General features: G+C 44.0%; 5 protein-coding genes and 1 long non-coding RNA gene across 13 annotated transcripts; 1 reads left to right on the top strand and 5 right to left on the bottom strand.

The window, feature by feature from the left end:
* Nucleotides 1-1937: 1937 nt before the first annotated feature.
* On the bottom strand, nt 1938-6172 carry TMEM265 (transmembrane protein 265). Its single transcript, XM_032237882.1, has 2 exons — nt 5943-6172; nt 1938-2292 (listed from the first exon to the last, which is right to left on the bottom strand). The coding sequence occupies exons 1-2, from the start codon at nt 6129-6131 to the stop codon at nt 2131-2133; spliced, it is 351 nt and encodes a 116-aa protein (XP_032093773.1). The 5' UTR covers nt 6132-6172; the 3' UTR covers nt 1938-2130.
* Nucleotides 6173-10305: 4133 nt separating this feature from the next.
* On the bottom strand, nt 10306-42300 carry SRCAP (Snf2 related CREBBP activator protein). 2 transcript variants are annotated; one of them, XM_032237503.1, is made up of 32 exons: nt 42153-42300; nt 41672-41914; nt 41001-41186; nt 40522-40662; nt 39567-39783; nt 39067-39356; nt 38478-38565; nt 38288-38377; nt 37777-37932; nt 31715-31971; nt 31457-31634; nt 29557-29693; nt 28926-29095; nt 28641-28833; nt 28378-28514; nt 27938-28124; nt 27587-27756; nt 26869-27215; nt 26040-26585; nt 25789-25956; nt 23473-23703; nt 22443-22769; nt 21299-21540; nt 20792-21171; nt 20181-20383; nt 19861-20030; nt 18121-18317; nt 16935-17049; nt 16566-16694; nt 16287-16469; nt 15683-15766; nt 10306-15278 (listed from the first exon to the last, which is right to left on the bottom strand). In XM_032237503.1, the coding sequence occupies exons 1-32, from the start codon at nt 42207-42209 to the stop codon at nt 11526-11528; spliced, it is 9972 nt and encodes a 3323-aa protein (XP_032093394.1). In that variant the 5' UTR covers nt 42210-42300; the 3' UTR covers nt 10306-11525. The 2 variants fall into 2 exon arrangements, with proteins under 2 accessions (XP_032093394.1, XP_032093395.1); XM_032237504.1 differs by lacking the exon at nt 23473-23703 and having other exon boundaries at nt 38478-38568.
* Nucleotides 42301-42372: 72 nt separating this feature from the next.
* LOC116522545 (titin homolog) lies at nt 42373-48007 on the bottom strand. The gene is made up of 2 exons (XM_032237505.1): nt 43985-48007; nt 42373-42397 (listed from the first exon to the last, which is right to left on the bottom strand). Exon 1 carries the CDS (start codon nt 47639-47641, stop codon nt 44639-44641), a length of 3003 nt encoding a protein of 1000 aa, XP_032093396.1. The 5' UTR covers nt 47642-48007; the 3' UTR covers nt 42373-42397; nt 43985-44638.
* A 934-nt stretch (nt 48008-48941) lies between these two features.
* LOC116522610 lies at nt 48942-52028 on the top strand. The gene is made up of 3 exons (XR_004256985.1): nt 48942-49121; nt 50377-50460; nt 51995-52028. It is a non-coding gene; the product is annotated as an uncharacterized LOC116522610 (long non-coding RNA).
* A 3348-nt stretch (nt 52029-55376) lies between these two features.
* On the bottom strand, nt 55377-80132 carry FBRS (fibrosin). 4 transcript variants are annotated; one of them, XM_032235083.1, is made up of 20 exons: nt 78938-80132; nt 78679-78829; nt 77613-78203; nt 75234-75419; nt 72247-72282; nt 71098-71127; nt 69117-69165; nt 67152-67557; nt 65967-66205; nt 63208-63407; nt 62710-62754; nt 62461-62556; nt 61769-61837; nt 61653-61682; nt 61389-61460; nt 60954-61086; nt 60488-60571; nt 60305-60388; nt 57859-58078; nt 55377-57327 (listed from the first exon to the last, which is right to left on the bottom strand). In XM_032235083.1, exons 3-20 carry the CDS (start codon nt 78003-78005, stop codon nt 56574-56576), a joined length of 3126 nt encoding a protein of 1041 aa, XP_032090974.1. In that variant the 5' UTR covers nt 78006-78203; nt 78679-78829; nt 78938-80132; the 3' UTR covers nt 55377-56573. The 4 variants fall into 4 exon arrangements, with proteins under 4 accessions (XP_032090974.1, XP_032090973.1, XP_032090975.1 ...); XM_032235082.1 differs by having other exon boundaries at nt 79664-80132; XM_032235084.1 differs by lacking the exon at nt 62461-62556 and having other exon boundaries at nt 79664-80132.
* Nucleotides 80133-84104: 3972 nt separating this feature from the next.
* On the bottom strand, nt 84105-101316 carry PRR14 (proline rich 14). 4 transcript variants are annotated; one of them, XM_032237186.1, is made up of 13 exons: nt 100842-101315; nt 96444-96608; nt 96067-96334; nt 94320-94450; nt 93983-94238; nt 93827-93879; nt 93378-93463; nt 89614-89966; nt 89249-89463; nt 87449-87548; nt 87193-87299; nt 86577-86648; nt 84105-84817 (listed from the first exon to the last, which is right to left on the bottom strand). In XM_032237186.1, the coding sequence occupies exons 2-13, from the start codon at nt 96521-96523 to the stop codon at nt 84568-84570; spliced, it is 1971 nt and encodes a 656-aa protein (XP_032093077.1). In that variant the 5' UTR covers nt 96524-96608; nt 100842-101315; the 3' UTR covers nt 84105-84567. The 4 variants fall into 4 exon arrangements, with proteins under 4 accessions (XP_032093077.1, XP_032093075.1, XP_032093076.1 ...); XM_032237184.1 differs by having other exon boundaries at nt 89249-89966; nt 100842-101314; XM_032237185.1 differs by having other exon boundaries at nt 89249-89966; nt 93827-93876; nt 100842-101314.
* Nucleotides 101317-102783: the final 1467 nt, after the last annotated feature.

Below are 102783 nucleotides of genomic sequence, written 5' to 3'. Positions count from 1 at the left end.
GTTACAACCCTCTTTCTGATCCTTCTTATTTTCTTCTTTATATTCCAAACTTAAGAAAGAAAAACCTTAAATGGAGCTCAAAAACAATCAAATCAATCAAATCAAGCATTATTTAAAAAGGGAGAATTTTAATCCATAGATATAAGCAAAAGTGAAAAAAGAAGAAGAAAGACTTAACCCATTCAATTTAATCCATTCAATTTAAAAAATAGGGAGCCCCTGCAAAAGTTCCATCCGTGAAAAAAAAAAAAGAAACTGGATAATACACTAAGTTCAATGCAGATCACTCTCGCTGCCTACAGTCTTTTGTCTTCAATCTTAATTTAATTCTTTTTCTTGGGTAGTCTCTTCCTGTAATAATAAAATTTCCTCACCAATTCAACATACTTTCTCTTTCCGCTTTCTTCCTGTTCCGGAGCTGTTCCAACTTCAGCAGCTTCATTAGCTGCGTTTCTGTCACTGGAAAAAAAGGCTATTCCTGGATCTTTCAGGGACTTTGCGGTGTCCCCGAGATCAGCAGGAGATGCCCTTCTCAATTACCATCTCTGTGGGATGGTTTAGGTCCAAATGGACTGTCCAGCGGCAAAAATCAACTGCGATCTCGGAGCAGCAAGATCACAGTGAACTTATCTCCTTCATCAAGAAAGCGGGAGGACACTCCTCAGAGGCGATGACATCACTTTGGTAGACTCAGTTCTATTGGTTACTGGCTGAGTTAACCCATGCATGACCGCTGTCTCCACCAACTTTGGAGAAAGTCCATACAGAGAGTGGTAAGGACAGCTGAGATCATCATAAGAAGCTCACTTCCTGGTATTCAGGATGCTGCTTATAAGCCCTATGTGCTTAGAGCTCAAAACATTGTTAGAGACCCCACACACCCACTTCACGGTCTGTTTCTGTTGTTCCACTCTGGAAGGAGGTTTTGAAGTATTTCTAACAGGAGTACCAGATTCTGTTACAGCTTTGTTCCCCTATGCCGTCTAGTAAACTCGCAAGATTCGATTTTTCTCACCATGTACATGTATACATCCAAACTAGACTGTGTTGTTCTGCTGTGTCATATAATACATGTGGGTATATGCATAATTTTGTACTTATTTATTTGTTTTGTCATGTTTATGTAGCGTATATTGGAGGTGGTGACCCTTTGAGAGCTGTATGCAACATTTCATTTCATGTATGCCGTGTACATTCAAAGTGACAATAAAGTCATTCTAAGCCTAAGTTATTTGTGCCACCCACAAGAGATAAAAAGATTACTGAAATAACCCCTCATTGGAGATATAGAGCTTTCTGTGCCCTCCATCAAAGGGAAACTACTTTTGGTAGAAAGGGGGAGGGATTCTTTGAGCCCAAATGAGATGGTTCGGCCTGAAGCACACAATAATTCAAATCATCTGTATGCCAAATAAATTTGATTTCCTTTTTTCCAAACTCACTCTTTCACTATCAGGGGTTTTCTACAGTAGGTGTATATCTTTCCACCAGGGAAGAACATTTCATGAAACAGAAATAGAAATATTTCAATCAAGTACAGATGCTTCTGAGAATTCCGCATCATGTGGCAATCCTGGCTAGGAATGATGCGAGGTGTAGTCCAACATGTAGAGTACATCAAATGGAGAAGTATGATAACAGATGGAATAAGCTAGGTGTCTTACGTCGAGCAGAATGAATCCTTCTACATTGTCTCAGGTGTGGGTTCCTGCCGGCATTACTACTGGTTCTGTGTGCATGCACATTTGCACGTAAAAAGGTCTGTGCATGTGCACAACATTAAAAAGGGGGGAATTACATTTTTTCGGTGAAGATTATTCTGCGCAAGTGTAGAACAGAGAATCAAGATGCCACCGCTGAGCATAAAACCTTCTTCACTGATTTGGCTCCATGGGCGGGGAAAATGGCGGACCTCATTTTTTTTCTCCTGCAGACAATGGAACCCACCTCTGCTTGACTGCAGGAGAAAAAAAAAGGGGTCCGCCATTTTTCCCGCCCATGGAGCCAAATCAATGAAAAAAGTGCCACCACAAGAAATACTTCAGTGCTTGCTTGGCTTAATCCAACCAAAGAAACCACAATAGTCAACATGGATTCTGGAAGCCCAAAATCACCAAATGATGTGGCTCATCATTCTGCTTTCGCTATGAGGTAAGACATGAGGACTAGTAACATGGGGGTCAGAATAAGAAGGGAAACCCAGACAATGATACTCAGGCAAGACATAAACTGAGATTTCCGAGCCCAGTGAAGCGCTGCATTCTGGCAATGGGTCTTTTGCTTCTCATTAGCCTATAAAGGAGCCAAAAAAATATAGCTTTATTATTCGCTCTGCATGTAGATTAAAGACACCGGAAATCATTCGTTTTAAGGGAAATAAATTTCAGCCCGACTTTTCATACATTGTATACATTACCTGCTGAAATGCTTGATGTAGATTTCAGAATTCTTGACTTCTCTTCCCTAGAGAATTGCCATACTTGTACAACACACTGAATCACAAATAACCCATTCACACATCAACTGACCATGTTGGGTCAGAGGCTATGCTTAGTTTAAGACTCACTGTATCATCCGAATCAAAACATTGGATTCAGTCAGGGAATTTTCACTCAATTAACCATAGGTAACATGTCATGCTAATGTCCTTGGCCTGTATTTCTGCATATTGATCCTAAATCCAGAGTCCAGATGGGCAGACAAACCTAGATAGGGCAAGAAAGGAACTGGGCCTCCTTTTTTTCTCAGGTAAGACACCGAAATATGTTCCTATCTTGTTAGTTGCTTGGAAATATTTACAACTCCAGCTCTAAAGATTTGCATTCTACCCACTCAGTATCTTTAAAGTCGATTTCTCAAACACTTTCCATCTGTTTCTACCTGGCAAAGAGGCTGATGGGGACATTCCTACCACCTGAGCTCAACCAGCACATTCCTTTCCTGCAGGAGTTGCAGAAGAGCAGTGTTGGTCTAGGTAGCACCTTCTTACACTCACAAAGTTATTAAAAGGCCTAAGTTTTTGCAAGCTGCTTAGATAAAACGTGCAGGTTATACACATTTTAAGTCGTTGAATTTTGATTGGGTAATGAGTTCCAATGAAAATTCAGATAATTCAGTTTTACCCAGTTTGGGGTAATTTATTCAGTTTGAGGCTAAACTATTGCAGCATTTCAACAGGGTTAGGCAAAAGGGGCGGGGTGAATAGGTTGGTTAGCCAGGTGCAAGTTAAATGTGAGACAGATTTCATGCAAACAATCCTCCCTTTTAAAGTTAAAATTATTTTTAAAGAAAATAACATTACAGGTCAAATGTAAACAGAGAAACAGAGAATCATAGAGTTGGAAGGGACTAGAGTCTTCTAGTACAATCCCCTGCCCAAAGTAGGGGGCCTTATACCAGTGACGGCTAACCTTTTCAGCACCGAGTGCGAAAACTGGAGCATGTGTGTGTATGCATGCATGTGCCAGAGCACCAGAACTGGAAGAGAATAGCTGGCTGGTGTGCATGCGTGTGGCAGCCAACTGCTCTTCCGGGTTCCACTGCATGCCCGTCTGCTGGACAGCTGGTCGGGCACAAATGCGCACTGGCTAGCTGCTCCGGAAGACCAGCTGGCTGGAGTGCATGTGCACACCAGAACCTGGAAGAGAGCAGCTGGGCAGTGTGCATGCACGCAACGGAACCCAGAAGAGCAGCTGGCAACAGTGTGAGTGTCCACTGAGGGCTCTGCACGCCACCTCTGGCAATTGTGCCATAGGTTCGCCATCACAGCCTTATACCATCTTGAATAAATGCATGCCCACTTTTTTCCACTGATTAATGGTTCTCATTGTCAGAAAAAAAATCTTACTTTTAGATTGGATCTGTCTTTGAAACACTGCCTTATAACTTCCCACATTGTGAACTAATAAATAAATCAACTTGACCATCCAACAAAACACAATTTTCTCTCTTATTATGGAGGAGCATAAAAATTAGCAAGCTTGGAACTCCAGAGAGGTGTTAACAGATTGAACAGCCACTGAATATTTGCAGAGATTGGGAGGATTGGGGGGGGGGGGGGAGACACACAATATTAAAAACAAAAATACTGAGAAAGAAGGGATGAGTCTACCTTGGCCTGACCAAATTCTGATTGAATGTTGAAGGACGTAATAGGAAACTGGGTGGAAAGAGAATTGCTTTGAAGGAGTTACCCAGAGTCACTTAGGCCAGATGGGTGGTATAGGAATTTAATAAATACTTAAATAAACTTCAAAAAAGAAACAGCCAGACTACCGATAAGTAACGTTTTGTCATGGGTTCCACCACAAGATTGATTTTTGCTTTTCTCCTGCCCTGAAGGAATATTTTGGCCATTGTCTTCCAGCCATAAAACACCCAAGCTGTTCAGTTCCATTTTCAATTCTTGTGAAACGACAATGTTATTGAATGTTCTCCCTTAAAAACATCCCTGAGGCTGTGCATTTTCAGGGCAGGATCAAATACTGTGGCCCAAATCTTTTGCTAGGATTATAAACTTCTCTCTAGTTTTATAGGAAATCTTGTCCCCTGCAATTGGTTTGGCTTGTCCATTGATTAATCCTGGATAAGCCTTTAAGTTATTTTAGGACAAAAACAAGAGTCTTAAAAATTCATTTGTTTCTTCTAGCATTAGCTTTTCACAGCCCGCTTCATGAGAGGCCTCAGGTACCTTCCTTAGAAAAATATGGATCCATGCTTTTTTAACCTTACAGCCCATGGAATGCAACAGCTTTCCTCAGTTCTGGAATTCGACACTTTTGCAAAATATTGTTCAGGCTTTGCCGCCTGAAGGGAATTTTAATGAACGCCAGCTCTGGGATAGTTATTTTCCACATCGGCTTGAGGAATATCTTCTCCCACCATTCAAACCCCACTCTATTATCCTCAGTTATCAAGAGTTTTATAAGCCATACTTGGTATCTTGTGAAAAATCTCGTTTTTCTCAGCTTGGAGAAATGGAACATAATTCACTCCTTTCTCCTTTGGATGTAATTAGGTCTACTAGATGATTAGCCATCAACTTTAGCAAGAAGTCCTTAAAACCAAAATACCCCTTCTCTCTATGTGTCACTAGAGACACATCATAGGTGGTTTCATGGTGTCTGGGTTTTTCTTCTCTCTGGTAATGATGGCAACCAGGGGCAAAAATAATGAGGATAAGAACATTTTATTGGCGTAGGTTCTAAACACTTCTTTTTTTTAGATCAGTACATATATTTGGGAAGGAAAGAGGATCATACTCTTAAATTAAATTATTAAATAAGAGAGGTATATAACATGTTTTCCCGAAAATAAGACAGGGTTTTATTTTCTTTTGACACCCACTCCCCCAAAATAAGCGCTTGCCCTTATTTTTGGGGAGGTCTTATTATTTTTGAGGTGCAGGAGGCCCCTTAATCTCAGTCTGCAGCCCATGGATCAGCTGATCCAGAGAGGGGCAGACATTCTCTATCTGTTTATGGCATACTCTTTTCAGCCCTAGCATTGCTGGGCCTATTCTTTTTGCAGCCACCACTAAGAGAAAGGTCGCAGTAGCTAGGGTTTGCGGGAGTGGCCTCCGCGAGGCCGTTCTGTGTGGATGGCAGGTGCATGTGGGGCACATGGGACATGTTCCCCCCTTTTATCCCCAGGAAATGGCGGGGACTGGCTGCACATGCATTTAAATATTTTAGGGGAGGGCTTATTTTCAGGAGAGGTCTTATTTTTAGAGCATGTGCTCAAAAGCCAGATAGGACTTATTATCCGGGGAGGTCTTATTTTCAGGGAAACAGAGTATTACTTTTCTTAATCTCCAGGAATTATTTTCCCAAAGAAAACTGGACTCAATGTTGTTCTCTTTCTCGTTTAGGGAACACAAAACAGAGACATTAATTTTATCGCCACCTTCCCAGCCAGACTCTTCCATATGGGAAATCACTCACCTTGACTGCATAGATCAGAGCCACGACCCCAATGCACGAACAGCCACAGATGATGCTAGCTATGGCCAGGCTGCGCAATCTGCGGACATTCAAAGCAGGGGACTTGCCAGGGTTGTCACTCTCCAAGGTGTCTGGTCTTGCCATCCCTCTGCTCTCCCCCTCATTGAGGACCCCCATTTCTTCATCCATGACTCAAGGACACAACACCAGGTTGCTGAAGAAAAAACAAAAAAAGGCTAAAGAGAAGTTCCCCGAAGATGGGCTCCAGCACGTGTCCGAAAACTCGGAAGAGTAAACCTCTGGTCCTGGTGACTGACCCAGATTGGATTCTGAAACATTATATTGGGACACGTATATTCGCCTCCATTCATAAAAAGTCAAAAAACTAGATTCTTTTGCTGCTTCAATGGTTCACATTAACTACCCAAAGCATCAGGATATTACGGTAATCCAAGGTTGTGAGTCTAATTACAGAGGCCGGAAGTATGAATGTCTTCAATTCATTTGGAAGAGCCGATTTCCAACTCTGTGTCTTGGTGTGGCATGGAGAACAACCACATCATCTTGACATCCATCTTTTTTGAGCCAAGCTCTTGTCTCTCGAGTTGAGCCTGGGCAAATTGTCACGAAACCAGACAAGGCAGAACACTGCCAGACAGCCAGATTTTTTCACAAACGGAATCTACGAGATCAAGATCAAGAAAGCTTTTTGACTGGGTCCTTCATTCCAGAGGAATGAAGAGAACAGAAGAAAACAAGAAATGACTCACATCCGGCAGGACTTGCACCTCTCAATGTTCTTCTGAACAACTTTTTCCTGGTTTTCTCTGACTGTTATGTACTCACACGCCCACCAGTTTCGCCTATCTTGGGTTGGGTTCCTGCTGAACATGAAGTCATATTTAAAACATTCAGGTTGCGTTTGTGACCTCTTTTTACTTTCCTTTTTCCAACCCGTCTTCTGGGTGCTGCCGTTTTGGAAATCTCTGCTTGGCTATGCAAAAAGCTGAGTGAGAAAGATTTCTCGGCTGCCTTTAACTGATGATTGATGAAGCCTGGCAGATAAGACAGGGAATATTCTGAGGAATACCTCCTAGGCAGGGTGGGACAATGAAGAGGAAATCAGGTGGCTTAAGGAACAACAACTGGCTTGTTTAGCCAAGCTAGCTTAGCAAGAGCAATAGGGCATATTATATACCGCTTCATAGTACTTTGCAGCCCTCTCTAAGCTGTTTACATAGTCAGCATATTGCCCTCCCACAATTTGGCTTCTCATTTTACCATCCTTGGAAGGATGGAAGACTTGAGCAGGTGAGGCTCAAACTCCTGGAAGTAAGCCGCATTAGCCTGCAATACTACATTGTAAGCACTGCACCACGGTGGTTAGAATGCAATATTGGAGGCTAACTGTGCCGCACAGCCTGGAGTTCAATCCTGAAGGGGCTAAAGATTGACTGAGCTTTCCATCGTTCCAAATGGGTAAAATGAGGAACCAGATTGGTGGGCAGGGGGCAATATTCCAGTACCAATATTGTAAACTGCCCTATGTAGGACAGTATATACAAAGTCAAAGTGCTATTAATGGATGTTTCCTTTATTATTTCTCATCTTTCAGTGTTTATCGATGGAGGGTTCAATTCGCTTCATAAAGTACTCACCCTACTGCAGATTTGCTCAAATTCAAGTTCAAGTTGAAGAACAGAGAAAACTGAGGCAGGATACTTTTCTTTCTGGCTCCTTCCTTCTTAGCCTGGGACTTCCTCCTCTTTGGACAGTGCCACGAACATATTAAATTCCGTTCAACAATCCTTTGATAGACCCTTCTTTTTAAGCAAGTAGCAAGGTCAATGAGATGAAAAGGGAAACTAAACTGCAGCTTAGAAAAAGCTCCATCAAGGACACTCAACTGCAACTCTGGAGAATCACATCAGCTTCTGTCAAGTAATCCCTGCAGACCGAGGAACAGGTTTGCCTACATTCCTAAGCTAGCAACTACAAATCTTACAACAAAGCTATGCGCCAAATAATTTGCTTCCTTTTAGAGCATATTAGAAGTTTGGTTTTATTTGTTCCTGGCAAACTTGGTTGCTAACATACACAAAGTCTCCCCCTCCCACATTCCTTCTAGTGTAGGCCAGCCTTTTCCAATGTGCTGCCCTCACGTGGGCTGGAACTACCACTCCCTACAATCACCGTTTTCTTGACCAATACCTAAATATTTCACGTTTTGGTTTATAGTAATGGGAACAGCGAACCTGCAGTGTTCAAATAATGGACCACAACTCCTATGATCACCACCTTGGTCTTGCTAGAATCACAGAATCACAAGGATGGAGGCAGGTCCTGCTCAGGATAAGACTCACCAGAGCATCTCTGAGAAACGACCATCCAGGCTGTTTGAAGATCTCAATAAAGAATTCACATTTCGTGGCAGCTTGTTCCAATGGGTGACAATTTGTGAGGTCGATCATGTAAGGACTTCACATGATTTTAATTCAACTGGGTTCTGATTCCAACTTGTGGGATAAGAGAGGAAATTTGTTCTTTCTCTTACATGCCAAACCTTTGGAGGTCAAGACTGCGATCATCTCCCCCCCATGGCTGTCTCTTCTGCAGGCGAGAGGTAGACTTCCTGCCCGACTTAACATTGATACCCTTTTTACCTAAAAGACGAATGTGCTCCATCTCAGTCATGCTTGCCAGCAGAGGGACATCAGCTATAGTGTAGGTGGGTAATCAGCTGAGTGTAGATGGACAGAATTTTCCTTCTCTGAACAGTTTCCTACCTCCTCACAAGAACTAATCCAGTGCAAGGAAGAATGTTTTACTCAAAAATAGTGTCTTCCTGAGAATCGTTCTAAATGAAATATGTGGACAAAGGATGTGAATGTACTGTGTTTTCCCCAAAATAAGACTGGGTCTTATATTAATTTTTGCTCCAAGATGCATTTGGGCTTATTTTCTGGTTAGGTCTTATTTTCAGGGAAATACAGTACTAAATGCATCCATGAGGCTGACAATCTTAACTGGCGCTTATTTTAGAGGGTAAGGCTTATATTAAGAGCATTCTGAAAAATCATGCTAGGACTTATTTTCCACATTTTCGGGAAAACGGTACAATTACAACAGGCAAATTAGTTGGTCTTGCGTCTGGCTCTTCTGTCTCCCAGTTGTTTATTTAGTACATTTATATACCATCATGATCTTTTATGTAACCTTGGTAGGATATAAAGGCACTAAATAAATCAGTTAGGTTACAATGAAAGTGCTGTCATACGAAATGTTGTATCTGAATATGACACATCATCCACATCTATTCCCAAATGATACTGGTAGTCCTCAAAAATTGAGCCCAAAATTTATGTTGCTATGTGAGAAATTTGTTAAGTGAGTTACCCCATTTTATGACTTTTTTGCCACGTTTGTGCAGTGAATCAGTGCAGTTCTTAACTTACTAACACAATTCTTAAGTGAATGTGGCTTCCCCGTTGACTCGTAAAACAGGAATCACACTGCAACTGTCATAAATATGAACCACCTGTCAAGCAGCTGAGTATAAATCACAGGGATGCTGCAACTTCATAAGTGTGAAAAATGGTCACAAGTCCTTTTTCAGTGCTGTTGTAACTTTGAATGGTCACTAAACAAACTGTTGTAAATCAAGGATTACCTATTTCCTAATAAGCTCTGATATAATTTGCTACCATTCTTAGCACAACCTTTACTTTTAAAATGCATGTATGCTAAAATAATAGGTTTGACCACCAAAGCAAAGTGCCTATTTTGCTTAATTTAGTTCAAAACATTCTTAAAGATCCATCTCATTCCTGGGCACCCTGTTTTTGAACTATTACCATCTGGCAGACGGTACAGGATAATAAAAACACAGACAAACAGGCTGAAAAACAGCTTCTATCCCAGGGAAGTAACTATATTGAATTCTACTGTATTGTGTAATACTAATGCAGTATCAGGGGTTTTCAATTCAATTGTATAGAATGTGAAGGATGTGTGTTTTTCTTTTATTTTTATAATTGTTTTTATGTATGATGTAAACTGAAGATAGCATTTAATTTCGTTGTACAAGGTACAATGACAATAAACTAAACCAGGTCTTTGGTTTGAAATGGACAAATGGGAACCAGGGCAAATAGAGATTCGAGTTTGTCTAACTGACTATGACAGCAAATGACACCTTATGCTACAGACCAAATAAATTTGCAGAATTTGAGCACGATGTGTGGAGAAACACGAATACCCAGCTGCCTTATACAATCCAACCCACTGTGCCTAAGCAACCTGCTTTCCAAAGAGATGGAGACACAGAAAGTAAAACAACCTTTAAAAAAAGATCCATGTGGCGTGTGTTTTTTCCCCTTTTAACACTTTATTCATAGCATTATTCTGAAGAAAGATTACATCGGTCTTCTGTACAAGTTCTGAACATGCTTCAGTAGGAAAGACAGCTCCATGGGAACACCTCCCCCTCCACCCCAACTGCAGCCCATTCCCAAATCCAGAGAACCGCTGCTGACCCCTAAAACCCACTGCAGTGAGGGAGGGGAGGGAAAATTGTGCTCCCCTATACAAAATAACCTTTGCATAGTTTATGTTCAAAAGAACCTATTTTACAATGAGAGCTGTACACAAGAGGAGTGGAAAGGGAGGGAAGGCGTTGACCCAACTCATGAACCCACAAAAAAAAGTCCTTGGAGCAGTGAGGCTGTGATTGACATCATTAAAATAAGACATTTTTCTCACGGTGGTGATGCAGAAAAGGAGCACATAATCTTACTGGGTTGGGTGGTGTGTCTCCTCTCCCTTACCCTCCAGGTTGGTTGGGGAAATAACTGTCCCACCTCTTCATGCCTCAAAAGGGCCCGACTTGGCGAACGGAATAAGCAGGGAGACAATCAAAAGGGGCAGCCAGAAAGGGGACCTAGCATTTGGTCTCTGTCACTTAAAAACCAACCCAAAGCCAGTAAAAAAGTAAGAGCTAATCGTGTTTATAAATCAGGAGGGCATCCTCTGCAGGATTAGGGGGTGGGTGAGAGGGAAGAGGACAAAGGAACACCTGGGCCCAAAACGTGACACGTGCCGATCAAAAGCCTGGGCTGGACTGCCCAAAGTGTTGGGGGGCATTTAAGGTTAGTAGGTGCCCTGTAGTGTTATTCTAGGGGCAACAACTCTGAAGCTACTCCCCCCCCCCCCACTCTCTCTGCTCACGGTTAGGAAGTAGCAGAATTCATTGCAAAGTGCTGGCCCTGCCACTATAACCTGCGGAGGGGCAACTGAACTCCCCAGCCCAAGCGAGCGACCTCAGCAGGAGTGCCCCTTGCCTGCTCCCAGAAAAAGCACCTGGGAATGAAGAGCCACGCTCACAGTCCTCCTCCTCCTTTCAAGTAGTACTCCAACAGTCAAGACTGGAATGCAGGGAGCTCCAGTAGCCACCCCCACATTAATGGGAGGAATAAGAGTAAAGGGAGGGGAGGGACTAGATCTGCTTACGGTTATGTGCGGGAAAAGAGGTGGCGGTCGAGCCATCCCCGCAGAGAAAGAACGGTGGAACCTCTCGCACTGTGGTCACGTCTTGGGCTTGCGGCCTCTGTTACTTTGCGAAGAGGTAACCGGGGCGGTGGAGGAAGGGGTTGTTGGGGAAGAGAGGCCTCCAGTGACCACCGCAGCCGAAGAAGCAAAAGCAGGACCCGTTTTCTTGGGAGGAATCGGGGAGGACCTTGACTGGATATTGTCGGCAGGCTTTGCTGCGCTACGGAGGATGCGGTCGGCTGTTCCACTCTGGTGACCTTGGCCCCTTTTTCGACTGCGCCGCCTGGCTGAGTCATAACACTGGCGCTTTGGCTTCTGGATACACTTATAACTGTTGGATTCCGAGGAGGATTTCAGAGAAGACTCTGACTCTTCACACTCCTGTTCAGAGATGCCTTGGGAAGCAGGTGACTTACTGCTCTTCCTCACCCGCTTGCCCTCCATAGAGCAGCGCCGTTTCCTTCGCTGGGTTTCCCGCTCCAGAGGTGGAACAAGGCAGCCGGGCCGCAGGCGAGTCGAGCGGGCAGGGGTGTCACCGGAAGGCTGTTCCCAAGTACTACTCTCTGCAGATGAAGCCCTCTCAGTGCCTGTGTGCTTTGGAGAGGGTGGAACTAATACCCCGCTGCAAGAGTCTGGCTTTTCTTCCCGCTTCATCAGGGCGAGTCTGGTGAGCGGTCGAGTCTCCTCACCGTCCGAAGAGCTCTGGTTGGCGCTGGGCAACGATGAGCCAAGGTTATCCTTTCTCCTACGCCTTCGTCGCTTGCGGCCAGGAGGAGCCGGGGTGTGTTTCTCCAAAGAGGTCTCCTGGTCAGAGTTGGAGACAGGAGGTTGTGCCACCTCCACCCGAGGTGAGGATGGGTTCTTTGGGGGACGACCCCTTTTTCGCTTAGGTGGAGAATTTGCTGCTGGGGAACTGGAGGCACCTTTGGGTAGCGAGTGTGACACGGGGGATAGATGAGGCGGACCTTGCATCTCCGGTGAAGTTTCTGTGGCAGAGGCCCTTCGTGGGGAAGATGCTCGGGGTTCACACAGTTCAGTGGATGGTTTGGAAAGCGCTTTAGGGAAAGCAGTCAACAATTCTCGTGCCTTCAAGCTGGATTTAGGATCCGACTCAGGTTGAGAATGCAGTGAAGTTCGATTCCGTGCTTTAGGTGAGGTTTTTGAGACTGCCGTTTTGGGATGCAAGTCTAAAGGCTCATGAAGCTTCGAGGTGGCCTCTATTACAGAAACTGCCTCAGATTTTGGCAGCTTCTTTTGCACCTTAGCAGGCAGCTCTACAGTCTGAGGCTTTGTGGATGGGGATAGCAGCGCTTCTGAAGCAGGAGACTTAGAAGGCATGACAGGGGACTGCCGAGACTTAGGGGGCCGGCCACGCCTCCGCTTTTCCACAGGGGAGTCACCATTCTCACTGCTGTCTGTCTTACTCTTGGGAGATTCGCTCTTGGGAGAGGAGCTCTCAGGTCCCTTCTGCTCTGGGGACTGAGTACGTCGATGGCCCTCAGGTGTTTTCCTAACTGGTGCTTTTCTTTGGGGGCTGATCTCCAGAGCTGGCTCAGAAAAGGTCTGGAGCAACCCTGGACTCTGCTGATCTGGTGACTTATTCTTGGGTGGACGTCCTCGTTTGCGCTTGATGGGCTCAGAGGACTTATTACCTAGCAGCTCCCCTTTCGAACCATCGCCCTTTTCTTTGGCTGCTGCCCGGCTCTCCAGTTCGATTCTTCGCCGGGCAGGCAAGTCCCGCAGCAGAGGCAAGGCTTTTGTAGAAGGCGGAATTTCTGGCTCCGACAGGCTTTGTGCCAGACTGCTGTCCAAATTCATTGCAGTGCTGGGGGCCGAATCCAGCTTGCACAGGCGATTGCGTCGTCGACGAATGAGCTCTTTCTCTTCCACCACTGTGACCAGGCGCCCTGGCAACTTGCGTAAAACTTTGGCGGCAGGGCCATCTGGCGTTTGACAGCTTTGCTGGATTTGCACATCAGCGCTGGTTCGGCGACGAGGAGGTTTGTTCGGTGAAAGGCTGTCATCTGAAGACAAATTTCCTGGAAGCGACGAACTCTCCTGCGAAGAGGCAGAGCCAGGGCAGAATACTGCAAGTTTAGCCTCCTGGGGGCCCTCGCCATGATTGCTTTTCCCTACCGCTCCTTGATTCTGAGCTGTTGTTTCACCCAGACTATTGACTTGGTTGTCACCTGTCTCTGATTTTGGCGATGTACCCCCCAAGGGCACGATTTCAAGCTGGGGCTCAGTGAGCAAACTTGAAAAAGGAGAAGGGAGGTCTCCACTTCTCAGAGATTCCTTCATGCCATTTTGTTCCTTGATACAGGCCAAAGTTTCCACTTGGAGGAGAGAGCTGGTATCTGGAGAGTGATCCAAGGAAGGAAACACAGGGAAGTCCATCTTGGGGATTTCGCTGTCCAACACAAACGACACTGCATTGTCTGCAGCTTCCCAAGTGGTGTCTTTTGTGCTTTTAGGAGAAAGAGGCTCGGTTACTACCTTAGCAGTGTCATCAGGAGGTGTTGTGGTTTCTAGAGTAGAGATCTGCCTAGTTGCCTCATCTGCAGAATTGACAAGTTCTTCTTCTGCAACACTGCAGCTGGTGCTCATATCTGCTCCTTCCGTTGGCTTCTCCACACTCATCTTTTGCTCAATCACAGGTAAATTTATTTCACCTGTAACCTCAGGTTTGCTCTCAGAAGTTAGCTCCACAGTGCCAAGTGGCACTGGAGTAGTTGCTTTTATTTTACTACATGGGATATTCAGCTTCCCAGCATCAGGTAATACCTGTGTACCCAATAATTTCCCAGTGAGCAGAGTGTCTTGTTCTTGGAATGCTGGAACTTCCTTAACTGCAGCAGATTCAGCAGGGTGGAAATCCAGGGTTGGTGGACTGGGAAACTGGGAAATATCTGTTTCTGTTTTCTGCTCTTCTACATCTGCTTTCAATTTAAATGCCTCTCCATCAAGTCCTTGCAAGTGAAATCCTGGGGCCTTTACCTCCAGCTTAGATGACATCTCCTCAAGCTTTGGTGAGCTACATGTAAGTTTATCTGGCCCGGAAGGTTTTTCAGGCTTCTGTAGGCCTGGCCTCAGCCCTTTATCCAAGTTTGTATCTGAAGTGGGAAGTGGGGCACTTCCTGGTAATCTTTCATCAACAAGCAGGGTCTCGGTCTTTGATGTGATACCTCTTAGAATTCTGTCCCCAGCAGCTCCAGGATCTGATTTCTGTGGGGTAGCTTGTAGCAGCTTATCGCTAACAGATGGGGTATCTGGTCTATGGAGATTAGTTCTCAAAATCCTGTCACCAGAAGCTTCACTTCTGTGGAGGGACATTTTCTGCACCTTCTCCCCACTAGCTGGGCCTTTATTCCATAGCTCTTCCCGACGGACCACAATTCTTCGAGTATTCAGGACAATCTGAGCCCGCTTTTCTTCCCGCACCGTCACTCTACGTATAGAAGCACTTCTGGTGTGCAACGCTACTTGGGGCAGGTTGTCATCATCCTCATCTGTCACCATTCGGGAATGCCGGAGATTGGGCAGCCTCGTCTGGGTGGATTCCACATCTCCGCTATCCCCATCCTTTGGTGGAAGACGGGTGCTACGGAGCCGTTCGCTCATGCGGGTGCCGGTCCTTTCTGAGAATGTCCTGCTGGACATCTTGGCCTTCTTGCTTTTCTTGCTGGAGCCTTCCTCAAGGAGGTAACTCTCATCTTCATCCTCTGGCAGTTTAAATACCACCTCATCCTTAGCCTGGTCAATATCTTTGCGGGCAGCTTCCACCTGTTCCTGAAACAACAAAGAAATCAGGCAAGGATTTTAGCCTTGTGAGCTACTCAAAGACATCAGGAAAAGTAAAACTAGAGAGACATAACCTTTTTTTTCTTCTGAATAGGACCAAATGCTAAACATCCTCATCGTATTTCAAAATGACAGAAGGTGCTTTATAGACATGATGTACCAATTGTCCTCTCCATGAAAGGTTGAGAGACCAGAGAAATGGGACTCACAACAGCCTGGAAGAGGGTTGTTTTGCGGCTATTTTAAAGAAGTTGAATCAGACTGAGGAGCTGACCAACATTTAACATAAGATTTAGCCGGCTTAAAAAAAAAAGCTACATGATCCTTGATTCCCATTTTTCTGACCAGGTATTATCTAAAAGAATTTCACCCACCAGGGAGTGGAAATTTACCTCTGCTTGCTTCAACTCCTCCCGACTGATGTCCTCCAGGGATGCCTCCAAAAAGTTCATGGCATAGCGTTCAATAGGAGTGAGCTAAAAAAATGGGAGAAGAAAAAATTCACAAGGGATCTTTGAAAAGAACTGATCAGATGCTTTAAAATTATTTTGGACATGGAGGTTGGAATGCAGGGGAGTGCTTGTGAAATGTTTCCATTTGTGTTGAATGTTGAATGTTTGTTTACATTTTATTCCTACTGCCAATTATGGATTTACTGTTATGCTGCTGTTCGGCTATATTCTTTTTGTTATGGTTGGTCTCCCAGAGTCATGATGAGATGGGTAGCCATATACACTTAAACAAACAAGCTGAAGAAAAAAATCCTGTGCCTGAATCTAAAACAGGGATGTCCAACCTTGGCAACTGTTAAGACGTGTGGACTTCCAACTCCCAGAATTTTGGGAGAGGAAGTCCACAAACCTTGAAGTTGTCAAGGTTGGACAATCCTGATCTTAGGGAAACAATATTTTTGTATGGCTGCAGCAGGTCTTTGTCATGGAACAAAGGGGCAGCCTTCCACTTCCATCTCAGGTTAAAAGGAAGGATTTTATGTACCTGTTCTACAAGTGAAGCGATTTCCTGCTCTGCTTTAGAAAATTCTTCCTCTTCTTCTTTGCTGGACCGGTCTTCTGCATCCAAAGGAATGTTTTCATTGAATTCTGCCAGTTCAGCCACTTGCTCTGCCTTGGCCTGAGTAGCTGCCCGGATGTCTTCCGGGTCTTCAGCCTTGCACAGTGCCTGAGAGGGAAGACATTTCCAGATAGAAATCACAACAGCCCTGGTCAAAGGGGAGGCAACTCCCTTTTGTTCAGCATAATGAACAAAATAACCTACTTGTTCCAGAATCTGTGTCTGCTTGGTGGCCATGGAATCCTCTTCCTCCTCCTGGACTGGGACTGGGGCCTCTCCTTCCTTCTTAGGGGGTTCATCTAGTGGCATCTCAAACAGCTCACGAATTGTTTGCTGAGGGCAGAGAAATTAAGTTACAAAATAACCTTAAGATAGGAACTGCTGGCCTACACATCTGATAATCCTTTTGTTGCCTTTTTTGTAGATTAACATAATTAAGGATGTCTCAAGAGAAACAGGGCAGACTTAAGAAGCTTCTTTAAGATCGGAACTATGGGTCCTATACACGGTTACACCAAGCATATCACACTTCAGCACCAAGGTCTAGGATCGATTACAGGTGTTTATGGTTACCTGTTTGAAGTAGGCTGTAGTGAAGTTGCCTCCCTCAATTGCCATATCTCCTAGCATCCTTTTCTGGTTAGCTTTCTTCAGAATATTTTCCTCCACAGTCCTTTCGCTGATCAATCTAAAGGCATCAGAGAGTGAATATATAAGTTTCTGCTAGCAAATGTGTCTACATCAGGAAAAACCTATGAAACTAATAAACAGTTTTTTTAAAAAAAGTTAGTGCTATAATACTAGCCATCTAGTATACTAGCCATTAGCCATCTAAATCATTTTCTGCAGCTACCAGAACTGCTTCTAATGGCTGGTGCTGAAAAATGGGGCCAGGCTGAGCCCAAGGGAAGGGGTCAAGTGCATCATAAATCACGAGTCCTTAGATAGCAAGAGATCTAAGTCCAGCCCATCTTGAATGCCTCTTAGCTAGCAGTTGGTGAGATTCTTATAAAGAGTTTAAGCTTGCAATAAAGCTTTATACAAGTAGTCCTCAACTTATGACCATAACCGAGTCCAAAATTTCTGTTGCTAAGTGAAACATTTGTTAAGTGACTTTTGCCCACTTTACGACCTCTCACTTGTTTACCTTTCACTAAACACTTGTTAAGTGAATCACTGCAGTTAAGTAAGTAACATGGTTGTTATGTGAATCTGTTTCCCCCAATCTTGTCAGAAGATTGCAGAAGCTGATATATGACCCCAAGGGGTGCAAACATCATAATTATGAGTTAGTTGCCAAGCAACTGAATTTTGATCATGTGGCCATAGCAATAGTTGCAAGTGTGAAAAATGATCCTGTCACTTTTAATCAAGGCCGTTGTAACATTGAACGGTCACTAAATGAACTGCTGTAAGTCGAGGACAACCTGTACTCATTTGAACTGCCTGAATCTTCTGATTTTCCCATTTGACAGATACATAATTAATTAGATCCTATGCTTCATACCTCTTCTCCAATCTCATTTGCCAAGTGTGCAGACTGAAACCCTGGAGAGTAACTGCCAGTCAATGTAATAATGGCTAAATTAGACTAACAGGTGCTCTAAAATAATAGAAAAGACTTATAGTTTTAGATTTTTGTTGTGGTTTGCTCTCCAAGCTTTTTTCAATTTAGCTTCTAAGTGTTTCGCTTTTAGACTAAGTAACATCACTATCACCATCATCACCACCACCACATGAAGTAGAAAGTTTAGTTAACCTGTAGATGTGAACATCTCGTGTCTGCCCGATACGGTGGCAGCGATCTTGGGCCTGGGCGTCCATGGTGGGGTTCCAGTCACTGTCATAGAACACTACAGTGTCGGCACCGGTCAGGTTCACTCCCACCCCACCGCTTCGGGTTGACAAGATGAAACAGAAGATGCGCTTGTCTGCATTGAAACGCTCCATCAGTGCCTGCCAAAATCAAAGGAAGAAATAAAATCCTGGACTGGGATTCTGCCTTTACCTCCTAGCTTCAGGAGGGAAAGGCAAGTTTATGAATTATCATCCTGTATGAATTATATGATTAAAAGTAAATGATACAACTATCTTAATTTGACAACTTAGAAAATCAATTTTCTTCCAAAACTAGTTGTTCCTTGACTTATAACAGTTCGTTTAATGACCGTTCAAAGTTATAACGGTGCTGAAAAATGTGGTTTATGACCTGTTTTTCAGCTACGACCTTTGCAGCATTCCCATGGTTACGTGATCAAGATTCTTACACTTAGCAACTGCCTCATATTTATGCCCAGGAGTCATGTGATCCCCTTTTGCGACCTTCTGAAAAGCAAAGTCAATGGGGAATCCAGATTCACTGAACAATGGTGTTACTAACTTAACAAATGCACTGATTCTCTTAACAACTGTGGCAAGAGAAATCGTAAAATGGGGCAAAACTCACTTAACAAATGTCTCACTTAATAAACAGAAATATTGGCCTCAATTGTGGTCGTAGGACGAGGACTACCTGTATATTGTATGTTTAAAAAAATCCCTTCCATTACAGGACATAGTCTCCATAATTTGCAATAGTCTCATTCTGAAAGTCAATGATCCCAGTTATTCCCTTGTCTATGCTGCATATTTCCAGAAAAAGAAAAAGCCATGTCTTTAAAAAATTATTCTGAATGAAATATTCACACCGATTTGCCTAACAAACAGATGTCAACCCTGAAGCGAACCTGGCTGAGGCCATCTTGGAGGCTTCAGAGTTGCCACAAGGCAGAAGGGACAGGGAAGGGGGAAAATAGAGGGCTAGGGTTTGTAGTCAAAACAAAAAGGTTTCCTGTGGGGAACCAAGGACATTCCAACAGGTGTTGAGGAGAGGAGTGGAATAACCAAGCAACCAGGCAGCACCTCTATTGGACAACATGACTGATGACTTGAGGAAAAGGTAGAACTTTCTCTTTTTAATTAAGTGAAAACCGCAGGAAGTTTCAAAGTCGATTTTCACCAGTTGTGCTAATATAATGTATCCAATAAATTGTTCTTCGAGGAATCTATCTGCCTCTGAGTTCTGCTTTCTATGGGTACATTACTTGGAAGCTTGACAACAGTGAGGACAGCTCCTAGCCCCTTCAATTAAACATCACATGGTTGGATCCCAGAGTCATTCATTCTCTATGGCAATGTCTGCCCTATGAATCTGCATCACTCCAGAGATTAGGATGGCCTCAATCCTTTGAGCCTCTTGCTATTCCCCCAGGTGTTTGTGCTGTTTTGGTAATGTTACTCACTGTGAATTGAACTGTTTATTGCTTTCGACATTTGTTTTTTATTAAATTGTGCTCGTTCTTAATCTTTGCATGTAAGTCAGAAACACTTCTATGAGACGGGTGAGGGTTATACTTTGTTTATATAAATACATGAGGAAGAAAGCAGCATAAACCACTTCTGGGAGATGGGTAGGGATTTGCTTAGCATTTCAAGACGGGCACAAGCTACTATTACTTACCTGCCGCTGCTCTACCCGAGTGCTACCATCCAATCGCAAATAGATGTGCCCATGATAATTGAGGAATTGTTCCAACACATCCAACATGCGGGTCATCTGGGTGAAAATCAGGACCCGGTGGGCTCCGGCCTTGAGCTGCCGTAGTAGAACATCCAAAGTCTGCAATTTCCCTGAAGACAAACAAAAGGAGAAAGTCCGGACAATGGGCAATTATATATCTGCCAACCCAGAAAAAATTTGCTTGACCTTACAAGCAGGTTGACGCAGGGCCCTTATTTTCCGATCAGCGTCAAGTGGACCCTAAACTCTTCACCACCTACCACAGTCGTACTGGATGAGGCGAAGGTCTGGGAACTGGGTCCTCATGTTGCAAATGATACGATGCAGACAACTTGCATGGAGCGAGAGCTCTTGCCGCAAAGTCTCCTTGAAGACCGACTGCTGGAGCAGGAGTGTTGGAGGAGGATGAGAGGTGTGCATGGTGATAGCCGGAGCCTCCACAGGAGGCATAACGAAAATGAACCTGCAAAGATGAATAGACAGTAAAGGATGTGTAAAAACACATATTCAATAGCCAGTTTGGTGTAATCGTTAAGGTGCTGGCCTAGAAAGTAGGAGACTGTGAGTTCTAGTCACACCTTAGGCATGAAAGCCGGCTGGGTAACTTTGAGCCAATTCCTCTCTCTCAGCCCAACTCACTTTACAGAATTGCTGTGGTGGGGAAAATAGAAAGAGGAAGGAGACTCTAGGTATATCTTCCACTTTAATGAGTTAAAACTCTAATAGATACATAAATACCTAATGGAAATAGAAGAGTTGACTAAAACTGGAATTCACAGGAATATTTTGAAAAACCTCAAGGATTTCTCCATGTTTCTCCCCTTTAGGGCCACCATTTCAAAACAGCCAAATGCCTGCAGAAAAATGTTACCTCTCTATAATGTCTGTCAGCTCCTCAATCCGATGCTGGGGTGTCAGGACAGCTTGGGCCAAGGTTTCTGACCGCTGCCAATAGGCCTCAAGATGCTGAGCACCCCTTTGGACTTGTGCTGCGTAGCAATGGGTGTATCCAGATCCTCTCGAGCCCTTTGGTTCCACTTTCTGGGTTACCATAGCTCGTTCTTCACTCGCCTCTACGACTACCTCCTCTTCCTTTTCCTGCGCAGGCGGCGGAGCAGGAGGAAAGAGGGTGCAAAAGCGGAGCACTTCGGTACCGTAGATGGGTGCAAGGTTGCAATGCTGTTCATTGAGACGGAAAAGCCGGTCAAGGCGCTCCTCCTTCTGCTTCTTCCTCTTCTCTTCAAGTGCTTCCTGAAGGCCAGAGCAAGCAGATAGAATTGTATTTAACTTCTTACCACCTCCCTGCCGCAACCTGTCAACTATCCTGTTCCAGCCCTCCCCACCCCCGAAAACCACGTCCCTGTGCCAAGGAACTCACCAGAAAGAAAGGGGAGCGGGGTGGGGGAGGAGGTTGCCGTCTCGGCCTTGGGGCCAGGATGGAAAGGGGTGGTGGTGGTGTAGGTGTAGTAGAACGCAGAGTTAACATCTCCGGTTCCTCCTTGGGCATGGGGCTTGAGGCAATGTGGGACACCATTGTAGGAGAAGTGTTGGCAGAAACAGTAACAGTGGCAGCTGGGCTGATAGCAAATGAAGCAACTGTGGGAGGCGGGGAAGGAGGAACTGTGAAGGAAACAGAAGAGCAATCGTGAGGATTGCCGACAAATCTACAATCTCTTTCATGTTTTTTAGAGTATGGCAACGTGTCACTTGGCTCCCTCTTTGGGCTGGAGTTACTGTACATGTTAAATGTTTGGAAGACTTGTTGGCTTCTGTAGGTACTTGTAATCTTTGAAAATGCATTTTGAAAAGATGACAACAAAAATGAATAACACACACCTTTAACGACTTCAAAATATGTTGTATCACAGCTGGAAAGTTACCAGTTCTCCATCAACTGCAAAATGTTGTAAAGAATGCATGTTTTTGCTATGTTTGAACTATCATTTTTACCACTGTTTAGAGCGCTATGTGGAAACCTGAATCTATGCAGGACTGTCAACATTTGGAGAATATTTTTTGGTGTAACTGCTGTAATTCAAAACAAGTAGAATTTAGCAATTATTATTCTGGATAGAAAATGCTTTTGATACGATTTCCTGGAAGTTTTTGAAATGCACCAATTTATTTTGAATTCCCTAGTTTTTAGCCTACACTGATGTAAATAAGAATTTAATTAATTTGGGGTATTTTCAGGGGGTAATAGTATGTTATGCAACTCTTTTTCATTATTTCTGCTAAAAGTGTACATTTTTGCTATATACAGAGGGTATGTTTCATAGATCAGCCAAAATATATAAAAATGTAATTTTTTAAAAAACATGAGCTACTATCAGCCATTTATCTGCATAAAATTAGTAGAATATATCTATAGTCAGTCTTTATTTAGCAGATAAACATTCCTTGATTTTTATTTTCGATGTAACATCATTTTAAAAAATCAATTTGAAGCTGACACCAGGATCCAACTCCCAAATTTTCTTACATACCCGCAATCCCACCTGGTGATTTTAAGACATGCTTACCCAGCTGTTGCTCCAGGTTGGGATTTGAGGCTTGTACCATTCTCAGCATGGGTCTCACCAGGGTCTGGAGGGGAGCTGGTGCAGGTGGCCTCACTGGGCCCAATGGCTGGTTGGGCAGCCTAACTGATGAGGCTGGGTTCATAGGAAGAGGGGCTCGCTGGGCCAAGAGAGCTGTTGGAAGGCCAGGTAAAGTACTGGCAGTTGTTGGCGTCACAGGGTGCATGGGCGGATGCTGTGGCCCAGGTGATGGGGACACTAAGCCATCTCGAGGAGCCTGTCGTACAACAATCTTCACTACACCAGAACTGTTCACTGCTGAGGATGGCACTGTGAGAAACAAAGGCAGTGAAGAGAGGCTGAGTTGTGGCTCGATTGTGAAGTACAATTATTTCTGGTTATTACTATTTACTACAGGGAGTCCTTGATTTACAACAGTTCATTTAGTGACCGTTCAAGTTACAACACAGAAAAAAGTGACTGACTTTTTTGCAGCATCCCCATGGTCATGTGACCAAAATTCAGATGCTTGGCAACTGACTCACATTTATGACAGATGCAGTGTCCCAGGGTCATGTGATCCCCTTTTGCAATCTTCTGACAAGCAAAGTAAATGGGGGACCACATTAACTTAACCACTATATTACTAACTTAACAACTGCAGAGATTCACTTAACAAACGTGACAAGAAAAGTTGTGAAGGGGGGCAAAACTCAATACATTTCTAAGCAACATAAATTATGGGCTCAATTGCGGTCATAAGTCAAGCACTATCTGTATTTTATTTGTTGGAATAGGGAGAAAACTGAAACATAAAGAAGGTATGGGAGGAAAAAAAAGGCCGCCAACAGACAAGAAAGACGATTGGGGTTATAATTCAAGACGAAGCATGCCTCAAACACAGTCACCAGGGGGAAAAGCTGGTGGAGGGGAACCAGTTGCAGAAAGAGGCTTAAAGTCCCCAAACCCATTTCCTAAATTACTTTCCCTCACAAGCCAGAAGGAAAAATCTAGGATGCAGAGATGTACTGACCTTGAGTAACGGCAATAGGGACGCTGATTGTTGCTGTGGAAGCAACAGGTGGAACAGTTGTACTGGTAGCTGGGACCGGCAAGATGGTGGGAGGCTGCTGGCCCGGAACAGTCTGCACACCAACTGGGTTCTGCCCTGCCTGCTGGGCCATAGCCTGGATCAAAGCCACTTGAGCAGGTTGGCTGATTATGTGGTGCTGCCCTCCAGCAGACACCAAGTGAACCACATTCCCTGGAGAGAGAGAAGGGAAGGAGAATTCTTGCCCATTTTGTTGTCTTTTCTATCTGCAATGCGTAGTAGTTTTAAATACATCTGTAAGCCCTCCTCGAGAGCCCACTGAGAAGCAGTGGTCCTCTTGAGTCAAAGCTCTAGTTTTGTTCTATCCCTCTGGTCACCGGATGACTCACAAAGAGACACCAGGAGCTTAGAGGGAGTGCTCCAATAAATATAAGCTATCTACCTCTTTGTTTCCCTTTCAACATTTGCTTCACTACTGCCTGTCACTATTATTTTCCCTTAACAGGAGGTATTTAATCTTGTAAGCACTTTATCCTGTCTGTGGATCAATTAATTCAGATGATTCCATTCTCTTCCATAAATGGTGTTAAATTCTAAGAAGAAAGTATGGGTAGTCCTTAACCTACAACCACAATTCAGCCCAAAATTTATATTGCTAAGTGAGAAATTTGCTAAATGAGTTTTGCCATATTTGAGCCACCACAGTTGTTAAATTGTTAACATAGTTGTTAAGTGAATCTGGCTTTCCCATTGATTTTGCTTGTCAAAATGTTGCAAAAGGGGATTGCATGATGCCTGGAAACTGCAACCATCATAAATATGAACCAGTTGTCAAACTTCCAAATGTAAATCACATGACCATGACGATGTTGCAATGGTAATAAGTGTGAAAGCGGTCATAAGTCACTATTTTCAGTGCTGTTGTAACTTTAGTCAGTAAGCGAACTGTTGTAAGTCGAGGACTACCTGTATTCATGTATGGCAGATGAATTAAAGCACAAACAAATCCCTGAACTGAGTGCTCAGAAGTACGTGGTTCCCAAGCCATTATTTTGTAGTAGGGCTCAGGTTGCTGGATCTCAGTCTCATAAAACATTATTAAGCTAAATAATTATGTTTAGCTTAATAAAAACATTGGAAAGAGGAGGAGGATAGTAGTAATGTATTTTAGTAAGATGAAAAGGATAGTATTACTATTATCCTTCTCATCTTTCCTATTATCCATTACCCTAGCTTATGATTATAATTTTGTTGTTTGTATCCTATGGTTTACGTTTTTTTTTATTCAGTATCCCATGAGTTAGGCTGATTGCATACCATATTTTTTGGAGTATAAGACGCACCTTTTTTCCTCAAAAAAGAGGCTGAAAATCTGGGTGCGTCTTATACAAATACAGTATTTTTTGCTTCCCGAAGCCCCGCCCCTTCAAAAAATGGCCGTGCATACCCTTATGGAGGCTTTCAGAGAGCTCCTGGGGGCTGGGGAAGGCAGAAATGAGCAAAAAGGCCATTTTTGCACCCCCCCCCCCCCAGCTCCCAGCAGCACCCTATAAGCCTCCATAAGGCTATGCGTGCAATTTTTTTGACAAAAAACGGACCTATTTTTGCAAAAAATGGGCTGTTTTTTGCTTGTTTGGGGGGCACCCCCACAGGAGCGCTCTGTAAGCCCCAAGGCTACTCATGCCTTTTTTTTTTTTAAGGGCCCTTTTTCGCAAAAAATGGGACATTTTTCGGAGGTTTGCAGAGTGCAAAAACTTTTTTTCCTCTTTAACTGATTGATGACAATTACACTGATCAAGTGCTGTGCTAGCAGAAACAAAGGTTCTGCAGATTGTCAGCGATTTCCTTCTCCAACACATGGATAAATACACCTGGAAACATCTACCTACCTACCTACTCTCTGTCCCTCCCTCCTCTATTTCTCGCTCTCTCCCCCTCTACCTACCCACGTACCTACCTACTCTCTTCTCTCTCTCCCAACCTATCTACAGTATTTCTCTCCCTCTATTTCTCTCTCTCTCTACCCTCTACCTACCAACCTACCCAACTCTCTCCCTACCTACCTACCTACTGTATTTCTCTCTCTATTTCTCTTCCCCTTTATCTACCTACCTACCTACCAACTACTCTCTCTCTCCCTACCTATTTCTCTCTTTCTCTCCCTATCTCTCTATCTACCTATTTTTTAAAAAAAATTGCCTACTCTACTCTGCTCTTCTCTACCATAAACAAATCTAACTTATTCAAGACAGAGGACAAGGGAGTCATTGGGGTTGCTAAGGACTGGGGTTTACCTACTTGGCAGCTGTCGGGCTGGCTGAGGCATAGTGACCTGGCGAACTTGGGTACCCGTCAAGGTAAGCTTGTTGCCTTGGATCTGGAATGTGAGGGGTTTACTGCCTGGGGCACCTTGGAGTGGCCGATTAGCCAACGAGGCAAGTTGCCCAATGCTGACCACTTCACCTGCTGCAGTGGGGGAGGAAAAAGAGGGTTAGATTTTCAAACTATCATGGTGGCTGCCTGTGTTTTGCTGGCTCCTTAATACTTACAAGGCAATCGTGCCTGCATATCTGGGGACAGCAAAAGCCTTTGCTGCACACCTCCGGCCGCTGCTGCGAAGTTGTATCCAGGCAAGGTAGGTACAGCAGAATGGATGTTCATGGGCTTCACCATGCCCCCAATGGAGCTGGAGGATTGTTGAGCGGTAGTGCTTGCAGGTCCTGGGCCTAAGGTGTTGGTCGGTGGAGGCTGCTGCCCACCTACAGGGGACACCCCCAGAGGGTTAATGGGGGATATGCTAACTGTATTAATGGATTGCGTGTTGGTGGGTGGTTGCTGAGCCATAGGACTAATGCCCAGGGTGCTGATGGGGGGCTGCTGTTGGACAGAAGCAATACTCAATGTATTAATGGGTGGTTGCTGTCGCACTGGGGTGGCACTCAAGCTAACTGGGGGCTGTTGCCCCATTGGGACCGGGGCTGGTGCAGCCTTAAGGGAGGAGGCAGTGGTTGTGGTAGAAGAAACAGGAGGTGGTGGGAGGAGAGGCCGGGGAGTATTTGGGACCAGCTGAGCTGCAGTCATTGCCAAGGGCAGCACTGTGGGGGGTGGAAAGAGAACAAGGTTAGAGACCTGCAGCTCTATTCTTTTAAAATATTAAGATACTAACTTAAGCAACCAAAACAGTTTTGCAACCAAAAGGGATGCTTGCAGTTTAAGTCAAACAAAAAATATATTATTTCTACTTCAAAATAAGCTCAAGAGGTGCAGATACATTTCATGCAAACAACTTTAAAAGTAAATGTGAAGATAAGAAGCAACAGAGCTCAGCCTCCCACCCCATCCCCTTTCTTCATTCCCCCCCAAAATCTGGAACCTCACCCTGAGGAACAGAGGCCTGGCTCTGCAGCAGAGCAGCAGCTGGGTTGTTCTGGCTCAAAGTAGGCACTAGAGTTGGGGTCTGTGGTCTGGCAGGAGGAGGCACTGGTACTGACATGGTCACAGATGGAGGCATCGGGATAGGCACAGGGAGAGACACTGAGGCAGGGAGCGTGGTGGGCTGTAAAGGCCCTGGCAATACTGGGCCTGTGTGTGGTACAGGAACTATAGCAGGTGTCAGTGGTTCCGAAAGCACAGGAGTTATCGGTCTCTGTAGAGGGGTTGTGGGTCGAGGGCTGTTCACCAGAACTACTGTTCTGTTTTCTGGCTTGGGTATGGGCTGTAACATCCTGAAAAAGATGACACAGAGCAATGGAAATTATCTTTCTTCTGCTATGCAATTAAAAAAAAAACTTTGCTAAGGATCATCTGATGGAGACAGAGATCGAGAGAAGTAATAGTCCCCACAAGACAGTTCTCAGCCAAGATTATTGCATAATATTTATTCTAGCTAAGGTAATACTCAGAATTCAAAGTCAGGATAATGAATGCACAGCACCTTAACTAATAGCACATATAATTGCCACTAGAATAATCCCAATATTAACATTCCCTTTAGGTCAGAAAACCCAAATCCTTCAGAGCTGGCAAGTTTGTGTCCAAAGGGAAAAGTATGGCTATGATGCAATGAAGCCTCTTGAGAAGAGAGAATTGCAAGTACCTGTTCACTTTCATTTTGACTGGTTTGGGTCTGGGAGGAGGGTCTGGGGATTCAGCAATCTCTTCAATCATTTTCCTTGTCACCTTCCATTTGGGCAGGAATGTGTCTGTTTCATAACGGGACACAGAGCCTTCCAAATTGATCAGATCAAAAATGCCGAAGTCCACATTCTGTAAGAGGTTAAGATTTACATGCAACAAAATCAGGATGCTTTATTCTAGTCTTGCATTCCCCCCCCCCCCGTCTCAAAAGCAGCTGTGTCACCTGTCCACACACACACACACAAACACACACACACACACAAATGGAGCAATTCTGCCCTTCCAAGAGATCAGAAGAGAAGGCACCTGCCTTGAAAGGATCATAATCAAGAGCATGCAAGACGAGGGAGGCGGTGTTGAAGCAGATGCCCTGTGTGATAAATGGCGAGTGGATCGGCCGGGGGTCAAAAAGATTGGGGTGATTGCAGACCTTCCGGAGTTGCATCAGGATGTTGATGACACTCATGAAATGCCCTGTAGCCAACGTCTCCTTGGTGCTGAAAGGGTGACAGCCACATATAATCAATTATGACCACAGAGGCCAAGGCACAAAATAATGAATTTCAAAAGTCATAAACACTGCTATGATGTGGAGTTGGGGAAATAAAAGCTAGAGAAACCACCATGGTCTATAGTCCTTCAATGACCAGCTTACTGTTCTGTGGGGACTACACTTCCTCACAAAACCCAAGAAGCCTAGTATAAAAAAGTATTTCCTTTGTCACTTCTCAACTAGCTTTCTATACTCACGCAGCCTGGGCCATGAAATCATCGTAAAGATAACGCTGGCGCTTGGAAAGACGGCACTTGATGACATGCTCATATTTCTTTGGCATTTGCTTCTCTACATCCACTTTTACCCTTCGCAAGAGGAAGGGACGCAACACCTGTTGGGATGATGACAAAGAAGAACATGTTCTGTTCCAAATCTTTTCCTATCTGGTTAAATCAATTATCTGTCCACTTTCAACAGTCCCTTGCATAAGACTCTCCTCTCCTTCCACTATGCTCACCTTGTGCAGTCTTTTGACTAAATTCTCATTGTACTCCTGGCTGCCTTCGATCATTCCCGTCAGGGGGTTAGAAAACCACTCCTTGAATTCACGGTGTGACTGGAAGACGTGTGGCATCAGAAAGTGCATGAGGGACCACAACTCCATTAAGCTGTTCTGGAGAGGAGTTCCAGTCAGCAGTAGTCGCCTCTGGCTAGAACACAAGCAAGACACAAACTTGAAAATTTCTGAAACAAAAAGTGTTTCTATTCAATACTGAGGAAAACAGTCTCTCTCTCTCCTCACCTGTTGAAGTTGAGCAAAGATTGCCAGCGTTGGGATTTGAAGTTCTTGATGTTCTGAGCCTCATCCAAGATCAGATATTTCCAATTCTTGCGTCGAAAGGCCTGGTGATCCTGCAACACCAACTTGTAGGAGGTGATGCAGATATGGAAGGCATTGGGCTTGGTCCAACCCTAAATGGAGGCAGTGAAGGAATTACAAGAGGGCTATAGTAAGAGAGATCTCTATTAACTGCCTTCTACCCTTTTTCTAGTAGAAACATTTCAGCAAAATTACTTCTCAAGTCAATGATCTATAAAGCAGGATCTGCGTTCCTAAATCCATCACTGTAATACAATTTTCTCTGCATGCCTTACCCACAAAGTCAAGTGTGCTTGCTGTTTCTAGAACTGTGATATACAGTTCTGAGATGGCACAGAAATCAATGTCCAATCCCTTGCAAGTAATTTTTTTTTTAGCTTTAACTACTAGGAAACGGCATTAATGTGAACATTTCCTATTTACCCTACATTTAGCATACCTACGAATATCAGATATCAGGCACACAAGATGATAAAGCAAAAGGCGATCTTCTTATACACAACTGAAGAATAGGACAGTTGAAAACCAGCTGCGAGTGCTTAAAAACTCTCACCTGTCGCTTCAGCTTACGCTCCTTCTGTGCCCCATAATATGTTAAAATCTTGAAACTGGGACACCAGCGCTTGATTTCCATCTCCCAGTTGAGCATCACACTGGTAGGAACAATGATCAAATGAGGACCCCAACTGCCTGCAGGAGCAAACAAACATTATACCCAGAAATGTTTATGTCTTTAAAGACAAAGGTCATTTCTTCACCTTATTCCCCAGCCATATATGTCCCCTGGATACACTCAGTTCTACCACAAAGATGGCAATACCATCACAAGCAGATCATTTTTTTTTTTTTTTTTTTGGGGGGGGGGGGATCAAATCTTCTTCCCAGCTGTATTTATTTATCAAGCGTTGTCCAAGTGGGCTCTTTCAGGCTGCTGGATGAATAATCTTGCAGTGGGCCCTTATCAGTTCCAGCTTCCATTTCAGAACCTTACGAGCAATTTTGTGGCATTTTAAGGTCACTGACTCATGCTGGGCTTTGAGTCAATTCAAAGCATACTTGGGATGATAATAACACCACGTAGCAACGTTCTTTTGAATTAATCCCAGGTATTGTTTCCTAAAAAAGTCAATAAGATTTGGGGAACTATTTCAACCCAGGCTCATTCCCCACCCTGATTTTTAAGGACAATTAAAGACTCTGTCATGCTAAGTTATCACTGGAGACATTAATCCTTTTTCATAGAAGAAATTCTCCATTCACTAAAAAAGAGCCAGTGAGGAAGGCCTACCTAAGACAACACATTTGGGTTGGATCAATTCAACAGTTTATTTATTTATTAGTTATATGGCCATCCATCTCACAAGAAATGACCCTAGGTGACATATAGCAAAACACCCACACCCACACATATAAGAACACAGTCCTTGACTTATTGAGCTCAAACTTTCTGTTGCTCAGTGAGACAATTGAGTTTTGCCACAGTTGTGAAGTCAGATTCATCACAATTGTAAATTTAGTAATAGTTATTAAATGAATCTGGCTTCCCAATTGACTTTTGTTGTCAGAAGGTCACAAAAGGTTATTAAATGATCCTGGGACACTGCAACCATCATAAATAAGAGTCAGTTGCCAAGTTTCTGAATGTTGATCATGTGAACATGGGGATGCTGTAGCAGTCATGTGAGAAACAGTCGTAAGTCACTTTTTCAGTTTCGTTATAACTTTGAACAATCACTAAACGAACTGTTGTAAAGTTGAGGACTATCTGTATACCATAAATATATCAAAACAAGTCATAGTAAACACTTTTTAAAAAGAATACCACATTCAAGAGATCAGCAAGAGGGCCATCTCAAGATCTCCCTAATGAGACCTGCAGGCCTCCTGATTACATGTGCCTGGTTGCTCCAAGAGTTATTGGATTAAATTAAATGTCTTGACCTTTTCAATTTGGATTTAGCTGGATTTGGCATGGAGAACCACTTTCCCTGATCACCCTGATGTATGGATGTGTACTAAAATAGAAGGGGGGGGGCACTATGGGCAACTGTTGTACTATTAGTATCCTGTATCTCTTGGCAGTTTTGGGTACCATCAACCATAGCACTTTGTTGTAGTAGCTGAGGGAGCTGTAGTCTGATTTCCTTGACTGCTTTGCAGTGGTTTGCTTATATTTCACCGTGATACTGGGATGCTTTGATCTACAGGGATTGTCTCTCTAGATTCTACAGATCTATCCCTGTAACGGTGTTATTTAATACATTATGAGCCACTGGAAAGGATCAATTGCAGGTAGAGAGCAACTAGCTTAGCTACTCTACCAAGGATGCCAGTGGACATTAGTATCCCATATGACTTAGCATAATTAACAGTTGTGACTTTTTTCTTATGTGAAATCCATCTCCACTCCCTGATCTCATTCCTGCCCAGCTCTCTCTGAACTATTTGCTCACCTTTTTCACAGGCCAGATGCGCCAGCAAGGAAATTGTCTGGATGGTTTTACCAAGACCCATCTCATCAGCCAGGATACCGTTGAGCTTCTTTTCATACATAGTAACCAGCCAATCGAGACCAATATGCTGGTATTCTCGCAGCGTTCCACGCAACAAATAGGGGATTGGTGTCTTAACCTGCAAGGGAGAATGGTAATATTAATTTGTCTGTTTTATTTTGCTCCCTCCCTAATTGGCTGGCCCCAGAAATGACTCACCTGTGTGGTTGCCAAGGTATAGCCTTTTGGCTGCAGGCTCTCGGCTGCTGCTGCAATGTCTGTGATCTCTTTTTTTGGCCCTGGGGCTGGAGTTGAATCATTGTCTACCTCGTGACCATTATCATCATCCTGCTTCAACAGGTACTCAACACCAAAATCTTCCTCCTGGGTTACTGAAGCTTCCCTCCTTTCCTCTTCAAGGGCATCCTCTACTTCACTTTCCTCTTGCTCACTTTCTTCATCCTCTTCTGTGGAATCTGGAGGCAAAATCAGCAACATCAGGACAAAGCCGTACTACATAATCCCATTAACTATTGGACCAAATGTGCTTCAGACGCCAGGGAAAGTAGTTGTCTCCTTTCAATCGATGATTTACAATGGCTTAGAACTATATATTGTTTTTCTACGTAAGAAATCACTCATCACAGTCTCTGGTTTTCATTAAGACAAATCCAACGTATTGTTTTTAGACCAGCAGTTTTGCAAAGTATCAATTTGGAGAATTAAAAATGTCCAAACAGTTCAAAAATCCATTCAGCTTTGATATCATGCAAAAACATTCATTTACATCAGGATTGCAAAATCTTTTCCCCTCCAAAATGTAAAACTTCAACTCTCAACAATTGTAACCAGCATCGATTGTACTAAGGTGCAATCCGCATTTTCAATTGCTCAACCCCGAAATGATCGTTGACTTACCTGAATGCTTCTATGTGCGCTGCGAGGGGAATCCAAGCATGGGTTAACTTTATCCATTAGCCTAGAGACTGAGTTATGTAATTGTTGACCATGAGCCAATGAGGTAAGTAAGTAGATCCAATGTCAATAGTCAAGAGACCAGTAGCAATAGCAGTGAAATGAAGTCTGATGTCAATGCCCGGACCAGCCGAAGCTGAGGGCAGGTTTGGATTCCCCGCGCAACGAACATAGAAGGACCGTTCAGGTAAGACAACGGTCTTTCTCCTATGTGCTGCTTGGAGAATCCAAGCATGGGACATGCCAAAGCAATGAGAGTCAAGGGCGGGAGCTAGGCTGGTCAGGGGCCCAGGTGGCGAGAGCACCCTCTGCAAGACTCGCCGTCCGAAGGAGGCCTCAGCCGAGGCATACATGTCCACTTTGTAGTGTCTGATAAAGGGTGACGGTGATGACCAGGTTGCTGCCCTGCAAATGTCCTCCACTAATGCCTGCGTTGCCCAGGCTGCTGTGGTAGCCGCACTTCTGGTGGAATGGGGAATGATGCATCTGGGAACCGGCTGGGATTGATTGTCATAGGCAAAGGTGATGCACCCTTTCAACCAGCATCTTCTGTCCCATGGATGATGGCTGAAAGGACACAAACAGTGCCTCCGATCTTCTGAATGCTACAGTGCGTTTTACATTCCGGCGAAGCGCCCTGCGAATGTCAAGGTGATGCCACAGACGTTCCTGTGGATGTGATGGGCGCGGGCAGAAGTCTGGGAGAATGAGCTCCTGTGGCCTGTGAAACCAAGTGTTAATCTTTGGAAGGAACGCCGGGTCCAACTGCAAGGATGAAAGATAGAGGTCCGCACAGATCGACAGTGCTGCCAATTCCGACACCCTCGTGGCCGATGTATGGCCACCAAGAAAACAGTTTTGAGGGTCAGCAACATGAGACTGATCGTGTGAATGGGCTCAAATGGCACAGCTGTGAGGGCTCTGAGTACCAGGGACAAGTCCCAGGTAGGGTAGCAATGCACTACCGGTGGCCTGAGGTTCGTTGCGCCCTTCAGGAATGAGCGGACCCTTAGGTGCTGTGTCAAAGAACAGCCCTGCCCGGCACCAATCACCGTTGATAAGGTTGCGACTTGGGGGTGGAGAGTGCTGGGTGTCAAGACCCTTATCTAAGCCCATCTGCAAAAATTCCAATACTTGTGGCACAGACATCTTGATTGGGTCAACGCCAGCTGTCTGACACCATCTGCAGGTCTGCCAGGTGGCCTCGTAGATACAAGTCGTGGATGGGCATCATGCCGCCTCAATCGTGTCGATGACCTTATCTGAAAAATGTTGTTGAGTCAAGATAGTCCGCTCACGTGCCACGCAGCTAACAGCAGCAGTTAAGGGTTTGGGTGAATGAGAACCCCCTGGGAGAGGTGGATCTGATCGTCCGGGATTCTCCAAGGTCGTGAGACGGAGAGATGAACGAGGTTGCCTGTTTTGCTAGGATTTTCTGAACGACAAGCGGGATGATGGATAGAAATGTAAAGGTGTAAAGAAGGCCCTCCGGCCAAGGATTGCGGAGCGCGTCGATGCCTTCCGCCCCGGTGTCAGGTACCTGGTGTAAAACCACGGCAGCTGGTAGTTGTGAGGCTGCACAAAGAGGTCCATGTCAGGCCGGCCAAACCTGCAAGAGTTCCTGGAATAGAGTAGGATGGAGGCACCACTCCGCCTGGTCTATAGTAGTTCTGCTCAGCCAATCCGCCTGCGTGTTGGTTGCACCCGATATGTGCTCTGCTCGGATTGACAGCAACCGGTTCTCTGCTCAGTGGTGGAGTCTCTCCACTTCCATCATCAGGGACTTGGACTGCGTGCATCCCTGGCGGTTGACAAGAGCCTTGGAGGCCACGTTGTCGGTGAGAATTAGTACGTGGTTGTTCGTCACCAAGTTCCGGAATTCGTGGAGGGCTAGGTGAATGGCCCACAGCTCTAGCCAGTTGATGCTGTTCCTTAATTCCTGGTCCGTCCAGCGACCTTGCGTGACTTGGTCCGAGGCGTGGGCTCCCCATCCAAAAAAGCTCGCATTTGTCGTTACCCCGATGTGGTCTGGCTCCTTGAAGAGGCATGCCCTGAGTAGCTTGGAGGATGTCCACCACCTAAGAGACCGTAACACCTTGGCTGGTAACTGGACTCTGATTTGTGAGTGACTGGTATAGGCCCTCTGGAAGGGGAGCAAAAACCATTGGAGCGGGTGAGCATGGAATCGCGCCCAGGGAACAATGTCTATACACAATATCATTTTCCCAAGCAGCTGGGAAAGAATTGCCAGCGGCAAGGATCTCTGCGACATCATGTGACTCACCAGGATGTGTAGGCTTTGTCGCCTCTCCTGAGACAGGACACCTCGCAACTCTCCGAGTTGATGACTGTCCCGAAGTGCAAGAGAGACGTAGTTGGCTGCAGGTGACTCTTTGGAAAGTTCAAGATGAAGCCGTGCCGCTACAAGGTGTCCATTGTGCACTGCAGGTCTTGAACTGCCTAGTTCTGGGATGATGATAGGACCAAGATGTTGTCCAGGTAGCAATTGACTCTTATGGGTATTGAACGAAGAGAAGCGGCTATGACTGCCAGCAGCTTCGTGAAGGTCCGTGTTTGGAGAGCCAGGCATCTGAGGTGGTTTCTGCCATTGGTGAGCGAAGGCTGTTAACCGCCCGCCAATAGGTCCCACCAATGTGAGTCACCGGTATCTACGAAAGGACCGGTTGTTGCCTCCACGAAATGGCTACCGGCCCCGAGACTGATTTTGGATCTGCTGGCAGCCTCTATCCCTGGTACCGGAGCTGTCCAGGGTCCAGTCTTGTGTCTGGGTGTAGGGTCTATTATACTGGGGAATATAAGGGTTGCGTTGTAACCAGAATCCCCAGCACGAAAAGGCTGCCTTCTATTGCCACGTTGCTGTCTCCTGTCCGCGCGTCTGCTGGTTGACAGGAGCACCTTGTGCTTGTCCCTTATCTCGATTAAGATAGGGTCCAACGCAGCACCAGAGGCCCACCCTTGAAAGAAGTCGATGCCAAGCACCATTTGGAACAAAGGTCCACCTGCTAATGGCAGAGCCAAAGGAGGAGGCGGGACACCACATTGGATGCTACAGCTCGAGACGCGAACTTGACCATGTTGTGAGCAGCATCAGAAGAGAACTCCAACGCCGCTACCAGTTTGTTGACATCCTGGTGGAGGCGCATGTCATCAGGGGCAAACCTGCACTTTAGCTGCCTAAGCCAGACAAGTGAAGTCCTATTGAAAAACGAGGCCACCTTAGCAGCCCATAAAGCCCAGGCAGCTGCCTGGTGGGTCTTGCGGAAGACCAATTCGGCCTTGCAGTCCTCTGCTTTAAGACCTTCCGAAATTTCGGACGGAATTAAAGCTGGGGAAGTCAAGGCCGCTACTGGTGGATCTACCGGAGGGAACTGAAGGATGCTATCCAGTTCTGGCATGGAAGTATAAAGTTTTCTGTCCCCGTTACTGGGTGGGGGAACAGCAGTTGGTTGCGTCCATTGTTTTTGGACAACGTCAAGAAACAATTTCGGAAAGGGGATGACATCCTGTTCCTGCATCTGTTCCGCAAACAGACGTTCCGTAGAATCAAGCCCCACTGCTGTACTAGACTGAGTGGTGGCGCCCCCCATGTTGGTAGTGGCCTTTGCCTTGTACAAGAGGGACTTAAATAACGCTGGATGAAACAAACCAGAAGAGGTAGGTTTGTCCTGTGCTAGGCCCTCGTCATCCCAAAATTCTATGTCTGCCACTTCTCCCTCCTCGCCTAACACCGAATCCTTGCTGTAGACCAAGGGCAGGGGTGATGGAAGGTCCACCTGGCGGGTGGACAGATCCCTAGGCAAGGTTGTCGGTCTGGACAATTGGGCCCTGCGATGCAATTCTGCATCTACACCCTGTGAGATGGCAGCTGAAATCATTTGATGACACTCAGGGGGAAGGCCGAACTCATGGCCTTCCTCAGTTCTGAGGCCTGCAGCCATGGGTGCAAAAGTACCCAAGGGCCTTGTGCGCGAGGCGCTTGGGCCGAGGGTGGACTGATTTCAGAAAGGCTGGGGGTGATTGGGTCATCAATTCCCCCTCCTCAGATGCCATTCCCTGGGGGAAAGGGAGATCAGGAGACCAACCATGGGTGCCTGTCAGGTGCAGGGAAGAAATGGGGGAAGGCCCTTGGGTGACTTGCATGGGAGGTGACCTACTTGTGGCCACAGTGGCCTTGGATGAAGGCCTGAACTTTGCGTTTGGCGGCCCTATCCGGTGCCGCAGACAAGATGTGAGGACTCTGACTAGAGGCCCTAGTGGTGGCCCTGCCTGCCCTAGCGCTGGCCTCTGTGGCGTTGGAGGGAAGCGGGGAAACATTATAAGCCCCAGCACTGCCTCCGGAGATGGACTGAACCGCCATAGGTACAAACGGAGAGAATTGAAAGGCTCAATCTCACAGCTAAATACAGAGCAATTGCGCAGCTATAAACAGTGAAGCTGCCTCTGTCTGTTGAAAAGAACTACTGCGTGTGCCAAAAGGAGCAGCGGCGCACCGACCTCCTCGAGCAAAGAGTAAAATCATTGGCGTACCGCCGCAATTCAGGCACGAACTGCCAGACACACTCCTTCCAGCCGCTCGTCAGCGCGCAACCAAACGGCTTCAAAAATGGCGACCGCCAGTACAACCGGCGGAAATTCAAACCAAAGGCTCCAACGGCCGCTGACCCACCAGAGTCCTCCAGCGATCTAGGAATCGTGGCGGCAATGCGATGAAAAACCTCTGTGAGACAGACCATGCTAGCACTAACGGGTCGTGCCCTCTCCAACCGGTGCAGGAGTGGCGAACCGACTCCCAACCGCGGTAATCAGCGAACGTAGAGTGGCGAACATGCTCTCAACCGCGACATGAAGGTAAGGCAAATTGCATTCAAACAAAGCTTTCGCGGCGATAATTTCCCCCCTCCGGCCACTAGAGCCTTAGGGAAATTGCTAGACGTGCCAAATGGTCTCAAGGTTGACAGCGAACTGTCGCCTGTCAGATTCAGCCGGGCACAGAATCGCACTTGCTTCCTTCTCAAAACAGTCAAATAAGGCAACGAGGAATCCAGAAGAATGAATTAATTTGTCTAATAGTCCTAGAGCAAATTGTTTTACGTCTCTTTAGGCTGGACTGAATTAAAAAACTGGACTATCCAGTCAGAGGAGGCGTGGTCAACAATTATGTAACTCAGTCTCTAGGCTAATGGACAAAGTTAACTCATGCTTAGATTCCCCAAGCAGCGCACAGGAGAAATACAGGAATAACTATAGTTGTGTATTTTCAGAGGTCGCTCCTCTTCCTTCCATACCTGAGTGACTAGTGCTGTTCTCCTCCTCTGATTCTTCCTCATACTCTGAAGTAGTAGGCTCCAGTGCCTCCGATGAAGTGTCTGATGCTTCCACTTCAAAGTCTGAAGCATAAGCACCAGCATATTTCTGAAGCAACTCCTCCATGGGCAGTTCACCTATGAAGTCCAAAAGAACTTGTCTTAGGGCCAATAGAACCTAAACGAGTTTGATCTCTCTGACCTCATCTGCTTATGTTGAAGTTATCTTCCCTTTATGAAGTGGAAAAGTTTCGAAATGACTTATCAACCGCAACTAGAGGCTATGTTTTAACCCTACCAAATTCTAACCTCAAGACATACAGTACTGTATTGGTGCTTAATCTGGCCCTTGTTCCTTCAACAAATTCTAGGGATTATGGTTCATGGATCCAGCAAACATTCAGAAACACAATTCAGTAATTATTGTTCTGAAGGATCATGGAATCCCTCATAATCCTCATTTGCTATCCCAGGCTACAATCTCTGTTCGAACCTTCCTTAGCCAGATCATCCAATTCTTTGCTGTGATCCACATTTCCTTCCAGCTTTTCTTCAGCATCTATTGTTTCTTCTTCATCTTCAGCTGAGAGAGAAAGGATTACCTATGTTACTGGATTACAATCCTAACCTCATCCCAATTCTCATTACATTCAGTCAATCAATGACCCACAAAACATGCTTACCTTCTTCTTCATTGGCCGTAAACTCCTCATCTTCTTCATCAGGTTTCCAAGGTTTCTTATTCCTCTGAGTGACAGGTTTGGGTTTTTCCTGCTGAGTAGAAGAGGGGGAAAGACTTCAAGAGACAGACAGCAACAGGAAACTCTCCATTGCACATAGCATATAACAGTAGGACAGAATATTGAAATTTAAAAGAGATCTTTTTAAAAAAACTTTTATTTTAAATCACATATGTAATTGATGCTTATTGGCAAATATCAATTGTGGAGACCAGTTAAATAGCAATACCACTTAGAATTATTTACTGCTTTACAACCCTCTCTAAAGGGTTTACAGAGTCAGCATATTGCCCTCAACAATTTGAGTCCTTATTTTATCAACCTTGGAAGGATGGAAGGCTGAGTCAACCTGGAGCTGGTGAGAATCAAACTGCTGGCAGTCAGCAGAATTAGCTGGCAATACTGCATGCTAACCACTGTGCCACCCCAGTGCAGTATGACTTTAAAAACGGAGAGGTTGGATTCTTTTAATCCCAGCCTATAAATACAAAGTGCCCTATCTTCTCTGCTCAAGATTTGACTTGAAGGATACCTTTAGTGTCTCAGAGGTCTGACTTTCCTCATGCTCAGCTTCCTCTTCACTCTCACCCTCTTCTTCTTCATCATCATTGTCAGAGCTGGAAGCACAAGGAGATTCACTGAAGGAATTTTCTAAGATTTGGGGTGGCAATGTCTGGAGTAGCTCCTCTAAGGGCAGTTCACTTTCCTGCTTTAGCAGCTCAATCTCCCGCAGCTGTGTTTCTGAATCATTCCCTTCCTGTTGTTCCTCAACTTCAATTGTCTCCTCGTCATCTGACTCTTCATGGGGTTGGAAATCCCCATCTGCCAGAGAAAAAGGATCAGCTGCAACATCTTTCAAATCACAAAACCAACTTTAGATGTGGGGATTGGGAATGGACACTGAAATCCCATACCCCATCCCTAGGAAGCGAATACACTTTCTAACAAAGCAAATGTCTTTCAGTGGGAAGGTGTGGTTTGAGATAGAAGCCATACTAAGTGGGTCACCAAACTCAAAGAACAGAGACTGACCTTCATCTTCCATAAGCTGAGCAGGGGGAGTTGGACTAGAAGCAGTAGAGCCAGCATGGGAGCCACTGGTCTTGCTGGGAACTGGAAGAGTCTCATTCAGGCTTTGGGTTAGCAAGTCGGAATATTTTTCTGTCTGGCCCACTATAAAATCCAGCTGCAGATCCAGTGCTTTTTTCCGTTTTTCCTCAAGACGTGACTGCTGCTTGAATTGCACAACCTAAAGAAAATTTGTTTATTTATTAAGTTTATATGCTTCCCATCTCAGAGTTTGAAACAATTTTGAGTGGCTTGAGTTAAGAAATACCAAACTGCATCTTCAGCAGAATATTATTGGGCATAATTGCAGCCATCCTTTCCTCTGCAACCATGAAAAAACAAAGAGAATTTTGACTTTGTCTCATAGTTCAAAAGCATTTTGCTAATAAGAGATAGGCCTTTGTCCGGAATGTTATAAGGTCCTGTTTGAGCAGGAAGGTAGACTAGAAGGCCGCCAAGGTCCCTTCCAACGCTGTTATTCTGTTAATCAGATTTTTAAAAATAAAAATGAATCCAATTACCTTAGGACAATAGCTCCAGTGAAAATTTTAAAAGCCTACACCAGTATGGTCTTGAACGCTATCTGAAACTATAAACCTATTGGACAATGGGAACTTGTCCTTCAATTCATCCTGTCTCATATGGAGTTGGTCAGGGGATAAAAATGAGGAGAAATCCCTACATGCACTGCATCAAGTTTTTGAAGGGATGGTGACATATAGCTATATAGGCAAAAGTAACACTTAAAGGACCAGATATTTCATGCATGCATTTAACATTTAACACTTTTGATTAGACACATAAAATAAGAATAAATTCAATATGACATGGGAAATGGTCTGGTATGTACTTGCCTATGTATTTAGGCTATCAAGAAATACACATACTTTTCCTGACTCTGGACAAGGATTTCACACACCTTCTCAACGTTGCTCCAGAACTGCTTGACCTCTTTGGCAATGGAAGAAGCAATGCGGCGCAACTTGGCTTGCTCCTCACGTTTGGCTCGTTCTTCTTTCTGCTTCTGTTCCTCGTGGTGCCTGATCACCATGCGCACAACCTGTATGATACAAAGGAGAAAGACGGCAGATGCAAATGACCAAAATCCACCATATGTGGCCATATTTTCTACTTTATCCTGGGCTATATTTTAGGAGATATTAATTTGCTGGAGGTTTTATTGAGGATAATCATACTGTGCCTTAGCCAGTTGAAATAGCACCAATGACATCACTTAGCTGCTAGATTATACAGAATTCCAGAAATCCCACAGCAGCCATGAAATAGTTAAGCAGCATTTCATTGCTTCTAAAAAGTATAAAGATAGGAATGGACGGATAGATGCAAACCAGCTGAAAAAGTCTGGAGAAGGGACAGTTTAAAGATGCCAGAACCCACCTTCCTGGCAACACCCCTCTTCCAACGACGTTCTTGAGCGAAGTCAGCAGAGAGCCACTGCATTTCCTCACACAGATAATCCCAGTGCACTTTGGGCCGAATCGGCTCAGGCACCTTTGAAAGCCTTTTCAAAGACCAGAATCCTTCCTTCTTCATTTCTGCAATGCGATTCTCAATTTCTGCTTCCTAAAAAAGAGGCTCCAAGTCAGTTTGTTCACATACTTCCTGAAAGGCTCAGGGGCTCTACTATCTTAGATTGCAAGTGCTTATGTCCAACAGAAAGATGATTAAAATGGCCTTGTGTAGGCGTAGCGGTCACCCTTGGCCCAGTGGATAACGGGGCATGCAGAGACACGCTGAAGCACACAGGAGAAAACAAACTCCTAAAACGCCATAACATCCTGATAGTGCATAACATAACATTCTGAGATGTGCCCTACCATTGACGTCCAGGATTTGACCATATATAGACTGAGCAGTAGATTAGAAATTGTACTTTTACAGGCTGTTTTTAACCACATGCTATTGCTCCTCCTGCCTTTGTCCTATCTCAATAAAAGGGGCTCTCAGACCCCCAATCTGGGTCGCTCCATCCCGAGAAAGATCGTGTCCTGTCTTTTCTCCACATTGGCCTCATGGACGAACAACGGGAACGTTACACAAGAGCTTACATGTTTTGCCTGCTCAGCAATCTCTGCATGTGTCTTGTCCCACATGCTCGCAGGATCAGGAGAGATATACATCCCTGATGATACCAGGGCTCTGTTCTGCAACTTGGGACCATCAAAACTTAGGTGACTGTCCAAAGAGGAATCGTGGGTGAGATGTGATGGTGAGATGCTCCCACTTGAGGCAGGTGAGCCTGAAGAGGCTGGTGACACTGGATTGCTGCCTGTCATTTTGTCTGATGTAGTCTGAAGCGCGCAATGCAATATAGAAGGAAAGAGAAATCAACACCAAGGATTATCACACTGCCTTCAATCATTAAAATATAGTTAACTCCAGAAATAAGTCTAAGTGAAGTCTCAGAGAACTTCCTTTGGTTTGCCACAAAGCTGCTCCCTACAATGTATCCCACATTATTTTAACCATCACTGAAAATCCAGAGATAGTCTGCTAATCCAGAGGGATTTGCACATGGGTGCTTCTCACCTCCAACTCTACCTGTGTGTGCAGCATGTGGTGTTGTCGTGGAGGACTGGTCTGCATTTTAATTCGCTCTTGGTCTTTGCCTCTCGTCCCAATAGTTTCAGTTGCGGTTGTAGTGCCTGCGTCCTGTTCCAGTGCATGCTGCGAACCGGCCTCATTCTGGTCAGCCAGCCACTGGGACGAGCCGTCCAGCTCCTGGGTTTCTTGGCAGCCCAGCCTGCGCTCGGGACTGCCTGACTCAGAATTAGCTGAATAAATTTATGAACAGAAACCAGCATTTAAAAACTGCAGCCAAACTGAAAATTTTTCAAAACTGATGCACATACCAGAGCTTTTTTTAAAAGTACAATTAACCAGTCAAGACAAAACAAATTGACTGTTGCCAATAGCATTTAATGTAAATGGAAAAAAGTGGAGGAAAAGGTATTGAAAAGGAAATGCACTCTCTCTGTAAGGCCAACTTTATTGTTTGGGGATTATTCTAACATTTTAGAAAGTTTTTCTCCTAAATACACTGTTACTTCTCTTTCAGTTTTTATAGATGCATCTTTAATAAATCTGTTATTTGTTTAATTTGGCTGCCTGTGTAGCTCTCTGAACATTGTTTAAAAATCAATGCTTATTATTATTGTGCTGTTCCATACTATGAAAATAGTAATAATAGTTTTGTTTCATAGCTCACTACTTTCTCATCTCTGTATCTTTGGAAAAAATAGCTGAATATATGTAGTCCTCGACTTTTGACAACTGGAATCAGAACTGCTGTTGCTAAGCAATACATTCATTAAGTGAACTGCACCTGATTTTACAACTTTTTTGGCCACAGTTGTTAAGCAAATCATGCAGCTGTTAAGCAAATCCAGCTTTTCTCATTGACTTTGCCTATTAGAAGCCTCCTGGGAAGATGGTTGTAAATGACAATCACATGACCTGGTTGTAAGTATGAGGACTGGTCAAATCACTTTTTTCATTATTGCCATTACTTTGAATAGTTGTTAAATGGTCAGTTGAAAACTACCTATGTTATGATTTGAAATGTAACCCCAATGTAATGTAACACAAAGAGAATTTTGATACCACACCATCTTTTTCCAATAGAAATTTCCCAAGAAAATGTGTTTCCCCATTATGAGGAAATATGCAGCTCCAAACTTGAGAGTGCTCACAATATGTCAATGTGTGTGTTAGTTAACATTCATCAAATATGTCCTGCCTTTTGACTGCAATAGTTCCTAGTATACTCTCCTGCATATCACAGCAAGCAAAATCTAATACAGATAGCCCTCAATTTATAACTGTAATAGAGCTCTGAATTTCTGTCATGATAGTTGTGAAGCACCCACATGAGCAACTTGATTTCATAACGTTGTTTGCGAGGTTTGTTAAACAAATTCAGTGGTCATAAAGCAATCCCATTGTCTGCAAAGGGCATTTTTTGTCAGAAATTATAAGTACATACTGGTGTCCAGCAAAAATGTTAGAACTAGCAATCACATGACTGTGGGACATTGCAAACATTATAAATGTGGATTCGTTACCAGGCACCCAAATTGCAATTGTGTGTCAATAGGAAGAGGGAGGGTGGCCATCAGAAATTTGAATCTGGGTCATATTTTTGGGGGGGAGGGAAGGGGGATGTCATAACTTTGAATGGTCACTAACAGATCAGTTGTAAATTGAGGACTTACCTAGTATGAGATTCAGAAACAAACTGCATCTAACTGTTACTTTTAGGAAGATATGGTAATCAAGTATTTCATTAGTAGTTTATACAAATTCCATATTCACACACATATATATATAATGTATGTATGTATTAAAAAATCCAGCTGTACCTGTTTCAGCTGAGAATTCCACTTGCTTTTCAGACTGTACTTCCAGGGTTTCGCTTTCCAGGGGAAGACTACTCCTGAAAAGGTCAATCCAGGGCAGAGAATGGCATGTTTTACAAACATTTATTCATTTTGTTTGAGCTTTGCTCTATTTTTTTAAAATTCTCTTTGAAGCACTAGCAAAAGGCTATCCTGTTTCTCCATGACTGTAATGCAGACAGCACAGGAATAGCTTGACTACAGATTACGATGGAGACGTTTAATGTAAGCACCAGCTACCAAATCCAAGCCTATGAGAAAAGGCAAGAACCTGTTTGAGATGCTACTAAATATTATAGAGACAATTTTCTTCCTTTCTGAAAGATTTTAGCTACCTTCCACTCAACAACCACAAATCCCAGATGATCAAAATCACCAATTTTCTCAAGGTCAATTTTTATCCTCATTTCCTTCCCTTTGTTCCTGACGTTGACAATACTATTACTTACATCATTGTCTTGGCCTTTCATCTTCCTCTATTTTTTTAACAAATATATAAATTCTCTCAACCTGAAGCTTTGCTCTTAAACTGCACTATGTGCTATACACCCTCTGCTTTTCCACTAATTCTTAAACAACCCAACATCCCTAAACAAATTGCATAAATTCTTTCATCAGTTACCTTGAAATTTTCTCACCTTTCTTTGACCTTGCTAACTCCATATCCTGCTTCAGTAGCTCAGCCAGACTTTTTCCGCCCACTTCCAAACCTGGTATTTTCTCATTTGTTACCTGCTGTGCCATTGTTAACACTCTCCTTTCAACTTGCCCCAAAATGGAACTCACCTTATCGGAGCGACTTGCAGGACCATATGAATCCTCAGTTAACTTCCTCCCCTTTACGTGCAAACCAATTGGGCCTTCACCCCACATAGCGAGTCGCATTGCATTGTATCTCCTGATTGCTATTCCCATCACCCCATCCCTCCAATCTTTTAGTTCTTTTTTCCTTGTAAACAAACCAGGACTTTGCCTTTCAGTCATCAGGTTAGGACTTCCTTCTTCATGAACCTTCTGATCTGCAACACCAAGTTGAAAACCTGGTGGCTTTGGCTTCAATATCTCATTTAACCAATGCACTTTGTCAGACTTGCTTGTAAGCTCTAACATCCTTCTTCTCATTCCAAAATTTAATGGCTCAAGCCTTTGTGCTGCTGATTTTGTTGCACTCTCACCCATCACCATCAAGTTAATTCTTTTTTTTATTGCTGCCCGAAGTGACCTTGAAATACGCACATGTCCTGGCCTTATGCCTGCAGTCCACCCAGAACTTTGTTGTGCTGCCGTATAACCTCGTGTCAATGGTCTACCAAGCCATGCTGTTGGCAGTTCCTCTAGTTGATGCCATTCGTCTTCATTGCCATTAATCTCTTGTATCTTTTCCTTTCTCACTTCCTGTTTCTGCTTTGGTACCTCTCCCTGTTCTATTGCAGGCTTTCCCCCAATCTCCTCTAATTTAGGCAGCTTAATTTTCATCATTCTCTGCTCTGCCTCTGACAAACAAGACATTCTTTCCCGCCCAATTCGGTAACCCATGAAGACCATTGCATCATCTGACCTCTTGCTTACTCCAAAACGTCCCTGTTCAGCTGATCGTGTCTCCCTTTGTTCTAATGCCCTCTTGTACAACTGTAAATGATCTTGTTTTGTTAGTCTCTTTCCGTCAGGTTTCCTTAAACCGGTTACAATTAATCCTGGAGCTACTTGTGCCAACACTCTACGATAGCCTCCTGCTGACCGAATGGTCCTACGCGGTGTTACTTTAATTGGTCCTTGTCTTAGCCCTGCCAAGCCTATAATTATTTTACCTTTCACTTTGTGACTTTGTTCTTCACTACCCAACTTTTCTAATTCTCCAGTGAGCTTTATGCTTGCTTCTAATAATGCTACTTGACCTAAGCTCAAATCTCTTCTTCCCTGGCCAATTCTTACCAATTCTGCAATAAGTTCTCGGCTTAGTTTATCCTCTTGCTTATACGATCTGGATATCCCTGAATATAACCTGGAGTCTACCCCTGGTCTTTCCAATTCTGGACTCCAGATTAAAATCTTTTCTTGGGCTGGTAATTTTTCTCCCACAGTATCCATGACAGCAATCTCTGCCTTTTCCTGAGATGGCTTCACGCTTTCCATCATTTCATTCTGATTAATTGCTAATGCCATCTCTAATTCTCCAGTTTCCACTTTATCAATCATGCCAGCTGAATCCAATTGTTCGCCTTTTTCTTCTTGTTCTTTTGGCTTTTGTTCTGGTTGTGTTAAATCTTCAACTTTTTTCTCTTCAATCATCTCTGATTCAGTCTTTTCTTTACTTCTCTTATCCTGAATTTGCGTAGGTATTTCTTCTCGTATTCCACTTATACTCTCTGGTGCTTCTGTTACTTCTACATCTTTCTCTGCAATCAACTCTTCCATAGTCTTTTCCCTTGATTCTACAATTAGTGCCATATCCTCCTTTCCCATCTGTGTTTCACTAATGTCCACCAAATTTTCAACCTCAACTACTGCTACAGCTTCCATGGCAGCTAAATCTTTCTCACCCATTACTTCTTCACTTGTCTCCATCAAATCCTTAGTTTCATCTTCAACTGGTATAATCACAACTTCTTCTGTAGTCAGTTTCCCAATTCTCACCTCCTCTGTCTCTACAACTACTGGGAAATATTCCGCTTTAGCTTCAACCACTGTTAATGGTTGCTCTCCCACTGGTTTCCCACTTTCTCCCAGACTTCCCTCAACTAACTTGTCAACCTTTGTTTGATGCAGTGTTGTTGCTTCTTCATCAGCCATTGTTGCATCTCTCTTTCCAGTAATCTCTCCAGGTTCCCTGAGATTTTCCAATGCCTGCTCAGGTTTTTCCTGGGTTTCTACTGATGTTTCTGTTTCACGTGCAATTAAACTCTGCTCTACTCCAGCTATTTCCTCATCCTCAGCTTTGATGTATACCTTATTTTGTTCCTCACCTAATTCTACTGATTCTTCAGTCTGTTTCTGATCTACTGATGTTGCATCTGCTGCTACATCTTTTCCCTCTTCAGTTATCTCTAAATTGCCTCCCTGACCCAATCTTGACAAATCATTATCCTCTTTCTGAATCTCTGTGGTTTCAACAATCTCTTTTTCAGTCCCTCCCTCTGAATCCTTCTGGTCTAAAATGAATACTTCAGCCTTCTCCAGGTTGTGTGGATAATCAGCCTTTCCTTCAGTATATGCATGAACTTCTTTCTCCCTCTGATCCTCTGATTTTGCCAAATCAACTTTTTCATCCATTTCTAGAGTTCTACTCTCTTCAACAATCCCGATTTCTTCATGCTCCTTTTCTTCTGATTCTCCTCCTCCCAATTCCTTAGATTCTGCATTACTTTTCAGCTCCCTGAGACTTGATTTCTCTCCCATTTTTACTTCCCTGAGCTCTGGTTCTGCCATACCCTCAGTATAATTTCCATCCTCACCTGACACTGCTTCTCTTCCTTGATTTAATTCACCGTCCCCCAAAATTTCCCCATCCTGCCCCTCTAACTCAGCTGCCTTCAGAAGTAATGGTTCTGCCCCCTCCGTGGACTCTTCATTCAGCCTCTCATTTCCAGCATTATCTTCTTTACGTCCCTCCTCGGGCTCCATGTTCGTATGACTCTTCCTGCTTTAGTTACCCAGCTTCTCGCAAGCCTTTCCACTCGAATTGATGACATGCAGTAAATAAGTGTTTCTCCACTCCAGCCGCAAGCTTTATTCAGTTACCACAAGCTACCTCAAACTTCAGTGCTTTTAAACCCATCCACACACTCACACATCCCAAACGCCTCGAGACCTTTGCAATCACTCTGACCCTAAAGCTCTCCAAACTTGCACCCACTTTCCTCTCTGACCGGATTCCCTGAACACCCAAGATTTTAATCGCGTTTTCTGAACGTGGCCCGAAGACACTTTTCTTTCTTTCTTTCCCTTTTCTTTCTCTTTCTTCAGCCCAAGTTCGCCGCCGTTCGCTCCCTCCCCCTCCCTCCCTTTAACCCTTTGTCCCCCCTATCCCCGCCCACTTGCCCCCTCCCTCCCTCCCGGCGCCCCAAACCCCTCCCCCCCCACGCGCCCCCGACCCTCCCGAGCCCCGTCCCCTCAAGATTCCCCACCTGCCCCTCCCCCCTCCCACTACGCACAGAGGAAGCTGCAGCCGTTGGTTGGTTGGCCGGCCGTCCGGCCCGATCCGCGGCGCGCGCAAAGAAGACGAGCTGCCAGGGGAGGGGCGAGCGAAAGAGAGAACGGCGACGGCTTAAGTAATAATAGGCCGGCATCAGCCGCGGCCGTTGGCTGAAGAAGCGCGTGCGCTCTCTAATTAGCTTCCCGCTCCTTCCGCTAGCGCGCCCTCTAGAGGTAGGGGGGGAAATAACCAGCAGGGAATGCCGGGGGGGGGCGGGGAAAGTGGGGCGCGCGGACGCTCTTATTAGTTTCCTCACTTTTCCCTCCCGACTCGACGCAGAATCTCGCACTGCTCCACAGAGGTGGGTGTGAGCAAGAAGAGTAGAGACCCGGCCGGTCCGCCATCTTACCTGGGTGGGAGGGGGGAGGAGTGAGGAGGGAGGGGAGGTGCCTCCTGCCCCGCCTCCTCCTGCCGCCACCTCAGCCCCAGCGCCGCCGCCTCGGTCGGATAGAATCTGCCGCCATCCGTGGCTCCTAAGCAGCTCCCGATCGGCTTTTTCCTGTGCGTGGCCCCGCCGGTATTGCTCGGCACGTCGCTCACCCCTCCCACTCGCCTGTGAATCCCTAACGAGGCCCCGCCGAGGCAGACCCGACCCGCCGTGGCAAAATGGCGGCCGCCACCACCAAGCGCCAGGGCCAACCCCCTCCCTCCTCCCACTGCTCCCTCCGCCCGCCGGCCTCGGCATGGAAATCTCGCGAGAATTCGAGCTACGCGAGGGGGAGACGGAGCGGTACGGGGGTGGGAAAGGATTCAGCCGGAAGTTGATTCATACACAGCGTATTGATGGCGACGAAGACAACGTGGGGAACGCTTTGCGAAAGGCGAAGCTTTCTGCAACGACCATACACCAAAAACAGGGCGTGGGTCGCTCATCCCGCGTAGAAAGGGCAAGGCCATTGTGAGCGAGGGGTATGTTGGGAAATGAAGTCCCTAGGAATTCTGGGAGTTGTAGTCGCTCCTTTCCGTTCGTCCCTCCCTAAGCATGAAAACAGGAACCAGGGCGCCTCTGTTGAGCGGGCTTGCGCGACCATTCAAATTTCCCCCATATCTATGCTTCTGCATATGAGGTTGTTAGGTAAACACGCACCCATGTCCTTTACTGCACGATTGTCAATGGGAAATAAAATCCGATTTACTTTAAAACATATTTGACGGGCAGCTGGCAAATACTTTCCAAGTAGCAAAAGTTTTAGAGCGCCTCTGTTTTGACAGGAATATTAATTTAGTTGTGAAAACAGGGTACAAAATATTACAACCCTCAACCTCCAATCAACAAGGAACATGTTTGATTAGGAGCAAAAAATCAGCAATAAAAAGTGGGGCTGGCTATCAGCATGAAGGAGTATAAAACTGCCAATAACTTGAAATAATCCTGACAACAAATTCTCAGTGTGGACTTTATATATGGGTCGTTCTTAACTTGTAACAGTTCATTTAGTGACTGTTCAGTTACAACAGCATTGAAAAAAGTGACATGACCATTTTTCACAGTTACCTTTGTAGTATCCTCATGATCATGTGATAAAAATTCAGATGCTTGACAACTGATTCATACTTGTTACTATTACTGTGTCTCAAGGTCATGGGGTCCCTTTTTGCCACCTTCTGCCGAGCAAAGTCACGGGGAAGCCACATTCACTTAATAACTGGATTACCAATTTATCTACTGCAACGATTCATTTAACAACTGTGGCAAGAACAGTCGTAAAGGGGGGACAAAATTCACCTAACAAATATCTTAGAAAAGCAATAGTTGGTTCAGTGGTGGTCGTAAGTCAAGAACTACCTGTATTCGGCAAAAACAGATGCACTTTTTATCAATAAAATATTATTTTCACATTATAGATAGAGCATCGTTTTAATATTTTAAGTTGCAACCAAAGGTACAAGGTTCATCAAGGGCTTATGTCTAGGTTAAAAAATAGTATTGTGCAGTTAAGCTGTTTCTTTCGATGGTGTTATATAGTTATAATAAAAAAAAAGTTATGCTATGCATTGTTATACTGTATTTCGCTGATTTTGAAAACATTTCCAATTTATTAGAATATTATTTTATAAAATAGGTTATACATGGGAGATATGATAGTTTTAGTCATTCAGCTTTGGGTAGATAATTTTTTGTATGTGTCTAACTCACAATGAATATTTTTGCTCTGTTTTTCAGGCCTATATCTGAATTAGAAAAGTGGCGTGTCTACCACTGCTTCATAGATTTCTTGAAGATGACTGCATATGATTCCATTCTTTGGTAACCCATCTTTCTATCCAAAGGATATTTAAATTGCTTAATTCAGCTCCCCTAAGTACATTCCAAGGAGAAAAAAATATTTAATGCAATGTTATTCCAACAGAATGTTTGAGTTTGTGTAAGGTCCTCTCCAATCTTCTCAAGAAAGCAAAAGTCTTGAAACTTTTATTGGAAGATTATGTTGGCAATGGAATTTTCCTGCACAAAATGTTAGACTAAACTATTGCAGTTAGAGGCCCTCCTAAAATCCAAAACATCACCAAACCAATCCCAATGTGTGAAGATATTATGGGAAACTCAAGCCGAGAAGGTGATAAACGCAGGTCTCCAAGGCAACGCTGCTGCTCTTCTCCAGAGAGGAGATAAGACAGCTGGCTCAGGCACATTCCTTTACCCCTCCCAAGGTCCTGAAAGTTACCGCAAAGTAAAGCAAGGAAAGAAACAGAAACCCCATACAGAAATCCCCCCCCAAGCCTCCCCCTCCCATCAGAATGACAGCCTCCCTATAGGAATCTATGGGTCCTGACAGTTTGGTAGTCCTCAACCTTACAACCATTCATTTAGCAACCGTTCAAAGTTACAGTGGCGCTGAAAAAAAGTGACTTACCACCAGTCCTCACACTTATAGCTATGCAGCATTCCCTGGGGTCACATAATCAAAAGTCAGGTGCTTGGCAATGGGCATGTATTTACAACAGTTGCAGTGTCCCACTCTACTCGGAGGAGAGCCTTCTCAGTGGCTGCTCCGACCCTCTGGAATGAACTCCCCATGGAGATCCGGACCCTCACCACCCTCCAGACCTTCCGCGCCGCTCTTAAAATCTGGCTATCCCGGCTGGCCTGGGGTTAAAGATTTTAACCCCTACTCGAAGTGTATGACTGTTGAGTTCTTAAATGATGTAATGCTTTTATGTTGTAAATTGTTTGTCCTTCCCCCACCCCTTTTGAACTGTGAGCCGCCCTGAGTCCCCCCAGGGAAAAGGGCGGCATACAAATAAAGTGAACTGAACTGCAATGGCAGATCATGCGATCTTCCCACTCAGCTTCCCACGTGCAAAGACGGATTATCTTAACGATGGCAGTACAATATAATACAATACAATAGCAGAGTTGGAAGGGACCTTGGAGGTCTTCTAGTCCAACCCCACCTAGGCAGGAAACCCTATACCGTTCCAGACAAATGGCTATCCAACATCATCTTAAAGACTTCCAGTGTTGGGGCATTTACAACTTCTGGAGGCAACTTCTGTTCCACTGATCAATTGTTCTAACTATCAGGAAATTTCTCCTCAGTTCTAAGTTGCTTCTCTCCTTGATTAGTTTCCAACCATTGCTTCTTGTTCTACCTTCAGGTGCCTTGGAAAATAGTTTGACTCCCTTTTCTTTGTGGCAACTCCTGAGATATCGGAACATTGCTATCATGTCTTCCCTAGTCCTTCTTTCTATAGACATACCCAGTTCCTGCAACCGTTCTTCATGTTTTAGCCTCCAGTCCCCTAATCATCTTTGTTGCTCTTCTCTCCACTCTTTCTAGAGTCTCATCATCTTTTCTACATTGTGGCGACCAGAACTGAATGCAGTATTTCAAGTGTGGCCTTACCAAGGCATTCTAAAGTGGTATTAACATTTCACGTGATCTTGATTCTATCCCTCTGTTTATGCATCTAGAACTGTGTTGGCTTTTTTGGATAGCTGCTGCATACTGCTGACTTAGTGATTCAATTAAAACTGGGAAGGGGGGGGGTGTTGTTGTAAAATCAGGTGTGACTCACTTAAGAACAGAATTCTGGTCGCAGTTGTGATCATAAGTCAAGGACTACCTGAATTTTTATTGTGAACTTGTGCTTTGTGAAAATGTTTTCTATAGATGTACAATAACTGTAGCAGTTAAATCCAAAGTCTGCACAATGCAAAAGCTATGGCAGAAAATATACAGATGCTACAGGAAAGGACAGCCTAACTGCTTTGCTAGGTACTTCTATCAAAGCATATGCAAAAACAAATTCCTTCAATTTTGAAGTTATCTAATTTTCTTTGAAAAATATTTTAGCATGATTCTGAATATTATCTAAACAGTCTGTTGGATACATGAGTCAGTTTGAAACCACTGGATGTAATCGTGGCTCCAAATGGGACTACCTCATCCATGTACATATTTATTTGAAAACAGATAGCCATCTATCAAATAAAGCAACATTTTCTCTTGCTGAAGCATGTTTTTCTCCATTAAGCCCTACTATTCGAGTTGTTCGCCGCCCGGAGAAGGGCGGCATACAAATAAACTAAATCTAAATCTATTCGATTCACTTTCTGAATATATTCTTGACAACAAAAATGTAGTGGTTAAGTCACCAGGATAGAAAGTGGAAGACTTTGAGTTCTAATCCTGACTTAGCCATAAAAGCTGGCTGGGTGACCTCACACTCTTAGTCCAAGTGATTTGTGGGGAAAGGAGGACGAAAATGTGTTGAATATGTTTGCTACTTTGAGACATTTGTAAAAATTCAGACGGGATATAAATAAATGTAATAAATCCTTAATCCTGTGTTTAATATTATTTAAATTCAAAGGACTATGGCTTTTTTAAGGACATTTTAATGTATTCTTATTCCAATCTCAAAAAGTACAACTATTTTTGGGGTAATTTTTTGGACTTGTAAGAAGCTACACTAAATGAATATTTGCTTTATTTAATGAGAATTTTGTGTAGAGGTTCTTCGTATTGTTTCTGCTTTTTTAAAAATATACTTGAGTTAAATCCACTGATCTCAATGGCACTTTAAAATCGAAATGCACAGGACTATACTTGATATTTTGGATGTTTTGATTTAGAAAGACACAAAATATCATATTGATAACTTCATGATTTTGATCCTATCTTCTTGAAGCTTTTCAATAAATTTATTATAGCTTTTATTTGAACTTGCACAAATTTACCTACTTCATTGATTACAAATTGACAAAATGTTTGGTAAAAATTCATAAGAATTATGAAGATTATAGGAAAATAAGAATTAATTTGCGTGTTAAAATGTATGGTACTTTTTATGTCTACTACTGGAACAATCGGCTCAGAATATTAAACGTTGCAGTTTATTTTAATGTGTTAATCCAAATAATTTTGCACGATAGAAGTGCTTGCATTTGTTTTCCATTTTATTTTTGAAAATACATTGTGTGTGTATGTGTGTGTGTGTGTTCTTAAAAATTGAGATTTAGAAAAATTGGAAAAATGGATGCTGTGGTCTCTGACATTTCAGGATTTAAAGATGTGTAGAAGCTTTTGCCACCATTAAATATTTAAGACCTTTTAATTTCTGAATTGGCAGAGATAGAAGGGGGAAATTAGTACTCCCCCATCCCACCTCACCCCGTGCTTTGTACCTCTATTTTTTCCTGCAATCGTTAAGATTAGATTCCATCTAATTCATGGGGTACGGGGACACGGTGGCTCAGTGGCTAAGCAGCTGAGCTTGTCGATCAGAAAAGTCAGCAGTTAGGCAGTTCAAATCCCTAGCACCAGGTAACGGAGTGAACTCCCATTATTTGTCCCAGCTTCTGCCAACCTAGCAGTCGAAAGCACGTAAAAATGCAAAAAATGCAAGTTTTCTACTTGCGCCTTTGGCATTTATATCATGCGGGCCACATGACCATGGAGATGTCTTCGGACAGCGCTGGCTCTTCAGCTTTGAAAGAGAGATGAGCACTACCCCAACAATAACTAGCACGTATGTGTGAGGGAATCTTTACCTTTACTTTATACATGGGATATTGTACAAAAGGGTGCTTTGAATTAATTCCAGTGAGGCTGATTTCTGGATTGCTGCTATGCCGATCTCAGGTGAGGCTATACTATTAAATTGACAACAGAATTTGGAGGGATATGGTGCACATCAATGGTGCAAATACATACCAAATGTATTTGGGGCTAAAGGAGGTCGCAAGATAAGCATTGGCTTCTTTGCCTTACAATTCAATATAACAGTAGGAGAGGTGTGGAAAGTGATTTGCCTTTATAAATGCCTTCCAACATTAGGAATGTTTGTGCTAAGTTTGAAAACTCAGGCACAGCATCTAACTGACCCCGGATCACCACAGAAAAACTAAGGAGGGTTGGACAGCCTTAGAACTTCAGGAAGCTGAAGCTAAACTGAAAAGATTAAAAAATATGGAAGGCAGCAGTGGGGGGGGGGGGGAGTCAATATTATTACCGATGAAATTACAGGGGTATGCTCACTGAGTGTGAACTGAATTGAAAAATTCTTTAACTACCAGCAAGGTTCCCTATGGATAAGCGAACTGGATCAAAAGGCATTCTGGGTTTGGCGCGCTCCAATTCATAATTCTAACAAAATGACAAACGATTTAATAAAAGCATTGTGCTCATTGAAAACCAGAGGTGGAGCCCTGGAATTCTGCCCTCCATAATATTCAAGGAAGGTTCAGAGATATCCACAGGTATTTCTTGTATTCCAATAAAGACCCCAAATTTTGGCAAAGTATCTAAATATTTTTATCTAACCCGCTTAGGGCGTCGCCTAGGCAAATATTTATTCTGGATGATTGTATTTCAATCTAAGGCATTTGCCTTATTGAATTTAGTGATGTGTTATGGCAGGCAACTCTCTTACTTTGCAGCCAAGATTTTATTAAGTGAAACGTGGGCTTATTCTATGGTTTAGTTAGTTACAAAAAAGATGAGAGCGGAGGAAACAAAATGCAACCCCCCATTTTTAATTGCAATTATATGCAGGACCATATGCAGAACTTCATTTATTCTTCAAGATGTCAGCAAAGTTTATAGATTAAGGGCCAAATCTGTGCAGATGGGGAGTACTCTTCAAACAGTGGGCTAAGCCATAACAAAGCAGGTATTGCAGGAAACACTATTTTAAATAACAAACAAGAATAGTATAGACGATTATTTCCCGTTTTTAATAATTCTGCCCCTTTTCCATATTAACAAGTACAATCCAGGTCACCTTTTAGTGATACTTGGGACTGCAGAGAGTGAAGAAACTGCATGTTGAGCAGCTCTACTTTAAATGGTGGAAAGGAAAATGGGCCCCTATTCTTTTCCCCAAAACACTGCTGATTCTGCCGAGTTTCTACCTTCCACAAACAGCAACTCTAAATTTACATGATAGCTGTGCTCTGTGAATATTTTCGGGGCCACAGGGTGTTTGCATTAAAGCACTGCATAGATTCTGTATTTAGCTTCATTTATGCTTTTCAGAGACTTCAAAAATTAAAAGTACCCAAGAGAGCAATTTCCCCATCCAAGAATTTCACCTTGTGCTATTCCACACCCTCTCATTTGTCTCTGCTGTCCTGGAAGAAGGTGAGAATTCGTATCCTCCCCTCCCTTCTCCTCAACTAACACACACACAGCAAGGAATCGAGAAACACCAGTTTGGAGTTTAATTAACCAGCCTGGGGAAGAAAAGGGCATTGGACAAGTGTGTTGCACCATCCCATTAATTACAGGAGAAGGGATCAGGAGATTGGGCAGGAGTGAATGAATACAGGTATAGAAAAGAGCAGTACAGTAAAAACAAAGGGAAACAAAAGAGGGCAGGAGGGGGAGAAGGAAGAGAAGTCACTTTTTAAATCACAATCTCAAACCTTTTATAAATGTACAAAAACCTTTTCCCCATCTGCCGAGGGGAGAATATATAAATATTTACACTACCTCATGAGGGAGGTGCCCAGAGAGTCAAGCCCTCCCCCTTCCCCTGAAAGCAGCCTTCTCATCAGTCCATTGAGTCTCTTTTTAGCCCAGCAGGAATGCTGGAAGGAGGACAGAAATCCCAACATCTTCAGAGGCCGGAAGAGGAGGCCTTTGCAGAAATCAGGAATGATGACTGGCACCAGCATTCCTGAACTCCTCTCCCAGATGCACCCCCTTATTCAACTCCAGGTCAAAGTCCTTCTGGGTGACAACAGCAGCATATCCCTAACTACGGCTCTAGTGACCAAAAAGCCACCTCCCCCCACCACCACTAATTTGGACGGGCCTCCTAGACTCCCCTAATCCTCCCCCATCAGTTCCTAGAGATCAGGAAGGCTGTTTGATAGAAGTGTTCGCATTCTAGAGTACCCCCAGAGCACCATTATCTGGAATCCCGGTCCTTGTAGGAGGCTGCCAGTTCTCGGATATCGGGGGCTCGTCGAGGGGAGCAGGGACGAGCATTGGAAGCTGGGATGAGAGGTGGTGGGGCGCTGAGCAGTCCCACAGCTGCCACAGCTGCCGAGGGTGTGGCTTTTGCCAGCAGTCCGTTTTGGTGACGGGGATAAGCCATGAGGCTGGGGTGCGGTGGGTGAGCCAAACCATACAACCGGGCTCTTTCATAGTCCTCAGCAGCAGCAGCAGCAGCAGCAGCAGCAGGCGATGGGGTCTCCAGGTAGCGGGGCAGCCGCTGTAGCGGGTGCAAGTCCAGGCCCCGGTGGTGGTAGGGTTCTCGCCAGGCCTCGAGCGCTGCATAGGAGGCAGCTGAGGGCGGAGCGGCCACCAAGTAGGGAGAGACACTTCCTCCAGTCCCAGCTTGGGGTCTCTCAAACACGGCCAGGGTCCCAAGGGGGTGGGAGACATGCAGGGTGCTGTGATAGGAAGCACCCGTGCGTAGAGCTCCCTCAAAGCCAGGCATATCCGGCTCTTCCTTGATCTTCACTTCTTTCTTGAGAGGCAACTCTGGGTAAGGGGAGCGGGAGGCATGCCCTGAACTTGCCGGGCTCCCATAGCGATGTTCTCGTTCTGCTTGTAAATGGGGCCGGCTTGGAGGCTCCTCGTGGATCAGTGATGGGTTCTTTGAGGTGGGAGTAGCTGGAGAGGAGCGCAGCGAATGGCGGGAGAAGAAGCCAGGATCTCTGAATCACACGCACAGAGACATAAAATGGGAGGGTCAAGAATTCCTGCGCACTGTGTATCTAAATCATCAAAAGGTGACCTTCCCCTCCACCCTTTCAGAAAAGTTATATCCCCGCTCCCTTTTTTTTTTTTTGCCAGACTTAGCACTGAAAAAAGTGTTCAGCCATCTCAAACCCAACAGTAGCAGACAGCTCCTGGGGCTGGTGGACACATGGAAGTGAAGATACTGTAGCACTGAAAGCCCTTACAAAATGGCTGCAGGGGAGAGGTTTGCCAGTTTACAAAATGGCTGCTGGGGTGGATGTGACTATCGCAAAGTGTTTTGTTTTAAAGATAAATCAATGAGGTTGCTCCTAGTCATCCATCTCTAATCTTCCTACTGGTTCAGTTTCTTTCTTTCTTTTGAAATACTCTTCATATAATTGTTTTATATATATTGTATTTATGAAGGCATCGAAAGTCACCTATCTCTCTAATGGTGGATGGGACTCTGCCATTCTTCCGTGTCCCTTCTTTCCTTTGCCTCTTACCTGTCCTTCTCATCCTTGATCACTGGCCCTTCAGGCTTCTCGCTCTCCTTGTCAAGTTGGCTGCTTCCACGCTCTGTTCCATTACTGCCACCACCTTTGGGCCAGGCTGGGGCAGTAGGGAAGGAAGGAGGTGTACGGTGTAAGCGATTCCATGCCTCATGTGGACTAGGGAAGGCAGGAGCCCCAGGAGTGTCCTTCTGCCCAAAGACTGCACTTGAGTCTGAGAAGGAGAGAAGAAAGATCAGGCAGCCAAGCTAAATGCAATGTTGCCCTTATAGTGCAAGCATCAATGATAAGGAGACATGGAAGGAACTGAATTTCTCATTAAAAGTGTGATAGTAGTTATCACACTAGTGCATAGAGCAATTGGTGCTCAGAAAGGCACATGGTATAGTCTTAAATTAATTCTACTTCTAAATGCTGGTGGAATGATTCATTCAGAGGATGGAGGGGGAGAATGCTCACTCACAAAAGAACTGTCAACACATTGGTAGCTATTACAGGCAGTGCTCGAGTTATGACCACAGTTGAGTCCAAAATTTATGTTGCTAAGTGAAAAATTTGTTATATGAGTTTCGCCCCATAATATGGCCTTTTTTTGCCACATTTGTTAAGTAAATCACTGCAGTTGTTACATCATAAATATGAACCAGTTGTCAAGCAGCTGAATGTAAATCACATGACCAGGGGATGCTGCAAACAGGTCATAAGTGTGGAAAACAGTTGTTACTTACTTTTTTCACTGCCACTGTAACTTTGGTCACTAAATGAACTGTTGTAAGTTGAGGGCTTCTTGTATATGACAGAGGAAATATCTAGCCACATGCTTGATAAAGGCAGAGCGCTATCTGACTTTCCTGCCTGTATGTCAGACCTGCAGCCATCTTTTCTTTGGGGTCTTTGGCCTGCCACACTTTCTATTATTCTGCTATGCATTTTCTATTGTGGGGAAATGGGAGGGGGGATTTTAAGGAGTGAGATGCTATGTAACCAAAACAAAATTCCTTCTAGAAAACCAACGTCATCCTTTGTCTTTGGAACTCTGCACCTGACTGGAATTGGACGGGTGGAACTGCCAGCATGGCAGTGGAGGTTTGGACCATGTGATGGACTTGTGGGTGTGGGGGCAAGTTCTTGAATTTTCAACTGGGTGGGGAAAACCGGGAAGATTTCAGATTACGGTTTTCCCAGATGTGCCAACTTGGCTCTCTTAATAAATTGAAACTTTGAGCAATACTTTGCCTTGGACTCTGATTTACTTTTGGATGCTATTTGGAACCCTGATATTAACCCGAATCTCCAACCCTCCTTCCGTGTGGGGGATAAAGTTTTCTTGTCTACCAAATACGTAAGGTTGCCTAGTAAGAAATTAGGGCCAAAATTCCTAGGTCCCTTCCCAATAGTGAAAATAATTAACCCAGTTACAGTTCAGCTCAGTTTACCCAGAATTCTAGGGAAGTTTCACCCAGTCTTACTGAAGCCTGTAATGGTCTCTACTTTTTCTAAAGGGTAGAGTTTTGAGTGGTGTTTACCATATGCTGTTTGCAACAGAAAAATTCAAAGTCTTACATAAACCTTGCAAAAATTACCTAATGGGCAGAAGAAGAGGGAGATAAATCATGAAATTCTATAAATCGAGCAAACAAATCAAAAACCTGTGATAAAGGACAACAGTAAAAAGCTAAAATGTCTGAAAATGTTCCTCTTGATAATGTGCTGTAGAGGAGACAATCATCAGTTCAATGTTACTTGTCAGCTGTTCACAGAAAGGTCTTTATAATCTGATGCTTTAGTATGTTCTTGCTTGACTAGTTAGAAAGAATTGTTCAACTTGTGGCATTCTCAGTCTTTCATGTGGCCTCAGAAATCAATGGCAAAATTCCAAAACTCAGCAACAGCCGACTAAGAAATCACAAAGCTACAATTTCCTAGCACTTGAGAGAGAAAAAGAAAAATGAAGGATACTCTAATCTCAAAAGAGATTTACCTAAACATTCATGGACACTGTGGCCCTGGAGGTGTTCATACAACATGAGTTGACCAAAATAACTCTACAGCTTGCAAGAGACTAGGAAGAGACTGCTGCAATTTTAATTTTTTTAACTACAGCTGAAACAATCATAGTAATTTCATATGGGTCAGTGTTACTGCGCATGCAATCAAGGGACCTTATTTCTGATTTTCCCACATGCCCACTGCAGAACAGGGGAATAGATGACAACAGAAATGGCAATAGAGCTTATAGTTCTCTAAGACTTCCCAAGAACCTCAGGGGTTGGAACGAATAATTAACCTTCAAATAAGTTAATGAGGGTGTTTATAGTTCTTGGTTGCTTCCCACTCCCCACCTTTTAGAATACTGGTATGCAAACAAAACTGTTTTTGCTTAGCTATTTTGATAACCCCCAGAAAGCTGCTTTGTGTCCTTTCTCTTAAAAGTACTCACTGAAGGATGGGTTGCCCAGGCCGCCAAATGCCCCGTTGGAGAGGGCGCCCAGAGAGGCAAAGCTAGGAGGCCTACCAAAGGGATCTGGAAAAAAAAGAAATCAGTGGAGGAGTGAGCAATCATGCAGGAGAGCTTCTGGATCCTGTTCTCTTGGTTGTGTTACTCTGGGGCCTTGGGTCTTACCAATGTGGGGGCTGGGGTTGAGGAAAGAGCCATGAGGAGTAGCGGCAGGGCCAAAGGAGGGGGCATTGCCTGGATGGACGACACCTGCAAGAGAGAGGAAGTGAGGATAGGGATAATAAGATTAAAATAAAAAGGGGGGGGGGAGAGAACGATTATACTTCACATCAAAAGAATGATGATTCCCCAAAACAAAACCAAGGTAAAATGTAATTTAAGCACAGTATGTTTTAAGCACCTCGATTAGTTTTCTCTCATAAAACCCTATATTAAAGTAAGGGCTGCTTGTTCTAGACAGAAAACTTGAGGAAAGAATAACATTATGGGTTTGATTATCAAAACACCAAGTGCCACAGAAGCTAGATGGCACAATTAGTAGTAGTGGCAAAAAATGGGCAGGGTGAGCTTCAAGAAGCCCCTGTTATTTGTCAAGGAAAAGCCTTCCGTTATTTGCGAAAAGCACACTGACCAGCGGCTGTGAAAAGAGTGGCTGGGCGTGCCAGCTCCTGGCTATGGGGCAGACTGCCAAAGGCTCCGGTCTCAGGCAAGCCAGTGAGGAGGTCATTCCGGAAATCCAACTTATGGGGATCGCCTTGCATCAGCTGTGAGGAAACAGAAGAGCAACAAGTCCTGGTAAGCAACCAGTCAGGCGCAAGTCAATCCATCTGGCCTCATTCTATATACTTTGGCAGAGATCTCTCCTACTCTGCCTCACAACAGTCTCGTGATTCTGCTCTCCAACCTCTAACCCAGCTCCATAGACCCCAACTTGGATCCAGCATCCAGCAAGGGGGACATCAGAAGAGCAAGGTTTCCTCTCCATTTGGCTGCAGGGACATCCTGTGCCACACCCCGACACCGTACACGGCAAGTGGAGGGGAAAGGTGGCCGAGGCTCACCCTACCTTTATTTTCTCCTGGTGCCGCAGGATCATATATGCCACACGGACGTGCATGGCGCACCACTTCCCCGGCTTCTGCGAGAGAAGGGGGAACCATCAGCTCTGCACATTATGTCCCTGAGGGCCAGGCACGTGTTGCCCTATACCCTGACTTCTTCACTCTCCCCACTCCAGGGTGTATCTCCCCCTCCCACCACTTCTAGTCCTTTCACCTCACATATCCACCATTTTGCAGTGGGATCAAAGGATATCCCCAATGTTACTCACTCTCAAGGTCGGCCTGAAAGGATCGGTGATCTGCAAGGAGACAGAAAAACCGCATGGGGGTGGGTAATCCTCTCCCTGCTGTCCTTGCCATTCTCCCAAATGAAAAGTAAACTCACCTGGGTGCCTTTCTGGGACATGCTGGGCGGGACAGCACCCAGCCGGGAAGGCAGGTCAGGATTAGTGCTCTGAGGGAGGAAGGAAGAAAGAAAGCAAAACAAACCATTAAATATAAGCATGATCAGTTGGTTAGCATTCCCTAGTGTAGACAGTCTTGAAATCGTCCCTCTCCAACTGCAGAGTTCACGAAGCGTTCAGCTCTTCTTTCACTGAAATATTCTAGTTATAAGGTTTACTGTATTTATATGCAATAAAAATACAATAGTTCCACACCCAGTTGCCAACGAATTGTAATTCCTTTTCTTACCTACCGAATTATTGGCAGACATGAAATGACACCACTCTATGGAACCATATACAACCCCACAATTTTTTCCCCCCAAAACGTGAGTTCTTTCTCAAAGCTTATGGCTGAATTGGCACATCAAAGACTTGCCCTCTCATGCTCAGAACCATTGATCTGCACTCTTTTTGGATCACCATTATTCTCCACAGCCCTAATCACAGCCCACCAAACTCACTGCATGCAGAAAACGCAAGCGCCACAGTCCTCAAACCCGCCCACTCCCACTGCAACAGGTGAAAAAGCCTCCATTCCCAGAAAGTAAGCAGAAAAGCCAGAAGCTGTCAATTTTAAAGCTTTCCCTCTGCTCAAACTTCCACAAAACCCTACTGTGCCTAGAGGGTTCACCTTAGGTTGGAATGCCCCCTGCAGGGAGCCAAAATTCACAGCAGGAGGCAGGACTGGGGAGATCCCCGACACGGTTGGGGAGTAGGCAGGATAAAACTGGAAGAAGAAGAAGAGAAAGCAATGGAGGCGCCACCGGGAGAACTGAAGCAGGAGAGGGTTCTGCTCCTTTCTCAAGATGCAGTTTGATAAATTTCATTGGGGCCGCTTTAAAAGGCCAGCCCCCCCCTCCTCTAAAATGAATGCACTTACATTATGTCTCAGAAGCCCATCCATTTTCCCAGGGTACTTCTCATACTGCAGAAAGAGAAAAGAAATCAGAAAAGACCCTTGTTTAAATGGGTCAGGCAGGTCCCAGGAGAAGGGAGAGAAAGTAAGAAAATTGTCAGGTCCCCAAACCAGGAAAGATACATGATGATTCTCCCAAGCAAAATTCTTTATAGTTCCCTACCAATAGACAGAATCTTGCCAAACTAAAGCCCTTTATTCTCTACATCAAGCCTATACTCTACTAGGGAAGAACTGTCTTCACCCCCTTTCTCTCACACAAAATATCTGGTCTGAGCTGCCTCTTATTGCTCTGGAATGCACTCCTCCCTCCTGGCAATCCACCTCTCTACAAGGCATCACAAGAATCGTTTTAAACTAACTTCTAAATTCTGATAGAGCAAACTGATCCTTCGAGATGCTGCAAGATCCACGAGCTGTGAAGTCTGGCCTGCCACCTCACTAAGTCTATACTGCACTTACCATGGCTGGGCTGGGTGTGGGCACCATGCCTGACGGAAAAGGAGTGAAGTGCTGGTGGGTGTGCTGGTGGGTGTGCTGGTGCTGGTGGTTGTGTTGGTGGAACTGAAAAGCCAGAGGACGAATGGCAGCAGCTCCCATGTCGGCCCCGCCTTGCGTCGTGAGGAATCGGGAACTCAAGTCTTGGCGGATTAATTCTTGTTCTGAGGAGGCAGAAGAACAACCCATAATTCCCAACTGTTAGGAGAAAAAGGAACCAATGCTGGAAGAGAGAAAAGATCTGACTCATAACCCCACACACATAACTCTCCATGTATAGGAAGTCCTTGACTTATGACCGGTCGCTTAATGATCAAGTTAGGACAGACCACCTTAGAGCTACATAGCAACCATTTTCAGAATTATATGGCTGCACTCTTGTACCCCAGGATCATGTGATCACTTTTTGGCACATTTTATTTATTTTATTTAAGCATTTATATACTTGCTCATAGCAACTTTACCAGTAGGCAGCTTACAAACAGTAAAAACACAAAATAGAGATAAAGAGATAAAAAGATAAACACACCCACCCACCCACCAGCCCCCAGCAACAGTGCACAATTAAATAAGGCATTTGATGGGCTCAATTACACTGTGAATTGTCCAGGCCTGGTGGTAAAACTACATCTTCAGAGCCTTCCAAAATACTGCCAAAATCTAATTTCTGCAGGAATGATGTTCCAAAGCCACCACGGAGAAGGCCCCCCTCTTTCACTTTTACAGTTGTTTGCAATGTTCCGTGGTGACATGACCATGATTTGCGCATGCATGCGCGCGCACACACACACACACATTTTGCCATTTTCTGGCATTTCCTTCTGGTTTATGGCTAAAATGGCCACCAGCCGGGGGGGGGGGGATTCACTTAACAACCCTTGTAAAAAAAACATAATTTCAAATCTAACCACCTGATACGTAGACTTACAACTGCAATGACTTGCAACAGAAATTCCAGGTTCAATTACAATTGTTAGTTGAGGACTATTGTTAACTTTGCCCTACACAGTAGCTCCTAATTTTTCTACAAGTATTCAACTATAGGTAGTCCAGATTTTGTATCTTGCCAGGGTCTTTCTCCCATAATTCATTATCGCATTTTCCAAGGCAGGAATACTCCTTTTAGTTTACAGGCTCTACATATCCTCTGATAACATTATTCTGTTTTTAATTTCCCTTTGAAAGTAGACCCCTCCCCCAACTTCTTGTTTCCTGTTGCCAGTTTGTATTCAAACTCTTTCTTCAAAATTGGGGGTAGAAATTCCTCTAAGCTTCCTTAAAATAATCTTATGAAACCCACTGCATAGAGTCTTAAAACCAGGTTGTATAACTAGGTTGGTTCCTAAAACAAATCTCAAAGTTGCAATTAAATATTTAATGTAGCAAGAGTGCAATTATTAAATCAAAATGAAATACTATCTTAACTGTATTTAGAGAACACAAATTGACTGGCATTAAAATTATATCAAAACGAATTTAGTTTTTGTCCCAGTCCTCTCATGCTTATTTCATGAACTCAATCTCCAGCATGCAATTCAAAACCAAATGTAGCTTTGGGTCCCCAAAGTGCTTATACTCCTCTGCTCTAAAATATATGTACAATTCGTCCAAGAATACTTATGAGATTAAATATTCTGCAACCATTCATGTAGTCCAGAGGTGGTATCCAGCAAGTTCTGACCAGTTCCGCAGAACCGGTAGTGGAAATTTTGAATAGTTCGGAGAACCGGTACATACCATCTCTGACTGCCCCTGCCCCCATCTATTCTCTGCCTCCCCAGTCCCAGCTGATCAGGAGGAAATGGGGAAATTTGCAGTAACCTTCCCCTGGCAAGGGGAGGGAATGGGGATTTTACAATATCCTTCCCAGACCACGCCCACCAAGTCAAGCCACACCCACCAAGCTACGCCCATAGAACTTGTAATAAACATTTTTGAATCCCACCACTGATGTAGTCCTCAACTTACAACCACAATTGAGCCCAAAATTTCCATTGCTAGGGAAGATAATTGTTAAGTTTTGCCCCATTTTACAACCCTTCTTGCCTCCTGTTAAGTGCCTCAACTGCAGTTATTAAGTTAGTAACATAGTTGTTAAATGAATCTGGCTTCCACACTGACTTTGCTTCTCAGAAGGTCACATGACCCCGGGGCATTACAGCCATCATATCAACCAATTGTCAAGCACCAGAATTTCGATCCTATATCATGGGGATGCTGCAATGGCCACGCTAAAAAACAGTCATAAATTACTTCTTTCAATACTGTTCCAACTTTGAACAGTCACTAAACTAATAGTTGTAACTTGAGGACTACCTGTACAGTGTATATTTTTATGTTGATTTTTTTTTTTAAACAGAGTTTTCACTGAAATGCATGTCCTGTATTCTGAACATAGGCTAGACTCAGGAATGTTCAACCAGCAGCTTGCAAGTCACATGCAGCCCTGGACAGCTGGTATTGCAGCCCCACAAGATAGTAAACATTTAACCTTATTATGTTATTTATATACATTAACTTTATTATATACTCTATACGTGTGCCAAGACAATTCCTCTTCACTCAATATGGCTGAGGCAAGCCAAACGGTTGGACAACCATGGGCCATAAACAGTTCAATCTGTTTTATTCAATCTCCCTTCTTCTCTTCAATTTAGCCCCTGCCAATCTTCCCAAAGTACTTGTCACACCCTATTGTTTCCCTCGGTTGAATTCTCTCTTACCAGATATGGCAGCGGCTGCAGCTGGGTGCCCAGCAACTTGAAGCAACGGGGGTGGCGGTGGGAGGCCAGGCGAGGGGGTGAACATGCCTGGGTGGTGGTGGGAAGGGGGCCGAAGGGTGGAGGGAAAGGCGTGGGGGGGCAGGGCCAGCGAGGGGGTGGAAGGCCGGTGAGGGAGTTGAGAAGAAGAGGGGGAGCAGGGTGGGAGGATGGGCTTGGGGTGAGCTGCACCGCGGCTGCACCTGAAAAAGGGAGAAAAAATAAATATAGGCCTAGGTCAGGCGGAGACAATAACGATGGAAATACAGAGACATTCAAGAAAGCCATTCATTAGGCTCTGAAAGTTTTCAGTTTCCATCTCAGTTCAGTGATGGACTCAACTAGGATATCTTGGATTAGAAGCTTTATCCAACATCATGTCCTTAGTTACAGCATACAGGGAACAATGATGGCAGGTCTCATGGAATTGTTTATCAGCACAAATCAGGATACAATCTATTCCGAATAAACTTTTTTAAAAAAACCCTCTTTCTAAAGAAAGAGATGAGAAAAACATACAGAGAAAGAAAGAAAATGCAGTCCAAATACATGATAGCAATAGCCCTTAGACTTATGTACCACTTCACAGTGCTTTACAGCCCTTTCTAAGCGGTTTATAGAGTCAGCCTATCTCCCTGCCCCCTGGACAATCAATTTGGGTCTTCATTTTAGTGACCTCAGAAGGATGGAAGGCTGAGTCAACCTTGAGCCTGGTGAGATTTGAACTGATGGAGTCACTTCAACTGTGGACCAGAAAACCCCAGTCCAATCTCATCCTTCTCATAACTTCATTGTAAGGAGCAAGTCAGGCCATTCTCTTCCTTTTAAGTAGTTAACTCACCTTCAATGTAGCTACAACAATATACAACTATCTACAGGGCTGCGTTAAGGGTATACAAAGAGCTCTCAAAATGTTCAAGTTATTAATAAGACATAAAGAAGGGGAGGGAAATGTCTCAAAGGGGACAGAAGCAGCAGCAGTTAAAGGAAATAAAAACTATGAAAGAGTAGAGGAAACGAAGAACAAAAAGACAGAAGACTAACACGGAGACAGAAGAAAAGCTTGAAAGAGACGGATAAATAAAGAGAGTGGGGGGAAAAACCCAATACCCAGAGAGAGCTCTGTAGCCAGAGGGCATCAGGACTCACCCTCCAGTGCTGAGGTCGAGCCCTACAGAGTACGGGGCCTGTGTCTGGCTGGCAAAAGGTGGCACCTTCATGTGCAGTTGGCTCTGGGCAAGGCTGTGGGTAACTGCTCCACCCTGAGGCATGGGAGGCAGCTGGCCTTTGGGCTGGGGCGTCCCACGAACAGTGTTAGGTGTCTGAGCCCGAGTCTTGACAGGAGGTGGGGCAGGAGGAGTTGGCGGCAAGGCCTGAGCCAGAATAGGGGCAGTAGCTGCCTGAGAAGGGGGTTCCTTAGGCAGGAAAGGCACTAGCAGGGAGTCCCGGTCAGCCTCATAGTTACGCTCCTGGCTCCGTTCCAGGCCAGAGACTTTAGGGATCACAGAGAGTTTGGCTTCACAGCTCCCGTTTAATGCACCAATGGGTCCCGAGGCTGCCAGAAAAAATGCAAAGAAAACAGGGATCAGGCTATTGGTAAAGGCCCGACAGATTATGTTGGATTTTAAAACTTTTGGGGTAGTGCCCCATTTCACCGGCTTAACACACCTGCCAGCTAAAAATGCTGATGTACACAACGAGCCACAATAACTAAGAGTTGGGGGGTAAGTTTCCATTGACATTGCATGTTTTTAAAAATTCCATGAAAACAGCAGAAGCACAATGAATCAAAAATGCTTCCAATAACAGAGGTGGCAACTCTCGTCATAGAACCCAGCAAGAATATCATTATTTGATACTTTGCACCCCTGATGAGAAGCAGGACACTTTGGCAGTTCCATAAAATGTTCTGAGGGACACTTTTGCAATGGCTTTCAAGCAAAGTACTCCTTTAGCTATCAGCATGAGCGCATTATGAAGTACTTTGCTTTGAAAGTTCATGCAAACGATCCTTCGTTTATGGAGGTACCACAGAGCCCTGTGTCTTAATTGGGGAGTTTAACACCTTGCTTAGCAAAAGCCATATTTCTATGCATGCGGTGAAGCCATTTCTGCCATCAAAGTTACCAAATGAAGCACATCGGCCTCCCCGATCCTGGCCAAGCTTTTTGGAGTCACACAGTCTAGAAGGTTCCAGTCTACAAGGTTCTTTGCTGCGTTGAAACAGTGGTGATCTGCACAGGACTATTTAATACTACTATTTTTATGAAGGCAAACTCTTCTGAAACTCAGAACCGCTTGCTTCTCTCTTCCCTCTTTTTGACAGAATCCCATATAAGTATATTCTGTCTTTGGTTCAGTTGTTGCTCCGAATCCAAAGATCTGGTTAGCTCCCAGCCTGATGATGTTCAGGAGCCCATTAAAGCTTTTAAACTTTGGGACAGAGTGCAGGATGAAACCCTGTTGGATGGATTTTGAAGGACTATTCAGGGGTTTTTGCCTTTTTTTACTTTTTAACTGTAAGCTGCCCAAAAACATTACAAGTTGGACAACCAATGCATTGTATAAATAGATAACAGACAGAGGACCTAACGTAGGCTCTGAAAAGAGTCAGTTTTTTTTCCAATTCCTTGTGGATGACAAGATAATGTTATTATAAATCTGGTTAGAATTATGTTCTAAACTGAGCGTAGAAAACTCTTTAAAAAAAACAAAGCATACAAGCCCAGTTTCTCCAAGCTGTCTTGGAGATTGCAACAAAGGTCGTTCAGCTGGCATGATAAATAACCAGATAGGTTGGGAATTCATGAAGCTGCCAAAACCACACAGATGGAAGGGGCTACTTTTGCCACTGTAGCTCTTTCTCTCTCAACAGTTCTCCACCATCTAAGGCAGAGGAAGATTTTCCACCCTGCTTTGCTAATTGATTCTTTAGATCAGATGGACCGAGTACTTGGTTATAGGCAAAACAGAACCACAGCGCACCAATGTTCCCACAGAACCAAAAATCGTGCTCATTCAAGTCACACTAAGAAATGCAACAATGTTTTCTTTAGTGCACAGAAACACAAGCAGACAACCCCCACCCCACCCCGCTATTTGTCTACACCCAACCTTTGCTGGTTGAGACAGTGAATGACTGTTCGAGGTCATCAATGGAGGCCTGCAGAAAGACAAGAAACACAGGGGGTTCATTATACTCCACAAATATTTTTTAAGAAATACTTTAAAAAAAACAACCCTATTTCTAAATTTATTTGGCACCGGCAGAAAAGCTACTCAAGAGCTTTTCAAGGAGCCAGGTACTTTTCCTTTGGAAATAGAAACATGGTAAGGATTTTTCCCCCCTACAAGGAAGGATGGATTCCTGAGTATCTTTAATGTAGGATTGTCTGCTTTCCATGACAGATAATTGGGCTAGGAATGGTTGTTAACTAAGTCAAACTATTCTTAATTCATCACAATTCTCTTTTTAGCATTTCAAAACAAAAAAAGTGTTTTGGACCCAGGCCACCAGCGACATCTATCTCTTGGTAACCAGAAGTGGAATATAATATGGCAATATTTCTTCCAGAACAATACCCATTGGAGAACTGTTACAAGTAGTCCTTGACTTACTATCAGTCATTTAGTGATCATTCAAAATTACAGCAGCACTGGAAAAAAAGTAACTTATGATCGTTGCAGCATCACAGATCCGGACACATCATCAACATTTATTTAGATGCTTGGCAACTGGCATATATTTATGACAGTTGTCGTGTCCCAGAGTCCTATGATCCCCCTTTGTGACCTTCTGAAAAGCGAAATCAATGGGGAAGCCAGATTCACTTAGCAACCATGTTACTAACCCACAATGGCATTGATTCCCTCAACACCAATGGCAAGAAAGGGCGTAAAATGGTGCAAAACTCGCTTAACCATTGTCTTGCTTAGTGAGGGAAAACTGGGTCGTAAGTTGAGGACTACCTGCACTATACACTACTACTGATCTGCATTCCCTTGGTATTAACTTCCATGTGCTGATTAAAGCCCTTGTTTTTTTATTTTTTACAATTTTCCCAATGGCTTATTCCCAATGGGATTACTGTATTTTTCGGAGTATAAAATGCACTGGAGTATAAGATGCACCAAGGTTTTGAAATTTTTTTAAAAAAGTGTTTGCACTCTGCAGACCTCCCAAAAACAGGCCCGTTTTTTTCTTCCAAAAATAAAGGGCATGAATAGCCTTTAGGAGGCTTGTAAAGTGCTCCTGGGGGGATGCCCCCCAAAATGAGCAAAAAACACACTTTTTGGCGAAAACAGGCCCGCTTTATGTCAAAAAAAGGGCATGGATAGCCTTTAGGAAGCTTATAGAGTGCTCCTGGGGGCTGGGAGGCAAACGTGAGCAAAAGACAGCCCGTTTTTCACTCATTTCTGCCTCCCCAGCCCCCAGGAGCACTTTGCAAGGCTCTTAAAGGCTATGCATGGCCATTTGGTGAAGGCGGAGGGGTTTTGGGGGGCATAAAATGCTGTATTCAATGTATAAGACATAGCCAGATTTTTAGCCTCTTTTTTTAGGGAAAAAGGTGCATCTTATTTTTATTCCAAAAAATATGGTAGGTGAGAGAAGACAAATATTTTTTTACTACTGTTGTATATGAGTGTGTGTGTACATATGCATGCATGGATAATTGTTTCCAGGCTCTTGCTCTCTTGTTATTCAGCCTAAGACCACTAAAACACATTTGGGGGGGGGGGGGGTACTTCATACATGGTACTATTTACCATCCAACTTACAGTAAAGACAGCCACAAACCTTTTTTGGTAACATTTGAAACAGGCTACAAAAAGTGTGGTATTTCTGCTCACCTACATTTTCTTTAAAAAAAAAAATCTGACCAATTACAAAGGTATAATGTTTGAAGTATTCACACACTTAAATGTTTGTGCAGAATGAAACCATGGAAAGCAGTTTACCTATAAAGAAACAACCTTAATATCTTTTCATAAAATAGAATTTCTAGCAACTTTGCCCCTATGTTATTTCTAGAAAAGCAGGCAACAAGAACTGGGAACATATCATAAATTAGGCCCAGAAATAATAGTTGCCTACCTGCTCCTCTGGGTCGCTTTCTGTATCACACTGTCAAAGAATAATGGAGAAAAAGAAGCAGATGTTAAAAGGAGCAACATAATGGAAAATATCCATCTTTGGAATTTTGCTGTTTTTATTTATATATTTATATTTTTATATATGATACATACATACACACACATACATTCACACACAAACAGGAACAGGGTGAGGGACCCTGATTACATTTATACTTTATTACACTTTGTATACTTTTATACTTTGCTTTGTCCCCTATGTATCCTGTATCTTGTAGCCTATTATAATCTTTAGCCTGGCGCCTAGGCACTCTGGCAATTTTTCAAATTTTGGGAAATATAAGGGGAGGGAGGGCCATGTGGGTTATATCGCTGGAAAGCAGGCAGAGGATGACCTTGAGAAAGTTCCCTTATCGTTTTCTCAGAGCAGCCAGTACAATAACATCTTCACACCTGCGGATTGGCTGAATCCACCGTGGACTGTTGGGAGAGGTTTCTAATTCCTTTTATTCTCTGTATGACCTGAGGAATACTTCCACTCCTGTTCAGTAAAAGGTTCCTTTTGAAATGCCAAGTTTTGAGAGTCTTTATCTTTCTTGAATAAGGAGGAGAGGCTGGGCCTTACTCTGCCTGTCAATGTCCACTACTAACTCTATACTCTACATTGTGACAGCAAGCTAGATCTTACTGTATCCAATACAAAATATATTTTGAAGAGTATTAAGAGCACAAAAATGTTCTTAAAAATTGTAGAACACAGGAAAAATAATGTGCTATTATTGTACACTGAATCCAGGAAAATAGTCAGGATATTCCAAGGGACTCTAATATGCATTGGAATCTATCATTAAAAAAATCAAAGCATGCACACCGGCATCATTGCAAGAATTAATCACAACTAAGGGAGTGAATGAGTATTTTAGCACCTTCCAGCTGTCCTATACACAATCCATCACCTGCTGTAGTATATTCATTAAGAAAAGCTGAGTTCTCTACTCTTCTGGGGAAATCATTTGTAACTCAATTAAAGCCTGCTTGAGTCTGAAGGAAAGAATTCCACTGGTGGAATGCTTAGGCAATTAAAATTCAGTCTTGCAGAATTGTGTTTTGAAAGAGTTGAGGAAAGACCATTCACACGTTACCCACTTACTATATATCCAGTTTCCAGGTAAGATTGGAGAGAAGGCTGAAGTTGATTTTGAAAAGAGAGAAAAGAGAGAAATTGATTAGACTCACAATAGTGAGACTTGCAACTCCAGGAGCAAATAGGCCAGAACTTTAAATACCAAACTTTGTTTTGCTGAGAGGCTAATGAAGTTAGAATTAAACTGAAAATAAGGCCATGACTACTTTCAAAATGTGATCCGTATTTCTAAAATAGGTCAGTCTTGATTTGTAGTTGGCTGTAAACATTATACAGGTCAATAGAGCATGTTTGGAAAACAATTGCTCCACTTTTTGCTCTATTTTGCTGGGAATATGACGACAGACAGATGATTGTGATAAGACTATTCCTGTATAAACAATTTAGCAGATTCAGTTACAAAGCCGTAAACACTGCAGTTGTGACTCTCTCAATAGTAATAACAACAACAAATCTCCCATGAAGGGAAACAGAATTGTGTGTACTTGAGAAACATAGTCTGAGGACCCAGAAAACTCCTTCAAAAATGGCCCACAAAAACTGCAATTGCCAATAAGGAAATTGTTATTAAAACATGTAGAACAATTGTTAATAATTTAAATTAAAATATTTAAAACTAAATATGAATTAAAGTTAATTTTCTGTCTACCAACATTTAAAGAATGTATCTGGCATGCCATTCCAAATGCAGCCTCTGGCTGAAAAATATGTCCATCCTACTATAAGTACAATGGGCCCTTATGTCTTTTATTATATAGGTTTCAGGAAGCTATCCTTTAAGAGTTATTTAATTATGTATTTTCTTGGTTTTGCTCTTCAGTTTTCCTCTGTAAAGCAAAGTTATAAAAGCATTTTTAATTCTTACATACCTCTCTCTGATTTGTCCTTTATTTTTTCTAAGAAAATATCTAAGCACTCTTAAATATAGGTGAGCTTTGTTCTCACTCTATTGCTGTTGGTTTTATTTCAACTACATAATGAAAAAAAATCTGAGATTTCAACACATCATACCATGATTCAACTAGCTGTTTTGGACATATTAATAAACAAAAAGTATGCAAAGGAACAGAAAATTCAAGAAGACTACAGGCTGAGTTGTCCTGAACTGTGTTTTTGTCTTACTTCCAATAAAAGCTTAGCAAATTTTATGCATGTATATTAAGACAGTGGGGATTAATGACACAGTTATGTAAATATTACAACTGTATAATATTCCCCTCACTGAGTCTACTTATCAACCCTGGAGACATCTTTGAGCGTCTTTGTCTTCAAGGTTGCCACAGCAAGGCTGGCTGGAGGTTGTGGGAAAGGGAGGTGGGAGTAGAGATATCTGAGGGGGATACGTAACCAAAATAACACTCTTTCTTCTGGGAACCAAGGACATTCTAATCAGCACCTGGAGGGAGGTGGATGGGAGGCATCCGGGATGGAGAAAGAGATATCTAATTAAGTGGGGCATGTAATTGTTATGTGTGATTTGGGGGGGCGCTTTGGATTTTGAACTGGGTGGGGAAAACCCGGGGGTGGATTTGGGTTTTCACCAGCTTGCCAATATGACATGCCTAATAAATCTATACTTTGAAGAACCATCTGGCCTTGGAGCTTTGATTTCCTATGGGCTGTTACTTGGAACCCTGACAGTAGGTTTTGTTGTTCATGCGCCTGCTCTGATTCTATATAGAGCAGAATGACAGTTTCCTCCTGTCAATGTTGCATTTTTGTGCTTTTCCCCCTATTGAATATTAATGCATACATCCCTTGCGTGGCAAATTATAATAAATGTGCAAGTCACTGTTTACCCCCAATAGAACACCATTTTGGGTACAAACCTGCACTGGCTCTATACAAGTACGGCCAACCTGAGGTTCCTTTGGTTAGATACAGGCATGCATGCATTACTCCCCCTAAGTACTGGCAAGGCCCCTTGCTTCACCTGCAGCTAATCTTTTTAATTCTATTATTTTTAAAAACAAATGGAAAGCTGAAAAACACAGTATCAGCTACCAAAGGTATTTTTATTTTCAAATATGCATCTGGATCCACATCGGCACTTCGTATACTCAGAAATAATATTGAGGGATTTTCAAATATAGATTAATAAAGCCTGGGGTCATAATACACTGAATTTAACTTGAGAAGGTGTGGGTAATTGATGTTGCAACACCAGAGGTGATAGCAAAATAAAAAGAATTGAAGGAAATCACTATCAAGATCTGGAAAATCAAAATGGAAAGATTATGGTCCCATATCAGCACATTATGCGCCATACAAAAAAAAATATGTGGATTGACAAGTTACCATCTGACAATTGCAGAAGGACACGCTGCTTGGATCCGTACATATACTACTCTGATATGATATCCTAGGAAGAACGTGAGGCGTCTGTAGGCCAATACCAGCTAAAGAATTAACATTGACTTAACATTGTTGTGAATAGAAAATAATATTACAAACTTGTGTGTTTTAACATATTTAATACTTTGGAAATTGAAACTTCTAAGCTGCTCAGAAAATTATAGTGGTTATTATAGCCTTATTTGTGACAGGCTATAATAACCACAATGGCAATGTTATGAACAGGCAAAGCTTCATTCCCATGACAGCTGCTGTTAACTACTGCCTCAGAAGACTACAGGCCTTCTGTTGCCTCTGTCTATTTGCTCCTCAAGATCTTCCAAATACCCTGAAGTAGTGTTTCCCAAAGCTTTTCTTTCCCACTCATCTAGCCCAGTAAAGATGGCAAATTGGAACCTTCAAAAAACACCCTTTCACTGCAGTGAGTGATACTGGCCCGTTGGCCATTCTGCAATTTTCCACGTGACAGTATTGAGAAACTGAGGTGCTTCCCAGCAGCAGATTTCTAGAAGTCTCTGTAAGCTTAACCCAGCTGCAAGTTTCCCCAGTTCAACTGAGCAGTTTTCAAACTTCTTTATTGCACACACCTTCCTGCTTGTTTCCTCCCCTTCACCCCACTCCCCGAGCCAAGAGCTCACCTCTTTGTGCAGTCTCTTGCTTCGTTTCCTCAGTGCTCTCTCCCCTCTACAGCCCTGGCTGCGATTCTTTACTGAGCCTTGGTCTTCATCTTCAGGCTCAGAATTATTTCCCTCACCCCGTTTCCTCTTTCCCGAATGTTTCAGCCGAAGCTCCAATCGCTCTGGAGTCTTCAAGGTTGCATCCTTCTGCAGGAGTGACAAGGTGGGTATTATAATGGCTGCAGACATTCTACCCTCTGAATAAAAGCTGTGATATCGCAGCTGCTGCTGTGGGATATAGAAATGTGCATTTAAATATAAAAACCGGAAAGCACCTTACAAAATGTGATACAAAACTGGGACAAAATTGAAATATCTAGCTTAGCTACTTAACTATCAATACTAACAATTATTTATCTTAGATTCAGAAATAACATTTAAATTTTTTGCACTGCATTGCAGATACTGAACAAATGAATTATCCTAACATCTTATTTTTAAAAATGGAATCACAATTATTCATATAATAATATCCTAAATATTATAAAAACACTCTCACACTGAAAACCAATAAGAAGTAGTTGTTAAAAGGCAAGAGCGAGGACACCTGGTTTAAATCCATATAGCTTTTAGGTCCATAGACTAAACTGCGAATTGCTTTTCTTTCAAGTCTAACATTCTAGGAGGGTAAAACAGAAGCAAAAAGAGAAATAAGGTATGTACACTGCCCTAATGTCCTTTAAAAAAGGACAGATGCATGCAGAATTTTTTTTAATCTGGTCAATTATGTCCCAAATTCCACAATTAGACAATGTAGAGCAAGGAGTTGGCTTGCCAATAACCATTTAACAGACTCATAAGGCAACACTGCAACAAATGCTGTCCTAAACCACACTGCTCTGGTTGAAATAGTCATTTTTGTGAAAGACCTCTTTGGTTCAAGAAAGAAACCAAAAGTTTGAAGGATGACAGAGAAGGACAAGAGATCTGGAAAAAATTCAATCATAGAAGCAATGATATATTTCTGGATGGCAAGGTATTGCATTAAAGGTTACTGCATACTTTTCGAATGGTATGCTTGACTGTGTGTGTGGTGTAGTAATGTTTCTTGGCAATGTATTGCACTGCTCCAGAGTTTCGTAAAGACACCTGGATTCACACCTTACTCCTCACCTAGTCCTGCCTAGCCAGAAAGACTGGCGAATCCAGTCTGAAACTGGCCTACATGCTCAGCCTTGAACATTCCTGAGTAAAACAGGAATGCTTTCTCTCTGCTTCAGCAGGTAAAACAGCTGGGCCTTACATATTGTCCAATAACTGCACTGCTAATTGAAATCCTCTGATTAACCACGCCCAAGAAATATGTCGTTGACAGAAACAGATCGCAGCCCTAGAAAAATGCCTGGGAGGGATAAGTTGGAACTCACATCTAAAAATACATCTCTTCCAACAAGTATAATAAACAGGCAGTTCCTCATACCCAATCAAGGAGGAAACAATCTCATCTAAAAAAAAAATTCAGGTTTTATGTTTATAATACACTTTTGTGTCCTGTGGCACAGACTATGCCCACTATACAAATTCAGAAAGAACATTAAGATACACCCTTACTGTGAGCTGCACCTTGTCAAGAATATTAACAAGCATTTTGCAAGCAAGTAAGTGGTTCTGATATTGTGCCAAGTGTACATAGTCAGTCAAGACCATCTTACAACTTTTATTATGTTAACTTGTCTGACTGCACCTGAATTGTCTAGATGCTATTTTGGCCAAGAAAATATATGCTTATTCCATCTCACCTCAAGAATCTTATTGTTTCTCTGCTTAAGCAGAAACATAGTAAATACAAAGCATTAACCTTTGGTCACATAACAAAGGATGCAGAAACCACAGACCATAAATATCCATGTTTTCTTTTTATACCTTCCCCTGATCCTCTGGGTATAGAAAAACAATTTCAGATTTTTGAATCACAGCTGAATATTTTATTTTGCCTTGCTCTTCATTGACAATCTTTTTGAGGAGTATAAGTATACTCCTACTTAGCAACAATTCAGTTTTGTCTGGTATCCCTTATTAAAAATTGAGGTCATCCTAAGTTTCCTTTAATTAGAAGATCCATGGTAGCAACATAAGAATTAAAAATTACTTGCTATTAAGAAAAAAGAAATCTTCATTTCCAAAATGACCCACCCTCACAAACATCATTCTGCAAAATTTTATAATTATTTGTTATCTGCACAGCTCCACAAAAACAGGTGGCATCCCAATTTACTCTCTTTTGCATATCATATCTCAGGGGAGGCCCAAAGACAAGGGCAAGAACCAATCTATTGTTTTAGCCTTATAATGCATGAAAGGACATGACCCTCTGCTGGAATAGGCTGTGGACCACCTCACCTCAAGTGCCTCTAAACTGACAAAGCTCGCAATGGCAAAGCCATCAATGAGGTCCTCTTCTTCCTCTTCCTCCTCCTCCTCCTCATGACTGCAAGATGATCCAGAAACTCTCTTCCGCCGTCGGAGGGGCCGTCGCCGTCGCCGCTGCTGCTGTAGTGGACCTCCTTTTCTAGGAGCCATAGGTGCAGGTGGAGAGGGGCCCTCACTGTCTGATGCTGAAGATGAGGAAGACGACAAGCCCCGATGGGAAGGGTCTCCAAGACGGCTTCCTCTACGGCGTGCACAGCGACTCTCACGGTCCCGCCGTGAGCAACGTCGCCGTCTCCGTGCTCGGCTACTGCTGCCTCCTCCCCCACTCCAACATGGGGTAGGAGCTGCTGTTGTTCCTTCCATTATGCTCCCTTCTGAAGTACAGAAAATAAATTGTGTTGTGTCCAATGGCTGTTGCAGGCACGTGAAAAAGAAGGAAGACACCCTTCACCCCTCACCAGCCAGAAGCATTGCAGCTGTCCCTGCTGGCTTTCTGCTCTTCTGTGGAAGCCAGGAAGAAACGTGCCACGCTTGTGAAAAAAGAGGTTCTCCTTTATATTGCTTGAGAGAGGGGGGGGGGGGGAGAGAGAGAGAGAGAGAGAGAGAGAGAGAGAGAGAGAGAGAGAGAGAGAGAGAGAAAGTAAATTTTTCTATTTCTTTACAAGAAGTCCTTGGTTCCTACAGCTGAATTGGTAGCAACTTTTTCTCGATTTACATGTAAAAAACCCATTCAAAATCCAAAAAGTTCCTTTTTGCCCTGGAAAGTAAACCCTTTTGTTCAGGTTTAATTCTCTCTTGAGGAAAATACAAATGGCAAACTTCTGCTTTTTTGACTTCCCCCTGAAGGCCAGACTAGTCAATGAAAAAAATAATACTTTTTGAAAGAAAATTCTAAGATCAAAATGATCTAATAACCCTTTAATAGGAAATTATAGTCTGTGCCAGCAAACAGAACTCTCTTTTTAAGGTATAACTTCACCTTTGGGTCCAGAAGAAAAAGAAGAAAATCAAACACAAAAACAACAACAACAATCACCTTGCTTTAATCGGAATTTTACATCCCTCCGAATCAGTCACAAAGAGATGGGGATCCTTTGAAACCAGCAAAAGTGACAATCCCTTGGCATCAACTTGTGGTGCTTGCCAGTTCCGCTGCTTCTCCCTTTGGAAGTTTCTGATTTAAGTGCCTGTATTTATTTAAAGAGATACAGTGTTTATGTTTACGGTGTTTCTAAAAAGCATCCCCATTCTTAGCCTCAGGGCTTCTGCCTGGAAGGAAGTGTCTTAACATTTACCCAGAGGGGGCAAATAAGCGCTTCAGGAGCTTCCCCTTTAAGACTGCAGATGCGGATTTCCTGCCAACAATGGCAAATGGCTCCCTCTCCTCGAGAGCATTGGCTTCCACCCTGGCTTTGAGAGCTCCCAGAGTTATTCCCCTGGAGGCATTTTCCTTTCGAAGCCACGTTCCCTTTTGAAAACCTTACGGTTTCTTTTTTTTTTTTTTTATTAAGAATCTTCCGGATTCCTCCTAAAAGGTATGACCTTGCCCTTTAAGAGTCCAGGCTTGAGAATCTGCTTCCTCTCATTCCATCCCCTTTAAGAACGTCCGATTAAGTGTCCGCCACACGTTTCCTGTCGAAGCAGCACGGCCTCGCCTTTAAGCACCTTGTTTATTATTATAATTATTATTATTTTTAAAGTCCTCCTCGTCAAACAGCCACTTTTTTTGTTTTGTTTCCACCATCGGCATTTAAAGGACCACCAAGCGCTTCCTCGGCTCACTCCGCGCTTCCCTTTGGGCATCCAGCGTCCAAAGTCCTCCGGCGGCCCCTTTAAAAGCCGCCCCCCCCCTCTCTTGAGTCACAATGAGGCCCGGAGACAAACTTCCCCTTTAAGAGGGCCGAGTTCCCTTTAAATCCATTGACAGGAGCTGGAGGCTTGAGGGGGTTTCTTGTCCTCCGGCGGAAAAGCGTCCCCTCTTCTCGCTGTCCTATCCCCCCAACCGCACCCCCGAGCTGTACCTTTAAGAGCGCCGGCTGTTGAGGGTAAGTTTCGAGTCGCGGCCGCCCGTCTTGCCACCTCTCGGGGCGTCCCGCGGACCTCTACGCCTGACGGGCAGCGAGGCCGGCTTCCTCCGCTCGTCTGGCCGGAGAGGAGCGGTGAGTAAGGATGGGGGAGGGGCGGCGGCGGTCTGTAGGGGCAGCGACGCGGAAGGAGAGCAGCTGCCTTGGTCGCGTTGCACCCCCTTCCCCCCGTGGGTGGGGAAGGGGGGAAAGTCCTGTCGCCCTTTTTCCCCCCTCGGTTCGTCTCAGCTGCTGCCCTCCGGACTCCTTCTCTCCCTAGCTGTCTCTGCCGGATCTCCTTCCTCTCTGCGCACGGCACGCAACTCCTCCCACAGCGTCATATCCTTCCGCCAGCCGAGCGGATGGATGGAAGCGACGGAATCCCTCCGCCGGAAGAGAGCGGGGAGGGGGTGGGGGATTGTTCCTCCTATTAAATTCCCATGTCATAAACAGAGGGCGGAGGAGGGATGTCGCTCCCTCAACGTCTTTCAACCACCGCCGCTGTCACTTCCGTCCTGTGGGAGTGACGTCACATCCCTGACGTCGGAGAACGTAAGGCGGGGGCTTCCTCTCCGCCATTGCGTGAATGACGTCATAGCGCCTCACAGTGGGATCGCGCCTCTTTTGAGGGGGAAGGCCCATGGACGCCTTGCGTAGTAGCCAGCCCAGTTGACGTCATTAAACGACCATGTGATGAACCCATCTTCCAACAATGGAGTGATTCCATTGATTCTTCCTAATCAGCTGAATCCATTCCACTGATTCAGGATTCACCTTCAGGGGCTGTTTTTTTTTCAAACTTGGCCTCTTGAAGGTGGGTGGACTGCAATTCCCAGAATTCCCCAACTGGCTGGAGGCTTCTGGGAGTTGTAGTCTACTCTTTTAAAAATGGAACTGAGGTTGCTCCCTGTTGTGCCACCAGACAGCTAAAACAGGGATCTGAAAAGCTTGCTTACTGAGTCAGGCACAATATTTTACAGTATTAATTTTTCACAGCAGTTCATTGGTGTAAAAGGAAATTACTTTCCAGCTAATGTGTGCAAGGCAGTATATGCTGAAATTTCTCTGCCTGTGCTGTTAGCATCTTCAGAAAAGATCTTAAATGAACTTGGCAACAAGTGCCCTTTCCTTAGATAGTCCCAGTTCCATGCAAAAGCTTAAGCACCTTTAATCCCTAAGTGAAAGAAACTGACATAACCTCTTTTGATGTAAAGTATAGCTCAACAGTTCTGCCATTCACACTCAGTTGTTTACAGATTCTAAATAAAACGGAAATGTAGTAATGCAGAAATCTGGACATCTCTCCAGTTCATTTTCCAGTTTTTTCCCCTTTTGCTTGTTAATAAAGCCCCGAAAGTGATTGACTATAGAGTACAGTTAGTCACATGAAGACAATTTTCACGAATGCTACAATTCTTTTCATCTCTCAGATTGTGCTAGTTTGGGTTATTTTCAACAAACAGCTAAGAAGTTGTTAAGATTGAAAACAAAACTTCTGACATTTAAACTTGGAAGGGAGAGGAAGGCTATGAAACGCAATAATTCCTGCCAGCAATTTTAAATGTGAGTAACAAATGGAAGTTATATGGAATAATTGAAGTCAAGGCAAGGTTTGGAATATATAAACCAACTTTCACCCACATCTCTTCTGCTTGAAATGATCAGATCTGAGCAATAGAACTCACAGGTTACTTGAGCCCCTATGGTTGACACTGGAAGAATATCCACCAGTCCAATATTCAGTGTTGCTTGTTCTAGCCTTCACAATTTTAATACGTAGCCTTCAACTCCCAGAATTTTGGAAGCGGAAGTCTATAATTCTTAAGATTGAAAAACACTGACTTGTTCAACAATCTGTGTATTGTATTGTATTGTATTGTATTTGGTTTATTTGTATGCCGCCCTTCTCCAGGAGGGACTCAGGGCGGCGAACAACTCAGGGGGGAAAGGGAACATAAACACAATACACATAATTAAAATACACGAAAATCACACAGCCATACCAGTCGAGAGGGGAGGGGAACTCATCAACCCCAGGCCTGCTGGCACATCCAGGTTTTGACGGCTTTCTGGAAGGCCTGGAGAGAGGTGAGGGTCCGGATCTCCGCGGGGAGTTCATTCCAAAGGGCCGGAGCTGCTACAGAGAAGGCCCTCCCCCGGGTAGTAGCCAGATGGCATTGGCAGGTGGACGGAACCCGGAGGAGGCCGACCCTGTGAGATCTAACGGGTCTTTGGGAGGTAATTGGCAGCAGGCGATCTCTCAAGTACCCAGGTCCAATACCATGAAAGGCTTTATAAGTTACGACTAGCACTTTGAAGCGTATCCGGAGACCGATCGGTAGCCAGTGCAGCTAGCGGAGGATAGGTGTAATGTGGGTGTACCGAGGTACACCCACAATCGCTCGCGCGGCTGCATTCTGGACGAGTTGAAGTCTCCGAATACTCTTCAAAGGCTGCCCCATGTAGAGCTCATTGCAGTAGTCCAGTCTTGAGGTCACGAGGGCGTGAGTGACTGTTGCGAGTGCCTCCCGGTTCAGGTAGGGACGCAACTGGTGCACCAGGCGAACCTGGGCAAATGCCCCCCTGGTCACAGCCGACAGGTGATGTTCTAAAGTCAGCTGTGGGTCCAGGAGGACTCCCAAGATGCGCGTCCTGTCTGAGGGACGTAAATTTTCACCCCCCAGCCTGAGTGGCGGAATACTGGCCAAATTCTTGGGAACAATTGTCAGAAGAAAACCATATCTGTGCCCTCCTAAGAACTGTTGTCAGGGACAGAAATTTTAAACATATTTTCTAAAAAATAAATCCCTGATCAAGAATGCATTTTAATAACATTTTAACGACCTTAATTACTCATGGAACATCATGTCCTTACATAACCCTATAGTTTCATAGAACAGAGTTTAATAAACCCCGACTGGAAGTATGTAAAAGAAAAAAATGTAATAAACCTGAAATAGTTTGGAACACTGTACTTTGAACTGATGAAACAAGAATGGAACTGTTCAGCCACAGCCGCATAAAATACGTTTCGAGTAGCAAAGAATGAAAAATATCATCTGTATTGTTAAAGGGTGAGTTGCTCTGTTATGGTTTTGGAGCATGCCGCTTCTTGTGTAGGTGCAAGGAAAAATAGGTTCCCCAAATACCAACATATCCCACAGTGAAAAAATTGAAACTGAAATTGAAACCACACAGCTTGAAGTTGTTGAGGTTGAGAAACACTGATCTAAAGAGCAACACAGGTACCTGGGAAAAATTAACTCTTGCAGATAAAGTAGCCCAGAATTATGAAGAGAATGGAAAAGCCATTTGTACTTCTTAACAGATTGACTTCCTTCCATAGGAACAGGAAGGAATGTAGCTTGAAGCTGGATCCAGGAACATGCAATGAAATCACAGACATGCATCCCTTCAGACTGAGGACATCCAAAAGGAACCATTGTTAAATTTGGGGAAATATCATCACTTGACAATATGTTTGCTGTTTTTTCTGTTATTGCAAGTGGTATAGAGCATAGGGCACTATTTAAGTCTATTGCATAATTTATTGTACAATACATTTTGATAATACTTGTAAACAGAGCAACAGGGAAGGCAACCAAATGTATTTAGGGGATATTTTTTTCCAATAGGAAAAAAAAAGAAGATCCCTTGCTACTAGTTGAAAGCTGCGGCACCAAGCATGAAACAAGTGATTAAGAGTACTAGTTAGTTTTCACTATTTGTTTCATGAAATCAAAGCTTCAGGGAAAGTCAATCACAAGGACTTGGCCCTGTGCCATCAAATGAAGAAGATCCATCATGGCATCTTCAGTTTGCTAGACCTGGAGGGAACACTGGCCTTGAAATGTACCTATGAGCTGTCTCAAAGGTGCTTTCTTGAAAAGCAACTGGATTGTTTTTTCCCTTGAAGAAGAGGTTTTGCTTCTCATCCAAGAAGCTTCATCAGTTCTGGTTGGCTGGTGCAGGGTGGGGAAAAAAAGTTTTCCTGTTCCCTTTTGAAAAAGCACCTTTGAGGCAACCATGAGCAGCTGGATGACTGAGAATCTCCATAAGCATTTACCTCTGAGCTGTTTTCGGCATTCTTGTAAACAAGATCAGGAGAGCAATAACTGAAAGAGTATTTCCAAAGCAGAAATGTTTATTAGAAATATAGATTAATACAAAAATACAATCAACCACCCCCACCCCATCCCACCCGCCATGCCTAACAGAAATATAACCCCAGTAAGTCTATTCATACTGAAGCAGGATTCACAGCCATTCATATTTTAACAATTCTTTCTGAGACAGCTCCTTTCTGAGCTGCTTGATACGTCTTCCCTTCCATTCCCCCCCCCCCCGCTCCATTTATGCCTGTTTTGCTCTTTCTCTCCTATCATTCCTTTGTGATCAATGGGTTTTCTGGTTTAGTCAAGATAGCAGCCACAGAAGAGGAGTAACTTGATCTCCACCTAGTTGGATACATCCCTTGAAGTCCTAAATCTGGACCAGACGATTCACATCCTCTTCTTAATTCAGGCACTGAGAGTCTGATTGTGCATTGGAAGCAGAATGCAAGGAACGGACACCACCAAATTTTGGGACCTCAGGGTGACATCCAGCCCCACATTCGTAAGAACACTGTCTATGGTTTGGAGGACAACTTAGGATCCCTGGATCATGAAACATCTGTCACTGGAGATCAAGAGGTCGAGATGACAAGGAGAATAAAGAAGCCTGGGGAGTGCTCAGGATCACTTGGTGCTTGGAGAAAAATATTAGACAATTCACAAGTAGTTTGAGAAATAGCTGCTCTGGGGAAAGGGAAAAAGATGGGAAGGAAAGGGCTCCTATAGATATTTCTCTGTAGTTGGAGCTCAACACTCTTCCTCCTCCGAGAGGTAATGCAGTTCAGCTAGTTTTTGCTGTAGCAACTCCTCCACTTTAGCGGACTGGGACTGGGCAGGTTTTCCCTTTGCCCTAAGTCCCTTCCGGAGATGGGGTTTGCGTTGCTTACGGGGAAGGCCCACCTCCTGGAACTGAATTGCCCTCTTCAGCTTGCGTTGGCTGGTGAAGACAAGGGTTCCCTTGCGTTCCAGTGGTACCTCAAATATGGTCTCAAATGATCTGCAAGGAGAAAAAGGAGACTCGACACCAAATTTAAAAAGGAGAAGCTGTCTCTGAGGTTCCTTAACAGGGAGGCCAGCCTTAGGCTCGTAGCTATCAAACCGGCTAAAAGGAGGACAGATCTAACTCCTCTTCACTCCCAATATTTAGCATCGGGGGGCAAACGATGCCAGCGTTCAGGCAATCATTAAGTGCAGAGCATATTCTGGATGTAAGCAAGGCATGGAACTGTGATGTCATCAGACAATTTTAGCCATCTTCTTAATGGATGCCCAAAAGGTCAAGCGTGAAAAGAGGAAAGGGTATAAAATGCAAACCCAAGAAAAATGTAAAACACCTCTATAGCAAAATATCTACGGTTCCTTTTTGAATGCAGAGCCTTTTGTATTCACTGCTTGCTTGTTAAAGAACTGCTTGACCCACCCCCAGGATGAGAAAATTCTAAAAGGGGGAACAGGTGATTTATTATAGTACAGTGGTTCTCCATATTCTCTTCACCATGGACTCCCTTTAAATACCCTTTGTGGCCACGGACCACCAAGACCACCTTGGACCATGGGCCCGGACCACCAAGACGTAATTTATAGTTATTTTTTTACTGCGAGCACACTGGCCCACATTAAAAATGAAATGAAAAATGAATTCTGATGCCTGCGCTTCAAGAGAGTGTATATCTACCCAAATGCATATACAACACACACATACACATGCTATATACAAACATAAATACTTACCTGCACCACCAGATTTAAATAACATTAATTCATGCCTTTACAGATCCCTGGGACAATATTGCGTTCCCCCAGGGGTCTGCAGACCAGAGTGGGGAGTGTTATAGAGAATACCACATAAATTCTGCATGACAGCAGTAAATGGGAAGCATGAGATGAGCCTAGACTGAAATAGTCGTTCAATGATGAATTCCGTAAGCCCTCTGTGGTCCATCAGTTAGATGGGTGTGGTGCCCTGGTGCACTTTGAATCCAACGCAATCAACGTTAACTTACCTGTTGCTTCCTCAACAGGGAGCATATGCTAAGGCAGTTTTCTCAAACTCAGCAATTTTTCAAGATGTGTGGATTTCAACTCCCAGAATTTCCCCAGCCAGCATTCTGGAATTAAAGAAATGTGGGCTTCAATCACGCTGGCTGAGGGATTTCTGGGTATTCAAAGTCCACACATCTTAAAATTGCTGAGGTTGAGAAACACTGTGCTAAAGCAACAAATCAGTCCACTACAGTGATTCTCAACCTGGAGTTCGTGGATCCCTGGGGGGACAGCGATATTACCGCAGGGGATGCGGGAAGGCTTGAAGAAATATTATGATTTAAATCTTGAGTTATGTCTTGGGGGTCTGTGGCCACAAAATGTATTTTAAGGGACTTCGTGGTGAAGAAAGGGTGGAGAACCACTACTCTAGTACTTTTATATGCATTAGCTTTCTTCCAGAGAGTGCCGTCCAAATAATTTGTCTCAACCTTCCTAGCCAATACAGGCAGGAAATCTTCAGGTAGAAACTATAGCATTTCTTTTTCAAGTGTGCTGACTCTACTTGGCTGAGTCCTAGATTAAACACAAACTCTGTATTGTGGTTTGCTTAACTATGGTCTGCAGAACTCATAATTGGTTTTACAAAGCTGCTGAGCCATAAACCAGAGTGTACAGATGGTCAGGTCCCACCACCTTGTGACTCCACTATGTATCAGTCTGGCCAACATGGACCAAGCCCTATACAACAACCATTAGCAGGGCCTTCTCACCTCTTCTCTGTAGGTGTATGATAGTTCTTGTTTGTGTAGATCTCCTCCAGACTGAACACCTTCTTGTTCAGCCTGAGAAAAGAGAGAAAGGGAACATATTACCTTGGAATAACTTGGCCAGTAGGGGAAAATATCTGTGAGATGGGAAAATTGTTCTGCAGAATAATAAAGCATTTTCTCTGCAGTGCATAGGGTAACATTCTGCTCATTTTTTCAGGCAAGCTTCTTAGCCTGCCATTCCATTAGATTTTGACAGAACTGTCCACTGGGTCATATTGTCCACAGCATCTTTGGAAAATGTTCCAGGCGCAAGGTTCCAGAATGCCCTTCTCTTTAATCCCTGTTCTCCAAAGAAGTTGATCTCTGACCCACTATCAGAAGGTACAAATCCTAGATTTGTTCCAATGCAATTGAAAAGCAAATGACCCAGCACTTTAACCCTGGAAAAGGTCTAGTCCTTTCTGCTTACCCACTGCCCCTTTTCTAGCTTAGAATCATGGGAGAATCTGGATCCTAGGTTCTCTGGCCACTATTGGGTAATCTGGAAGCCCATTCCCACCCTCCTGCAGAAGCATTTTCATTTGGGGCTCCCAATTTGTTTAAGGCATGCTCTCACCTGACTGGACGGGGAAGCCCCATGGGGGTGAGATTGGCTTGATGCCTGGCTGGGGTCTTGCGGATTCTTATGCAGGACACTTTTTCTAATGTGTTCTCTTGGGACCCCTGCAGGTTTTAGGGAAATTAAGTGGGGATAAGCATGGACATGACGGGAAAGGCAAGCCCTATAGAGAGGTAGGGTTTGTCTTAATCCAACCCCACCCCTCACTCGCAACACTTCCTCTATTACGGCCCTACATCAAACAGTGACTGACCTTCGTTTCATCTTCTGAAAGCATCAACGGCTCTGATGCAACCATATCTAGGCCAACCGCAGGTACCTTTTGCCCACCATCTGGGGAGAGGGAGGCCTTCCTGAAAGGGCAAAGGAAACAAGTCACGTACAGATCAAAGAGACCCCACATGTTCTCCATGTTGGAGACATCTGCTCATTGGTTCAGAGGGGACAGAAAAGGAAAAGAACTTAAATTCAGTCTCTGCCCAATTCTTTTCCTCCTAAATTTCCAGATGTGTCACGATTGCAAACATCCGCATTCTCCGCATGTACAACCAGGAGGTCTGTAATCCAACACTTCTTGTAGGAAAAAGAAAGCGAGCTGACTGAACAGGAAGACCTACTAAATATGCAGCACAACACAGGAGTTGGAGGGTTCACCGACAAAAGGGTGAACGACAAAAGGGCGAATGACAAAAGCGCGCCCGACTAAACCGCGGTGACAAAATCACGAGTTCTAAAGCGCGCCAACAAATGAGCGCTGAAGCACAGCAACAACAGCGCGGTGACAGAAGCGCGCTCTAAACCTAAACCTAACCCTAAACCTAACCTTAAATCTAACCCTAACCCTAACCCTAAACCTTACTTCAACTTAAATCACGCTTCTGTCACCGCGCTGTTGTCGCCACGTTGATGACATCGCAGTTTTAGCACCACGGTTTTGTCGGTGCGCTTTTGTCGTGCGCGCATTTGTCGGGTCACAGAGTTGGAGGAAAGGTGGGGGGGAAAAAAGTGATGCCTCCCCCTTTGCAGATTCCAGAACTAGTTAATAATTGGACACACAATGGTGCCTTACGGAGAAATAGATATCAGGGGAATATGGCCTGATGTAACCATAATCTAAAAAAACAACAACTTTCAAATACTCTTGCTCAAAGTCTTAAGCAGCAGACAATGGCCACCAACATACTCTTGGATTACAGTAGTCCTCGATGAACGACCAAAATGGAGACCAAAATTTCTGTTGCTAAGTGAGACAGTTGTTAAAACAAGTTTTGCCTCATTTTACAACCTTTCTTGCCAAACGTGTTAATGGCATGGCTGTTAAGTGAATCTGGCTTCCCTGTTGACTTTGCTTGTCGGAAGGTCACCTAAGGTGATCACATGACCCCAGGACACTGCAACCGTCATAAATATGAAACATCTGGATTTTGATCACATGACCACGGGGATGGTGCAATGGCCGTAACTGTGAAAAATGGTCAGAAGTCACTTCTTTCAATGCCGTCGTAACTTCGCTCACTAAATGAACTGTTGTAAGTCGAAGACTACAACACCCCCTGAACACCCTCTTTATTCCAGATTCATTCTGGCTGGGAATAGGAGTCCAAGAACATGTGATCAAAATCTCCCAAAGTAAAAAAAATGGGCTGTAAAACAGGGGTACCCATCCCCGGGGGACTCAGCCCACTACCGGGCAGTGGCCTGTTTAGAACTTGGCCACAGAAGCAGCAGATGAGCAGCTCCTTTTGTGCAAGCAGCAGGGGCGTACACCCACCACTTGTACAAATGAATCCTCATGGGCTCACCTGCCACTTGCGCGTAACCATTCCCTCATCAAGCTGGAAAGGTTGAGGATTGCTCTTGTAATAGATCCAGTCTTTCGGACAGGGAGGGATCAAAAATCTGTTCCTTTCTCACCCTTCCTTTCCTTTCAGCCAGGAAATGAAGCCTATGCCTGTGCCTTCAGGATCATCCTCACATTGCTGGGTGCGGAGCTGACGTTCTTTGAGGGGGAACAACATACCTCTTTGGGGAACAGGGAAGGGAAAGTTATTACCTGGGATGTGCCGGGTCAGGTTCATGACAGCAGGATGGTGCCAGGGAAGAGTAGGAGGAAGGATCACAGTAGGTGGTATGAACCAAGGGTCGTGGCAAGAGGCGGGCAGGGGGGCTGCTGAAGGGGTACACTTCCTTACGCAGGCAGGGCAGTGTGGGATGGTCCAGTTCTCGAGATACTTCCAGACTGCAAACCGTGTGTCGGCGTTGCCGCAGCTGCAACAATGGAGAAAGCACCGAAGAGACACTTTGCCAAGAGCAGGCTCTAGGAAAATCAGGGCAGGAGTAGCTACGTCCAAGGTGGGGCTGTGGAGCCGGCTCCCCTTGGCTCAAGCGCCACTGGCGGATGGGGGGCCTCCCGCTCACCACCAGGCGGTCAGCTTCTTCTCTCTCTTCTTCGTGGCAAGAGCTCCTCTTGCGGGGACGTGGTTCAGAAATGGCAATTTTCACCTCGATATTGACTCCCGGGCGAGGGGTGGCCGACGGAGTTGTTGCCGCTTCGTCCCCATTTGCTGGAGGACACGGTGATGGGGACGGAGATCTTTCAATGGGCGGCAGGGATGGTTTGGACGGGCTGAAGAAGATCTCGGCAAAGGCTTCCAGTTTCGAACGCATGCTTTGGAAGACTGGGGCCAAGCCCCAGGGCCTGAAATGCGGGACCATGGACGGACGCAAGAGGGTCGAAACCGAGGTAGAACTGGATGTTTCAGAGGACGGACCTGATGGAAGGAGAAAGATATGGCTGTTACACAGGAGGTATCTTGAGGGCCATTGACACGAGATGTTAAAACACAGCTATGCGATGATTTATTTATAACCAGTTTCAAGCATCTGAATGTAAATCGGATAACCATGGGGAATGCTGCCATGGTCATAAGTGTGAAAAATGGTCATAAGTCACTTTTTTCAGTGCCATTGTAATTTTGAATGGCCACTAGGCAAACTGTTGTCAGATGAGGGCTACCTGTACTTCTTAACTGCCATCTACCTCAGAGGCGGGGTGCGGGGCGCTGATGATCTCAAAGCAACAGAGGGAGAGTTCAAAATATTTCTCTGGCTGGCATCTTTCGAAGAATGTTGGTCAGGAAAAAAACTTTACTTTGGACTTAAGGAAGAGGGAAGTCCTGTCTTAGCATGTGGCAGAAGTTGGCTGATTTAGGCTGATTCAGAAGTTAACCAATATCAGCTCAGAGGAGAGACTCCTGACCCCCACAACATGCCAGAGAAGTTACTAGATTTGGAAGTTTAAGAAAATCCTGCCAGGAGGTAGTGGTAAGCTTTTTTTTCGTATTACTTACTTGCTAAATTTGTATATGCAACTATATGCATCTTGCCACATTGTGGTTCTGGGCAGTTTCCAATGTCACAAAACACCATCAAAAACAATTAGTTCATTAAAAATATTAATAATTAAATTTAAAGCATTAAAATTAACAAAAACATTAGGCAAAAAGGAACCAATACCCATCGGGGTCTCAAATCAGGTGGCAGAGCCAGGTCTTCAGCCCTTTCCAGAAGGCCGAGAAAGTAGTGGCAGATCCCACCTTGAGGGCACGGTGTTCCAAAGGGAGGAAGCCACAGCAGGAAATGCTCTGCTCCTGACCCCCCCCACCAACCAAAATTCCTCAGCCGAAGCGGTCAACAGTATGCCCCTTCTGCACGTGAGGCAGGCCAATCCCATAGAGATGAGAGACCTCCTCAAGTAGCCTGGATTCATGACCAGGACATAATGTTTTTGCCAAAAAAACTGCCTGGATCATCAACACAAAGTGTCCGACTGTCACCAAATTGTCAATTTGCTTTGAAAGAAACAGTGCTTTGCTGTACAAGTAATCCTTGACTTACAACAGTTCGCTTAGTGGCCCTTTGGAAGTTACATTAGCACTGAAAAAGCGTGACATATGACTGTTGTTCACACTTACAATGGTTGCAGCATCCCCATGGTCATGTGATCAAAATTCAGATGCTTGGCAACTGACTCATATTTATGACAGTTGCAGTGTCCGGACTGATCCCCTTTTGTGACCTTCTGACGAGCAAAGTCAATGGAGGAAGCCAGATTCACTTAACAACCGTGTTACGAACTTAACAACTGCAGTAATTCATTTAACAACAATGGCAAGAAAGGTCGTAAAATGGGGCAAAGTTCACTTAATCGAAATCTTGTTTAGCAAGAGAAATTTTGGGTCCAATTGTGGTCGTAAGTCAAGGACTATCAGTACATGACATCCTTTCCAAAGAGACACAGTGGTGCAAGCGATGAAAAGGCCCAAAGTCAAAAGTACTCTAGGGCATCATCTTTTTCTCTTCCTCATCTTTCTCCTCTTTTCCTTCCTTTTTTCACTGTTCCTCTTTTCTTGGCCTCTTTCTCATGCACAGCAATATTGCTAAATATTTGCAAGGATATAGTAATTCGCCTTCATTTTCTTCAACACTTGTGTCTGTAATGCTAGCATGTGTCAAGATTAATAATTGAAGGGAAAAGGAGGCATTCTCATCACAGGTCAAGATAGAAAAAAATTTCTCTTCCCTTTACACTATTGTTTCTTAACCATGGCGGGCTGGGGAATTCTGGAAATAGGAGTCCACACATTTTAAGTCACCAAGGTTAAGAAATATTATTTCTTATAGTATTATAGAATGTTTAAATCTGGCAATCTTATGTCAAAAATGGCTAAGATGGTATGAATACTTTTGAAACATTAAATTATGTGACATGGATTTCAAGAAGACAAAATTAGTTGTTCAGTGAAGTCTCATTCTAACATTAGCAAAAGGTTTCTCACTCTCAAGCAAATATAAAAACTTGCTAGAGCCTTTTCTTTTTTTCAAATTTGTTTTTTGTTTATCCCTTCGCTTTGTACTTTTTTTATGTATGAAGAATCAAATACATAGCCATTATAATTCTACATTCCTTATTTGGAGAAATCATCAACATTTAGAGTGAATTCCACTGGGAGCCATCTCATATAAGGCATGCTCTGAATCCCTCTGACTTCTATTGATAGAAGAGAATATTTGTAGCTCAGAGTTGAACTGTGGGGTCCTTGGTGCTCTCTGAGCTTGATGTTTTTTTTTTTGTAGATATTTCATTATCAAACTTGGTAACATCAAAAGGGAGTTGAGTTTGCTCTTATTTTCATATACTAAGGGCTTCACTAACAGTGTTTTGATTGGTGCCAGGTCTCTAGAGTCTCGGGCAGAGAAGGGCTATTCTGCACCCCTCCCTCAAATGTTCTTTAAAATACTGAGTTTCCCAGCATTCCTTTAGGAGCCTCCAACATGCAAACTGTAGTTACTCATCCTAAAATGAATCCTCTTTACTGTTTGCTGGGGAGGTGTGTAACTAAAAGTTAGTCTACATTTACCGCACATCTGACTTTGAGGATATTTCTTCATAACCAAACAAAAGTGCATTTTCTGTGCAGTTCACACCCCTTGCTCACTAGGTTGGGATGTCACAAAGCAAAGGCCACAGTTTGTAATTAACCCCCACGCCCCTTTTTGATTGGCAGAGTGGTGCAGGAGGCTGAGTGCTGTCACGCCCCCGCCCACACACCCAGGTATTAGGGTATAGAACTGGTTGTTAAACAATGGAGAGGGAGGGAGGGAGGGAGGGAGAGAGAGAGAGAGAGAGAGAGAGAGAGAATATCTATAGTAGGTAGATGAGATAATAAAGTCAAAAAAGGCGAACATTTTTACAGAACTACAGATATGTTGAGGCCAAGCGTGACAAGGCGGGGGTGTGCGAGGCGCCCCTCGATGTGAATGTCATCAAGTTGGCCATGCCGACCCAGTCACACGACAAACTAGCCACACTCACAGAACTGGTAGTAAAAAAATTTGAATCCCACCACTGATACTGCCTAATACATCGGTCCAGAATCCTTGGCGATGTAAATCCCCATCTTTTCTAAATAAGTTCAGGAACAGTGTTACATGACATGAATTCCTCCTTGCCTTTGCCATTCCCTCAAACAGCTTACTTTAGCATTATTTCTTTGAGGATCCTGTCCCTAAAGTGCAACCTTTGGCCACAGACAGGTTGATCACTTTTGCTATCAGTGTTTAGGTATAAACGTTTTTTGCATACTACCAAACCCCTTTATTTAATTCAGCACGCCACCAACCTGTGTGATGCTCCTGGTCATGTAGATCTGAAGACACTGGCGTTTTCATGCTTGATGGCAGATGAGGCAATTCTCGATGATCACTCCTGAGCAAGAGCATAAACAATGGAAAGTGATGGGCAATCGTTTTAGCTCTTCTGTCTGATGATGTCCCGGAACAGCCTTCTCCAGCCGGGCATCAGTTAGAAATTTACCCAGCACTGGCATTAAAGGATAAAAAATGTTAAGCCCTCCCCAATCCAGAGATTCCAAATAAAGTAGACTTCCATTCAGGAAACTGTCCTACCAGCATGGCATTCAGCAATCACAGTACCTGGAAGGCTAACACACCTGGGGAGTGGCCCATTAAGGAAGACTACTCTCAAGATCTGTTTGCAGCACAACCATAATCCTGGTGAAGGGAAAAGGATGGCTTAGTCATTCCTCCATCCTAATGTGGAAACACTCACCTGCAGGGAGGTGGAAAGTTCTCCAGAAGCTCCTGGCCAACACCAGCATCCTGCTGGCGAGAAAAGAGGTCTGAACTAAAATGGGACCACCTTCCCTCTGACCCCAACCTGCAAAAGGTTTGCCCATGTGCAAATGATTTCCCGCAGCAAACTCACCTGGGCTTGGGTCAACTGACAATCCTCCAAAGTGGGAATTGGCCGATGAGCCTCCTCTTCTGGAGTGGCCCGTGTTCCCTCTCTCCCATTTATAAGAGGGACTCCATTCTGCAGGCGCTGCCTCTTGGCTTGCAAGCGCTCTGACTCACGGCAGCGAGGGGGGGAGAGTCTATGTTCCCCCAACTTCTGGCACATGGGAGCCAACTGTTCCTGAGGTTCTTTACAGGGACGAGAACCCAGCTTAGGCAGAAGGGATCTGAAGGAGCAAGACAGACAGGTAGGCTGCTGACATCCACAAACCACACTCTCAACTTTTTTCTCCTGAATCCTTGCTCACCTGCACACAGTGCTATCCTGTCTGTTTCTTGACCAGGAAACTTTGGTCTCATTCCCAAATGAGGACTGGAGGAGTTTTTTGGACGGAAGCAAGGCAGGCCTTTGTAAAGGGGAGCATCTTTGTGGAACCTCCTAGACAGAGGGAGAGACAACCTAACTTTCAAACATCTGTAAACATCAGATAAGAAGCCTCTTTTCCTCATCCCACGGGCTAGCGTTGGCAGCTTGAATCTGCGGGGGAAGACGAGCTGAGTCAACAGAGACTCGGGGGGGGGGGGGCACTCCGTTGGCTTGGAAGGAAACAGAGGAAGGGCAGAACCAGTCCAGCCAGAGCTGTTCAGGACTGGAACAGCTCATAAGAGCGACAGGAACAGGAGAGACAGAGCTCAGGAGATGAACAAGGACCACCATCCCCTGACCCGAAAGCACAAAGAGAAGAGAGAAGGAGAGAACAACGTAGATTGAGCCAGTTACGAGGGAGGAGAGTGCCCCACCCCCCTTCAGAATGCACTCCAGGGGAGTGAGTTTAAGTTTAAGTTTAATAAATTTATATGCCGTCCAATCCCGAAGGACTCCGGGCGGCTTACATAAAAGACAATTTAAGAAGTACTAAAAGTTTAAAAAGTAGAAGACAGAATAGGTTAAAACACAACACACACTCAACCGTAATGGGGCTGGGCCTCATTCAAGAGGTCAACAGCCCCAGGCCTGCCGGAAAAGCCAGGTCTTAATAGACTTTTTGAAGGCCGCGAGAGTGGGGAGGATCCGGATCTCTGGGGGTAGATCGTTCCATAGGGTGAGTGAGACTTAAGGAGCATTTGTCTGGAACAAACACTGAATTCATGAAGTGGTGAGTGCTGACATTTGAACCTCCTTGGATTCCTTGCATTCCGTATGGCTTTTTGGACTAATTACCTGGATTCTTTGCTTCCTGAACTCCTTGCTTTGCCCTGCTGGATTTACTGCTGTGCAGCTATAAAATGCACAGCGCTGGACTGGATTTCTTATCTTGGTTACTGTGTGCTAACCTTGTTTACTGGACTAGAGGCTGTTGAAGGTACTTGTGACAGCTTTGCTCCAAGACTTGTAGTAAGTGTGAGGAAGTTTGGGGGCTCAGGTGGAACAATAAAGGGAAGTTAGACCTGCTCTCTGGCTGTGTTGTTTTCATGCCAAACCCTGGATCATCACACAGAAAAAACTACAGATCATATGATTAACTCTCCTGTTTCAGTTATACAAAACATTGTACTTGAACGATTTCCTGCACTCGGAGAAACTCTTGGCTGTGAATGGCATCAAATCTACCCATTTGTTCTGTGCAGGAGTCAAAATTTCAGAACACAAGTTTTGTGAAGAGTTTTAGAGACAAGAATTGTAATAAGTTTCTTTTTTCCTATCTCATTCTGCCCTATCATCATAGATCAGCTCTTAGAAATGTTAGTAATTCAACCCAAATATGCATGCCATAGTGTAACATCATTATCCACAAATGGTTAGAAACAGAAAAAATAACTTTGAAAAGAATTCTATACATAAAAAAGCTTGGTAAATCAAAAATTATCTGCTTAATAACAAACAAATAAAAAATTAGGCATCAGGCCTGTAACTTAAGAACACCCAGTCTCAATTAGTAATGAGGGAATTGCCATCTGCCTACACAAAGCCTGGGAGATACATCATCCATTCAGTTTGGTGGCCTATTCCGCAAATCCCTTTAACATTCACTCCAGGTTTTACAGCATCCTTACTGGCACTTGGGTTGTGGAAAAGTCTTCCAGATCAATAGCCAACACCTTTCGCTGTTTCTTCTCTATGGGAGATGCCACATCCCACAGGGTCTCTCCCATCCCACCGCAAGGATCCCTGCCCTCATCTGCCTTTGGTGGGGAGCCTTGTTGGAGCCGCTGCCTCTTCTTGGGTGACCACTTTTCATCCTCACTTAAGGGGAGTGAGTCTCTGCCTCTGTCCAGGGGCTCCCGAAGACGTGCAGGGGTCCCCTCCTCCTCAGCTGTACGCCTGCAAAAGGATACAGAGAGAGATTCTCAAAACAACAGCCTGATTCCTCCTCCTCCTCCCCTTCTCCCCACGTTGAATTCCCAGAACAAAAAATATGGCAATCTCTAACCTGAATATGATTTTTCGTCGCCTGGTTGTCATCTCAGAAGTGGACAATCGTGAACAACCCCCATTAGAGGTGCATTCCATGGCTGGACTCAGACCCAACACCTTTTGGAGGTCAGGAATCGGAAAGCTGCCCTATTTCTCCTCCAGAACCTCATTTCTCACCTCTCTGTGGTGGAAGAGAAATCAAATGAATAAATGTTTACTTATTTCATTTAAAAAAAACACACACATGAATATGTACATAAAGATTCTCCTCTGTATCTTGAAATAATTGGCAATGAGAAAAACTACATTTCATTTTAAAATATCCCCAGATCAAGGTAAGAATAATGGCAGAGTTAATGGCTGGGAAATGCAACATTTTTAAAAAGATGAATTTTGTATGGTGAAAAAATTACAAATTTGAGGATTGGTGTGCCCCAAAGGGATTCTGCTCAGTTAATTGCAGTGAACTGAGTATTTTTGAGGGAAATATAAAACAATTTACAGAAGTCTAAAAAGAAAGGAAAACACTGGCAAAAAGTGATCACATTACAAAACTAAATAACTTTAGTAATGTCAAAATACTGAGGAACTTGAAATAGTTCCTTAATATCAGTGGTGGGTTTCAAAAAATTTTCGAACCTACTCTGTGGGTGTGGCCTTTGTGGGAGTGGCTTGCCAGCCATGTGACCTGGTGGGAGTGGCTTGCCAGCCATGTGTTTTCTTTCTCTCTCTGTATCTCTCTCTCTCTCTCTCTCTCTCTCTCTCTCTCTTTCCTTCCTTTTGTCTCTCTGTCCCTTTTTCTTTTTTTCTTTCACCTCTCTCTCACTTTTTCGTTTTTTCTTTATTTATTTATTTATTTATTTCCCTTTCTCTCGCTGTGTGAGTCTGTCTGTCTGTCTGTGTGTGTCTGTCTGTGTGTGTGTGTGTAGTGGGTTTCAAAAATTTGACTAACCGGTTCTACTGAACTGGTGCGAACTGGTAGGAACCCAACTCTGCTTAATATGCTACTAATTGAAGACATGTTCATAAGGCATCCAAACTACCATAACAGAGCCTCTTTAGGAAGGATTTAATTAAGGAAATAATTAAAACTGGTTTTCAATCGGCAGGTTTTAAGACTTGTGGACTTCAATTCCCAGAAGATTTCCCATTAGATCCCACAGACTAGGCCTCCTCCGAATTCCATCGGTAGGCCAATGTCGGCTGGCAACCACCCGGAGGAGGGCCTTCTCTGTGCCTGCTCCGGCCCTTTGGAACAATCTCCCCGTGGAGATTCGGACCCTCACCACCCTTCAGGCTTTCCGTAAAGCCATCAAGACCTGGCTGTTCCAGCAGGCCTGGAGCTGCTGAGTCCCATCCCCTACTCGAATGGGTATGCGTGTTGAGACCTTTTAGACTGTTTTGTACTGTTGTTGTTGTTTTTTGTGTGTGGTTTTCCTTTTTGTATTGTCCCCCCCCCCCCCTTGGTTTTGTTAGCTGCCCTGAGTCCCTTGGGAATAGGGCGGCATACAAGTCAAATAAAACCTTCAAACCTTCAGAATTCTGCAAGTTAAAGTCCACACATCTCAAATTTGCCAATGTTGAGAAATAAAGAATTAAACTCTTTTGCCTCTTAGGTCTGTCATTCCCCACCTTCTTCAGTTTGGAATTTTAATCAGGCTTAATTTTAAAAAAATCATTTTTAATCATTCCATCTTGAAATCAAAATGCATTTATTTAAAAGGTTTTCCACCGTCCACCAGTGTCTATTGTCATAAACTATTAACAGAGCTGAGCATCCTAAAAAAAAAGAGGAATTCATTTTTATTGACAAATTGCCTATTTCTACACAAAGCTGCACTTCAATGGAAGTTATTTCCTGTTTTTTAACAGCACATCAAGTGTGTAGTGGGGTGTGCTTTTCTAAGAAGGATGGCAAACCGTGCTCTCACCTTTGAAAGGTTTGCTATTTTAAATAGTTATTCTTCTAAGCCAGTGTTCTCTACCTTGGTAACTTTTAGATGCGTGGTCTTAGACTCTCAGAATTCCTCAGTCAGTATGATTGGCTAGGGAATTCTAGGAACTGGAACCCACACATCTTAGGAGTTGCTAAGGTTGAAGAAAAAATGTTCTAAATTGTGCTGCACAATACACAGAGGTAAGTGAGGAAATGGGATTATGCCTCAGAGAAGCTAATTATGAATCATTAGCAATCATCTAAATCATAGGCTAAGACCCATTCTTTCTCCCACAGCAGGATAAAAAAAAACTGAGATAGAAAAAGTTTTCCCAGCATGTCAGAAGATTCCTCTGTACAGTGTGTGTGTGTGTGTGTGTGTGTGTGTGTGTGTGTGTGTGTGTGTGTGTATTTTAAGTCAGTTTTGGACTCTTGGTGACTGTCTGGACTAGTCTCAGCAGTATTTTGGGCAAGGTTTTTGAAAGTGGTTTGGCACTGCCCACTTTCTAGGGCTGAGAGAGTGAGTGACTAGGCCAAAATTATCCAGCTGGCTTTGTGCCAGAATAGAATAGAATGGAATGGAATTAGGAATAGGAGTAGGAATAGAATTCTTTATTGGCCAAGTGTGATTGAACACACAAAGAATTTGTCTTTGGTGCATAAGCTCTCAGTGTACATAAAAACACAAGATGCATTCATCAAGAATCATAAGGTGCAGTACTTAATGATAATCATAAGGTACAAATAAGCAATCAGGAAACAATCAATATAAATCATAAGGATACAAGGAACAAAGTTACTATCGTGCAGTCATAAATGGGAGGAGATGGGTGATAGCAATGATGAGAAGACTAATAGTAATGCAGCATTATGGAATAGTCTGACAGCGGTGAGGGAATTATTTGTTTAGCAGAGTGATAGCGTTCGGGGGAAAACTATTCTTTTGTCTAGTTTTCTTGGTGTGCAGTGCTCTATAGCATCGTTTTGAGGGTAGGCTAGACTAGAATCACCTGTTTTCTAGCCTGATGACTTATAGTTTATTGCTTTAGCTACTACATCAAGCTGACTGCCCTATATAGTGGATACTAGCATTGTACTATATTAAAGCAATCAAACCAGGACAGAAATCATATCCTCCCCTCATCACTCCACATCTTTTAACAACAGCAATACATGACAGACTAACATTTGCAGCTCAATTTGAGTTATTACATGACAAAATCCAAAACTGGACATTAATTGTATCACCACCACTCAAAAAACACAAAATAGTACAGCAGCTTTCATGTTCCTTAGACTTCCAAGGCAAGGTTTCTTTCACCTCAGCCTATTCCCACCAAGCTGGCAGATGACAAATTCCTATGAAGTGAAAAGTTTTCATACTCTTTCCTAGTTTGGCCTTAATTTAAAAAAAAACTAAAAAAATAGTTAGCCTTAATAAAAAAAACTTAGAACAATAGACTTTCCCCCCCTTACATGCAGAAACACAACCTTGATTTTCCCACTCTTTTTCTTAACTTAACTGTAAACTTGCACCTTTCGCTTCTTCCCCATTATAGATAAAAAGGGGGGTTGGAAAAGTTGTGTGTTTGTAGGAGAAACAGCAAAGGCCAAATTAGAGGACAGGATGGAAATCAAAATAACTCATGTCAATGAGTCCCTGCAGGCTAAAATTCGAGGCCAAAAGAATGCCAGTCTTGCTACAATGTTATAATTTAAGGAAATGTCCATCCTGATTTTTTTGCTACAGAGTTTCCACTTATCAAGGAAGCAGCCAAAGTTTCTCCCATCCCATTCTTCCTCTAACGGATCCCACCACACACACACACACCCGCCCCAATCTTAACTTTCTGAATCACTTGGCTGGGATAACACATCCAGAATCCCTCAGTTGTGTTTGTGTGACTCTTGGCACCAGTTTTTACCAACCATTTTCACCCCAAGTCTGTAAGGAGCGTGCATAAGTGCACCAACCGTCCCTGTCCTAATATTCCCTTTTCTTCGTATCCATTTCATGTATCCAAAATCATGTTCATACGTATATATGTTATCTAATACGTTTGACTAAATAAATAAATAAAGCTTATTAAGCAAGAAGAGGGGGGAGACAGACGGAGGCATAGTAACTCAGAGCTAGGCTTGAAGCAGCTTGAAAAAGACGGGGCTGGGGCGCAGGCAAAGCCCCGACGTTCGTTTTTGCAGCCTTTGCGCAACTCATCCTACGCAAGAAGTTGTCAGAAGGGACGCGCACACATAATCTCGTAGGTCCCTCCACCCGGGCACCCCGCACCCACCCACCCTCCTTCGCCCGGCATAGAAGGCATACTTGACGGTCGCCCAGGAAGCGAGCTGAGGATGCCCGGCTGCCAGTGAAACAGCAGGAGGAGCTGCCTTCGGTTCCCACCAAGGACTCCTCTCGGGTCATCCGCCAGACAGACCCCCACCCCACCCTCCATACTCCACGGGGGAATATCTCACCTCCAACCCCCGCAGGGAAGTGGTAGCAGTCGCGTCGCTAAACAGAGGACGGGGGAGGAGGAAACACGACCCCATCCCTCAGGTTACCCCTTTTTCCTTTCCCCCCTCTGCTCTTTTCTCATCAGCTCATGGGCCCGGCCGGATCCTGCTCCGGATCCCGGCCGTCCAATAGCGGCCGGCTTTATTTTCTGCCGCAGCCAATGGCTTCCTGTTTCTTTACTCAAGTGGCGGCTCAGGAATCGCCATCATTACTTAGGGCAGAAACGGCGATCATCTGTCGTCAAGGCCTTTATGTGGCGCCGAAGAGCGCGGTCGGGAAGGGCGGGTCCGTTTTTGGTACTGGGGATTCAGGAGGCGTGTCTTTAGAGATAGAATGGGTAGTTTTAAAATCTAGTAAAGTCTTTAAAGAACCCATTTCAATTTAGTTGCACCACCCTCTTCCGAAACTGATTTCCCGGCTACCAGTGAAAATATGACTATCTCGCACTCATCTTTTTTAAGGGGCGCGCACTTCGGTGGCGTCACCGGCAGCGCCTGGTTCGGCTCCAGAGGCCTCTGTTTTTTTATTATTATTCACAGGATGAACCTTGTGAGTTCCGGGCCAATGGCCGAAACGGGGGGAAAGATGAAACGACGTTGTAACTGCCCTCTCGGTTCGGGTCAACGTTGTGTTGAAGTCAATAGGCCCACCATTTTGAGTGTGGGCAAGAAAACAGGCTATCAAAATAAGGTACTCCATCAAAAATCGGTAGCCATTTTGGAATAAGGCAGATTCAGATGGCACCGTTTAGGGCGCCGCCATTTGAGGGGAGGCCAGAAAGTGAAGATTTAAAGGGCCAGTGCTTTCCAAACCTCTTTACTCTTTGGAAAGGCGTTTTCGTTTCCGTTGCTATTTGTGACCCAGATGACTATGTACGGAAGTGAAAGCTTGATTTCAAAGAAGATTTTAAGCGCTGGAGCCGATGGACGAAAACGAAGGGGTGCGGGGGAGGAGTTGGATCTTAATTATATATTATTGAAGGGGAATAGTAATAAGGATACAAACTTGTTGGTTGTAATAGAAACATTTGTTTTCTGTAACACACATATATTACGCCTTGTATTTGTAATGAGTAGCAATCTATGGGCATAGAATTTATCCCGGAATGGAGCTGTAAAGAGCTGTAAAATTGACACCTTTGATATGTCTGCCTTCTGCCTAAGAACTCTCACTTTTGATCTGTGCCCTTCACAACAGGGGGCCAAATGGCCAATCCTGGGAACAGAGGAAAGAGATAAATGCTGATAAGGCAGGTGAGGAGTTCTTGAATATTGTATTATAGTGCTCGAATATAAACATGAAGAACGGCTGCAGGATTTGGGCTTGGCTATGCTAAAGAAAAGAAGAATTAGGGATGTAATTGTAATGTACAATGTAGGGACACTGTAAGGTCCCAAAATGTACTTGAGTCATCAGAATGCCAAAGAAGAGACCCAAGAAGAGGCTGGGGGGAAAAAAACAGTTTTTATTTGCACAAAGAAGAGGTGGGTGTACCATTACACAACATACAAATAAATCACATGCAGTAAAGATATAAAGGGGAAGATATGGTGTCCTTTTATACCTTCAGAGACATCTGCTTAGTACCCCATTCCGGACCCCTTGTTCAGACCTTCCTTTGGCAGTGCAGCAAGGGGGGGGGGGCTGAGCGCTTAGCAACACAGGTATTTGCCTGATGTAACCCTGCCAGGCCATGACATACTCTGCACCAGGCACTGAGTTGTACACAAAAACAAGATAACAGGAGTTAGATCACTGGTAGAAGCAAATGGCAGCGGCAATTCTAATTCTTACAGAAGCTAAATAGCAAATTATTATGTCCCAGTAATTCTAGTACAGTAGTAGAATAATAGTATTCTATCATGATAGCATTATTCCAGTATTAGAGGGGTTGCCACAAAG

Source organism: Thamnophis elegans, chromosome Z, assembly GCF_009769535.1.
Source record: "Thamnophis elegans isolate rThaEle1 chromosome Z, rThaEle1.pri, whole genome shotgun sequence".
NCBI classification, from domain to species: domain Eukaryota; kingdom Metazoa; phylum Chordata; class Lepidosauria; order Squamata; family Colubridae; genus Thamnophis; species Thamnophis elegans.
The sequence above is the reverse complement of the archived record's forward strand: the minus strand, read 5'-3'. Positions and strand labels throughout refer to the sequence as shown.

Bases quoted from the DNA above. Each gene is read 5' to 3' on its own strand.
- TMEM265 (XM_032237882.1), bottom strand. From the start codon at position 6,131: ATGGATGAAGAAATGGGGGTCCTCAATGAGGGGGAGAGCAGAGGGATG. The intron at 2,293-5,942 runs GTGAGTGATTTC...GCTCCTTTATAG, and splicing joins CTCTGATCTATGCAGTCAAG to GCTAATGAGAAGCAAAAGAC.
- FBRS (XM_032235083.1), bottom strand. From the start codon at position 78,005: ATGGAAGGAACAACAGCAGCTCCTACCCCATGTTGGAGTGGGGGAGGA. The intron at 69,166-71,097 runs GTAGGCAACTAT...GTCTTTCTGCAG, and splicing joins AAAGCGACCCAGAGGAGCAG to GCCTCCATTGATGACCTCGA. The intron at 61,838-62,460 runs GTGAACCCTCTA...TTCCTCCCTCAG, and splicing joins AGGGGGCATTCCAACCTAAG to AGCACTAATCCTGACCTGCC.
- SRCAP (XM_032237503.1), bottom strand. From the start codon at position 42,209: ATGCAGACCAGTCCTCCACGACAACACCACATGCTGCACACACAGGTA. The intron at 29,096-29,556 runs GTGAGAGTTTTT...GCCTCCATTTAG, and splicing joins AGCGTAAGCTGAAGCGACAG to GGTTGGACCAAGCCCAATGC. The intron at 20,384-20,791 runs GTAACATTTTTC...TCATCTTTGCAG, and splicing joins CTGACAGACATTATAGAGAG to GTTCATTTTCGTTATGCCTC.
- PRR14 (XM_032237184.1), bottom strand. From the start codon at position 96,523: ATGGAATGCACCTCTAATGGGGGTTGTTCACGATTGTCCACTTCTGAG. The intron at 96,335-96,443 runs GTTAGAGATTGC...ATCCTTTTGCAG, and splicing joins CGACGAAAAATCATATTCAG to GCGTACAGCTGAGGAGGAGG. The intron at 93,464-93,826 runs GTGAGTGTTTCC...GCTCTTGCTCAG, and splicing joins AACTTTCCACCTCCCTGCAG to GAGTGATCATCGAGAATTGC.
- LOC116522545 (XM_032237505.1), bottom strand. From the start codon at position 47,641: ATGGAGCCCGAGGAGGGACGTAAAGAAGATAATGCTGGAAATGAGAGG.